The sequence below is a fragment of the Solanum lycopersicum genome, chromosome 6 (genome assembly GCF_036512215.1).
Source record: "Solanum lycopersicum chromosome 6, SLM_r2.1".
Lineage (NCBI taxonomy): Eukaryota > Viridiplantae > Streptophyta > Magnoliopsida > Solanales > Solanaceae > Solanum > Solanum lycopersicum.
The window spans coordinates 1,684,407-1,808,813 of record NC_090805.1 but is presented as its reverse complement, the minus strand read 5'-3'; the positions used below and the strand labels follow the sequence as shown (position 1 = coordinate 1,808,813).

At 33.0% G+C, this 124,407-nt stretch overlaps 14 protein-coding genes and 2 pseudogenes across 28 annotated transcripts; 7 read left to right on the top strand and 9 right to left on the bottom strand.

The window, feature by feature from the left end:
* The first annotated feature begins 14,164 nt into the window (after window positions 1-14,164).
* On the top strand, window positions 14,165-18,436 carry LOC101256594 (uncharacterized). Of its 2 annotated transcripts, none has more exons than XM_004240408.5 (6): window positions 14,165-14,331; window positions 16,408-16,708; window positions 16,835-16,892; window positions 17,527-17,639; window positions 17,746-17,977; window positions 18,194-18,436. In XM_004240408.5, exons 2-5 carry the CDS (start codon window positions 16,457-16,459, stop codon window positions 17,968-17,970), a joined length of 648 nt encoding a protein of 215 aa, XP_004240456.1. In that variant the 5' UTR covers window positions 14,165-14,331; window positions 16,408-16,456; the 3' UTR covers window positions 17,971-17,977; window positions 18,194-18,436. The 2 variants fall into 2 exon arrangements, with proteins under 2 accessions (XP_004240456.1, XP_010321802.1); XM_010323500.4 differs by having other exon boundaries at window positions 14,214-14,331; window positions 18,142-18,436.
* A 1,130-nt stretch (window positions 18,437-19,566) lies between these two features.
* Window positions 19,567-20,052, bottom strand: LOC101263521 (norbelladine synthase-like). The gene has a single exon (XM_004240583.1). It carries the CDS (start codon window positions 20,050-20,052, stop codon window positions 19,567-19,569), a length of 486 nt encoding a protein of 161 aa, XP_004240631.1.
* Window positions 20,053-25,961: 5,909 nt separating this feature from the next.
* Window positions 25,962-30,728, top strand: LOC112941661 (putative pentatricopeptide repeat-containing protein At1g12700, mitochondrial). 3 transcript variants are annotated; one of them, XM_069298989.1, is made up of 3 exons: window positions 25,962-26,633; window positions 27,308-28,670; window positions 28,957-30,728. In XM_069298989.1, the coding sequence occupies exons 1-2, from the start codon at window positions 26,075-26,077 to the stop codon at window positions 28,516-28,518; spliced, it is 1,770 nt and encodes a 589-aa protein (XP_069155090.1). In that variant the 5' UTR covers window positions 25,962-26,074; the 3' UTR covers window positions 28,519-28,670; window positions 28,957-30,728. The 3 variants fall into 3 exon arrangements, with proteins under 3 accessions (XP_069155090.1, XP_069155088.1, XP_069155089.1); XM_069298987.1 differs by having other exon boundaries at window positions 25,978-28,670; window positions 28,957-29,012; window positions 29,828-30,728; XM_069298988.1 differs by having other exon boundaries at window positions 25,984-28,670; window positions 28,957-29,012; window positions 29,873-30,728.
* A 900-nt stretch (window positions 30,729-31,628) lies between these two features.
* Window positions 31,629-33,643, top strand: LOC138349091 (pentatricopeptide repeat-containing protein At1g62930, chloroplastic-like; annotated as a pseudogene).
* A 1,306-nt stretch (window positions 33,644-34,949) lies between these two features.
* Window positions 34,950-39,230, bottom strand: LOC101255891 (uncharacterized). Its single transcript, XM_004240406.5, has 4 exons — window positions 38,981-39,230; window positions 38,458-38,571; window positions 37,032-37,136; window positions 34,950-35,455 (listed from the first exon to the last, which is right to left on the bottom strand). Exons 1-4 carry the CDS (start codon window positions 39,081-39,083, stop codon window positions 35,205-35,207), a joined length of 573 nt encoding a protein of 190 aa, XP_004240454.1. The 5' UTR covers window positions 39,084-39,230; the 3' UTR covers window positions 34,950-35,204.
* A 3,555-nt stretch (window positions 39,231-42,785) lies between these two features.
* On the top strand, window positions 42,786-44,438 carry LOC104647773 (uncharacterized). The gene has a single exon (XM_010323491.4). It carries the CDS (start codon window positions 43,109-43,111, stop codon window positions 44,159-44,161), a length of 1,053 nt encoding a protein of 350 aa, XP_010321793.1. The 5' UTR covers window positions 42,786-43,108; the 3' UTR covers window positions 44,162-44,438.
* A 346-nt stretch (window positions 44,439-44,784) lies between these two features.
* LOC101255597 (nuclear transport factor 2) lies at window positions 44,785-50,488 on the bottom strand. 2 transcript variants are annotated; one of them, XM_004240405.4, is made up of 10 exons: window positions 50,025-50,488; window positions 49,775-49,851; window positions 48,624-48,761; window positions 47,750-48,038; window positions 47,437-47,660; window positions 47,010-47,181; window positions 46,780-46,904; window positions 46,588-46,653; window positions 45,932-45,998; window positions 44,785-45,412 (listed from the first exon to the last, which is right to left on the bottom strand). In XM_004240405.4, the coding sequence occupies exons 2-10, from the start codon at window positions 49,823-49,825 to the stop codon at window positions 45,108-45,110; spliced, it is 1,437 nt and encodes a 478-aa protein (XP_004240453.1). In that variant the 5' UTR covers window positions 49,826-49,851; window positions 50,025-50,488; the 3' UTR covers window positions 44,785-45,107. The 2 variants fall into 2 exon arrangements, with proteins under 2 accessions (XP_004240453.1, XP_010321792.1); XM_010323490.4 differs by having other exon boundaries at window positions 46,774-46,904; window positions 50,025-50,387.
* A 2,215-nt stretch (window positions 50,489-52,703) lies between these two features.
* Window positions 52,704-56,073, bottom strand: LOC101255302 (uncharacterized). Its single transcript, XM_004240404.5, has 6 exons — window positions 55,702-56,073; window positions 54,641-54,840; window positions 53,953-54,090; window positions 53,750-53,830; window positions 53,074-53,201; window positions 52,704-52,926 (listed from the first exon to the last, which is right to left on the bottom strand). The coding sequence occupies exons 1-6, from the start codon at window positions 55,928-55,930 to the stop codon at window positions 52,887-52,889; spliced, it is 816 nt and encodes a 271-aa protein (XP_004240452.1). The 5' UTR covers window positions 55,931-56,073; the 3' UTR covers window positions 52,704-52,886.
* Window positions 56,074-59,558: 3,485 nt separating this feature from the next.
* LOC101255002 (protein YCF54, chloroplastic) lies at window positions 59,559-62,488 on the bottom strand. The gene is made up of 3 exons (XM_004240403.5): window positions 62,173-62,488; window positions 60,506-60,744; window positions 59,559-60,044 (listed from the first exon to the last, which is right to left on the bottom strand). Exons 1-3 carry the CDS (start codon window positions 62,383-62,385, stop codon window positions 59,852-59,854), a joined length of 645 nt encoding a protein of 214 aa, XP_004240451.1. The 5' UTR covers window positions 62,386-62,488; the 3' UTR covers window positions 59,559-59,851.
* A 3,066-nt stretch (window positions 62,489-65,554) lies between these two features.
* Window positions 65,555-72,931, bottom strand: LOC101254697 (protein Rf1, mitochondrial-like; annotated as a pseudogene).
* Window positions 72,932-74,351: 1,420 nt separating this feature from the next.
* On the bottom strand, window positions 74,352-85,919 carry LOC101254390 (mitochondrial import receptor subunit TOM40-1). The gene is made up of 11 exons (XM_004240401.5): window positions 85,584-85,919; window positions 80,643-80,724; window positions 80,437-80,536; window positions 80,255-80,350; window positions 80,117-80,167; window positions 79,880-79,945; window positions 77,737-77,838; window positions 77,008-77,076; window positions 76,850-76,933; window positions 74,967-75,062; window positions 74,352-74,729 (listed from the first exon to the last, which is right to left on the bottom strand). The coding sequence occupies exons 1-11, from the start codon at window positions 85,723-85,725 to the stop codon at window positions 74,673-74,675; spliced, it is 945 nt and encodes a 314-aa protein (XP_004240449.1). The 5' UTR covers window positions 85,726-85,919; the 3' UTR covers window positions 74,352-74,672.
* Window positions 85,920-90,879: 4,960 nt separating this feature from the next.
* LOC101254098 (peroxisomal membrane protein 13) lies at window positions 90,880-95,875 on the top strand. Its single transcript, XM_004240400.5, has 5 exons — window positions 90,880-91,058; window positions 92,664-92,900; window positions 93,976-94,298; window positions 95,034-95,126; window positions 95,280-95,875. The coding sequence occupies exons 1-5, from the start codon at window positions 91,031-91,033 to the stop codon at window positions 95,487-95,489; spliced, it is 891 nt and encodes a 296-aa protein (XP_004240448.1). The 5' UTR covers window positions 90,880-91,030; the 3' UTR covers window positions 95,490-95,875.
* A 141-nt stretch (window positions 95,876-96,016) lies between these two features.
* On the bottom strand, window positions 96,017-100,487 carry LOC101253383 (F-box/LRR-repeat protein 12). 4 transcript variants are annotated; one of them, XM_004240398.5, is made up of 3 exons: window positions 100,077-100,217; window positions 98,125-98,365; window positions 96,017-98,012 (listed from the first exon to the last, which is right to left on the bottom strand). In XM_004240398.5, exon 3 carries the CDS (start codon window positions 97,633-97,635, stop codon window positions 96,433-96,435), a length of 1,203 nt encoding a protein of 400 aa, XP_004240446.1. In that variant the 5' UTR covers window positions 97,636-98,012; window positions 98,125-98,365; window positions 100,077-100,217; the 3' UTR covers window positions 96,017-96,432. The 4 variants fall into 4 exon arrangements, with proteins under 4 accessions (XP_004240446.1, XP_004240447.1, XP_004240445.1 ...); XM_004240399.5 differs by having other exon boundaries at window positions 98,249-98,365; window positions 100,077-100,215; XM_004240397.5 differs by lacking the exon at window positions 98,125-98,365 and having other exon boundaries at window positions 100,077-100,487.
* A 2,281-nt stretch (window positions 100,488-102,768) lies between these two features.
* LOC101253089 (60S ribosomal protein L5-like) lies at window positions 102,769-106,200 on the top strand. Its single transcript, NM_001308010.1, has 9 exons — window positions 102,769-102,841; window positions 103,695-103,764; window positions 103,857-103,948; window positions 104,184-104,310; window positions 104,401-104,480; window positions 104,573-104,689; window positions 105,150-105,284; window positions 105,436-105,605; window positions 105,907-106,200. Exons 1-9 carry the CDS (start codon window positions 102,839-102,841, stop codon window positions 106,016-106,018), a joined length of 906 nt encoding a protein of 301 aa, NP_001294939.1. The 5' UTR covers window positions 102,769-102,838; the 3' UTR covers window positions 106,019-106,200.
* Window positions 106,201-107,175: 975 nt separating this feature from the next.
* LOC101252781 (mediator of RNA polymerase II transcription subunit 19a-like) lies at window positions 107,176-114,706 on the top strand. Of its 7 annotated transcripts, none has more exons than XM_010323485.4 (8): window positions 107,176-107,512; window positions 110,475-110,547; window positions 111,321-111,610; window positions 111,794-112,021; window positions 113,532-113,591; window positions 113,730-113,768; window positions 113,852-113,895; window positions 114,395-114,706. In XM_010323485.4, the coding sequence occupies exons 2-6, from the start codon at window positions 110,517-110,519 to the stop codon at window positions 113,739-113,741; spliced, it is 621 nt and encodes a 206-aa protein (XP_010321787.1). In that variant the 5' UTR covers window positions 107,176-107,512; window positions 110,475-110,516; the 3' UTR covers window positions 113,742-113,768; window positions 113,852-113,895; window positions 114,395-114,706. The 7 variants fall into 7 exon arrangements, with proteins under 7 accessions (XP_010321787.1, XP_069155087.1, XP_019070084.1 ...); XM_069298986.1 differs by having other exon boundaries at window positions 107,335-107,512; window positions 110,482-110,547; XM_019214539.3 differs by lacking the exon at window positions 113,730-113,768 and having other exon boundaries at window positions 107,335-107,512; window positions 110,482-110,547.
* Window positions 114,707-115,592: 886 nt separating this feature from the next.
* LOC101262622 (UDP-glycosyltransferase 74F2-like) lies at window positions 115,593-118,166 on the bottom strand. 2 transcript variants are annotated; one of them, XM_069298983.1, is made up of 3 exons: window positions 117,758-118,166; window positions 117,491-117,682; window positions 115,593-116,618 (listed from the first exon to the last, which is right to left on the bottom strand). In XM_069298983.1, exons 1-3 carry the CDS (start codon window positions 118,142-118,144, stop codon window positions 115,890-115,892), a joined length of 1,308 nt encoding a protein of 435 aa, XP_069155084.1. In that variant the 5' UTR covers window positions 118,145-118,166; the 3' UTR covers window positions 115,593-115,889. The 2 variants fall into 2 exon arrangements, with proteins under 2 accessions (XP_069155084.1, XP_010321783.1); XM_010323481.4 differs by having other exon boundaries at window positions 117,491-118,166.
* Window positions 118,167-124,407: the final 6,241 nt, after the last annotated feature.

Genomic DNA, 124,407 nt, shown 5'->3' with positions numbered 1-124,407 from the left:
TTTGAGGCTAGTTAGATTAATTATTGATACTACAAATCAAGAAAAAGTTTAATATCCATTTCATGTTCATTTTCTCTTCAAGTTATTTCTAATATGAGCAAATTATGATGTGTTAAATTGTAGGTTATTAATGAAGTGATAAAGATTGTTGACCAACTCATACTTCTCTTGTTAAAAATATTGTAAATATTTTTTTACGAATTTAAATTCTATATAGATAAATAATAATAATAAATATGAATAGAATAAAAATAATACTAAAATTTATATTCGATAAAATAAATATAAAAAAAATAAGAGAGAGATTTTATTCTTATCAATGATGAATTTAGATTTAGAGTACTAGCCAACAAATTATCTATAGGTATATGTTAAGAAATTCATAGTCTATAAATAACTATTTCCTCTTTTCCCATTTTACATATATCAATGTTTCTCTTTTGAGCATTAAACAATTTAAGTTTGATCGAAAATTTTATGTATGAAATTTTGAATTTTTTTAATAAACTTTATATTTATAAATTATGTAAAAAATATCATAAGTCACAATAATTAAAAATTCAAAATAATTAGAAGATATATAAAAGAATTACGATCAAAGATAAACTTGTTTGAATCTCAAAATTTGAAAAGTGTCACATAAATTATAACGGAGGAAGTCATTGTTAGTATAAAACTACTACTACTACTACTATTATTATTATTATTATTAATATTATTATTATTATTATTATTATTATTATTATTATTATTATTATATTAATTTAAAGTCATTGTAGCAATTTATAGATAAACTATAAAAATTAAATTTGCCTAAGCATACTTTAGTTAAATCAATTCAACATTGCTCAACTCTTTCTTTTTTTTTAAAATGACAAACGTTAATATGTATATGTAATATAATAAAAAACGACAACTAACTTATTATTACTACAATACGTTATACTATAATAATTACATTATCATTATTTGAAATTTATTCATTTATTTTGGGTACCAATCAAGTTAGTTGGTTCAATTTTCTTTATTCATAATGTGTTTATAATTTATTTCCAATATTGATGTATGCCCAATTAGGGTTTATATATGACTTAAAGGAAAGGATTTCGACCACACAACATAAACCCATATTTTCCTTCTTTACCATTTTTTTTCTTTCATTTTGGGTGAAGTATTAGGATGTGTTTTTTTACGAAGAAAAATATTTTTTTTTAAATTAACAAGAGCGCTAAAGTCTTATATGCATTAGCTAATTGTCATTGGATTCAATATCGCTATAGACTTTACAATCATATACAAAGAGTGCTAATTGCCTCCAAAAATACTTATTTAATGATGATTAAATTATTGTCGTTAATTAATTACTGTTGAAGATCATTTTCTTGTTTACATTGACGAAATTATTACCCTAATTTTAAATAACTTGTTTTTCTTGAAAAAAATAACCAATGAATATAGAAAAACTGAAAAATTCTCCATTACCAAACACACCCTTCATTAGCCCACCCCCACCCCCCCAAAAAAACACCAAAACCCCACTATATATATGTCCCTTTAGTATTCAAACATCTTCATTAAAAATAAATATTTTAGCTCAACCATATAAAATTTTATTTTATTTTCCTATTTTAATCGTCGCAAAATATGTACGTTTATATAAAACTTGTATGTTTATTTGGTATTTTCCTACTTAGAGCTTTAGCCAAAGATATACCCTATGATGTCAATTACAATATTATATTTGGGAATCAACATGTTGTATCCTTCAACCAAGGAAGAGAACTTCAGATTTCAATGGACAAATCTTCTGGTATTTTTTGTTATTATATGTTAGTGTCGTATGTTTTGATTTATTTGTCATATTTTAATTTGAATCGAATTTTAAAAATGAAAAAGAAAAAAAGTTTTTAAAAGTTGTATATCAAAAACATGCATGGACAGAGTTATAAGTCGGAATACAACAACCTTGTAGCTTTTACTCATATATTATATTTAATTTTTATCGACAAATGCATTAAATATAAATATAAAAAATTAATTTAGAAAATTGTTTTTAAATTCAGAAATTAAAAAATAAAATTCTGACCCCACTTAAATATTTACATGGTTATAATATTTTTTAAATTTATAGCTTGAAACGTATCATAACATATATATGGCTATAAGCATATCATTAAGAAAATATTGAAATGTGTCATTATTATTATTATTACTATTATTATTATTATTATTATTATTAAGAAGGAAATAATGTCAAATATTAAAGTAATGAAGGAAGTATCTATTTTGTTGTTTTTGGCAATAGTAGCAACAATATTATCACTACAAAAAAAAAAAAATAGCTACAAAATTAGTTACTGAAAACCTCTTGCTAACATAATTTTTCGATAATTTTTTGCTAATTCATCATTAAATTGATTGTGATAGAAACCTTCTAATTTAACAAAGTGAGATTTTCTTTCATCTTGCATCGATCAAAGCTTAAGCTGTTAAAAAGAGCACACGTTTCGAATCGTATATAGGAGATTTTTTTTATAGTTTGATTGATTTAGTTATTTATTTTTTATATAGGATCTGGCATTGGATCTAAGAAGAATTATGGTTCAGGCTCATTTCACATGAAAATAAAACTACCAAACAAAGACTCAGCAGGAGTTGTTGTTGCTTTTTATGTAAGTAAAATAATATATCTTCTATTAATTTTTCGAAAATATTTTTGAAATAATATTTTTATTTAATTGTCAAACACTAGAATAAGTAAAAAAATTATTTATTTTTTATTTATTTTTTTATTCATATCAAACATAACCTTAAAGCAACCGACAAAAAAACCGTCCATAAATAAGTGTACATAGAACATACTATGACATATTTAAAATAGGGAAAAGGTCGAAGTACCTCTCTAGACATTCAAATTTCAGAGACGCAACTTAACTAAACTAAGGTCCTATGTCCCTTTCCTCGAAGTCATTTGTTTTTTTGTAATTTTATACTTTTTTTTGACTTATGTGACATTCAAATATCTTTTAGGCGCCTTAACTGAGTGGAGTCACGGAGCGTGTCATATAAGACAAAAGATGTATAATATTTTAATATATATATAAAATAAACCTTAATTTAGTTAATATGTGTCTGTGAGATTTCGTTCAAATCTAGGGGATATTTGTGCCTTCTCCCTATTAAAATACGGTGATAGTGTAACAAAATTTACGTTAGCGAGAGGTACTAGACAAAACCCCCGAAGTAACCCATTGTTTATTTTAAGGTTATCTCCTTTAACCCCCAAGTAAATAAGTTATTAAACTTACCCACTAATTTCATACAGTTTGTCATAAATAGTCCAAAACACCTCTTAAAACTTTTTAGCAGAAATCCGACCCAGTCGAGGTTACGCCACTCATGACGGCCCGTCGTTCCTGCGACGGTTCGTCCTGCAGGGTCGTCACAGAGTTCAGAGACTCAACTTTAGCAAAGATGCTTGTGACGGTCCGTGCTGCTCTGCTGTCGCGAAGTTCAGAGAGTCGATCCCAGTACCCAGATTTTAGAGTTTAAGTGTTTTGACACGAAGACACTCGACGGTCCGTCGTGACCATGACGGTCCATCGTGTGATCCATCGACACAGTCAGTTATTAACAAAAGTAATTCTACTGCTCAAAATGACTAAACAGGTCGTTACAATAGATACCAATTTACCCATCTTTCGTCCTCGAACGATCACAAGAAGAAAAACAAGGGCGAGAAGGAGTACCTGAATCTGTAAAAAGGTGTGGATATCTTTCTTGCATATCAGTCTCCTTCTCCCAAGTGGACTCTTCAACTGGTCGATTCTTCCACTGAACCTTGATGGATGCAATCTCCCTTGATCTCAACTTGCGGATTTCTCTATCTAGAATGGCAACAGGCTCCTCCTCATAGGACAAATTCTCATCAAGAAGGACTGAATCTCAACGAATGATGTAGTTTCCATCCCCATGGTATCTTCTTCAGCATAGACACATGAAATACCGGGTGCACTCCTGAGAGTCCTGGAGGCAATGCCAATTCATAAGCTACCTCCCCCACGCACTTAAGAACTTCAAATGGGCCAATGTACCTTGGACTAAGCTTACCTCGCTTACCAAACCACATCACCCCTTTCATGGGTGAAACCTTCAGCAAGACTTGCTCACCCTCCATAAAATCCAAGTCTCTAACTTTCCGGTCTGCATATTCTTTCTGCCTGTTCTGAGCGGCTAGAAGCTTTTCCTGAATGCATTTCACTTTATCTAACGATTTCCTCAGCAGGTCAGTACCCCAAGGTCTAACCTCAAATGCATCAAACCACCCAATGGGAGACCTACATCTTCTCCCATACAGTGCCTCAAATAGGGCCATATCAATACTTGAGTGATAGCTATTATTGTATGAGAACTCTGCTAAGGGTAAGTAGTTATCCCAATGACCACCAAATTCTATCACACATGCACGAAGCATATCCTCCAAAACCTGAATCGTTCGCTCAGATTGACCATCGGTCTGAGGGTGAAATGCAGTACTAAGATCCAACGTAGTACCTAATTCAGCATGCAATGTTTTCCAAAACTTAGAAGTAAACTGCGTACCTCTGTCTGATATGATGGAAAGTGGAACTCCATGCAATCGAACAATTTCTGAGATGTAAAGTTTGGCTAATTTCTCTGCATTGTAAGTCACCTTGACCGGAATGAAATGAGCAGACTTAGTTAATCTGTCAACAATTACCCAAATGGAGTATGCTTACTTAATGTCTTTGGAAGACCCACCACGAAGTCCATTGCAATTCTCTCCCACTTCCATTCGGGAATGGGCATTCTCTGAAGTGTCCCTCTAGGCCTCTGGTGTTCATACTTTACCTGCTGACAATTGGGGCATTGATCAACAAACTCAACAATGTCAAGCTTCATCCTACTCCACCAAAAATGTTGTTTTAAGTCACGATACATTTTGGTTGCACCAAGATGTATAAAATACCTTGAACTATGAGCCTCTGTAAGAATAGTGTGAATCAAATCATCGCCGCGGGGCACACATACCCTTCCTTTAATTATCAAATGCCTTCCTCATCAATTTTTGCTTTTTTAGCCTCTCCTCGCAATACCATATCTCGAATCCAGATCAGTTTCTCATCAGTAAACTGCTTTCCCTTAATCTTGTCAAGAAAGGAAGATCTTGCCTCCACACGGGCCAAAAATCCTCCCTTCTCCAGCACTTCCAACCTCATAAAGTCATTAGCCAGAGTCTGAACCTCTCTAGCCAATGGGCGTCTAGAAACCTGCAAGTGAGCTAGACTTCCCATGCTCCCTGCCTTTCTACTTAAAGCATCTGCCACAACATTAGCTTTTCCTGGGTGGTACAAGATAGTAATATCATAGTCCTTCAATAGTTCCATCCACCTCCTCTGTCTCAAATTCAAATCTTTCTGAGTAAATACATACTGTAAACTGTGATGATCTGTATAGACTTCACACTTAACCCCATATAGATAATGTCTCCATTGCTTTAATGCAAACACGACTGCAGCCAACTCCAAATCATGGGTCAGATAGTTACGTTCATGCAACTTTAGTTGCCTCGAAGCATAAGCAATTACATTCCTCTCCTGCATTAGCACTGCACCCAAACCAGAACAGGAGGCATCACAATAAACAATGAAGTTCTTTTCTTTCCTTCCACTGGCAAGGTGATAATTGGTGCAGTAGTCAACAAGGTCTTGAGTTTCTGAAAACTTTCTTCACATTCGTCCGACCATACAAAAGGAACACTCTGCTTAGTCAAATTTTTCAGTTGGGAAGCAACAGAAGAAAATCCCTTGACAAATCGACGGTAGTAGCTAGCTAAACCAACAAAGCTCCTTACCTCTGTAACATTAGTAGGTCTTACCCAATTCTTCACTGCTTCAATCTTGGTAGGATCCACCATCACTCCATCCTTAGAAACACGTGCCCCAAGAAGGACACTGAATCTAGCCAAAACTCACACTTGGAGAATTTGGCATAAAGCCTTTTCTCCCTCAACACTTCCAATATAATTCTCAAATGCTCCTCATGTTCTTTCCTGCTCTTTGAGTATATCAGTATATCATCAATGAACACAATGACAAAGAGATCCAGATATGGCTTAAAAATCCCGTTCATCAAGCTCATGAAAGAAGCAGGGGCATTCGTAAGCCCAAAAGACATTACTACGAACTCATAATGCCCATACCTGGTCCGAAAAGTAGTGTTGGGCACATCCGTTGCCCGTATTTTCAATTGATGATAACCAGATCTCAAATCGATTTTTGAGAAGGTACAAGCACCTTGTAACTGATCGAACAAATCATCAATGCGAGGAAGAGGATACTTGTTCTTAATAGTTACCTTATTCAGTTGTCTGTAGTCTATGAACATCCGAAAACTTCCATCCTTCTTCTTCACAAACAAAACAGGAGCACCCCAAGGGGATGCACTTGGTCTAATAAAGCCCTTACCTAACAACTCTTGAAGTTGGGCCTTTAACTCTCTTAACTCAACGGGAGCCATTCTATACGGGGGTATGGAAATGGGGCGAGTACCCGGCTCCAGATCAATACAGAAATCAATATCTCTATCCGGTGGAATATAAGGAAGGTCTGCAGGAAACACATCTAGAAACTCACGGACTATCGAAACAGACTCAATCGAAGGTACTTGGGAAGTTTCATCCCTGAGATGTGCCAAGAAAGCTAAACAACCCTTACTAACCATTCTCTTAGCACGAAGAAAGGAGATGATACGAACTGGGGTGGAAGTGTAGTCACCCTCCCACACTAACGGATCTGTCCCAGGCTTGGCCAACGTTACAGTTTTAGCATTACAATCTAAGATTGCAAAATTTGGATAAAGCCAAGTCATACCCAGAATTACATCGAAATCAACCATTTCTAGGATAATCAAGTCTACATGAGTATTGCTCCCCACAAAAGTCACAAGACAAGACCTATACACCTTCTCAACTATCACAGACTCACCCACCGGAGTAGAAACACGATTAGGCATGTCAAGCAAATCACAATGTAAATCAAGACCAGTAGCAAATGAGGAAGATACATATGAAAATGTGAATCCAGGATCAAATAATACAGAAGCCATGCAATTACAAACCAAAAGATTACCTGTGATAACAACATCAGATGTCTCTGCTTCTGACCTCCCGGGGCAAGCATAACAATGGGCCCTATCACCTGTCTGCCCGTTGCCCCTACCATGTTGTGCTGCAGTGGCTCCAGCTTTCCCACCACCCCGGCTGATTTGGTGACCACCATTACTTTGTCCACCACGTCCTCCAGAATGACGGCCTCTCCCATGACCACCTCTACCTCTAACTATTGGGGGTCTGTAACTCTGTTTTGGACAAAACCTCCTAATATGTCCAATCTCTCCACATCCATAACACTCTGTGGATTCAAGCATAGGCCTCTGTGAGAATGACGAAGTCTGGGGATAACCCCCAAACTCAGAGAAATGCTGATCGGTCTGCGGTGGACCCCCACCTACAGCCTGCAGTGAAGACTGAATAGGTCCGGCTGGGTAACCTCCTGAACTCTGCCCTCTGGAGTAAGAACCACTAAATTCACCTCCCTTACGAAACTTCTTAGATGTCGATGCCATGGTGAAGTCGTCTGGCTTCACTCCCTCCACTTCTATCACAAAATCTACTACTTCCTGAAAGGATTTCACTGCAGCAGCTACCTGTAAGGCTGGGATCTGCAAATCTGACCTCAATCCTTTCACAAAACGGCGAATCCGCTCTTGTGAACTGAAGCAAAGCTGGGTGGCATACCTGGATAGTGCACAAAACTTATCCTCATAAGCAGTAACCGACATGCGGCCTTGCTCTAGGCTCAGGAACTCATCTCTCCTCCTATACCTCAAAGTCCGGGGTATATACTTTTCCATAAATAGGCTAGAGAATGATTCCCAAGTCATAGGTGGTGCCTGTGCTGGTTGACACTCAACATACGATCGCCACCACATTTTGGCATTTCCCCGAAGCTGATAGGTCACAAACTCAACGCCGAACCATTCTACTATGTCCATCTTATGTAACAGCTCATGAAAATCAACCAGGAAATCATAAGTATCCTCAGATTCAGCACCCTTAAAGACTGGAGGTTTCAACTTCAAGAACTTAGTGAAAAGTTCATACTGATCACTTGTCATTATAGGCCCTGTAGTCAACCGAGAAAACGTGCCTATTTCCAATGAGGCATCCATGCGGGGAGCCACAACAGCTGCATGTTGTACTCCCGGAACCTGAGGTGCTGGTGCAGAAAACACTGGGGGTGTCTGGCCTTGATCAGATAACCCGCTAAGATAAGCAAGAACCTGGTTAATCATCTCTGGGGTAGGTTGGGGTGGTAATTCCTCATTCTGCACTTGCTCATTCTCCCCTTCCTCACCCTCTCTTACTACTTCCTTAGTCGGTGGAGGAGTCACCGCCCTAGTACTAGCTGGGCCAGGTGCTTGTCCTCTTCCTCTAGAGGACGTCCTCCCACGACCTCTACCACGGCCTCTCGCCACTGCTCCTCTTCGATCTACAGCCCGAGTGGCTGGCTCAGACGCACCCTGTCTTGCCGGTGTTGATGTTGGCGCAGTTGTTGCTCTAGTTCTAACCATCTGTGAAATAGAGTGAAGATGGTCAGATACCTATTTGTATCATCCAGATACCAATTGGATCCAAGTAATAGCACGAAAGAAAGAAAGAATGGAATTTTCCTAAAGTCCTATAGCCTCTCAAAGACAAGTAGGGGCGTCCCCCTACCGTTTCTCAAGACTCTACTAGACTCGTTCTTGTGTGATGAGACCAACGAACCTAATGCTCTGATACCAAATTTGTCATGACCCAAAACGAGTCACGAGTGGCACCCACACTTATCCTACTATGTGAGCGAACCAACAAATCTAAACCCCAACATTTCAACCATAATAAACATAATATAATGCGGAAGACTCAAAATCTTATTAATATAACTAATAAATAAACATTCTAAAGTTTATCAACTTATTATTTCCAAAATCTGGAAGTCATCACACCAAGAGCATCTATCCTCAAATTCTAAGTCTAAGAGTATTTAAGAAACTAAAATAAGTAAAAGGATGTCCATGTCCGAACTTCAAGACATCAAGACTTGAAGGAGAGAATCCAGCACGAGCTAGGAACAGTAGCTCACCCTGAATTCTGATATGTTGGAGACTGGCTAGAGTTGCAGACGAGTCGAAGTCGATGGCACGTTTGCTGCACTCCATAATTAACAAAGAGAAGAAAATACAAGTAGAGGTCAGTACAAGGAACAAGTACTGAGTAGGTATCATCGACCAACTCAAAATAGAAAGCAATATATATCGAATAATAATATAAAATCAGCTACCTTACTTAACTGGTGACAACAATAAGTACAAGAAACATTAACAACAACACCAAGCGCATCCATGAGGACTCAAGCCTCCACATCATACTCATTTGGGAAATAGGTTCTTTAAGTTTGAGTATATTTCCATAATTCAAGATTCATTCTCTTTATTTCTCTTGTGTCGGAACGTGACACTCCGATCCCCTAATACTACATGTCGGTTCGTGACACCCGATCCCCTAATACTACGTGTCGGTTCGTGACACCCGATCCCCTAATACTATGTGTCGGTTCGTGACACCTGATCCCCTAATACTACGTATCGGTTCGTGACACCCGATCCATTAAACTCATTCTTTTAGTTCATCAAGCCTTCTTTTATATCAGGCATCATCATTAATAGAGTGGATTTAAGGTTTTTAAGATTCCACAGTATCATCATTATAATCCATCACCATTTACATAATCTCAACATGCAACAACACAATTAAGCATATAGAAGACTTTACAACACCACCCAATACATATTAATCGCTATTTAGAGTTTACTATGAAATAGCATAAACCATAACCTACCTCCACCGATGAATCGTGATCAAGCAAGCTACTTCTCAAGGTCTTTGCTTTCCTCTTCGTTCTCTCTTCTCTCGCTCGTTCATTCTCCTCTTCTTGTTCTTTTTATTTTTTCCTTCTCCAGATTCTTTTTCTTTTACCCTAATTATCATATAATTCATTATGATAAAAGTAACCCATTGTTTATTTTAAGGTTATCTCCTTTAACCCCCAAGTAAATAAGTTATTAAACTTACCCACTAATTTCATACAGTTTGTCATAAATAGTCCAAAACACCCCTTAAAACTTTTTAGCAGAAATCCGACCCAGTCGAGGTTATGCCACTCGTGACGGCCCGTCGTGCCTGCGACGGTCCGTCCTGCAGGGTCGTCACAGAGTTCAGAGACTCAACTTTAGCGAAGATGCTTGTGACGGTCCGTCGTGTCTACGACGGTCCGTGCTGCTCTTCCGTTGCGAAGTTCAGAGAGTCGATCCCAGTACCCAGATTTTAGAGTTTAAGTGTTTTGACATGAAGACACTCGACGGTCCGTCGTGACCATGACGGTCCGTCGTGTGATCCGTCGACACAGTCAGTTATTATCAAAAGCAATTCTACTGCTCAAAACGACTAAACAGGTCGTTACAATTACGTATTAAGGTATGTATTACTATTTATTAATACCATAAATTTCTAGGTATCAATAAGATAAAATATTTAATACATACATTAGCATGATTAAAGTCCCCTGATATCTTTCCTATCATAATTCTGGAGAATATTTGTCACTACTGGAATCTAGACCCCGGACGAGACCGGCGTCGTTGACCTCTCAGAGGTCGCAAACAAGTCTACTTACGTCATCCTTACATTACATAGGTTAATTTTAGCGGAAAATTTGAAACTTTTGGTTCTTTAAACATACTTGCTAAACATTCTTAACATTTCATAACATGATAGTAACGCTAGTGGAACATGCTCCACTAGCTCAACTCAAAAACACGCTAGAATGAAAAAAGTAGCATCCTCAAAAGCATGAGGACCTACCGAACTCCGGATGAATGCTGACGTCCGGATAGCTGCAACAATGACCCTGTAGCTCTATCGCCCACCTGTGCCTGCACCTAAAATAGTATAGATGTATAGGGTTAGTACATACTTGTAGTAAGTATGGGTATATGCAAGCTCACACCAAGGACATGCATGAGAAAGAATAGCTCTTTCCTAACGACATGATTTTTGGAAGTCAAGTCAGTTGACTTGCCAAATTGAGATAAGGAAAGTTAGTGAACTTTTCAATTTGAGTTAGGGAGGTCATGCCACGAGGGTAACATGCATCATTATAAATATCGTATTGCACACAACACATGACATCTCCATGTAGCACATATATAGCACATAATATATAGCACATAGCTTCTTTTATATCATTCGTTCATATGCCACGAGACCTTGTTATCATGGACTTGACATTAAGACTTTCCAAAATAAGGGCTCAACATATGGGACCTCAACTAGGGAGTCTTCATTAGCAAACACAGAGTCTGCTTCATTCATTCATACATAGTTCATTTCATTTCATTCATAGGCTAGTGTGAACACCAGCTATACCTAGGATGTAGTTTAAGACTTTCATCGGGTTTGCTATGCAATGATCAAGAATAACCTAATGTCATTACCTGAGTCTAGCTCACCTCTTAATTATCCTTTCCTAACATCTTCGGTATTATTCATTTCTTTATGTAATTCATTTGAGGCTGGACGCATTCATTCATTGGGAACTTTAACTTTAACCGACATAGATCATGCGAGCATCATGAAATCCAGTGTCTCTCCCACACCAAAAAGAGGTGGAATAACCGGCCAAAGTGACTCAATAACATGCTAGCGTATATGGAAATTTAACCCCGCTAGATCCCTATATTGGCAGTATAGGTTCAAAGACTAGGACATGTATGGATACCCATACTCGGCAAGCCGGACAGTCTCATCTCATGAGAGTTACGTGAACCTTCGCCCTTCCTGAAAGAAGGCATCACTGCTCATAGCTAGCCTATCGGTGCTCAGTATAAAGTTCCATTACATTCAACTCATACGCCATGGAAGCTGGTTTCTAGTATGAGGACAACATAGCTCATTAGATGATTTCTCATCTCATCATTAGTATTAAGTGTGTTAAACTCAATACTTTCATTAGAGTGTTCATAGAGACTCGTCTCTTCATTATCTTACACGCTCATTGGTGAGTAAGTATTGATAACATTTACTTAGGCTCATTTGAGATTGCTCTCATCATATACATTAGCCTCATATCATGTTGTCACCATATTCTTCATTTTTAGCGCCCATGCTTTTCATAGTTACTCACCTCTTATTATGTGAATGTTCATTTCTTCATTTCATAGTTCATCTCATCATATGCCAATGCACTTGGCCATTTAGTGTATCTTACACTCGTACTTAAACCTCCTAATGTTCGTCATTTCATTACGTACATCTTAGGTTTACTTATTTTTGAACGTATGTTAGACTTATGTGTCTATACATACAAGCCATGAGGCTTCATTCATAGTTCGCTAGGTGATTCTTACTTCCCTAAGATTATTATTACAAGACTTATTTAATTTATTAAGCTATGCTTTAGTGAGGTCTGGGGTTCGATCCCTACAGACCTCACCTATTTTTTATTTATTTTCAGACGCCCAATATTTTCAGAAATCACATGCAGTCGATTTCCAGATTCTGGAACTTTGTTGCATATTTTTATGCAGCATTTTACGGGACATTTGAGCACCTCTTTCTTAGTCGTTCGTTGGATTCTTAAGACAAGTTAAAGGTATGATTTGGTCATTTGTTTTAACTAGAATTTCTAGCATTTCAACCATGTGAATATCACGATTTTGAGAGCTTCTAATTGCACATAAAACACGAGTAATCTCTATGATATTAACATGCTAAAGAAAGACTCAAAGTCATGATCACAATCTTGCACAAATACGTACGTATTTACATTCATATTTCCGAAAGACACAAAATATAAACACATAATCGAAACGAGATCATCACCACAAACATAGTATCCCTAAATTCTACCAACAAGAATACCCAACGTAAGATCATAGGGAGCTAGTGACAGGGACATGCAACGGGAAACAACCTTAGTTTCGAGGTGAATAGTTTGAATCGTAAGGCCTCTTGGGAAAGGAACCAAGAGAGAAGAAACCCATACCTTAATTTGCTTGATCAAACGTGAAGCTGCTGCCCAAAAATCTTCTCCTTGCCTTTACATTTTGGTTACTTTGTTTTTCTTAAAATTTCTTGTGAGTTCTTCAAGTGTGAATAACTCTTGATGTATTTTCAGTTCTTGAAGGGTTTTTCCCCCGCACGTGTGTGAGAAAGATTGAGAACGTGAGAGAGAGAGACGGTGAACGTGAGAGAGACGGTGAACGTGAGAGAGAGAGAGTTATTAGGATTAGGAGACTAAATTCAAGACTTAGTCAAAATAGGATTTAATTAACTTAATAAAAAATCTGATTTATCCATTATGCCCTTAAAATTTCAAATTTTTTAAAAAATAATTAAATCACCTTAAGTACCTAATATTCGATTTTTAGGATTGTTACATTATTTTTATGCTATGCGTACAATTTTTAATACACCAAATCCAACAATACATAAAAATTTTCTATGTATGTTTAATGGCTTAATGCAACTATGCAAGTATAACTACACAATTACTCTCAACTTTAATTCCAAATTCAACACAATTACTCTCAACTTTAATTCCAAATTCAACTTATTTCCAAATTATTTATCAAGAACTAATACCTCCATTTTTTTTAAAAAAATGACCTCCTTTTCTTTTTAATCTGTTTAAAAAAGAATGACCTCTTTTATTTTTTGTAACATTTTAGTTTTAATTTTCCACATGACATATTTAATGCCACAAGATCAAAGGACGATTTTATACATTTAACCTAACTTTAATTTAGGACCACAAAATTCAAAAGTTTTCTTTATATATTTAAACTCTGTGTCAAGTCAAATCATATCATTCTTTAAAAAACAGAAAGAGTAATTATTATAATAAAGTATACATATTTATCATTATTTTTCTAAAGAATAAAGAATAATACCAAATTTAAATAAACAAGTAAAAATAAATAAAAACATATTTCAAATCATGATATCTTACAAATTATAATCCGCCCCGCCCGCCCGCCCGCCCGCCCGCAAACGGTGCAATTAAAAATGGTATTTCCTTATTTGTAACAAAAAGTTTGAGTTACACAGTATTTTGAATTTCAAATTCACTCTCTCCCCTCTCTCTATAAAACCCTAATAAATGTTTTTGGGTTGTTGAATTTTTTTGCAGTTTTGAACAAGTTCAGGTTCGATTCTCGTTTGGATCCTTTAATTCCTTTGAATTTATCGATTAACTTGTTTTGTGTTCTTCGTTTTTTTATTTTTTAATGTTTAATCGGTTTAGTTTACAGTCTTGTGTTGTGATCCGCTAAATTTTCGTGTATATGTTTGTGTTGTGATGAAAAATTCATATTTTTGCTTCCATTGTTTGTTATATATATATATACTGAAATTGTTGTTATTAAGTATGAATAGATAGATAGCGGACTGGTTGTTGTTGCTACAGTTCTGTCATGTGTGGCTAGGTTTACTTTGGAGCAGCTTAACTAGGAGGAGGGAGAGGGGGGGGGGGGATTCGTAGATTAAACATTCGGCTAAAAAATGGTCAAATTGTGTACGTGGTACTTGTTGCAGGTGGGAGTTGATAGGTATCTTATGGAATTAGTAGGTGAAATTTGGCTTGGGCACTAGGATTATTAAAAAAAAGTTAAAATAGGGTGGAATGGATATGTTGAATTTATATAGCCAACACACTAGTTTGGGATTGAAGCGGGTTGAGTTGGTTTAAGTTGTGTTGTTTCCTTTCGAGCATCATGAAATAAATGAAGGTTTTGATAGATTTGACATTAAGTCTAGAAACAGTCAAATTGTGTACCTGGCACTTGATGCAGGTGGGAGTTGATAGGTATCCTGTGGAGTGCATGCAAGCTAGCCTGGACACTGTGTTTATCAAAAAATAAAATAAAATAGAGTGGAACGGATACACTGAATTTATATAGCCAACACACTAGTTTGGGATTGAAGCGTATTGAGTTGATATAAGTTGTGTGGTTCCTTTCGAGCATTACAAAGTAAATGAGAGTTTCTGTAGATTTGATATTCAGTCTGAAATTTATCAAATTGTGATGAATCCTCTGAATAGGGACGAATGGAGTGTAATGGATACACTGGATTTATACAATCAACCCACTAGATTTAAGTTGTGTAGTTTCTGGTAATTTTTTGCCAAATTGGTGAGTTTTTGTTTGAACAATTTGATATAATGTAGTGTCCTCTTCCTGCTTTCACACTGTTGATATTGATTTTGAGGTTACAATATAACAACAACAACAACAAACAACAACAAACCAAACCTAGTGTAGTCCCATAAGCGAGGTTTAGGGAGGTCGAATGTGTGCAGACCTCACCCATATCTTGTGGAGGTAGAGAGGTTGTTTCTGGAAAATCCTCAGCTCTAGTAACACACATTAAAATCAGTTTAACGGGAAATACAGAAGTAAAGAGGACATAACAAGGTTTGAGGTTACAATGTGGAAGTTAATCTTGCTTTCTGGGTCTTCTTTTAACTATGTGTAAGATTCAATTTTGGAACTTGAATGGGCTATGGTTAAGCCGGATAACTTTTCAAACTCAAAAGTTATAAAAAGAAGAAGCTATTTGATTCTGTTGTACGGAGCTTAGTATTAAGCTGTAGAGCTGGAAATAAGGTTCGCAGATGGAGTGTGAAGGGTTCTTGAGATACTGTCACGTTGGTATCATACTTTCGCTGGCCGTGCTTTCCTTTCCATTGATTGCAGCCCGATTTAACTTCTACTTAGCTAAAAATACATGAAAGCACCCTTCGGGGTGACTCAGTGGTTTGAGCTTGGGACTTCCATGTTGGAGGTCTCAAGTTTGAGACCCCTTGCCAGCGAAAGCAAGGGGTTTGCCTTCTGGGTCGAGCTCGTCGCACTAGGCTTGTCTAGTGCGGGTTACCTCTCCTATGTGGTTTGCGAGCTATTGCATAGGAGCGGGTTTTACCCTGTGCTCACCCAAAAGGGTAGCGGCTGTGGGTTTCCCTTGCTGTTAAAAAAAAAATCAAAAAAAAATCATGAAAGCATGCAACTTGCAGTTTGCAAGTCTATTCATTTCTGCTTCTCGCCATGGTGTATGTTAAAAGTCAACTTTAAGCGTTACTGCAGAAGTGTATTTAGTAAATCAAAGATACTTGAATTACTGCTAGTTCTTGTCCCTTGCGTTATGATGAAAATAAAACCCTAGCATAACTTCAAATTTATCTGTCTTTCCCTGTTCTTGATATATAATTTCACTTGACATTTTAGGAATTATACTGTCGAAGCTAACCCTTGAGATATCACGACTGTGCAAAGCATGAGTTCCCAAGAAAGTAGTGCACAACCAATTAGGCGTACAAGGTCCCAGTCAAGAAGAAATACTGTTCTAAATGTGGATCTAAATGCTGCACCGCCAGCTGAGAACAGAATTCAGGAAGGAGATCCTATTCATGTTGTGTCTGGGGATACACCACAAGGACGAAGAGGTTCCTCTTTGACAGCTGGAGCAATTGATGTTGAGGCACTTGATGATGATGTGATTATATCATCCCCTAGGGCGTTTGCAGTAGTATGTACTTCCCCATACTATTCTATTTTCCTTTGTTAAGATTGTTTAGTGGTACATCATGTTTGTGATTACGGCTGATGTTCACATCAAGTCTAATATGTTAGATATCTTCTCATTTTTCATTAGGCTAAGAACAACTCTAGAAGGAATCAAGGACGGGTTATTGTGCTTGATGTGGATTCTGGTAATTTATTCTTCTCTTAAGCCTGTTACACCTGCAGGTTATTTGTTTGTGTTTAGCTATAGAACTTTTTTTTCCCAATCAAGAGCTATAGAACTTTTTTATTTGCTTTAGATAGGAATGATCTGACTAGAATTGCTTAGAGTAACCTCTTTTTTTCTTCTTTAAAGGTTAAGTAGATATGTGATTGTAATTATAGTATTCTCTTTATGAGTGGAGCAAGATGATCTTTCCTGGACCTATGATAATCGTCTCTTTCTTTGAGGATTCCAATTCAATGTACGAAATTTGTGCACTCAAGGAGTGTCTGTTCTGATGGAATGGAGGATTTTATTAATTCTTCAGGATTAAAATGAATCTTAAAGTGACATATTACTTCGCCAGTATCAACTGAACTTTCTTTAGAGTATATTCTTTTTCTAATCCTCTAATGGTTGGGAGAAGGAGGAGTGTGTAGATAACAAAATATACACAAGGTATTTGAGCTATGGCATGTATGGTGTTCTAATTAATTTTGCATCAAAAGTGCTTGACCTGATGTACTTTTGAGTTAGTACATTTGCATGGAGAGCTTGGCTTGAGTTATTTCTTCCATTACCCTTTGTGATTGACTTTGGTTGGAGCATGGCTATTGCAGAGGACCGTGCGTCTAGGGGTAACAGTCGCAACAGGCATAGAAGAGTCTCTACAAATCAAGCAGCAAACAATGGTGATATTCACATAGACCTAGAAGGACATAGCTGCCCAAAGGTACAGTCCATGTACTATATTTTGTTTATTTAAAAGAATATATTTTATGGATCTACCATCTCAAGTTTCGAAACGTTATTCTAATTAATTTTGTTCCCCATGCCAGAGAGTTGATCTAAGAAGTGCAATACCAGCACCACCAAAAGAGCCTACATTCAGCTGTCCAGTGTGCATGGGTCCATTAGTTGAGGAGATGTCAACGAAATGTGGTCACATTTTCTGCAAGGCGTGCATTAAAGCATCCATTGCTGCTCAGGGAAAATGTCCTACGTGTAGGAGGAAACTGGCCGCGAAAGACACCATAAGAGTATATCTTCCTGCCACAAATTAAGTCCAAGGTTTGTTTACCGCTCCCTCTTAACTTTTTTCTCTCTGTCCCCCTCTATTTCCTGAATAAATGGATAAGGATTTATTCTTTTATGTGCTTGTGTTATAATCTTTTCTGTCCACACAGGAAGTGCTATCGTTTGGTTCACTCCTTAAAGCTTTGCTACCTTTGCAGGTAGAACATGTCATGGCTATTATATAACATGGTTGATCACCTTCTTTGACAGGATTTTGCTATCATTTACATGACCTCTGGATGAAGTGTATGACTATGTGAGTGGAAGGGAAAGTATGACTGGAAATACTTTTTCAGTTTAGCTTTAGGTCTGAATCATTGATGGTACTCTTACAGTATGTGCCTTTAAAAGATTGGTGTAATTAGTAAATGGATTTAAGCTACATGCATTGACAACTTTTGTGATATCATTTGTGTAATATACCTTGAAGAAAATCTATGAACCATTCAGCAAGTTCTTGCCTATTCCCCTCCCCCACCCCCCACCCTTTTTTTAATAACCTAGAAATTCTCGAGCCAGTGGTACGCGGGTTGAACATGGTGTTCCCTTTTTCAATATCTGATACTTCCTCGGAGTGTCTTGTCAATGAAGAATATAGGGATGAATCATGGTTTTTTCTTCAACTTTTATCAATGAAGAAGAAAGTAGCAAACTAAGCTAGAATAGCTTTAGGCCTGTGTCTAGATTGGTGAAATGAAAAGAGCTACAAGAAGATCATAAGTGGAGAAATGGGTTCACCACCAAAGGTCTAGTTGGATGGTTGAGATTCTTGTATCCTTAACCAGTTGGGTTCAAATCCTATGCCCTATGAATAGAGACCATTTTGGTACATAGGCACTTTACTTCCTCATGGTCTATTCAAATCCTATGAATAGAGACCATTTTGGTACATAGGCACTTTACTTCCTCATAGTCTATTCATCGTGAATCGAGATTAGTCAGATCAGTGGACTTCAATAAATTGGATATCTTGAAAAATCGATTTCCTATTGTAATTGGATTTATATCAAGGCAAATCCTCCAAGGTTTTTGAATTCAATTACGTAGAAGATGAGAAGAAAGATATAGTGCACAAATATCTTTCTCATCCACACCATTTCGATATCGACTATTTAATAGAATGAAATTTAAATCCTTATGAGATTTTATATTATTGCATATTGATCGTTCGTAAGCTATCATACTCACTTCTTTTTCCCTATTTAACCAGATGATATTTGAATCTTACTGGCTTAACCACTTAAGTATGTTCTTTTTATAGATTAACACAATCTACACACACAAATATGGAACCAATTGGGTTGCATAATACATTGTACACGACCAAGAAACACAAATTTGTCAAAATACTAGAAACTATAGTAGCATCAATAATAAACAAAATTCACCTGATATGTTTATTTCCCAGTTCTTTTTCATTGAAATACAAATAAAGCTTCAACCATTGACCAAACTCTTCATAAAAGTCGGACTGGAGTAAGATAAGGACGAGTTTTTTTGGGTATATATGATTTTTTGCTCGAACTAAGTATACATACGTATAATTCATCATAGTCTTCTGAATCTTGGATTTGCCTCTCCAATTAGGTGGAAGCTTGACCATCTTTGCCTTGAGTTAGATACTTTGCAACCATAATCATTATGGCCACAAAGGGTTGAATACTAACAAATGAGGCATTAGCTATTGCTTCTTCCTTGACTTCATACTCAATTGTTGATTTTGTGATACATGTTTCTTTACCTTTCTCTACGACTTCAAACTTAACTTTATAAAGTGTAAATCCAACATCAAGAAGTCCACCTTCCACCACTTGAGCTATTTTCACCCTCTTATCATCATCAATAACAACAAATTTCTCTTTGTGAGATGTCAAAAGTGGTGTTCCTGGTGGAAATGTTACTCTGAGGACTGAATCAACACCACCATCACCTTCAAGTATATCGACCTTATGAACGATATTCGGAAGCTCTTTAACTACAATATGTGCTAGTTGAATAGTGCCATAGATTTTCCAAGCTTCATTTGCTGGCACATGAACTTCAATCTCTTCAGAAATTGTTCCAAACATGTTGTTTGTTAGAGTGAAAAATATAGTAGTTTTTATTATTGTATGTTTTCCTGTTAATGTACACTAAGTTATATGTATATATATATACATAAAAAAAAGAGATAATATTTGGAGCATATAATTGTTAGGCCTTGCCGAATGAATCTTATGTGATGTTGATATATGGCCGGCCAATTGTACCATCACACCTCACTATAAACGCCTCGTTCGTATCGAGATATTTTAAAACTTATGTAGAGACTGATACTACCTTCGTCACATTTTAAATGTCATTTTTCGGATTTCAAGAATGAAACAAGTCTATTTTTTATCATAAATTATCCATAGATCTTTTAAACAATTTGAATTATTAATTATTGTTACTAATAGTACTTTTTATGTAGTTTACAAATATATAAATTTCATTTCAAATAAATTAAAGATTTTATGCGCAAATTTCTATCAAACTTAAACTGTTTGACTCTCAAGACATAAAAGGTGTTATGTAAATTGGGACAGAGGGAGTATATACGTTTATTTGGATGTTAGGAAAAAAAAAAAGCAAAAAGAAAAACCTAATTTTCTAATGTTGTAAAAATAACAAAATTATTAAAATTTAAAATCTTAAATAGTATTTATGTTTCAATAATTCAAAATTAAAGAAGGATAATGCATCAATAATTTTTGTCTAATGAAAAATCAAATATGCGCGGATCTTTCAATGTAAATTACTTTAATTACCAGAAAATATTGTAATATATGAAAGTTTAAAATATTTGATCAAAATATTAACCTATACTATTTCTGTATCTGGTTTTATAACAATAAAGAATTTATTATTTTATGAAAAATAATGAACTAGCAATAAAAATGGGAATACAGTAAACTAAAGTAATTAATATTTGATAAGGTTATACTAAAAAGGGCCATTTTACAAAGATCCTACACCACTATTAATTAAATTATGGCAACTTTATAGCAAAGTTTGCATAATTGCGCTTCATAGCAAATATAGAAACTGTATAATTCGCTATACATATACAGTTGAAGCAAATTGTATAAAACGAAGTGTATAAAACAAGAAAGAGAAAGACACTTGGGCAGAGAACTGTATAAAAACGAAGTGTATAAAACGAATTGTATTATTATAAGTGTAAAGAGCGATTATATACAATTTGAATTTGTATAAAATGAGAAAGAGAGAAAGACAAAAGAGATTTGACAAGGAATATACAATTGAATCGAATTATATAAAACGAGAAAGAGAGAAATTAATACAATTTGAAAATTGTATAAAACGAGAAAGAGAGAAAGACAAAAGAAACTGGGCAAGGGAGTATTTTTATTGTACAATTATAAGTGTATATGTCACGACCCAAATTGAGCCGCGACTGGCACCCACACTTAACCTCGTATGTGAGCAAACCAACCAATCTAAACCTTAATCATTTCAATATAATATCAACAGAAAGTAATGCGGAAGACTTAAACTCATTAATAAAAACCAATTCAATAACTTCTAAAAACTCAACAACTATTATTATCCCCAAAATCTAGAAGTCATCATCACAAGAACATCTATCCTCAAATTACTAAGACTAAGAGTATCTAAGAAACTAAACATAAATAAAAAGCTAGTCCATGCCGGAACTTCAAGGCATCAAGACATGAAGGAGAAGATCCAGTCCAAGCTAGAAGCATTAGCTCACCCTGAAATCCGGTGTAATAAAGACTGGCTAGAGTTGCGGTTCATTTGAACTTGACGGTACGTTTGCTGCACTCCACAAATAACAAAGAAAGAAACACACAAGTAGGGGTCAGTACAAAACACGGGTACTGAGTAGATATCATCGGCCAACTCAGAATAGAAAACAGTATATATCAGATCATATCATAAATCAACTACAATACTCAATCTGTAGCAACAACATGTACAAGAATCTTTGATAAATAATGTCAAGTACACTCATGAGGACTCAAGCCTCCATATCATACTCATTTGAGAATTAGGTTCATTAAATTGAGTATATTAACATCTTTCAAGATTCATTATCTTTATTCCTCTCGTGTCGGTACGTGGCACTCCGATCCTCATCATACTATCCTGGTGTCGGAACGTGACAATCCGATCCCCTATTACTATGTGTCGGAACGTGACACTCCGATCCCCTAATTCTACGTGTCGGTTCATGACACTCGATCCCCTAATTCTACGTGTCGATTCGTGACACCCGATCCCCTAATTCTACGTGTCGGTTCGTGACACCCGATCCCCTAATTCTACGTGTCGGTTCGTGACACCCGCTCCACTAATCTCATTCTGTCAATTCATCAAGCCTTCTCTTATACCGAGGCATCATCATCTCATTACTTTAGTTCATCAAGCCTTCTTTTACATCAAGGCATTATCATTAACAAAGAGTTTTTTCAAGATTTAGGATTCAATAGCCTCATCAGGCTTATTTTATCACAATTACATAATCACATTCATGCAAGCATACAATTAAGCATATAGAAGGGTTTACAACACTACCCAATACATATCATTCGCTATTAAGAGTTTACTATGAAAAGCATAAACCATAACCTACCTCCACCGAAGAATTTTGATCAAGCAAGCTAATCCTCAAAATCTTTGCTTTCTTCTTCGTTTCTCCTCTCTCTCTCGATCGTTTCTCCCTCTCTTTCTGTTCTTTTCTTTTTCTTATTCAAACCCTCTTTCTTTTACCCTAATTAGCATATAATTAAGTATAAAAGATGGTGAATTAACCCATTAATTAATTCAAGGTTATCTCTTTTAACCCTCAAGTAGTTAAATTATTAACATTAACCCACTAAATTTATAATTATAGCAGGAATAGTCCAAAACGTCCCTTAAAACATTTAAAGAAATCCGACCCCGCCTGGGATTACGCAGCCTGTGACGGGCCGTCGTGCCTGCGACGGTCCGTCCTGCTGGGTCGTTGCAGAGTTCAGAGACTAAATTTCTGTGGAAGATGTATGACGGACCGTCGTGGGCACGACGGTCCGTCCTGCCATTCCATTACGAAGTTCAGAGAGTCGATTTCAATACCCAAATTTCAGAATTCTAAGTGTTTTGGAACGAGACCCCCTCGACGGTCCGTCGTGGGATCCGTCGTCTCAGCCAGTTTTTCCAGAAATAAAATCTGCTGCTCAAAACGACTAAACAGGTCGTTACAGTATAGGACGAAAAAATATGTACTTGCATGTGTATATACAATTTTCTCACGCTTTATACAAACAGAAACACAATTTATACATTTCGCTTCTGTTCGTATAAGTGAGAAAGGCGAGGGTGGCGAGCGAGATTCGGGAGAGTGGAGAGCGAGATCTGGAAGATGGGAGAGAGGAGAACAAAAATATATGTATTTATACAATTTTCTCTGCTTTATACAATTAGAAATAACTTTTTATACACTTGTGTTTGTATAAAAAATGAGGAAGCGAGCGAGAGATTGGAGGAGAGTGGCGAGCGAGATATTTGGGAGAGAGGCGCCTGACAATTTGTTGCAAACGTTTGCTATGAAGCACAATTAAATCAAATCATAGTTACTCCATTTATTTTAGGTTATTAGTTTGCTATTATATATAATTTTTCCATTGAATTATATAAGTATTAAATTATCTCCTAAACTACGATTTTACATTATTAGTTATTTTCCTCATTTCCATTTAGTTGGCACGTCATAAAAAACTAACTTAGCATATGTGTTTTGTATATTTCGTGTCAATTAATAAAATTATATATAATAAGAATAAAATTATTTAAAAATAATAATTGATGTTAAAATAAATATTATATTTATTTGAATGATTATAATTTCGTATATCGAACTTAAAAAGTATTAATTACTATACTAGCGAACAATTATCAGGAGTTAATCAGTTTGTCGCGATTGAGTTACTGAGAGTGAAACAGAAGACCTCGTGATTAGGGACGAAGCCAACTTATTATTTGGGAATGGACTTTCGTGGAAATGAAAAAGTCCTTTATCGAATTGAAACTAATGACTTAATACTCCGAGAAAACAAAAGAGGGAGTCAAAAATAGGTTGTGAGTTTTGTTTTGTTTGAGTTAGGAATTAGGAGATTGAATTGAGTTTTGGTAATTTTAAAGGAAATTCTTATATAATATATATGTTATTTGATTAATTACGCTTTTAAGTGTTAATTTATTTTTATTATCATATAGACATTATTTTAGCTTTAATAACCATTTGATTAAACATATAGTAAAATTGTATTTAAATTGTATATTAGGTGAAGTTCTTATAAAAATGTATAAAGTTATATTAAAATTGTATTAAATATAAACAATCGGTGGTCTGATAGTGGTCATTACGAAAAAAAAACTATGAAAATATTAACGTTGTGCTAAAATTATATATATAAATATAATCTATAGTTATAATACAATTCAATTTTAATATTATATATTATAAATTTGATAGTATTTATTCATAATAAATATAATATATTTTTAACGATGTAAATTTTAATTTAAATAGTATTCAAACGTTTCAAATTCACATACACTACTTATATTATATTTGTATTAAGAATGTTTTGTCATATATTAGGTGAAGTTCTAATAAAATGTATTAAGGTTATATCAAAATTGTATTAAATGTATAAAAATTCTGAGAAATATGTACTAAATTTGTATTAAAATTATATTAAAAAATAATAATTTTGTGGTAAGAAAGACTGATATGTGTAGGAGTAAGAGATATGTTATAATTAGAAAATAAAGTTATATAATATATTATTTATATAAATTAGTTGAATTAAATTGTGTTGGTTCAAAACTGAAAATATATTATTAATATAATTTAAAATGTAAAATATTTTTTTGATTTTATTTAACGAAACTTCGAATATTTGATGCATCGCGAAATTGTGGTCTTTGCATCGAATACCAGATCAAATTATTTGAGGAAAAGAACTGACGTTGCATCAAAAAATTGAATTAGTTCAATTTGATTTTTAGTATTTATGTTTACCCCTAATAAGTTGTTCGGTTTATGAAATGTCTCTCTAAGTGTGCTAATAAATTATTCTATGATACGTAGTCAAATGTTAGAAAATTCATTTCTCATCAATAATTCAATTAAGAAGTTCGAACCCTTGTTTCAATTAATCCTTTGATTGGATCATTAGCTAAAATATATTTTTGTAACATATTAAGGTATCCCATTAGTAAATCAATTTGATCTGATTTAACAAATGTTGATACGATGGATTGATTTGTGCATACATGCAGAAAATTTTTCATTATTATAGCGATATTCCAAAAAAAAAAAGATTATTAAATTAAACAAAGAATCTTTAACTTTTAATGCTGAAGCCTTAAATTTAAATTAAATTTCTAAGATATTTATTATCGATTTTTTATTTTTAACGATTCAATTTTTATTTTATCAATAAAAAATACTCTTATAATTATATCCATGAACTATAAAAAATGATATACCTAAAAATTTCTTTATTGACCATTTTTATTTTAGACGTAATTGTTCAAATTCTAGAAAACTCATCGATAAATTGAGGTAACAACATTTATTGTCTTGTTTTTGTCATAATTAAACGTGATAATGTACAACTACCCCTCAACCTATGTTTGAAATCTTAGAGACACCCTTATACTATACTAAGATTCTATTGCCCCTAAACTTATTTCATAAATAATTTTCTATCTCTTTTCGATTTACGTGGCACTATCTTGTGAGTTCAGCATGTGCTGATATTTTTTTTGAACTAGTGTCACGTAAACTGAAAAGGAATAGAAAATTATTTATAATATAAGTTTAAGAGTAATATGACTTTAGTATACTAAAAGTATGTTTTTGGGATTTGAGACATAAGTTTGTGAAACTAATTATGCATTTTCGCTAATTAAATCGAAGATTATACTAATTTGTGTCTGAGAAAAGAGAAGGTGTGGCAACTACTCTGTTAATAATTTTAATACAAAAAAGTATGTGCAGGCAAAATTAGGTCATACAGCACAGAAAAATTGAAGATGGCAATGGAGATGAGGAGAATTTTTCTGAGGAAATGTAATGGTATTCGCTCTATCTCTTCGTTTCATGTATTACATTCTTATTCTTCTTCACAGCGTAGTGAAGTAAAGGGTAGAGTTGGGTTAAGTAGTAGTAGCAATTTTGAGTGCTTAGATGATGCTGTTACTCTCTTCCATCAAATGGTTACAATGAAGCCTCTTCCTTCAGTTGTCGATTTCTCTAAATTGTTTAAGAATATGATAAGTATGAAGCATTACGCTGCTGTGATTTCTCTTTTTCGACAAATGCAGAAATTGGGTATCCAAATTGATGGAATCATTTTGACTAGTGTGATTAACAGTTATTGCATGATGCATCGTGCTGATTGTGGATTTTGGGTGTTATCGATTTACTTAAAGAGTGGTTTTGCATTTGATGTTGTCATCTTTACAACCCTAATAAGGGGATTCTTTGCTGAAAATAAGGTTAAAGATGCTGTAGAATTGTTCAAAAAATTGGTTACAGAGGAGATTTGTGAGCCTGATGAAGTCATGTATGCAACTGTCATGAATGGACTCTAAATTTTTTAAGAATATGATAAGTATGAAGCATTACTCTGTTGTGATTTCTCTTTTTCGACAAATGCTGAAATTGGGTATCCAAATTGATGGTGTCATTTTGACTAGTGTGATTAACAGTTATTGCATGATGCATCGTGCTGATTGTGGATTTTGGGTGTTATCGATTTACTTAAAGAGTGGTTTTGCATTTGATGTTGTCATCTTTACAACCCTAATAAGGGGATTCTTTACTGAAAATAAGGTTAAAGATGCTGTTGAATTGTTCATAAAATTGGTTACAGAGAAGATTTGTGAGCCTGATGAAGTCATGTATGCAACTGTCATGAATGGACTCTAAATTTTTTAAGAATATGATAAGTATGAAGCATTACTCTGTTGTGATTTCTCTTTTTCGACAAATGCTGAAATTGGGTATCCAAATTGATGGTGTCATTTTGACTAGTGTGATTAACAGTTATTGCATGATGCATCGTGCTGATTGTGGATTTTGGGTGTTATCGATTTACTTAAAGAGTGGTTTTGCATTTGATGTTGTCATCTTTACAACCCTAATAAGGGGATTCTTTACTGAAAATAAGGTTAAAGATGCTGTTGAATTGTTCATAAAATTGGTTACAGAGAAGATTTGTGAGCCTGATGAAGTCATGTATGCAATCGTCATGAATGGACTCAGTAAAAGGGGTCATACTCAAAAACCTTTAAGTTTGCTACGGTTAATGGAACAAGGGAACACTAAACCAAAAACAATTCACTACAATATCGTAATAGATGCCCTATGCAATGATGGGAACTCAGATACTGCTATCAACTTTTTGAATGAGATGAAGCAAAAAGGCATTCATCCAGTCATATCAACGTATAATTCATTGATTGATAGTTTGTGTAAGCTCGGTCAGTGGGAAATGGTTAAAAATTTGTTCTCGGAGATGGTGAACCTTAATATGTATCCAGATGTGCGCACCTTCAACATACTAACAGATGGACTATGCAAAGAAGGGAAAGTTGAAGATGCCGAAGAAGTAATGAAACAAATGGTTGAAAAGGGTGTCGAGCCTAATGTAATCACCTACAATGTGATAATGGATGGATATTGTTTGCGTGGTCAACTATATAAAGCAAGGAGAATTTTTTATATCTTGATAGATAAGGGCATTGAGCCTACCATTTTTAGCTATAACATACTAATAAATGGATATTGTAAGAAAAAGAAAATTGACAAGGCCATGCAATTGTTTTGTGAAATTTCTCAAAAGGGATTAAAGCCTGATATTGTTAGCTACAATACTATCTTGCAAGGTCTGTTTGAAGTTGGAAGAATTGGTGTTGCAAAACAATTGTTTGTTGAGATGGTATCTACTGGGCCGGTACCTAACTTATCCACTCATAACACTTTGCTTGATGGTTATTTTAAGTACGGACTTGTTGAAGAAGCTATGTCACTCTTTAATAAGTTGGAAAGAAAGACAGAAAATATTGACATTGTATCTTACAATATTATCATTAATGGGTTGTGTAAAAACGGTAAACTCGATGAAGCTTATGCTATTTTTGAGAAGCTTTCTTCAGTGGGATTGATTCTGAATGTGAGAACATACAATACAATGATAACTGGATTTTGTCTACAAGGGTTGTTAGATGAAGCTAAAGATATGCTTAGAAAAATGGAGGGGGACAATTGTCTTCCAAACAATGTCACTTACAATGTTATTGTGCAAGGGTATCTTAGGTGTAGGAAAATAAATGAAATGGTAACTTTTATGAATGAAATGACTGGGAGGGGCTTCTCATTTGACGCAACTACAGCTAAGTTACTGGTAAAGGAAATAAGTGAGAATACTTCCATCCTTGAGATGATACCAAAGCTCCACACGGAAAAGAAGTAAAAATTGCTATCGCTCGGTTTTTTCGGCTATGTTTTAAGCTTTGATACAGTTTTGTTTATCACCTCAAATGAAATTGAATCCAATGCAATTGTGGAAGATGAAATATGGCAATGAAAATGTTGCTTTGGCTTTCAGGCTGGCTTATCGAGGAGGTACATCACTGTTGATGTTTTGATTGTTTTTCCACTATTTTTTATCTTGGAAATCAGATATTAATGTTCTCTTGATATGAGAAATAGTGTGAGTTACCCTTATGTGTACATATTATAAGTTTAGGAATATCATATCCAATGCTATTTGTTTTCAACATGTATTGTCATTTTCTATCTATTTGAGAATAAATAACAATGTCCTTCAATATATTGAGGAGTAGCATATTTCAGACAGGCACTCCATTATATGATGTCAATTTTATTTACGTGTGGGTTTGCGGAACAGGTTCATCACGGTCACGCCAGAAGCTGAAGTTCTGAAAGCGAAGCAGCTGATGATAGGTACTATTTTCTGCTTCTTTTCTTTTTTTGATGCCCTCTTTAGTGTATTTGCTTCATACACAAGAATATTTGCAATAATGTACTTTATGATGGACTTGAGGAGTAACAATTTAAGCCACGCCAAAAAAAGAAGAGATTATACAAGAACAACAATTTTGAAAGAACAAATTTTGGAATACCTAGCAAGACTACTGGTTTTTAACTATAAAGCACACAAAATGAAGAAGGAAAAAGGGAACACTGAACACAAGAGTGGTGCAGTAATAATTGATATCAATACAACCCTCCATCACTTATTCACCACAACAAAGTTGTCTGAGGATTTATCTTGATTCTCTAAGGCTGATGTACTGGCAAAGAGAATTGTATATCGTCTTCCTTACATGCTATCTTGCAAAGAAAATTACACTGGTCAAGTAATCGGAAAAAGAAAGAGAAGCTACTCCATTTTATGTGGCACTTCTTTTCTTTTTAGCATGTTTAAAATAGAACAACGCCTTTCCATTATTGAAAATAATTTAATTATAAATTTCCCATTTTACCTTTGATGACATGCTTTTATAGCCACAAATATGACATGGCACGTTTAAGACTAGAAGTTCCTTTCTTTTGTCAAACTCTGTGTCCAGTGAAACCCCACCGCATAAAACTAAATGGAATAGGAAATAAGTTCCGTCTATACTTGCATATTTCCCAGGGTAAGAGCACTCACTATTTTTCACGAGATACTATTCAGGCCAAGGACCTGTAAGTTTTCAGTTCTTCTCTGCCTGGTGGCTCTGATGTATTTCTGTGCTAACTGGTTCCTTATCCAGCTTACACTTTAAGTTGCTTGACATGGATATGACTGCTGGTGCTAGATTACATTGAAGATAGGGTCTTGCATAAGGAACTTCAAGAGCTTTAGGGTGTTCCCTTCTGGTCCATTTGCTCCAGGACTGAATGTATCCTTGATGAAGCAAGACCTTGTAGCTGTTCTAATGGGCTTCCCTAATCTTCAGTCAGTTTTATACTTCTGCTGCCAAATGACAAATGATGCCTTGGTTACTATTGCAAGGAACCATTGTAATATGATCCAATTTCGTTTGTGTGTATTATCAAACCTCAAACTCATGTAACCCTTGAATTACTTGATGCTGGTTTTGGGGCCATTGTTCAACACTGCAAGTAATTCCAGCAACTCTCTCTTTCTGGCCTCCTTACGGACCGTATGTTTGAGTACATCAGGGTCCATGCTAGAAGTTAGAGATGCTTTCCTTAGCTTTTCTGGAGGATAAGCATCTATGCCTCCACTACGTGCTCTCTGGCTGTGATAGCCTCCGCAAGTTGGAGATTAGAGACTGCCCCTTTGGCGATGAGGCTCTGTTGTCCAACGGTGCAAAGCTGGAGAGATGTAATCCCTTAGGATGTCTAAATTGTTCAGTATGTATCCTTCTAGCTCAGAAGTTGCCAGGGCTTAATGTTGAAGTTATAGACGGGAAGGTAATCCGGACACGAGACAAGAAAGTTTCCCTGTGCATCATTATGTATCCTCTAGTAACTTGTTTTCTGGTGAAATGGTGTTGTCATGTACTTCTGAGCATGTATAGTTGAACTTTAATTGTAATTCTCTATGAAGAATAATGTGAACTAAGTCATTCATTTATATATCTCAAGTGCATATCATGACCTTGCAATATGATGCAAATGAAATCCCATTGGTTGTAACTTTCAAAAGGTATTTTATTGTTTTACTGTTCTTTCTTCTACATTGATAAATCTGCTTTAATACTAAAGAGATTATTACATCAAACAAATTAATAATACTCTGTTTGTCCTTAATTACTTATCCAATTTTGAATTGACACACCTATTAAGAAAATAATTATTAACATAGTGAGTCTACCATTTTACCTTTATTAATTATGAAGTATTAATTATGAAGTGGATGAATTTAAGAAATTCTAATTTTTTTTAAAGTACTTAATTGAGGGTATAGCCCAAAAATGGAAAAATGATAGAAATGTCACCTATAAGTTCTCTTATTACCATTATCTCCTATTAATTTTACAAATCTACAAAATCCATCATTTTCGCACATTAGAGTAATGTATCAATGCATCATATTAATGTATTTCGCAAATCAAATTAGTGTATCATGTATATAATGTACATAAAATAAGTTTATCATATATAAAATATAATGTATTTTTACTTAACGACTAATATATCTCGCGCCTCAAATTAATGTATCAGCACTTATATTATTGTATCAGTTTGAGGATTTATGTTATTATAAAATTATAAGGGCTAAATGATAATTTTACCTTAAAAGTATGTGATTTCTGTCATTTGCCCCACAAAAAAGATTGTCTATTCTTAATAACTGTAAAAAAATAAAAAGTGGACAAGTATAGTATTATTTTGTTATCAATAATTTCTTTTGATACTGATTACACATCCCCCAGATATTAATACTAGTTATACTTTCTCCGTCTCATTTTATGTGGCATTTTTTTCGTATTTTAAGATTTGAACAATTTTATTTTTAACCGTATATTTTTCATACATGTTTTTTAACATTTTGAGTTATCTAATTTATAGTACTCTTTACAAATATATCAATTTTATTTTTTTTAAATTGAAAATTTCATAGACCAAAATTAAATTGTTTGAATGTCAGAAATTCTTATTAGGTCACACTGAAAATTATTGAGAGCGATGAGCAGAATTTGTCTGAGGAATTGCAATGGTATTCTCTCTATCTCCTCTTCTTCAGGCAGTAATTTTGAATGTTTAGATGATGCTCTTACTCAATTCCATCAAATGGTTAAAAGGAAACCTCTTCCTTCAGTTGTCGATTTCTCTAAATTATTGAAGAATTTGATAAATAGGAAGCATTACTCAAATGTTGTTTCTTAAATTAGGTATACCAATTGATAGGTTCATCTTGACTAATGTGATTAACAGTTATTGCCTTGTGCATACTACTGATTGTGCATTTTCACTGTTATCTATTTACTTGAAGAATGGCATTCCGTTTGATACTGTTGTATAAGAGGAATTTTTGCTGAAAATAAGGTTAAGGATGCTGTGGAATTGTTCAAAAAATTAGTGAGAGAGAAAACTTGTGAGCCTGACGAATTCATGTATGCAATCGTAATGAATGGGTTAAGCAAAAGAGGTCATACTCAGAAAATTGTAAGTTTGCTACGGTTAATGGAACAAGGTAAAACTCAGCCCGATATATGTATCTACAACATTGTTATAGATGCTCATTGCAAAGATGGAAACTTAGATGCTGCTATCAACGTTCTGAATGAGATGAAACAGAAAGACATTTATCCCGATATAGTCACATATACTTCAATAATTGATGGTTTGTGTAAGTTTGGTCAGTGGGAGAAAGCTACGACTTTGTTCTCTGAGATGGTGAACATTCATATGTATCTAGATCTGCGCGTCTTCAATATACTAATAGATGGACTATGCAAAGAAGGGAAAGTTGAAGATGCGAGGAAGTAATCAGAAACATGGTTGGAAAGGGTGTAGAGCCTGATATATTCACTCATAGTATGATAATGGATGGATATTGTTTGCGTGGTGAAGTAGATAGAGCTAGGAGAATTTTCGATATCTTGATAGATAAGGGAATTGAGCCTACCATTTTTAGCTATAACATACTAATAAATGGTTACCGTAAGAAAAAGAATCTTGATGAGGCCATGCAATTGTTTAGTGAAATTTCTCAAAAGGGATTAAAGCCTAGTATTGTTACCTACAATACTATCTTACAAGGTCTGTTTGAAGTTGGAAGAATTGGTGTTGCAAAACAACTGTTTGTAGAGATGGAATCTGCAGGACTTGCCCCTGATTTATACATGTATGGTACTTTGCTTGATGGTTATTTCAAGTATGGACTTGTCGAAGAAGCTATGTCACTGTTTAATAAGTTGGAAAGGAAGATAGAAAATGTTAATATTATATATTACAATATTATCATTAATGGATTGTCTAAAAACGGTGAACTTGATAAAGCTCATGCCATTTTTGAGAAGCTTTCTTCAATGGGATTGGTTCCGGATGTGAGAACATACACTATTATGATAGCTGGATTTTGTCAACAAGAGCTGTTAGATGAAGCTAAGGATATGCTTAGAAAAATGGAAGACAACGGTTGTTTTCCAAACAATTTCACTTACAATATTATTTTGCGAGGATATCTTAGGTGCCGGAAAATAAATGAAATGGTAAGTTTTATGAAGGAGATGAATGGAAGGGGCTTCTCATTTGATGCAACTACAGCTGAGTTACTAGTAAATGCTATTAGTGAGAATCCTTCGGTCCTTGACATGTTACCAGAACTTCACGAGGAAATCAAGAAGTGAAAATTGTTTATCGCTTGGTTTTTTCAGCTGCAGTATGTGATACAATTTCCTTTTTATCCTTGCAAAAGGATTGACATCCAATGCAATTGCAGAAGTTGATGGCAATTAGAGCGTTGCTTGAGGTTTCTTAGGCAGACCTACTGAGGAGGTATATTGAATTTTGATATTTTGAGTTCTATATCCGTTTTTCTTTTTCTCAATTGCACCATAAATATGAAAATAAAATGGTAATCTTATCGAGTTAAATATAACAATGTTGAGTTTCATTATGTGTTTTAAGTCTAGTAATATCATTTATCAGGTGCTATTTAGTCATTGAATCTAATAGGAAATACTATAGTTGCCAGATTTGTGTTCTTTCCATTTGGCCTTGTCTGGTAAAGCATTTTGCAGCCCTTGAATCCTTCATTCACTTGTCAAAATTGAGAATTTGACAGTGCATGTGTAAAACTTAACCAATCTCTCTATTTGTTTCCGAACCCCATATCTGTAATCGAGTTCATCAAAAATCCCCAATTTACATGGTTGTCACCTTCTATATCTCCAGCTAAATCAATAGCCAAGTGCTCCTTATCTTCTTCTTCTTTTTTTTTGATCCAAAGCCTCATTACTTGTCTATCTTTAGTGAATGCCAACTGTTTTCTGTCCAATAATTTTCTGATAAATTGCTTCGATCTTCTTGCCAGCTGTTTGGCTAAAATTTATATACACTATCAATCAAACTAATGTATTTGAAATGTTTCAACTTTTTCGCGAGTTTAAAGCACCAATTATCATTTGTTTTCTTTTTCTGCCTGGACTATCACTCTCTATGTATTAAAGAACAGACCTCAACAATCAATTTTTCCCTTTTCTTCTTGAAAGATGGTGGTAGTTCAGGTAGAAAGAGAACAACTGACAGTAGAGGTGTGTATGATAGTTCAGTTCATGGAGGAGGAAAAGGAAACATCTTATAGTTGAGGTGTGAAACTCACAAAAAATCGATGTGTTTTTGACTATCAACTCTCCATTTTTCATGGGAGTTTATGTTGCATGTATATTCCTTGCAAAATGTTCGTTCTGGTGAAAATACTCCACTACTTTCGACACATCATCCTTGACAAATGACAACTTCACTTGGAGAGCCTAATATGGCATTTGTTCTACTCAAATGTATATTCAGTTGGCAATTTCTTATCCCGGTAAATAGTGTGGATAACTTTTTGGATTTTGTTAATTCCCTGTCTGCTTCATGTTTTGCTCTCTTGTAATCTTGCATTCATCTTAGTAGGGGCCTGTGGAGCTGGACTTGCAAATAAAAGGCTATTTTTATTACTTCTGTAAAATAGGAGTATTATTTATGTGTATGTTTTGAATTATAACTAAACTATGTGTTGCCTTCTTCTACCAATAGTGCGCCTTGTGGTCGAGCTTAATGCACCAGCGCCTTGTGGTTGAGACCCGTGCATATTGAAAGCAGCTTAGTGCACCTGTCTTTGCGCTCTTAACCTATATAAATTGGCTAATCAATTTGTAGTATTGTTTCGGCTTTCGGACTTGTTTTTGTCCCCTAAACAATATGCATGCACTATTTCTCTTATAACGATGATTTTTCATGCCTTTTTCAATTTATTTTGCCATAACATAGCAAATATTTATTCCAGATTTGTACTTTCCATCAGTGTAACGCAACTTGTGTTGTAAGCTCGGAAAAACATTGAACACCCATCAAATGCTTTGCCATTTTCTGTTTCTACGATCTGTGCCAGCAACTGCACTAAAGTGTCTTCAATCAAAAGAAAGATCCCGTCTCTCCAAAGGATATCGAATTGGAAGTGTTTCTCCATCATGATTCCTTCTTCAGATTGTGGACACTTCTGTATAGCTCCTCTTCCCGAGCACGCTTTGCAGCAAGAGCTTCCTCGTCAAGCACTTGGATAGGCGACCATTCAGGAAGTTTTAGCCAATCATCCTTCTTATTGACCAGAGAGTCGTAGTAGCTTCTCAAGGCTGGTTTTACTCTTATAGTAGCATAATCAACTGTTGTTCCCACAACTGCAAACATGACAGAATAACGAACAGCACCAAGTTGACCACCTGATAATCATCCAATAGAATCGGTCAGCTATTTATCAGGTTCATAGAGATCAAGCACGATCACTAGTACGTCTTGAGAGAAACATATCAGATTTGAAAAGCATAGATGCAAATGTTGTCATCAAAAACTTCAGCTCAAACTGCATCCAAACTGAACTTGATCAACTAATAGTATCGGTAATAGGAAAAAGAGTTGCAAATATTCCAATATAGCTTAGAAAGTAAGGGAAATATAGTTCACAAAGCTTCTGATATGCATTGTGACTTTGTGGGTTTCAAATCCAACCACAACAACAAACACAGTGAGATCCCACAGGTTGGGTCTGGGGAGTGGAAGTAGAGAGGTTGTTTCCGAAAGACTCTCGCTTGTGGGCTTCAAACCCAAAGAATAAAATATCAAAAACATAAGCAAGGGTAAACATGACCAATGTAGAGCACTTTCCAGATTACAGAGTAAAAGCTACAATCTTAACTGCTCTCCTCGCACAAGTATTTATCCAACATAGCTATGAGATTAAACAAAGCTTCTACACCATGAGAATACAACTTTATATTGAACTGATAAAAGGTATGATACATACAAGAGGTCTATCGATAGTATCGAAGCCATAATAAACTTTAAAAGTAGATGTGCTGAGAACACTTATTTTGAATTAATATCACGAAAATATCGGTGCCAACCCAACTAATTTGGAACAGGGGGACTTATGTTGCATGACCAGAATGTTGAAATACAAATGCATAGAGTAACTGTTGTTCACCAAACTACAGAAAATCGAAATACTTCCCATAATCATTGGATCACAAACTAAAGTGAGCATAACTAGCTCGTTTTTTTAAGTTGGAACTAACAAAACATCTTCAGCATATTTTAACTGATGCTTGGATTCATAAATTGAGCAAGAGGCCCATTAGATTTGCCACCCAAGGGTGTATCCTACTGGTCAATAAGGTGGGACGAGAACGAGGTCTCAAATTCAATCCCAGTAGGTGAACTCTTACCATCAACCTAAACCTGACCTTAGTGGGCAAAGTTACCCAATACTTGTGCTGGTGGGAACAGTACCCAAGGGAATAATCGCATAAGCTGGCCCAGACACTACAGGCATTAAAAACTTTGGATCCAACATCGAAATTCCAACAACTCTCCAGGGAATCATTTTATATGAATTGCAAAAGTATCACTCGCCTAAGAACTTCTTGCCAGGAGTCTCTTCCATTTGTTTGATCTTTTTTTATATATGATGCAAGGTTCCTCCAATTAAGAGACTTTTTTCCCGTTAAAGATTTTTAAAAAAAGGAAGTAGTGAACAAATCTAGCTGCCCTGATTAGCAAACAAACATGACCATGAAAAATCAGCAAAGGGGCTCGCTCAGTGAAACTATTTGTACCATGATTATTTATAAACACAACCTTTTTTTAAGAAGTAAATAAATATCTAAACACATGATGTCATTAGAAAGAAAGACCACATGTCTAGTTAATGTCTAAATTAGCCTATCCTGCTGGAGCCTTTGATGCACTGGCGGCTGGCGCACACACAGAAACACATTGAGAGAGAGTTGCAAATTTTACCTTGCAGACGTCCAAGTATAGCACCACTACCAAAACCTCCAATAGCTGAGTTCAGCAGATCATCAGGCTTTCCTGTTCTACTTGCTCTTACGAACTCACGAGCACCTGCCCACAAATAAAAAAGAACATATATTAACTTCAGATTTATGTGCCATTGGACACAAACAACACCACAGTAGTGAAACGGCTATGATCACTCTTTTGACTAAACTTCACCCATGGGCTTCTAAGAAATAGAAGATCTTAAGTGGAATCAACGTCCCAAGTCCAGAGCCAGGTTTTTCATATATAGTTGCAGTATGAGAGTCCATCGTGCAATGAAGACTGCATAAATTATGTGGATTAATTTGTTGTGGATAAAGCTGTTATAAACATTTTGAACAGTCTGTAAGAAGATGAGTTTATTCATGACAGCTAGACTAGATGACTGCTAAATCTGTGATAAAAATTAACATCACCAAAAAAGTGGAGTGTTCAAGAATAAAATATGTGAGGAATGCAGATGAGGTGAATAAGATTGTCACGTGTGGAATCTGAAAGATGCAAACTTATGAAGCAGAAATCTGAACAGAATACCAGATTATTGGCTTTCAAATTATAAGAGGAGAAATTAATAATACAATCAATCAAGTAACATCACTCCCATGTTAGTGGAAGTTGGCTTGAATTCTTTGTCTCCATTCTGCTCCATTCAAATTTATTCATTCTAACACTAAGATTGCCTTTTAATAGTAATTAGGGGCTCTCTATTCTCTAAACCGGTAAATCTCCCGTCATTCAAATCTAACCAAAATAGAAGGACTCCTAATAAACACGGGATCTAACATATGTGCAATATAGCAACATAAATCTTTATACCGACTAGTGTTTTCTTTAATGAGAATGGTAACTTCTTCTTCTATTTATCCCCAGGTATACTACATCAAAGTAGCCCCCTTCCAAAAGTATTACAAACTAAACAGACTCCATACCGACTAGTTTTTATAACTGTGGTACAACAAGAAGCTGGACTTATCAACCAAAAAAATAGAAAATAACACAAATCTAGAAGCCCAGTAGGTGGAATCTGCTATTGTCAGATCGATGGGTGATTTTAACAATAGAAAAATGTTGCGAGCGTATTTGAACCAAAAGGTGGATGAAGGATAATTTTACATCATTTACTAATTCATAGTGATATTTTTTGGCCCTTTTCTATTTCCATTTTGATGTTGCTGGGGGAAAATGTTGCAAAAAGGGGAGGGTCAGAGAAAGTAAGCAAATCTGTAGTACTAAAACAGCACACAACGTGGCCTAACATTTTCAACATCTTGGAAACAACATGTCTCCCCCAAACCAAATTCAAAATCAAATTCAACTCAACACAAGTCTTCATGACATGATTAAGAGATATAAAATTTTAAAACATGTAAAAGAGTGAGATTACCGCAATAACATGCAGTGACGATAGCAAAATTCGTTGCATAAGTTGCACAAATGTTTGCTAAGCCATGAACTTTCCTGTGCTTTGATACCAAACCAGCTCCTCCACCAGCCACCCCTAAATTCCATACAAAAAAAAAAGAGTTACAAATATCAAAATAACTTGTCAAAAATAACAATAAACTTAGATGAACAATCAATTGATCAAATCAACTATCTCAAATAAGTTTGAAATCGACTATTTAAATTTGCCCGCAGGAATCCGGTAGATTTTGCTCAAACAGTGTATACGTGTTAATAAATTCATTAAATTTATACATATATTAACTTTAGCATCCAGTTATTATCACTTAAAAATCGTCCTAAAATTCAAAATACATAAAACTTGAAATTCTGGCTTCGCCTATAAGTATATTCATTTCATTTTCACTGTATTTCGATCGATTTAATCACGTGTAAGCTCAAAATATCAATTTAAAAGCGTAAATCGAATTAAAATTAGGGTATCCGTGAGAACTAAAAAGTACCAGCTAAGAGAGTCGGAAAAAGAAACCGTTCCTTCCAATCTGATGATGATGAAGACGCAGATGAAACTTGTTCTTCTGAATCACTTTTACGCATGGAATCCATTGATTCTCGATTTCGATCTTCTAGTGAAAGTTGATCGGAATCGGAGAGATTTGAGTGACCCGAAACGAAAATAGGAGGACTGAGTTTTGGATTTAAAGAACCGGCCCAATTAAAAATGGGCTAGTCTAGATAAGAATTTGAAAACTTACAAGAATATACTATAATTAAATATAAATAAACTATAATACTATAATTAAATATAAATAAACTATAATTAAATATCATATTTATATGTTATATTTATAGTTTATATAACTACTCTATATAACAAATTTTATATTTGTTATGAAACTTTTGATTTGTATAATTCGCTACAAACATCTAATTTTATACGAATTTTTCGATTTTGTATAAATTCATTTATATATTATAATTTGTATAATAAGATCTATATTTATATAATTTTAAGTGTATATGACGAAAATATATGTATTTATATTTGTATATACACTTTTCTCTTGCTTTATACAAACACAAACATGTTTTATACATTTTATACCTAAATATATAAAATGACTAATTGAATACCGGAAATGGCTAATTCTTTATCGAATCAGATGACAAAAAAACGAGATGTTTGCTGCGAAATACAATAAAAATAAACTATGTCTATAACATTTAATTTGAATTAATAATTTATTATTTCATACAATTTTCCTATTTATAATACATGTTTAATACATATTACAAAGACCAATTTTTTATCAACATATATACAAGTTTATTGATGGATATTACATTATCATACATTCTAACACACTTACAATACAATATGTCAAATTCTTATCAAACAAACCTAACATATTCTAAAAAACGATTATAATACATATATATTGCATACATAATTCATTTTTAATACACATTGCAGATTTAACGTAACATTGTTATGTATTGCTATAAATGATAATAAATAAATAAAATATCGCTAAAATCAGTAATTATTTATTAAAAAGGTACCAATCCAAATAATTTTTCTTTAGAATTTTCACGATGCACCTTCCTTGTACAAATATCGAAAAAGTATACATCATTCTGATTAATTGTTAAAGTGAAATGAATTGATTAGATCATTCAACTAGCATAAATTTACACCAGGATTCAATCTATATGGACTTCTTCCTTCTTTTATTATACTTCTTGAGATATTTTTTTCCTTCTTTTTAGATTTTGATTTAACATCACGTGGGACGATCGAAAAAATATTCCTTCTATTCCAATTATTATATATATTACATTTTTTAGTCTTTTCAAAATAAAATATCACTTTTTTACTATTTTAAAATTATTATTTTTAATGATGTTGATGTGTACATCTTAACTAGTTGTAGCACTAAGCTAACTAGTAATTATGCACTTTATATTCTTTATTACCACTTTTGGATACATAATTAGGAAAGGAGATAGTAATTATTACACTTATGTAAAATGTAATTGACTAACTACATAAAAGTTGAATCATATAGGGGACAAAGATGAAAAAACTAGTGAAGGAAGGTACCTTTTTCTACACAAGTCTTTGGATGCTTCAATCATGGAATTAAAATATTAAATGATAAAATTAAATGTTAGTCCTTCAATTTTTTAATTAAATTTGGGTATATATCTAATAAAAAAATTAAAAATATAAATATATAATCAAAATTATCGAGTTCAATATAAATTTGCGAAATCACTGTTCAGGGCAAATATCACATTTGAATAAAGGATCTTTTTGATCTCTTTTTTCTTTTTTTTTTCTTGCACTCAAAATGTAAAATCCAAAAAAAAAAAAAAAAGGGAATTGATCAAAAAGTTGTTTCCTGTTACTTCTAAGCCCTTAACAAATGAATGGATTAAATATGATAGGGAAGGTTGAAAACAAATAAAATATTTAATTCACTTATATTTAGGAGAGTATATATGCTAAAAATCAAAATAAATTTAAAATTCAAAAAAGCAAGAATTTGAAAAACTCATAAAAAATAACAAGGTGAAAAATAAATTATTCCATATATATATTACTATTGTTTACTTGTGCAATTATGAACAGAGTAAATATTTAAAATGTGTTTGATATAAAGAAAAAAAATTACTTTTTAGAACTAAAAAAAATTGAAGATCGTACCAAAAACACCTTTAAAGGGTGGTAACAACATTGGTATACCTAGAAAATAAGTAGTATAGAGTCTAGAGGGTGTGTTTGATAGGAAGGAAGATGTTTTTCACGAAGAATGAACCTTCTGTTTGGTAGGTTGTTAGTTGTTGCAGTATTATTTTATAATATATAGTATTGTATTGTATTATATATTTTACATTATGTTTAATGAATATCACATTTGTATAGATTGTGTATCGTTCTCTGTCACTATAGCACAACAATAATTTAAAAGTAAACCTATAAAAAAAAGTAAATTACGAGATAGAGCTATTATAAATAGATAAGGTAAAGAATACAATCTAAAATAATAAATAAAAATTATTAATTAAAATAACGATGCAATTACATCAGATTAATCGTTACACATAATAAAACTTTTCATTATAATCTAACAATAAATTTAATAACATATTATAACAAAATTTAAATAATAATTAAAACAAATATTATATTTTAACATATAATATCACAGATAACAACCATCCAAGGGAGAGTCAAAGTTAATAATTAAAATGGTAACAACAGACATTGTGGGACACTTCTTTTTTTATATATATATAAAAATATATATAAGGAAAATAAAAGGGTGTGGTATATATGGTAATGCAATGAGTAGAAATTGAGTGGATTCCATGTGAAATTGCTTCAAATTAGCCTCCTCAATTACACTCTATGTTAACCTCTTTTCACACTTTAATGATAAAGTCTAAGATTTATTATTTTTTTAGATTTTATATATATTGAATTTCATGTATATAGTTTTTTAAAATTTTAAATTCCTTAAAAAAAAAGAACCATTTAAAGTAAGCAATTTATATCATATTTTTTCTTTTTTATTCGAATTTGTGACTAACAACATGAGCAAACTTACATAGAAGAAGTTATGTTTACTCTTTATTTTTATGTGTATAATGTTGGATTATAATAAATTTAAACAGAGAAACTTGATCATTTATTATTGTTTTACTACTTCTTTATTAAATTCTTTTCATTTTTTATTATTTTATTATTATGAACTTTCTAGGAATATATTTTTACCATGCAAATTCTATCTATAAGTGATCTGATTATATTTATATATTGTATATTGTCGATTAATAAAATTTAAACTCGAAAACTCTATAATTTCATATGAGTAATAAAACAGAAAATAATGATTTTGGTGGTTAAGGGAAAAGAAAAGTTTCCAAAGGAAATGATATTTCTCCTTCCATTGTTAGTTTAGGCAAAACTTCAACAGAGAAAAAAAAACAAATTATTACTCCCTCTCTTATTTTAATTTTTTAATTTTAAACTTTGCACGTCTGTTAATTAAATAATAATTAATATAAGTATTTTATTATAATATTTATATTAATTGATAAATAATTTTAAATTTTGAAAATAAGTAATTAATATTAAAAGTAAAATATAAAAAATATATTTTTTTATATGTTAAAAGTGACAAGTAAAAATACGGAACGAAGGGAATATTTGGTGGTTATAGAAGTAAAGTTTCAAAGGAAATGATGTTTCTCTCCCTCTATTATTACTTCACTTTTTAGATTCTCACACAACACAACATTCTACTCCTTTATTTACTTTCACAATCACACAAACATTTTTATGGCTAAACAAATTTAATAAAAACCAAAATATCATCAACTTCTCCTTCTTCCCCTTTTCTTTTGTTCACCTTCAAATTTTCAATCAATTTAAGTTACATATACTAATTTCCCTTCTTCTCCATTATCTTCATTTTCTTAATACAGTGACATCTCATAAGTTTATCGATATTGAGTCAGGGGATTATTCTTTTGATCTCCAACAATAAAAGAGTGTTGCTTTTAATGAACTCATTTTACAATCTCGTCTGTGAATCAATACAATCGAATAGTTGATTATGTAGATGCTCAAAACAAAATATTGTCATACGAGGGTGATTTTTGAAAGAAAAAAAATGTCGGAACTGAGACTTCAGTATTTTCAACTTATCAAGTCAAAATTCTTCTACTTATGTTCTTTCATTATCTCTCACCCTCTCTACTTCTCCTACTTCATTTTCTTCTCTCCTTACATCCTTAAACTCCTTTCATTCCTCTCACCACTCTTCATCACAACTACCCTTTTGCTCCTTGCCCTTTTCACCATCTCTCCAAGTCTCATTCTCCACAACAACACTAAAGGATTAACACGAAATGACGATGAAGTAGTCCTCGAGGAGTTGGAGGAATTTGAAGCCTACAAAGTTGTGTTTGGCGCGTCCAAAGTTGATCATCAAGAAAACCATGTCGAGTTCTTGGACTATAAATCAGCTGAGGAAAGTGAATCCCCTTTTCTTGATCAATTGGGAGAAAATCAAGGTGAAATGGAGAGTACTAAGCATGTCATAGAGGAGAAGACATTGGAAAATTTCTTCAATGAAGTAGATGAATTTGAAAACACCACTTTGAGTCATAATGTGGAAGTGAAGAAAGTAGACAAAATGATTGAAAAACAAAAGAAAGAGGTACTTGTGGGAAATGAAGTTAGAAAAAAAGTTGAAAATGTGGGAATTGGTTATGGATCAATGAGGAAAGAAAAAGAGTGGAAAAGGACATTGGCATGTAAACTATTTGAGGAAAGGAACAATGCTAGTCATAGCAATAGTGAAGGAATGGACATGTTGTGGGAAAAATATGAAATAGACACCAACAAAAACAAGGCAAAAAGGGACAATAATGTAAAGAAGATGAAAAAGAAAGCAGAGTTGAAAGAATATGATGAGGATGAACAAGAAATGAATGATCAATTGTGTTGTTTACAAGCCTTAAAGTTTTCAGCTGGAAAAATGAATTTGGGCATGGGAAGGCCTAATCTTGTCAAGATTTCAAAGGCATTTAAAGGTTTTGGATGGCTACATCATGTGGGAAAGAGTAACAAAAAGGTGCATTGTGGTGATCTAAGTTGCTCAGACTCCTAAAAATGTCAAATAGTGATGCGTGTTGAATCTCCAAATATTGATAGGCGGAGTCTATGAATTAAGTTTAGATATAAGGTGAACAATGTCTCTAGTATTAAATATGCTTTGAAGATAACTACACCTACTTGTCAAGTAGAGTACTTCTTGTTTTAGTCCTTCAGTCTCATTCAAGCATAGTAATCTATTATAATGTGTTCTTGTTAGCATGATAATGCAACAAATATTTCAAAGTTGAAACCATCGAAAGTTCAAATCCTGAATCCATTGGTGACAAAAACACTGTTAGTTTCCATATAGACAGTTATAAACATCCATATTTAAAGATAAATTGGAATTTTTGCTTCTTTAATCCACCAGTTTTCAACATATATCTTGACATAACAAGGCATAACTAGAAGTAGAAAACAAAAATAATGCAGGAACAAGGGATTAATGTTTGAAAGGGCAGCATGGTGCATTAAACACCTGCTATTGGCAGGGTCAAGGGAAGGACCGAACCACAAGAGTCAATTGTATGCAACCTTACCTGCATTTCTGTGAAGAGCCAATATTTACACTCAAAATGAATCACAATTCAGGAAAGTGCAAAAGGGAACATGTGAAGATGGACAGTATATCCTCTGTTGACAGCTGATAATAGAATCCATGATATAAATGACTAATATGAACTCATTCCCACAAACACAGCTTTCAAAGTAACATAGTTCAACTCATACAATGAGCAAAAAGGACTGGATACTCTTCATGGGGGACTTAGATACTCTATATACTGCATAGCAAAAGCTACTTAAAAGTCAATTCCTACCCCACCTATACCAATTAAAGGGAATGTTAGGGAATTGATGATTAGCAAAGTGAGCTCTAAGAGAAATTTTACAGCTCCTGACAAAACTTCTTCTACCTGGGGACTTCAACTGTTAGAAATGCCAATGTAACAACGGAGCTACTACATTACAGGTGCAGCAATACCCTGTGGTGTCATGTGTTTGGCAGTTCCATTAAGCATACCCCCACCACGATTCGTACGCACAACATAACCACCTGTGTTATCAGTTCGCTGGTATGATTGGTATCCATCACCCCCACGATTAGACGACCATCCGCGCTGTCCACCTCTGTTGTTGAACTCGGTTCTTTCGCCAAAATCATCTCGAGCATAACCCCTGCCACCTCCATAGTTTCCTCGGCCTCTTACTCCATAGTTCCTGTAACCAGATCCCCCTCCAGATTGAAATCTACCTCTAAAGTGACCTGAAATGATAAAAGAAAATTGATTCACAAAGGATCTCAATCAGTCTCAAGGGAATAAGAATATGATATCTGCAGCTTGTAGCAAGGTAGCACCAAAGCAGGATACAAATTCACTATAAGAATTTGATGAATGTGCTGTACAGGTTTGTGACAGCACAAACCCAGTCTCAACCAAATAATCTGAGAGTCTGTGGAAAGAAGAGCACAAATGTCTGAAACATGGTAATCATATGGCAACACCTATGTAAAAACCTAAGTTTTCTCGGACTCTCAATGTTGCTGCATCCATGTCAGATCCTTCAAAATGTTATTAGATATTTCCCTTTATAGATGCTAATCTGGAGAAACAGGCAGCCTTACACACTGAGGCTCTTTATCCTCACTTTAAGTAAACAAACAAACCAGAACATAGGCCATTCTCGATAATGCTACTGCATGTCATTTACACAGTTTTTCAAAATTTCTATCAATAAATTATACAGGTCATTCTCCAATTATTTCAGATAATATTGAACTTGCCTCGATAATTGGTAGACTTCTTCTCCTCAACATAAGCTTGACGTCCTCCAATTAAAATTGGAGATGCCTGAAATATAGGAAAAAACTTGTCAAAAAGGATGAAAAGGAAAGATAAACAAGGCACTTCGAGTTAATGACATAGTAGTTGGAAACTAGTGGCAATAAAGAGTAACAGTTCTGGCAGCATGTACTGTTTGGATACTTGTAGTGGAGTGGTAGAAGCAATCATGTTTGCTAGCATAATTTCTCACATATAAGCTGAAGTGGACTCCTAAGGGAAAAAAACCTTTTTTCTGCTGCTTCAACCCTTCTTATGATAGGTATGCCAAGGTGAAGATCAGCTCTGGAAATAAAAGTGTATTGATAAACGCTAAAAGAATTTGATTGTGCTTTTTCTCTTAATGTAATTTTTTTTTTTATAAAGTTAAAGTTTTCTTAATGTAAATTAACTCCGATTCTTACTAGAAGATAATAGAAGCCACAATTAGGAAACATAAGAAATATTCTAACTATTCTCAAAATCTTGAGATGGCCTGTATGAATTTCAGACGAGGGATGAAACGCTTGCAGTATGTTGTTGTAGTTTTATCCAGTCATATTCATCTATGTCAACTAATAAATCAGACATGATATATAGAGAATGAAACTGAAGATACCTCAATAGCTTTCTGCAAAGCACTTGCCTCCTCAAATTCCACGAAACCATAAGAAAACCGTTGCAGCTGTCATCCACCAATTACAATTATTAACAAACTCAGTGAGCGCACAAAAGAAACTATTAGCCAACAATCTACTCGGTTTTTTTCCTTAATTAGTTAGAATGTTAGGGGCTTAGGGCAAACCAATACTCTATTATTTTTAACTTGAATGCCTCCATTCTTTATAGGCCCAAACTTCTTGAACTCATCAGCAAGTAAGTCCACAGTTGCAGTCGGAGGCAGACCTTTTACGTAGATTGAATAGCCATCTGTGACTGGAAGAAATTAAAGGAAACATATGAACAAGAAATCAAACATATTAACAGCAAGACAAAATTATATAGAGACAAAAACCAGAGCATAATAGCACAGTTATATACCTTCTCCATCCTGGTTATTCACATTATCAACAGAATTTGAGCTGGAAGCTGGGCGAACAGTTGCTGTTACAGGAGGTTGATTCACTTGCTCAACATTCCTTGCCATGGGCTTCCGAGAAGCAGGTGCTGGAGGAGAGGAGAAACTCGCAGCACTTCCCTTGAGATGCATGACCTGGAAGAAAGTTACAAACTGTTTTAGCATAAGAAAAGTTCATTGCCCTCTCCCCTCTAAAAAATCATCTTAGCCAGAAATCAAGGCAGTAATCAAATAGACTTGGCAAATGATCTAATCTGTACTCAATAAACAGCACCACAGAATCTTACAGCTATCTCGCACGTTAACCTTTCCAAATTTAGCTCAACCCTTCTGAAAGAAACATGCAGAAGCAATAGGCTTCCAGTGATAATTTTTCCCAATCAAACTTACAATTGAAGCGTAAGACTTCTTAGGAGTATCTTCACTTTTGATGTTAGACTCAACTTCTACTTGAGAGTCGTCTTGCATTTCATCAACGACCTCAGCAACAGGAACTTCCTCTTCAACAGGCACATCAGCATTCTCAGGTGGATTGTAGATTTCTCCCTCATTAGCTTCCTCTACTGATAGTGTACTCAGCTCGGAAATGTGATTTTGCTGCACTGGAGGGGAAGCTGCAACAGATAGTAAGCACTTACTTCAATCTTCACTTGTCAATATAAGACAATATCAAACTAACAAATAATCTATCAGCTTAAAATACCTAGTTCAGGAGTGACAGGAGCCACCACATCCGTCTCCGGGACCTCAGCGGGATCATGTTGATCGACACTCTCTACATATCGAAACATGTCATTCAGAACAAAGTATCCTCGGTCTTGTGGTGCTAGGAAGAAAGTTTGGGAGAAATTCCGAATCAAGGTGTCATTCCCAGTCAAAGATCCAGTCACAAAGACATGCACTCCCCCATTAAAGGATTCTTGCGAATCCACAGACTTAATCTCCGCTCTGAAGTCCCCATAGTTTAGTGAGAGTATCTTATGATTGATTGCCTATGTATTTGACATCAAACAAAAGAAAATGAGGGTCTTTATCATATTAAACTCAAAACTTAGCAGAGGGAATAACAGAGTAGCAAAGTAACGAGTCAAATCCATCTCAATCTTGTAATGAAACATGACTAGATCAATCTTGTAATGAAAAAATATTAGACAAATTCAATTATATGTACCCAAAACAAAAAGTCCTGCACAATCAAACTTAGCATGCCTACTCGTCATGGTATAAAATAGACATGACTACCCATCTGAGTGCAGAATTAAATCAATTCAACAACAGTAAAAAAGTTAAAGACCTCTTTACCACCTTTTTACATCTCTGTCTCAACTTCAAACTAGTTGCCATTGGTTATATAACTCATCATTATCTATTTTCTTCAACTTGGATATGTTCCATTCCCATACTCAATAATTCATCTTTTCAGAAAAAAAAAGGAACTCTGTAACACTAAAAGTTATTTCTGAACACTTAATAAATTTATCTTTTAATACAAACTAAGGACTCTCTAAGAGTAGAAAGTTTTTACTTTTTTTCCATCTGACAAGAAAATACACATTAGTTTTAATTCAGTAGCTTACTTCCATAGTAGTGGTGATGCTCATTGAGCCATCATCTTCAGGTCGTCCAAGTTTGCTTATATCCTGATAAAACCTAAAAACCAGTCCAGGAGAATGGTGCAGAATATGATAATACTGCTGCACAAAAGCATTTCCAACCTGTAACCAAAAAAGAAGGGTTAGCCAAATTCAGTATCCAACTCACCCTAGTGTTATCACAGGCGAAAAGCACAATAACAAGCTCTAAGGTCTATAGCAAAGTGCAAATAACACATGGGCTTTAATGAAGAAAGGCACAAATGGAGAGAACAATACAAAAATATGTATGTGTCGTCCAAAACTAATCATGACTAACAAAAACACACGGACAAAGAAATTGAGAACTAGTCATTTATAAAACGAAATATCAACTACTTACTGTTGCCTCTTCCGAATTACACTCATTCGCAAGAAAAAAGTTGCCACAGATCCCTGATGACAACTGTAATAGAAAAGTAGTGCAGAGCATGCATGCAAGGAACAGTAACATCAACATAGTGTGATCAAACATAATAAACAACAGTACATTAATAAGGCTTATAGAGAAAACAATACATATTTGTATGTGTCGTCCAAGACTAATAATTATAAGCATGAATAACAAACACATGGACAAAGAATTGAAACTAATTATTGATAAAACAAAATATCAATATGTTTTGCGCCCTGATGACAGTACAAAAGTGCCTGCTAAGCAAAGCGGGCAACATGTTTTACGCCTCAGGCTTAAGTGAGCCTTTGACAATACTGACCCACCAACAACAACAACATACCTAGTGAAATACCACAAAGTGGGGTCTAGAAAGGTAGAGTATAACCAGACCTTACCCATACATCTACGTTGTTTACGAAAGAAAAGCAGTTACAGAAAGGAAAAACAGCAGTGAAGTAAACATGCAAACTAATTGTAAAGTAGCGCAGAGCCTACATGCAAGGAACCGTAACATCAACAAATCACAGTGTGATCACCTAAACATAATAAACAACACCAAAAGCCATACATACAATACGTCAATAAGTCTAATACTACCGAAATACACAACACTAACACACCCATGAAAAAACTAAACACTTGGTACAAATCTAAGCTCAGAAAAACCCAAAATCTCAAAAGGGAAGGTTAAAATACGCACAACTTGTGCAGGGACAGGATGTTGCACTACTGCCGCTACTGCAGCCTCCATTTGTTGATCAAACTCGAACGCACAAACTGTCAAAAACCCAAAATTGAATAAAAACAAACAAAATGTATAAGCTCAAGAGTTCAAAACCCTATATATCTATCATAAAACAGAAAAGATACACACGTAAAACTGAATATAGAAACAAAAGTAATCATCCCATCAATCAGAAACCACAAAAAAAAGAAAACGAATCTTATACCTGGATATATGAACTGTTCGCCGGTGAAATTCTCCGGTTTACTCGCTTCACGAACACACAGAGTTTCTCTGTATCTCTGCAATGGAGAAGTGGAAAGGGCAGAATTTGTAGGGTTTTGCAGTGCACGAAGAGGACTACTATAAAGGGTTTATGGCAATAATGCCTTGTTTGTTTGATTAGAATATGAAAGTTTTCATTATTTATTTTAATAAATTAAAAATATTTTCTTTTTTTGAATATAATAATATTATTTTATTAAATAATTACATAAAAAGATTAATCTAATGAAATATATTTTGTAATGGGAATACCAAAGAAACTATAATTATTTGAAAAGATTGATTGTTTAGGAATAGTTTGATTGGCAAATAAATTATGTTTGAGATTATAATTTATAATTTTTGATACAGAGATTAAATAATTTTTGAGTATTTGGTTTGATTAGACTTGGACTGGACTAGACTAGAAAAGAGATATAAAGTTTTATTTCTTGACCTTTTCAACAGACTTTGGGAGAAAAGTTTTGTAAAAGGAAATATGTTATTATTTATTTTTGGGATAATCACAAGTATTTTTTCAAAGTATGTTTAAAATATTAGGGACACGTTTATATTATATTAAGATTCTATTATTCATAAATTTATTTATTAATAATTTTTTATCTCTTTTTGATCTACGTGGCATTATCTTGTGGGCCCAACATTGATTGATTTTTTTTTCAAGCTAGTGTAATGTAGGCAGAAAAGGGGTAGAAAAATATTTATAAAATAAGTTCAAGGTAATAGGATCTTAGTATAGTATAAGTATATCTCTGAAATTTCGAGCATAAACTAAGGAGATACTTGTGTATTTTCCCTTTATTTTTTTTGAAATTAGTAATTTCAAAATTGTTAAGTCACGTAAAGTATGCGATAGAAGTGATATTACAATTATGATTTTAATAATTTTGTTTTTTCAAAGAAAATATACAAAAAATGTGGAATTAAGTAAACCCACATCTAGTCATGGAAAAATTTCAAAGTGCTTCCTACTTAGATTGTGTGATAATATAAAATTACATATTGATTTTGTGAAAAATTGCAAAAAAGCATAAAGCATAGATTAACAATGTAGGTTCATTTATGATCTCAAATAATATTTTAAATGTTGATATTAGATTTTTATGATGCAATCTTATTATGTTATTATAGGGATGAACATGATATGGTATATATTGAATTACTATATCATATTGCAATTTTTAATACTTTGATTTGGTATTATGGTATTTAATATGGTACACATTTCAATTTTTTTATATTTGGTATAGTATTTGGTATTTAGAAATAAATATCGAAAAATAGAATACAATACCGAAATATGTAGTTATATAAATACATAAACATATTATTAAAATACTAATAAATATACAACCTAGTATAAGTATTGTACACTAAATGCTTAGAAGTTGAAACTTTGACTGCTCTATTTTGAATGAAATATAATTGATAAATAATAGTTGTTTATAATTTATTTTGAATATATATTTTCTACACATATAATGTGTTTGTATGATATAATTGAGACATTTTCTAATTATCAAAGTCATAACATTTTATGTAAGTATATATATTGAACAAATTATGCTTACCTATTTACTATGCCATACAATATCAAAATCATACTTTAATATACTAAACCATATCCAATTAAATTAGTGTGATAATGGCATAATATTTTAAAAATCGAATACCAAAATTACGGTATCAAAACTTTTAATATCGTGTTGTACCATACCATGTCCACCCCTATGTTATTGTATGTACATCGAAAGAATTTTAAAATAAAGAGAAAATGACTTAATATACCTCTTACTTTTGTTATTTAGAGATGATATATCCCTCGTTATGAAGTAACTCATATATACCGATATTGTTATACAAATGGCTCACATGTACCTTTATCGTTATAAAAGAAACTCACATATACCCTTCATCTAACGGAAGTGAAAAAAAATATTTTCAATTTACTTTTTTGACTTCAAAGAAAATCATGTAGGGGTATATATATATATATATATATATATTTGTGATCTTTCTAGCAAAGTTCAAGGTATATTTTAACCATTTTCATACCTAAATTATTTTTTAACTTCTTTGATTATCATTATAAGAGTTGCTTATTCTTTTTTTTTCCAGCATTTTTTAGTGTAGAACTGACTTTTTTGTAATTATATTGTAATTTAGTTTTTGTATTTATAAAAATAAAATTAAAAAATGGGTCATTTATAATAAATTTTACAAAAAAATTAGTAAAACATAAATAAATTTGACAATCAAAGCAATAAATTTAATAGTCATTGAAACAAAAAAGTTAAATACGTGTGAGGAGGATCAAATATACCCCATATAGATCATATTTTTTTAAAAAAAAATAATAATTAAAATTTCATTAGGAGAAAATGTACATGTTAGTCATTTCTATAATAGCAGGAGTATATATGAATCACTTTCATAAAGAGTAATATATCAACTTTAAATAATAAAGTTAAAGCATATATCAAACGTTTTCCCAAAAATAAATTTGTTATCTTATCATTGTTGTAAATACTTATAGCTAAAGCCTAAAAGTGTACGTAAGATGATTTGGAGACAGTTTCCGATAAACCTCAACCTCAAGGAAAGATTAAAAAAGAAACAGTAGAAACAAAAATGTAACTTATTATTAATGTGACATTGCCATAAAATTATAGTATTTATTTATTTATTTGTTTATTAACAAGAAGATAACATATAAAAAAGGGAGAAGTTGTAAAAACTCAAAGTTGATTGCACATTACAAAGCACCAACATATGTTACAATCTCTAATTAGAGTTCAACACCTTATGCTGGAAGTCGAACCATCATTTGACCTTGCATGACACTGCAAATCAAAGAAAAACACCTAATTGTCAAACGAGTTTAACTTTTATATACTGACGTTCACTAACTATGAATAATCGTTCATGAAAAATGGAATTAGCAAGTTACGTGCCGTAACATGTTAAAAATATATTGATAATAGGCTCACCTCTTGACATAATAATAACAGAAATCGGCCAAAACGAATGTTTGAACAATTTCTGCCAAAATGATCATTGGTATCCAAAAGAAGCCCCCTCCACTCAAAGACAGATATGAACCAGATGTATCATAGACCTGCCATATGAATAAACTCGGAGACTTTAAGTATTGACGGATTCAGAATTTTAAGTCTATGGATATGAAGTGTCATTGAACTCACTAATAGCGACAATAGGTGATAACAAAGTAGTAAAGTTGCAAATTTTCGAAATTTCTACAGCACACACACACAACCATTTTGTGAAAGCCGCAACTGCAACTGCATCTGCCTCTGCCTCTGGTTACAAGGGCTAGCATGGGGAAGTGTACAAACAGAGTCGAATCCTAAACTTTTTATCAGTGAATATGAAGTGTCGTTGAACTCACTACTTGCAACAATTGGTGCGAACAAAGTGTTTATTCTAGAACTTTGTTCACATATGATTGTTCTCGAAAGTAGTGAGTGCAACTTCATCCTCCCCTTATTATGGGTTCTGCCACTCTAACATGGGAAAATGTATATATCGTGATCTGTATGCGCATTAAGCTTTGGAAATCCAATCTCGAGGGAGGTAAATATTTAACAAATTGATGTGTTTAGTTCAAAACTTATAAGCTACTACAAGAAAAACTCCAAAACAAACCTTAATGATCCAATGAGCACAACTGAAGAACCTTGAAACGCCCAACGCAAACACATAATGGGCTGTGAATGGCTCAATAATCTGAAATACAAGAACAGGAAACAGTATTGGTACTTCATTTAGAAAATTAAGAACACGTGAATTCAAACACTTTTTCTTCTGTTTTCTAATTCATGTGATGGAAAGAACAAACATATATGTACCTTGACATTCTGCATCAAATGAAGCTGAGGCAGCACGGAGACGCCTTCTATATACACAGCAAAAGCCCAGAGTATACTGAGAATAAGATTATTCGTCCGAGGATGGATAAAGAAAGCTATCACCAAAGAAGGTACTATCTGTGGAGAGAAAAACATGATCCAAAAAGCAATGTCATTACTCATTAAGCAATTTTACTTCCAATGTATATTTCACAACTTCTTGCACAAAACAACTAGATGTAGTACAAATTAAACACCATCAGCATCAGGGGCGTAGCTACGTGTAATAAAGGGCTTAATCGAATCCAACTATTTCTTTGTTTTGTTTCTATATAAATTATTGAATTCTTTTGGCATTACATAAAACTTCTAGTATAGTGACGAAGGTCGCTCACAAGCTGCTTTAGGTCCTACATTCTAAATCTCAGGTAAGACAATGGACTCTTATACCCATTGTCGTAATTCTTCTCAAGAATGCCAAACTTGAGATTCGGACAATCTACACAATTTTAAGAATGTAACTGAAATGTTGAGCCAATCAAATTCAAAATCTTGAATCCACATCTGGACACGAACTACTAATATGTTTAGAATCAATAAAGTGATCAACAGACTAACATGTGTTTTACTTCAACAACAACTATTAGAGAAAAAGAGCTCAGAGGATGGAAAGGTATAAACTACGTACCATGGTATATTTCTTCATGTTATCCAAATCTTCCATGTAGGATGACTTCAACTTGTATTTCATCATAAATATAAGCCAGAACGTTGCCACGAGAGTGACAAGGTCTAGTATAGTATGAATATCTCCTTCGATTTGAAGACTACAAAATAATCTTGCAAATAAAAACGTTGCTGTGAGCTGTTGAGTCTTCAATGAAAGGCCTAAGCACAGCAGGAACAAAAAGTTGTTAGAAGAATATTGATAGCAAGTAGTAAATAACTTGCTATCACAAATTAAATTGCACAAAAGATATATAAAAAAAATAATTATACTGTCAGTATATATAACTTAAATTCATTTGCAAAACGTTTAAGGAATTGAATGAGTTATCTAGTGATTTGTATATGAGATTTACATGCACCTTACTACTTAGACGCTGTTAATTTTGTTCAGGGGTTCACAAGTTAATACACATATATTTACTTAATTTTTTAGTACAAATACAGAGTCTGCGAACAGATGCGTATCCAAGAGGGGGTCGGGGTCAATCTATGCCCCTCCTGAAATCATACATATAGTAGTTATATATTTTTTTTAAAAAGGTATTTAAATATGAATGTATGAACCCACACTTGAACTATCATATAATGTCGTGTAATCATGATTGGGTGCACCTCACTGAGTGAGGTTAGAAATTTAAATCTTTTATTTATCTCTAATCTATTTTTCAATTGGATAATGACTCTCTAAGTGGCTTGGACACGTATATATAATTTTAAAATTTTTAATAATTTTTAGTGATAAGAACCTAAGTGTAAACTCATCATAGATCTACCTTTTTATAATAATGCACGTATCGAAATAGTGAATTCGTAGCTATTAGATTTATCCGAACCCACGAAGCCCTATCCGGCTCAGACCCTACTAGGGTATCGTTTTTCCCAAATAAAACACTTATGTCAAATACTAGAACAGGTTTTTTTGCCAAATTTCTGGAGAACTCAAAAGCACTTTTCACTTTTTTCCTAAAAGTCTGGGCAAATACCTCACTCATAAATTGATTTGCAGTGTGAAATTAGTACCTGAGCAAGTCTTGTGTGTCGTCAATTTGTAGATAAGGGCCAAAATTCCAACGAAATGTGCGAATTCAGCCAAAACGAAGAAGTGATTGTGTTGATGAATAAGGAGTTTTAGAGTTACCAGTAAAGTAAGAACAGTGAAAACACCCAAAAATGTCTTCACTTTGTTTGATTGTTTTCTAACCCATGAAAATAGCTTCTGCAATGGCCTTTGAACTCGCTTCTCACCCATCTTCTTTCTCACAACCAAAAAACTCAATAAATGTAATGTATAAAAAGTGGGGTTTGGTACTTAACCAAAAAGAGAGAGAGAGGGATTCTCGCATTTTTTCCACGTTAAAATTCATCCTTGTTTGTTCAAATATTGTTTGTCCCATCCGTTAGAGTAGATATGAGTAAATTTATGTACCTTTTTAGCTCGTTTAGATGCATATTTTACTAAAAATATTTATCTCATATTATATTGTCACTCATAATTTGTTTAAATGATTGTTACGTATTTTTTATAATATAGTATTATTAATAAATATAATGTTTGGATATGTTGTAATTTGTTACGATGTTATATAATATTACACATTTATAATTTAAATGATAAACTTAAAAAAAATAAGATAATGATAAAGCTACTGTGATAATATATAGTAGAAGATGAAAAATGATAGTATGAAAATATTTAGGTAAAAACTATTCACAAAAAATTGATTATTAGACAAATTGAGTTTCTTTATAAACAATCCAAATTATAATAAAATTTAACTAACAATCAAAATAAATATTATATTTAAATTAACAAATGATATAATAAAACAGGCAACAACCATCCAAACTAGTGTTTCTAAATTAGGATAGAATTAACTAACTATTTTTGTTACATTCATATAATTAATATGATTTTGAAAGTTTAAACAAATTTTGACAATCCAATTATTTTAAGAGGCTGATTAATTTAAGCAACAGGCAAAATAATATATATGATAAATATTTTATAATTTTTTAATTACGATATAAAATAGAAAGTGTCGACCTAATATAAAATGGATAAAGTACTATTTTATGTGAATTTTCGTGTTGTCAATCAAATGTAATATAATTTTATAAATAAATACAAGTAATTTATTCTTAGAAATTATAAAAGTTTCATAATTAAATTTGTGATAAGATTTTAAAAATGTATTGTGACAAATTGTATCAAGAAAAAATTGATCAAAACACGAATCATTTACAAACCAAATAAATATACTTCAATTATTTAATTAAATACAAGCTAATACATTTTTTTATAAATAAAAATCTCCAAAAAAGGTAAATTTGACAAAAGCTAATCTCAAAACAACCATATTTTAAAGTGAAAGGGATGCTTAACTAATGAAAGTTCATCGCGTGTATCGGTGAAATAGTTTTTTTTTTAATTCGATATTTAATATTCATATAAATTCAATGAAATTTAAATTTATGTATTACAAATTTATTCACTTTAACACGATGTTAATAAAAATTTATTTTGAAAATTCAAACTCGAGATAACTAAAAATTAAAATATAACAATTGTTTATTTATAGCCCTCGTGCAACACGAGAAGATCTCTTCTTTTATGGAAAGTCGATTGCTACTGAATTTTAGTATTTATTATTTTTATAAAACGAATCTTAAATTTATTTTTCTTAGAGAAATACGATTATTTTGAAGGGAGATTTAAATGCGATATGGATCTTCACATAATCCAAAATATTCTTTTGCATTTAAGTTGACAAAGTAAATACTCCATCCGTTTATTTTATATATTACATTTTTATTCTCTTACATCAAAAAAAAAAATATTGGTCAGAATTATTTTTTTTAAAAAATTATTTTTTAAAAATATTTTCATCATTTTAGCTTTAATATTTTTTACTAAAAAAAATAATCAATTATTTTCTTTTAAAAAAATATTATAGTTTTTTAAATTTTCTGATCAAGTTCTCTGACCATTTAGCACATCTCTTTTATATTATACTTGTATTAAGAAATTATACTTATATTAAGAAATTAAGTAATTTTATATTTTTATTATTATTTAATTAATATTTTCTTAAATCAACTTTTCAATAAATGATGAATCTTTTCAATAAATGATGAATATGATAGATTTAAAAAATTAAAATATATTTGGATGACTATTTAAACTTTTTTGAGTTTATTTTCAAAATTATCTTTTATAGAATAAAGAATGGAGAGAGACTAATCCATGTATGAAGTACTCCGATGAATTAGTTTTCCTAAGTCTGTCAAAATATATCTTTTGAATACTAACATTATGTTTTGATCATTGTTATCTATTGTATTGTATTGTATCGTTATTATACTTATAATGTTTGTTTTGATTGTTACTTAAAATGTATTATACTGTATTGTTAAATTTTATTGTTACGTAACAATGGAAATACCTATTTTATGGAACAACCAATTTGGTGTGTTTCTATTGTTATGTAGTTTCTTTTACCAATTATATATTTACATAACATTTCAAAATACTATTTTACTCTTTACCTTAATTATTTAAGCCTAGTCAAACATCCTATCCTAGAATAATTAAGGATATTTAAGTAAATTTATAAATTACAATACACTTGATACAATCAAACCAAACAATTAAAATGTTACTAAACAACAACAAACAATACAATCGAGCCAAACATTGTATCTACTATACAATACAATACCATACATTATGAAACAATGGGTAACAATGATCCAAATAAAGTGTAAGAGCCTGTTTGGATGGGCTTAAAAGTTGATCAAATTGACATAAAAATTAGTTTTTGACTTATTAGACTGTTTGACAATTATCAAAGTGATTTATTTTTAAGTTAAAAGCTAAAAGCTAAGTGAGAGGTGTTTTTTTTCCAACTTAAAAGTCATTTTATGTCGATCAGGTATATTACCTTTTTGCTTAATTCTTTTATTATTATTATATTATTTTTATTATTATTATTTTATTATCATTATAAAAAAATTGTGATGAAAAAGAAATATGTGAATGATAGGAAAGATTATTATTTATGGATGTAAAATATAAATTAGTTTTGTTTTAATTTTTTTAAGTATAAAAACCTTAAATTAACCAATTTTTATCATGTGAACAGTTTTAAGGGATTTCAAAAATTTTGATAAAAAAAAGTGTTTACCAACACTCATTTGCCAAACACATCAATAATTTTTTTTTCAACTGAAACACTTTTATCCAAACACATAACTATTTATTTTAAAAATAAGTTTCAGCACTTTTAAAAGTACTTTTTAAAAGTTGTTTCTTGTAAGTCCATCCAAACGGGCTCTAATTAACTATTGTATCAAGGATATAATAGAAAGAATATAGTAATTTATGCCTTGATTTTATTAAATGATAAGTAATATGATCCAACTATTTATGATTTCTTGAGAGACGTATAAAAAAAAGTGGATAATTAATATGGAACGAACAGAATAATATTCCTCTGTCTCAATAGGTGAACTTGGAGAGCTCAACACGCCAAACAAGATTCGTAGATTGTTAGGAGTAAGATATGCACACACCAGCTCATTTCAGATCCCACTTGTGTGATCTCACCGTGTACATTTTTGAACCTGGAGAGCTCAACATGCCTACCCAACATAGATAGAAGTAAAATTTGTATACTCTTACTCTCCCCACGACTCCACTTAAAGGGATCTCACCGAGTATGTTGTAACTTAGAGAGCTCAACTAAGTAACACTCTTTTATAAAAAAAAGTCTTGAGAGTTTCCTCATCCGATGAACTTTTCTGGGTTCTGAGCCATATTTCGAAAATGAGTACATGTTCGAGAATCATTAAACAACACTTGGTTAGAGATAAAAACGAACAACAATCAATACACTTCAGATTTTCATAAAGCTTTTTCATGCTAAGTACAATGTTCAATATCTCTTCATTTTGTTTACTGAATCTCGCAGCATGGGTCTATAAGCTGGGCGTTTCATCGTACAATTCTTCAGATGAGCTACAAACATCTACACCTACAGCCTACCATGACGATTGCCCAAACATCTCTTTATATAACTTCTCAAACTAAATGCTCATTCATTGCCATACCAACAAACAGTAATGTAGATTTTTGAGCTACTTCAAGCAACACACATAAGATGTCTGCTAATCATACCTTTGACGTCTGAGATCCAGGGGGCAAGAATGAGTCCCACCACCCGGATTCATACTTTGGGTATGGTGCTGTCCATTTTTCCGGTTTTTCAAATTCAATACTAACAGGAGTACATGCCAAAGCTTCTTCTACACTGTCAGCCTCATAGCTCTCTTGTAAAACCCTGTCTAGCCTCAATTTCATGAACCTGCAAGTTTCGAAAAATAGATCAGGAGAAATATTGAAACTGTGCAGCTTCACCCTTCTGCAATATGAAATATCTTAAATTTACCATCCGTTATACTTTGGGGTCATTCATACCCTTGCCTCTAGCAAATCTTCAACGTAATTGCCCTTGTCACCCAATTTTACCCCTCTAGTTTTTTATGGTTTAAATTTACTCACCGTTATACTTCAGGTTGGAGTTTTGTCAGGGTCAAGGCAAGGGCAAGGGCAAGTACGAGATGATTTGATGACGTTGAAGATACAAATGACTCTAAACTGTATCAAATGGTAAAGTTAAGATAACTCGTATAGTATAGGGGTATATTTGACCATTTTCCTGCAATTATAACTTGCTTACTAAAGACTGCAATCTTTTGATGATGCATACAGACAGGAAAGTGGAGTAATTAGTGTGTCGATTATTTAACAATGACATCCCCTTACGTGATCCATGGGCCATTTGTTGAAACAAGTGCTACAGCGGGTCTGTTCAGTCTCTTGGTGATATTAGGGAACTTGTCCAAGAACTTGGGCTCAACTACAAGCCAGAAATCTGGTTCCATGTTGCGCTCTTCATAGAGGCGACGACGCTCAAACATTTGTTCCTGGAAATGCTCCTCTTCGTCCAGCATAAATTTGGCATTTGCAACAAGAAAATGGTACTTCTTCCTTTCCGTCTCTTGCTGTTTATGCAACAGAATATCAGCATCAACATTCCTAACATTGAACTAAAGCAAAATGGCGCCAAATAGGGAGTTACCGAAAAATTGTCTTTTTCCTTTTCAATGAAATGACCTGTCACAGAGGACCAACATATACATTCATAGGCGTGTGAGAGTAGGACTAGTAGAAGAACATGAACTACACACCCTGAACCTCTAATAGATGGTTGTTGTAACTTCAGACTGTTCATCAAAATAGTCACTTCGACCACCTCATACCACTAATATCCATATTGCTAAACAAAAAATGAGCTCAGTTTTGATCAGAGAAGAACTAGTGCAATCATTCAACTGCACCTAGTAAAATTGATCATCGAGAAGCAAAACATGATAAGCGTTATGGGATGGAGGCAGTAATATAGAACCTAGTAACTCAAAAAGTCAAAAATTCTGAACCCAACATCAAAAATTTGCTATCACCAGTGCCTATATGGATCCTTTGCCTACCAACATGTTTTTTCTTAACTTGCTTTGGTTCCATGAGAGTTTTGGTCATTTGAGACAAACAAAGCACAATCAAGAGTTTCACATTCAAGTTTATACAAAGCATGGAAATTGAGAGGGTAAACAAAGACTATAACTTTAACGCGAAACATAAATTTATGCATAAAAATTCACTAAAATTACAACAAATAGTAGATACAAACCCACAACTTTAAGGGCAACATACATAAATAAAAACTTAAACTTGACATCATCTGACAACTAAACAACCAACTTAGTGTACGCATATCTAGACACCTAGTCCGTTGAACACCCCAACTTACAAAATGATCCTCTAATACTTCCAAAATTTGAGTATTACGTCATCATTGGATGTTTACGAAACGCAATGGGGACAAGTTGGAGCCTTTAGTTACCAATTGAAACCAAGTTAAGATGTCTAGATGTGCTCTGAGCGGTTAAATACCGGGTAAGACCTATTTTGAGTATTTGTTTATGTATTATGTTTAACTTTAAATTTTGTTGTAGGATTAACACCGAAAACCTTAAAATTGAATCCATAAAGCTTAAATATTGAATCCACCTTTGCTTAATCTACTACACTATCAGAGAATTTGCAGACATGAATAGCAGGCAAAATTAAACTTTCCACATACATATTCAAACATTTTACTCTATCAATTTATGTGACACTTTCCATTTTTCAAAAGTCAAACAGTTCAAGTTTGACACAAAATTTGCGCTCTCCTCAAATTTTTTGAAATGAAATTTATATACTCGTAACCTACGTGAAAAAGTTGTATAAGTAACAGCAATTGAATCTCGAAATTCGAAAAATGTCATATAAATTGATACTAACAAAGTACTACATTCTTTTTTAATTTCTCAAATACTGTGTCTAATCAAAATCAGACAAATAAATTAAAAAGGGGTGATGAGTAAAACCTTTTCAGCAGGATCAGAGGAATCAACAGCAGCAACAGCCCTCTTAGTGGTTCTATTTAATTTCCAGCTGCAGTTCTTGAAAAGAGTGTTGTTGTGTGACTGGGAAGATTGGGTACCATGTAAAAGGAGTGAAGGTTTATGAGTAAAATGGGTATGAGAATTCACTACAGATGTGCAAAATGAAGCAAGATTCAGAGCTGTTGAAGCTGACATTGTTGGCAAAAATTGTGTGTATGATTTTCTCTATGTTTACAATGGCAAGAGAGAAACAAAGAAGATTACTAAAAGATAGTGTGCCAACTGGGAAAATATACCAACCTTATCCTACCTTGCACAACTCCCCCCCCAACCCCACCACCCACTACTATGAAAATAGAGAAAATGACCAAAATGACCCTTTTACCAAAAATAGACACCATTTTGATTTATTGACCCCATAAATCTTTTATTCTCCCGATTCAATAATAGTTATCTATTATTAACTTAACAGATTTTTTAAGAAATTATAAATAAAAGAGTAATTTTATTCTATCACCCTTTGAATATAAGAAATACTTTCTTCGTCCACAAATATTTGATAGGTATACTAAAAATAGTTATTCAAGATTTATTGTCAATTTAAACAATCAAGAAATAATTAGTTATTTTTTTTAATTCTACCCTTAATAATTACTCAATTTTGTTCAATTGAAAAGTTATATAGACTTTTGATATTCTTGCGGTAGTAGGAATATATTAGTCAAATTACACTTTGTATTAAATTTTTCTTAAAGGAGAGTGCATGACCTTACCCTGACAAACAATTGTGGACAGAGGGGATACAATATTGAAAAATATAATAGGAAAATAATTATAATTAATGATAAGGATAAATTATGAATTAAGTGTAAAATTATTTGTTGATTTCATAAAGTGGATAAATTTTGTTAAATTTCTAGTATAGTGAACGAGTATTGTTAGACGGAGAGAATATATATTTTAGTTTGAAATATATTTATCCATAACTATTTGTAATTAGAGGAGTTGACAAATACACGAAATTTAAGAAAGATAAAAAAATTTATAGATTTTTGTGAGATTATAAGAAAAAATAGATAAATTAAAATTAAATATTACTAAATATAATAATATGTCTCGAACTAAAAAAGAGATGTATCGCAAATATTGGTACACAAGAAGTAGTAACTTTTGAAATAAAAAAAATTCTTCCGTTTTAATTTATTCTACATATTTAACTTAAGACATAAGTTAATTAAATAAAATAAAATTTTGAATTTGATAATTTTAAATTAAAAATATGTCAAATATATTAAAATTCTGTATCACATAAAAAATTAAAATTAAAAAAATACTAAAAAAATAAAAAAATAATTATTTTTAATACGAACCTAAAAAAAAGGATGAGTCAAACTAATTAAAACGAAACTATTACCTATAAATCCGATAACATGTGTTAAAACGAATACAAACCTAAAAAAAATCATTCTTTCCAATTAATAAAGGAAATTGTAGTTCGTTTTTAACCCTAATTATTTATATTTAACAAACGTATTCAGTTATAAGAATAAAAATTTACTTTTTTTAAAAAAAAGGGAAAAATTACATAAACATAGACCTTTTATTTTATAATTATCAATTTTAAGTATACTTTTTATTTGTTACCATTTTTGTCAAGTTTTAGCTATATTAACTTAAAACAATTTTAGAACTTATTTATTCCATTTTTATACAATTTTTAAACAAAGTAAAACGTATTCGCTCAAGTCATATCCTCTCTCACTCTTTTCTTTTTCTTTCTCCTTCTCCTCGTCTAGTCTGTTCAAAAAATTAGGGTTTTTATTTTTTTTTCTCCATTTTCTGCACGAATTTTAATGGAAGAAGGTCTTAGAAGAAGTCCGCGTCTAGTGAGGGATATTGATACTTTCGAATCCGAAAGTTTATGAAGAAGTCGAAAGAAGCTTCAAGTTTCGTCTTCTACTTCTATGGATGAAGTTCCAAGTTTTAGTTTGGGAATCTCACAAATATCGGGGGAGAAGAACAATGAGGAACAAAACAAGAAGCAAAAGAAAGGTAAAAAACGAGTTAAAGAGGTTAAAACAATGAAGAAATTGAAAAAAATATGTGTTACTTTGGCATCTACATCGAAGAAACTCGTTGACAGTGATGATGATTTTGAGGATTTACCTCCTCAATTTCAGTCAAAAAGTTTTAAAAATAAAGATGGATTAGAGAAGAAAAAGCCAGTGAATCATGGAAAAACACGAAATCGTTTACTCAAAAGTGTCATTCTACCAGAGAGTAGATATCCGGTATGTGCTAGTACTTCTTAGTTATTTGTTGTTTAGCAACGGTTGTATGTATTGCTGCTTGTTTTTTAGATTAGTATGTGAAATTCATCTTTTATTCAACTAATTACTACCTTTCTTCGACACATAGTATGTGAAATTCATCTTCATTCATCTTTAGTATGTAGTAACACATTTTTAATTCATGTTTAATGCATATGCAGGATCGTAAATTCTGAAAACATCCTGATGTTGTGTATATTTCGAGTAGGTGGTCATGTTACACTAATCATAGTGTAATTGAACAAATCAAACTATCTTTATCTGATAAACAACTTGAGTTGTTTAGGAATACATGTTTTGGGTACTTTCTTGACCTTCCAAAATCGAGCACACAACTACAACTTATTCATTGTCTTATAAATAGAGAGTTAAAACACACACCGGATGATGTGTTTGCTATTGAAATAAATAACAAAAAGTTATTTTTTGGTCTTAGAGAATTTGGGATAGTTACGGGCTTAAATTGTGTTAGTGATGACACTTCTATCAATGTTCCCAATTCTAGATGTAGTTTGATGAGTAGTTATTTTCCGGAAAAAATCACAGTTCCAAAGAGTCATCTACGTGCACTGTTTTTAGCTAAAAAATTCATAGATGATGACTCAGCTGCTTCATTGGATGTTCTATACTTCATTAATGATTTTTTATTTTCATATGAGGACAACGAATACCAAATTAGCAATAGAGATTTTTACCTTGTGGAAAGTGGAAAATTCAGTTCATATCCGTGGGGTTTAGATGTCTACAAAAAGTTGTCTGATTCTGTGAGGCATGAGCTTAAGTCAACACATAAGTACTATAGAATTGGTGGCTTGCCTCTTGCTCTTCAAATTTGGATATTTGAGCATTGTTCAAAGGTTGATGAAGATATAGTTATTCGTGTTGCTGATTCTATTCCAAGAATCTTGAATTGGAAGACAATTGCAGAAAGTCCATGGTTAAAATATATATTTTTATGGAACTTAATGAGATTTCCTTGGTGGACAAAATTACAGGTACCGGTGCTGGTGGGAGATAGTAGGTACACCGTGGAATTAGTATAGGTGTGTGTTAGTTGGCCTGAACACCACTGAAAATCCAATACAATAAAACAAAAGTTTTTAATGTCTACATTTAAAGTCAAGAGAATTACTTGACTTTAAAAATTTTGGTATTCGACATTTATAAGTGCAAGTTTCTGAACATAACTTGGTGCAACAATTCCTGTACTAGCAACTTGCCCAGCATCAACCTGCATATAAATTAATAGATAATTTTTCTGGGAGGGTTTATTCAGAAGCATGAATGTTCTGATGTACCTGTATATTATTAATAAAATGATATTACTAGACTTATACTCATCCTAGACCATATTAAGTGAATTGTTGATGTGTGGCACAACCCTTAAGAAAAATATTTAAGGACATAAATTAAAGACCATTTTGCACTATTACCCTTTTGATTATTTTCAAACTAGTTTCCTATAAAAATGTAAATAAGTTAAGAATCTCATTCAATGAAAGAGTAAATATGGAAAAGAGTTCCACGAGTTTTATGGAAAAAAGTCTCAATAATTCATTTATTATGGACTAGACGGAGTAATATGTACACATAAGTGAATTTACAACTATTCCTTTTTTAAGAATATCAGTATGGTCACCATTTTTTCTCATATTAAGAGTGCAATGACATTAGATTTCTAAGAAAAAGAAGGATGGTAAGAAAAACTCAAACCAAAATTAATGTACCTCCTCATTAGGCTGTGTTGAAAGCTCAAACAATGTTCTAATTGCCATCAACTTTAGCAAATGCATAGGGTGTTATTTCTTTTGCAGGGCTAAATAGGAATTGTATCACAGCGATAGCGTAGCTGAATAAACCAAACAATATTCACTTCTTACTTTTCGAGTGAAGCTCTGGTATCATGTCAAGGACAGAAGGATTCACCCTCACGGCGTTTACCAAAAGCGCAGTTGTACCAGCATCAAATGAGAAGCCCCTTCCATCCATTTCCTTCATAAAAGATGCCATTTCACTAATTTTTTTGCACCTGAGAAATCCTTGCACAATAACATTATGAGTGACATTATTTGGAGGACAACCGTTGTCTTCCATTTTTCTTAGGATACATTTAGCTTCATCAAACAACCCTTTAAGACAAAATCCATTAATCATTACAGTGTATGTTATCACATCTGGGAGCAATCCAGTGAAACAAAGCTTCTCGAAAACAGCATGTGCTTCGTCAAGTTTACCATTTTTGCACAACCCATTAATGACAACACTGTAACATTCAATATCAGTATATTCTCTGTTTCTTTCTAACTTATTAAAGAATGCCATCGCTTCCTCAACAAGTCCGTAGTTATAATAACCATTGAGCAAAATGACATGACTCTGTATAGTAGGCTTGGTCCCTGAAGATAGCATCTCAGCGTAAAGTTGATTTGCATCACCAGTCCTTCCAACTTCAAAAAGACCTTGCAAGATAGTATTGTAGGTGACGATATTAGGTTTCAATCCCTTTTGAGAAATTTCACAAAACAATTGCATGGCCTCATCCACTTTCTTTTTTTTACAGTATCCCTTTATTAGTATGTTATAGCTAAAAATGTTAGTCTCAATGCCCTTCTCTCTCAAGCTATCAAAAATTCTCCTTGCTCTATTCACTTGACCACGCAAACAATATCCATCCATCAATGCACTGTAGGTGATTATATTAGGCTCTACACCCTTTTCGATCATGTGTTTCATTACTTCCTCAGCTTCTTCGACTTTCCCTTCTTTGCATAGTCCATCTGTTAGTATGGTGAAGGTGCGCACATCTGGATGCATATTAAGGTTCACCATCTCAGAGAACAAAGACGTAACCTTTTCCCACTGACCGAGCTTACATAAACCATCAATCAATGAATTATACGTTAATACGTCTGGATGAATGTCTTTCTGCTTCATCTCGTTCAGAATGTTGATAGCAACATCTAAGTTTCCATCTTTGCAAAGAGCATCTATAACAATGTTGTAGATGTATATGTTGGGCTCAGTATTACCTTGTTCCATTAACCGGAGCAAACTTAAAGTCTTCTGAGTATGACCCCTTTTGCTTAGCCCATTCATTACAGTTGCATACGTGACTACATCAGGCTCACAAATCTTCTCTCTTACCAACTTCTTGAACAATTCAACTGCATCTTTGACCTTATTTTCACTAAAGAGTCCCCTTAATAAGGTGTTAAAGGTGACAGCATTAAACGGAATGCCATTTTTCAAGTAAATGGGTAACACCGAAAATGCACAATCAACACGACACATCAGGCAATAACTATTAATCATGATACTCAAGATGAAATTATTAATTGGGATACCCAATTTCAGCATTTGTCGAAAAAGAGAAATGGCAGCAGAGTAATGTTTCATCTTTATCATAGTCTTAAACAATTTAGAGAAATCGACAACTGAAGGAAGAGGCTTCATTGTAACCATTTGATGGAAGAGAGTAACAGCATCATCTAAATTGCTACTATTTACACCAAGTTTATCCTTAATTGAAATTGATTCTTTACTGTAATGGCATGAAGAACAAGCTCTAAATGCATATGCCGAACCAGAAACGGAAGAGATGAAGGGAATACCATTGCAATTCCGCAGAGAATTTATCTTCATCTTCTTCAATGGGCATCTGCGTGTGCCCTAATTTTGCAAGAAACTAATATACAGCTTCTATGGATATTTTTTTTGGTTTATCGTTCCCATCCTTAATATTAAAGCTGAATTAAATTTAAATTCACGTCAAAAAATCTGAGTAATCATCCAAAAAAAAAAATTGATATACTATTTTATTTATATTAATTGATAGAATTTCAAAATCAATTTACTCATTAAAGGGAATCTATCTTTTTTTTTAAATATTAACTGTCTAAATAAATTGAGCGTATAAAAAGTAAAAGGTATTATTTTTTCTTGATTTGTCAAAAATGATAAATAAAAAGAGACAAATAAAAAATCAAAATTGGACAAGTAAAAAGGTATATTGATTCTAAATTTGATATCAAATTTTAACTTTGACCACCAACTTTCATAGTGAACAAACATACACTTTAATTATCAACTTTTAAATAAATAAACATGTGAGTGACAAAACGTGAGATATGCTTATTCTGCCCGAGTTAGGAGTAATTTTTTAGTCCCGCCAAAAGTTTTTAAAAAATGTGGAATTGACAACTCTATCCTAAATGAATCTCTTTTATATATATCTTTATGTTTTCAAATCAAAATCTCATTTTTTCCCTCCTTTGTCAAACCAAATTTTTTCCCTCTCTTTAGAACGATTCTCGTTCATATTTAGTGCAAATGACTTCTAATTTATTTTTTTTGTCATTGTGAAAAAAATGCATAATAAAGACTTCTTAATATGTAAATAATCCAAAGATGTAAGAAAATAATGATTTTACATCCATGGTGACAGAAGCTTCAGCAAAAATCTTGAACGATTGTTTCCTTTGATTCACTAGATTTTGGTTGATTCACTAGATTTTGGTTGTCTATCCTAGCTAGGATTTTGACCTTTTGAGAGACTATTGAGTGAAATGAAAATATCTTTAAATGGAACTAATTTAATTTGTTTTTTTAGTTCTAAAATTGATGTGTAATATATTTATTAGTTGAGTGACTCACTAGCATACGTAGAAGCTTTTGTATTTCACGGTCTTTGGTTGTAAAAATTGTGTGTCTATTTATTTAAATGTTGAATAGTTAAAGTGCATGTTTGTGGAGTATAAAAGTTAGAGATCAAAATTAAAATTTAAAATTAAGTTTAGATTTTAATATATGTATTATGCCAAAAGATTATATTGGGGGAAATGAAATAAAGTATACTACATGAATATTTAAGTCTTCATCTAGGTGAATACCTCTAACTAGCCAAAAAAAAAAAACCTTAAGGGTGTTTTTTTATCCATTAAATAATACATACTTAAATTATACATTTTAATCATATGAATTTAAACTTGAAATCTCATGATTCTCAATTCATTTTATCGATCAGTTATAGATCTCAAAGGATATTCAGAAAATGTCTCATTTCATGAAACATGCATTTATTTCCGTTAATTTGAACTCAACTTAAAATTACATTCAAATGATTCTACAGACAACTTAAATGTGTGATGGAAGATAATCTCATCACCTTGAGTCCTCGATAAACTAAACGAAGTAAATATATATATATATATGTGTGTGTTACTCGTGTCTTAAAAGTGTTTACAAGATTGAATATTTCGTAGACACCTAAAAACATATTTGATAGTTAAAGATACCTGGTATCTATGTTGTTGATAGGAGATAGCATGTACTTGTTGAATAGTCAATAGTCAAAGGTATACATAAGTGGATCTGAATAAAACAATACCGTCATTAAAAAAATTAATGACAACTATGATAACGTTAACACGTGGAGACATGATCATTTAACAAATTCAACATTACATTTGCATCCACGCAACCAAAGTTCTCACAACAGAAGCAACATTATCACATCCCAGACTAGCAAGTGCATTAGAAAGATTAGTTACCATACCTAAAGAACTGGTAAGTGTGCATTTAAGTACAACCACAAAAACAACTAAGTCTCAATAATTTTCCCTAATCACATCACACAATTAAAACACATGGATAATGTAAAATCCAAAATCTTGGGTTGTGAAAAACATAAATTTTATATTTTTTTACAACTGTGGTGTCTAGATCAACTTGCATGCATCTGGACTAATTCTACGGGACACTTGTCGCCTCCAACCAGCAACAAATATCAAGTAACTCTGTCCACTAATACTAAAACATATGAAAACTGACAATTGAACCTGAGACCATCTGTTGTTTCCGTAACATTTTCTATATTACAGGCAGTTGTTAATGATTCTCAAAAAATGAGAAAAAATGACAATACATGAGGATAACTAAATAACACAGAAAATCATATCTCTAGACTTATTACAGTCACATAATAGAATTCACATTATAATTTATATCGAGTGTGAAGCTACATCCAATTTCCAAGATAAATAAGAGTGGAAAAACAATGAATATACCAAAAGTGATGTACCTCCTCCGCAAGCCTGCCTGGAAAAATCAAGAGATACTTCTTTTTTTATGACAAGAAAAACCAGCAGCTGCTACCCTTTGGATGCGCAGAGGATAAAATCTCCGTTTCTATGCAATAGCTTGCAAACCACATAAGAGGCGTTACCCGCACTAGGCAAGCCCGACGCGACGAGCTCGACCCAGAAGGCAAACCCATTGCTTTCGCTGGCAAAGGGTTTCAAACTAGAGACCTCCAACATGGAAGTCCCAAGCCCGAACCACTAAGCCACCCTGAAGGGTAAATCAAGAGATATTCTAATTGCCATTTTTCCAACTTCAGCAATCCCATTGATGCCATTTCTCACGCAAGGATAAAAGGAATTGTATCATAGCCCAATAAACCAACCAAAAGAAATATTCACTTTTTATTATTCAAGTGAAGCTCTGGTATCATGTCAAGGACAGAAGGATTCACCCTTACAACATTTACCAAAAAGCGCAGCTGTACTTGCATCAGCTGAGAAGCCCCTTCCAACCATTTCCTTCATAAAAGATGCCATTTCACTAATTTGGAGGACAACCGTTGTCTTCCATTTTTCTTAGAATACATTTAGCTTCATCAAACAACCCTTCAAGACAAAATCCGTTAAACATTACATTGTATGTTCTCACATCTGGGAGCAATCCAGTGAAACAAAGCTTCTTGAAAACAGCATGTGCTTCGTCAAGTTTATCATTTTCGCACAATCCATTAATGACAACATTGTAACATGCAATATCAGTATATACTCTGTTTCTTTCTAACTTATTGAAGAGCGACATAGCTTCTTCAACAAGTCCGTACTTAAAATAACCATTGAGCAAAGTGGCATGAATGTCTGTATCAGCCTTGGTCCCTGCAGATAGCATCTCAGCGTAAATTTGCTTTGCATCACCAGTTCTTCCAACTTCAAACAGACCTTGCAAGATTGTATTGTAGGTAAAATTATCGGGTTTTGATCCCTTTTTAAAAATTTCACAAAACAATTGCATGGCCTGGGAAAGTTTCTTTTTCTTACAGTATCCATTTATTAGTATGTTATAGCTAAAAATATCAATCTCAATGCCCTTATCTCTCAAGCTATCAAAAATTCTCCTTGCTCTATCTAGTTGACCACGCAAACAATATCCATCCATTAATACATTGTAGGTGATTATATTAGGCTCTACACCCTTTTCGACCATGTGTTTCATTACTTCCTAAGCATCTTCAACTTTCCCTTCTTTGCATAGTCCATCTGTTAGTATGGTGAAGGTATGCACATCTGGATACAAATTAAGGTTCACCATCTCTGAGAACAAAGTTTTAACCTTTTCCCACTGACCGAGCTTACACAAACCAACAATTATTGAATTATATGCGACTATATTGGGATAAATGTCTTTCTGCTTCATCTCGTTCAGAATGTTAATAGCAGCACCTAAGTTTCCATCTTTGCAAAGAGCATCTATAACAATGCTGTAGATGAATAAACCAGGCTTAGTACTCCCTTGTTCCATTAACCGTAGCAAACTTAAAGTTTTTTGAGTATGACCCCTTTTACTGAGTCCATTCATGACGGTTGCATACATGCCTTCATCAGGCTCACAAATCTTCTCTGTAACCAATTTTTTGAACAATTCAACAGCATCTTTAACCTTGTTTTCAGCAAAGAATCCCCTTATTAGGGTTGTAAAGATGACAACACGAAATGCAAAACCACTCTTTAAGTAAATTGATAACACCCAAAATCCACAATCAGCACGATGCATCATGAACATAACTGTTAATCACACTAGTCAAAATGACTCCATTAATTGGGATGCCTAATTTCCGCATTTGTCAAAAAAGAGAAATGACAGCAGAGTAATGCTTCATACTTATCATATTGTTAAATAATTTAGAAAACTGAAGGAAGAGGCTTCATTGTAACCATTTGATGGAAGAGATTCACAGCATCATCTAAATTGCTACTATTTACACCAATTTTATCCTTAACTGAAATTGATTCTTTACAGTAATGGCATGAAGAACAAGCTCTAGATGTAAAATCCGAGCCAGAAATGGAAGAGATAAAGCGAATACCACTGCCATTCCGCAGAGAAATTTTCTTCATCATCTTCAATGGATGCAGCTCCGTGTGCCCTAATTTTGCCAAAAACTTATATACAGCTTCTTTTGGAGTTTGATTTTAATTTTGTTTTCGCCATAACGTTATTAGCGTGTAATTAAATTTAAATTAACAATACAATTGGTAATAACTATCCAGACAAGTAGTATCATTCATTGTTAATTTATTCATTTTTGTTTTATCTTGGAGTCATACAAACGGTTTATTCGAACCTACTGATTAAAATAATTTATATGTATATATATTTATACGGTAAATGTTGAAGCTCTTTTAATTATTTTATGAATCTATGATTTTCTTATTGAATATTCTCGATTCTACCTGTGCTTCGAATTATTATTTAATAATTTTATTTGTATTATTAATTTTTTATAATAATTCTATCGTTGAACTTATTTTTATTCAGTAGAATTATGAAACTCTAAAAAATTTAGCCAGACATTTCTTTTAAAAAATAATAATAATAAACACTTCTCTACTTCCTCAAAACTTAACTAAACATACTAGTAGTATGCTAAATTTTGGATAAAGCCACTAAAATCCTAAATATGATATTGAAATATTAATTTTTTAATGCATGAATAATTCTCTTTCTAACTAGTAATCGAACAATCATTTGTATTTTAAAAATTAAACTCTTGTCATTTTACAATATTGAAATTCTATAAGAATATAAAAGTATGAATTTTCTCCATCCTTCAAAATCGAACACCATAATTCCTTAAGATGATCGTGTAAGTAAATAAATTTTAAAAATATGAGGTAGAGGAATGAAAAAACAAAGTAAATTCAAAATGCAAGAAAGCAATAGTACTAAATTAAAACTTCTATTATTTTTTCGAAGTCTTTTCGAATCAATTTATATGTGTTACGTAAAACACATGCACACATATATAATTTAATACTTAGTCCTGTCATGATCGCGCACTCAACGAAAGAGCTATACAAGCGACATTGCCCTTCTTTACTCACGCGATATTGTTGGATTGAACTTTCGCCCATTATCCAAGAATTGTGCATATTTAAAAATTAAATTATATAGATTCCAACTTAAATCAAATTAAAGAACACGTGCATGTTCTATGTCATAATGTATGCAATTGAATCATATCCATTTATTACAATTGCTTCGTCCTTTATTATTTATCACTATCCTTTTTGATAACCCATGATATTCGAACCAATTATTGCATACTTAGTTTCCTCCTCGCAATAAATACTAGATAATTTTATTTGTAAAAACTAAAATAAATGGAAAGAAATCACATACTATTTCTGGGCAACATATCCTTAAAAATTTGATAAAAGCTTAAGCCTCTACCTAATTCTACCATCTTGATAATTCCCCATGCTATATAGTATTACACCGACTACATTATCTCAAGAGATTCAGAAATTAACTATAAAAAATTCATATAATCGATTCTAACTGATTTGAAACAGACATAAATGATTGACACTTTCTTTTTATAAGAATTGTATCTGAACCATTCAACTATTTCGCTAGACGCCTGCTATCTCCCACCATCACAAATACTAGACGAAGAAAATTACTAAATGTCACCTCTGTTGAAGTCTAAACTATGACTTCCCTTTGTTTTCAGATAGCAGGTATTCAAACATCTTCAAAATCTCTGCTCTTACATTAAATTTTAACCATAGAATTATTAAGCACATAGCATCCAGTAAAATGAGAATGGTAGATCTCTTTATCAAAATAAAGTAAACTCTACAATTCTAAACTGTAAAGAATTTACCGAAATTGCAATATCAACTATCAGTGACTAGTTGCACCAGTAGATGAAATGTATGGTTCAGAACCAATGTCGCTCGATAAAAATACAAAACTGATGTTTTGATTCTTTTATCGCTGAGAAAAAGCATCACTTGTCAAGATGCTTTCAATTTTAATCTTGTGCTACCTAATCCCTGTTTAAGCTGCCCTCTATTCTCCGACTGTGAGTCCAAAACCGAACTTGTAGTCTTTCTTTTTGTGATCGACCTGAAAAAGTGACAAGGAAAACAGTTAGGAAACCAATGAAAGTCATTCTACCAAACTGTGAGATCGGATTCCAACAAGTATAAGCATGGAGGAGGGAAATAGATAAGAGGGGTGCTCCGCCCCCCCCCCCCCCCCCCAATGTAAGAGTTCCAATCCATGCACTAGCTGCCTTAAGAAATTTCACGGTTATCCGAAGGAAAATAAAACAAGAATAGGTAAAATCCATATGCCACTTACCTCAGCTGAAAGAATGAAATTAAGACCCATGTTCAAGCGCTCTTCCAAGAAAGCAGCTGCACAACCATTGGAATCAACCTTCCCTCTGAGACGGCACTGTGATGCACGCATAATGTTGATTCAGTAAACATTAAAGTGAATGAGAAAGGTTGATTAGATGTCCCAACATGGTCGCAATGCAGTCACAAATATAAGATCAACTTAATGAGCTTTCATAAATCATAACCCTTGCAAAACGCAAAACAGCAGCCCACAAAAAGTTTCTACATGTCTTTGCACCCAAGGGTGACCTAGTATAGTCAATGAAGTGATTTGAGAACCATGAGGATTGAGGAGTCACTTTTCAGATCTCAGCAAGAGGCAAAAACACTAGTTGATTTCTCCCATCCATCTAATAAACCTAGGTGGGACAAGATTACTCGGTACATGTATTAGTCGGAGGTAGTCAGTACACATTCGAATTAGTCGAGGTGCGCACAAGTTGACCCCGACACCACAGTTATCCAACAACAACAACATACCCCGTGTAATCTCACAAGTGGAATCTAGGAAGGCTAGAATGTACCCAGACCTTAGTCCTACCTTTGTAAAATAGAGAGATTGTTTCTAATACACGCTCAGCTCATCAAAGCATGATGGCCAAGAAAATATGACAACCAAATAGCCAGATAAAAAGTAAATGCAACAATAGATAGTAATACAAATAGAAGAATAAGGAACTATGAACTTACCAAATAACACCACAAGGCCCTTCCCTCTACCACATAAGGTGCAACAACATTCGCCTACCTACTAACCTTCTATCCTAATTCTAGACTTCCGTACTTTCCTATCTAGGGTCATATCCTCAATAAACTGAATTTGTGCCAAGTCATGTTTGATCACCTCACCCAGCTCTTTTTTGGCATACCTCTACCTCTCCTAACTTTTGCTATAGCCAATCTCTCACACCTACTAACTGACGCATCCGTGAACCTCCTCCCCACATGCCCATATCATCTCAGTCTCACTTCTCACTTCTCACATCTCACATCTCACATCTCATTTTACACATTTAGGTTAATAGCACTGAATTTCCCCAACTCTCTCATAATTAGGAGTCACGGTATTTAGGTCAATTTACCTTGTATACCACTTCGGGGAGAACACCCCATACACATGTGATATCCGAAAGAGTAGAAAATCTAAGCAGAGATGATTCTCTACACAAGAATCCTAACTATCTACCTTACCACACTTAGGTGCATCGGATTCCTAACAGGGTTCAGTATTCTGAAACTCTTAACACTACAGAAACAAGATGTCACATCGCAAAAAGAAATGAGATGTCACATAGCAGAAAGATATGAAAGAGAATAAAAAATTAAAACCACTAGTACATATATCTTAGCTGAAGAAAGAGTTATAAATCAGGAAGAAGAACGAAGGGCTGCAGGCTGCGACAAATATATGGACTCACGGGCACACACCAAGTCAGTCCATGCAATATACATGGAAGACGTTGTAATCGGTCTTTAATATAAACTGGATTATAATGCTAGAATGGTTCTACCATCAAGGTGTCGAAACCTAAGGCAAGGTGTCTAACCTACGGGCCGAGGTAAGAAATGATCTATTGGAGAGTCTGCATCAATCATTTTGAAAAAGATAAACGCCAATATTGAGGTATTAAATTTGAAGCGTTCATTTTTCACTAGATTCAAGACAGTAGTAGCAGGTTAGAAACTAGGAAGAAACTACACCCTTCATCGAGTAAGGGTCTCTCAAAGCCAACAGGAAACTGCAAACTGCTGGAATGCAGAGGAGTTTAAGTACGAAAGACAAACAGTAGCCTGCAGGAAATCAAGTTAGATTTTCGGAAAGAATTTACAACAAAAGGTTACCTGCCGAAGGATGTAATCATAACCAAAGCTTGCTGTTACATCTCTTGACATGTAGTTGTACATAAAATCTGATGCTAGAGACACCTGCATGGAAGAAAAGAGTTCAAGAAAACCAAGTCACAAAATGCAATTGTTAAGATACTAGTGACTCTTGCAACCTTATCAGAAATTTTCTGAACATAACTCAGTGCAACCATTCCAGTACTAGCAACTTGCCCTGCAGCAACCTGCAGATAAATTAACAAACACTGAATTATGTGAAAATCATTAAAAAAAAAACTGGAAAGATGAAAGACACCTACAAAAAAGACAACTACAAGAAATTAATGCTAGTGAAATCACAAAAGAAAATATAATAGATATGTTTTCTCTTTGGGAGGGTTTATACTCAGAAACGTGAAACGTGAATATTTTGATGTTCCTGTTTGACATAACATTAAAATACCAAGTCAAAAAGATATAATAAACATCCTTTTGCATCTGGAAGACCTGCAATTCAATTTTATTCTAGAGCTATTCATACAAGAGATGAAGGAGAATAATGACACTGCCCTTGATGTTATAGCTACTGAAAAAACTTACTCAGACAAAGCAATCAATCAAATGTCTAACTGGGGCATGATACATATTAGTTTTTCGGAAGGACTTCACTTCAACTGAAGTTAAATAGAAGTCTTCTCAATCAACTGAATTAGTTAGCAAGTACCAAAAAGAACTACTTGTAAAACAGCAATGAAATTCAAGCTGCTGCCATGTATTACCAACACAATTAACAGTAATTACAACTACAACTCAATCACAAACAAGTCATTCATCTTTTGAACAAATATTATAATGCCTCGAATCCAGATAAAAAATTATCTAACATCTAGTAATAGGAAGCATACCATTTTATCTGTGTTGTAGCGAGCAGCATAACCAATGCCAGATTTCCGATGCTGACCAGCCCAGAACACTTCCCCACCCAGAGACAAATGTGGACCGACACTCTGCAAGAGCACATAAAGGTTCAGTTAGCAAAGCTAACATAATACCACACAATTCACCTCAATAAGGACAGTTTACTCATTCTCTGGTACTTAATACGAACCACAAGGAATACATGATTGACCAATAGGTGGTAGATGATATCAAACCAACTTATCAGATATGCCCGCAGTGCGAAAGGACAAAAGCGAAAAAATAAATTGCTATAGCATTTGCAATTTCCACTCTTTTTCAGTAAGTAAAGTCCATTACTGTCTCAACTCTCCAATTTATAGAGTATGACACTGAGTTTGTACTTTGTAGTCGAGCTGCCACCAAGGAACAAAACCCCAAGTAGCAAATTACTAATAGAAACCTTTTTATAAGAAGGTCCTTTTATAACAGTTGATAATATGGAAGCAACTTCACCATAAAGAAGAGCATAAATGGTACCTGTAGAAGCTCACCTATACACATTGAGCCCAATTATTTTAAGAATTCATGTTTTAATTCCAAAACATTTTCCAGCAAAATGAGCTAACGTGAGTACGGACATTTAAATTAGAGTAATCCAAGTTACCAACCATCAAAGACATAGGGAGGCCCCATCCTCTTTAAAAGGGGCTTATATCTGCAGTATTCTTGCCATACTTTCCTAGTCTATTCAGATCTTTCCTCCCGCTGACACAAATAGACCATGCAGCGTTCAGACAGCTAATCCACAACTATGAACAAGGAATCTCCACGTTGAAGTCTTCCGCCAAGGGATGACCTCATCAAACAAACTCTCAATTACAAAAAAATAAACCACGTATATGCCTAACCACCACTATCCACAATGCTCGTTCACACCCAAAACCATGTGTCTACCACACCACTCTTCGCGCTTTGCTTGGTTTTCCATCATTCAATCCACAATAAATCAAATGAAACCCCACCTAAAAAACTTCGCTAGGATACAATTGAAAGAAAAGGATCCTTTATGTACCCCCAAACACATCTTGAATGCATATAGTCTCACAAAACAAACAATTTTAGTTGATTTCAATTGATCCGTCATTACTGTCCAGAAAGAAGTGCAAATGACAAACTTGAACTCATGACGTTTCTTACCAAAACAATGGCATCAAACGGATGTCACAATTACAGCTACTCAGCTACTCATTGGCTAGCTTAAATAATAAATGATGGTGGAAATTGTCTACATTTCAGTTGATCGTTCTGGTGAGAAGGTAAATAATGGAGGTTTCCTTTAAATGGGAAATGTTTTACTTAAGTAAAGTAATGGGTATGTAGTTGATGCAGATTGAGTTGCGTGACACTGACAAAGGGAGTAGTAGTACAGAGTGGTTGGCAGTCCCTTCTTGTCATCAGGGGTTGAGGGAACAGGATGAGGTAAAGCTAATAATTAGTAAAGTAACACTTAAAAAGTATTTTCTAAGTAATCAAGGAGTTGTTGGAGAATGTGACCCACATTAATCACTAGTGTCTTCTTCTCTTCTTAGCATTTAATCCAATTAAGTAACCTGACTTTTCACAAACTACAAACGATTGATCTCATATTGATGCTATAACAACTCCTGATGGTTCCCTTTGCTCTCTCTCCCACTCACTAGGCTTTTAATTCCAGTTGACAGCACAATGTCACACATTATTATCTTTTCATTTTAAACCTAAAAACGCATACTTGTAAGTGATAAAACACTATTCCAACTCATCGTATCAAGTAAGACAAAATTTACTGAACCTTTGAAACTTTACGATACCTCGTGTAATTTGAGGACATAAATGTCTGACGCATTATAACAGTTCATATACATAATGGACTGAGAAAAGTTCATTTACTTTCTGACAAACTTGCTATATCCCCACAAGTGGGGCCTGGGGAGGATGAAGTGGTGTATGCAGACCTTATCCCTATCTTTGTGGGGTAGAGAGGTTGTTCCCGATAAACCATCTCAAGAAAACGTTTTCAATAACAGTTAGGGAGAAAATGCCAGTTGAACGTCATGATGGAAATATTGAATAAAAATAAGTATTGACAGCAATGATGAGTAACAATACCTGGATGTAGCTGGCTCCAAGTAATGCACCATTGCCAAGTTGAAATTGGGTCCTGTAGTCTTTACCCTTATAAACAACAACGAAAATATACAACAATCATTATTCCCAAGTCAAATGGCCTGCACATAGTATGAGAATAGTACAACTTGAATGAAATAGAAAGAGTGACCAGAATAGCCCAATTAAATCTAATGAATTATATGCAAGAATATCCTTCCATAAACAGTGAATAATTACCTTGTAATCAAAATTAACCATGCCATGTGACATGTGTGGTTCACCAGTCAGCTGTTAAGAAGATAGTAATTATGAGACATACAGTCGCTCCAAATAATTATGGAAGGGAAAGCAACAGTTGCAGATATCATTTAATACCTGACCATTGGCTTTCAATGAAAGATTCTCAGACAAATCACACTTCACCCTAGCATTCACCCTACCATCTGTCATTACTCTCCCAATAAGCATCATCTGTAGCATTAGTAGGATGTCATTGTCGCTGCTATTTGATCCTCAATGAGTTCAGCCACTTAGAAAAATAAAATTCAACTACAGACCTGTGGATCTATAAAGTTGGCACCAAACTCATAGTGCGCAGTTGGTATTTTGACGATGTCAGCAGACTGAGTAGGAAGTTCTGTAGGCCCCATAAAAACACTGATAAAAGGTACACATTTGTTATCACTAAGAGAACACCTCTTCCCCTCAAGCAACGGAGGAACATAGCTACAAATAAGATAGTGGTCAAGTATAGAAAATCTACCTATGACTCAGTGAAAATCTCTGATTAAGTCCTCCGGTAAAATCAAAGCGCAGTCCTTCAAAAAGCTCGGGCTTTAAAGACACTGCCAATAGAGACATGAATTAGTTATTTCCTTCACTAAAACAATAACAATAATATAGGAGTGTCACATTTAAGAGCACCAAAGCTGACTAAATATGAACATGAAAGGAAACACTATAACTGCAGTAGAAGCACTGCAGTAATTTAACTTTATAGTGGTTTCAACAACCAGCTCTCCAGGTTTTGATAAAGAAGACTACTGGACACAACTTTACATCTACACACAATGAATCGAACAACTATTAGCACACTGTCTTTTCCCAAATGCAAGGTTGAATTAGAATGTAGAGGCAGTATTTCTTGCTAAACCTAGAGCATTCACAACAAACACACAACTATACAATCTCAAACCAGTTGAGGTCAGATGTAGAATTTTTTCTATCCATTTTGCTCTCTATGCAAGCCCATTTCATTCCATACTAAATATAAAACAATTTTTTCCAAATCTTAGACATATACCTCTATAAATATCTAACTAGAATACAATGAATATTGAAAAAAACACCTAATGTAAGTGTAACAACAATAACTATGCCTTAGTCCCAACTAGTGTTATCACATATATGGATCCTCACTTCCATTGTGTTCTATTCTTAGCTCACATGATTATGAGAGATTGTACGTGTTGTGATACAACTCCTGTCCATGTAGTTTTAGGTCTATCTCATCTTCTTTATTCTCAATTTCTGTGTATCATCCTTGTGGGGGCAAGCTAATCTCATCTTCTCTTTATTATCTTCCATCATCAGATTGTCATATGTAGTTCTATACTAGTTCCATGGGGGTCGTGCTAAGCCCAAAGCCAAAGCCCCAGACCTAAACTCAAAATATAGAAGTAGTAATTTTAATTAAAGAAGTACAATTTGTACCATATTTTTACTTTATAACTAATATAATCTAATGGCAGGTCAAACATATCTAGTTGATAAGTCTTCATAATTGTCAAAATTCTTAATCACATAATTAGATAACTTTAAATAAAAAATTATTTATGAGGAAGTAAATTTGGCCGGAGAACTAGAAAATATCAAAATGTAACAAGTGATATGACATTTCATTAAATAACCTGATTTAAAATATGTAAAAAAAATTATAATTTGATCTTATAATTCAATGAAGATCATAAATAAAAATTGTTGTTATTTTTATGAATTTGTGAGCATGTAATTTCTTAGTTATAGATAGAAATAAATTTTATTTCAACATTTATTATGTTTTAATTTCACTCATTATTTCATGTGCCAAGAGTTTTTGCAAAATTCATTTGTTGTAACACTGGATATATCGTTGTTGTTTAGGATCATATATAATTTACCCCCGACCCCCTTTGTCGATTACAAACTGGTAACATTGTAATTCACATAATACTTAGGTACCATGTTGTATACACTAGGTATGTTGTATAGAATCATCTATTACAAGAAAAGTTTCAATGATTGTAAATGTATATTATAATAGTTATAAATTCAATTTAGAGCCTTCACATATATTATAACTTAATAACAATCTTACAAGGATATTAATAAATAATAATTGAAGTACATTAATGACGTATTCCATTCAGTCCATTTAACTTATTAGAAGTTTTTTGAGAATTGAACAATATTAAACACAAAAGAACTATGAGGGTATAGATGAAATGCTTGCATACTTTAATTTTATACTAGAAAATATTTAGGGTTAATTTTTTTGAGTTGAAGTCACTATTAATTTAAAACGGAGGGAATATTAAATAAAAGGTAATCTAATAAGTGGCAAGAAGAGATTCATACAAAGCTACTATTAGGTTACACCAATTACAGAGGGCCCGGGTGGGAACGGACTTAGAAATAAGAGTTTGGTGGCAAAAATGGGAATATGCAAGAAAAAAGAAACATCAACTGCCATGTATGGCAACTTCACATCACCAAAAATTGGAATTCTGGATTCACCCCAATCAGCACTACAAACTTATTATTCTCCCTTAAAAAATAGTGTCATACAATCATAGACTGCCTTACTTCGGCATTCTACATGTGCTAATTTTATCCTCTATAGGACATGATCACTCCTAATCTATTTTCTTATATCAAGTACAGAATAATTTTGTTGATAAAAGCTCCCTTGTGCAAGAGCTATACAAAAAAAAAAAAGAAAGAAGAAGAAGAAGAAGAGAGAGAGAGAGAGAGAGAATCAACAAAAACATATGATATAAGAACCTCAAGTGCACCAAATAGACAAAACATTTATGAAATTAGTCCTTGGATGTATGGAATCAAGTTCCTTCCTTTCAAAGCTCTTCTACGACTTCACATTAACTTAAACATCTAGATTTTAGTGACACTGATTTTAGGATATACATGGCCCCTTAGACCCAACATTCACCATCATATAAATTATTCCTCGGATGTACGAAATCATGTTCTTTCCTTTCAAAAGCTCTTCTACAACTACACATTCATTTTAACATCTAGATTTTAGTAACATTGATCTTAGGATATATGTGGCCTTGTAGACTCAACATTCACTATCATATAACATTGTTCCTCTCAAAATCTACAACCACTCTACAAAACTAATTTCATTTTGTTAGGTTTCTCCTTGCCGCATTACACGCTTGTAAGAGTCCTCTATTTTAGTTATCTTATATCTAATTATATTATGTAATTTGCCTAGAAGTCTAAATCTAAATATCTAGATTGTGTTCTCGCATCACCTTCCTTCTTATGCAAGTTATCCTTTACGATACATATATGATTTAACTTCCCATCCTACAATTCCAACTTTTTCGATCCACTTGTCTGTCACTTTGTCAATAAGACAATTTCATTTGTACATATCTTGCAGGCTTGCACCATGAAACCTAATAGCTACACCATTGGATGAGACATAATATTATAAGTCAAAACTCCATACTTAAAATCACATTTTCAATTCTTAGAACACGCTAAAGCAATCTGCAGACAACAAGAAATGAAATACTGATCAATTACAAGATCCGCTACATAAATCTTCTACATCTATTTTAGTTATCATATATCTTATTCTATCTTGTCATTACCCAGAAGACTAATCTAGATGTCTAGATTGTGTCATTCTCGCATCACTTTCCTTTTTATGCACGTTATATTTAGGATACATATATGGTTTATGGCTTAACTTCCCATCCTACAATTCCAACTTTTTTTATCCACTTTTCGGTCATTTTGTCAATAAGATAATAGCGTTTCTATATATCTTGCAGAATTGCACCATGAAACCTAATTCCTACACCATCGGAGGCGACATGATATTAAAAGTTGAAACTCCATATTTCAAAACACATTTCAATTTTTAGAAACGCAAAGAAACCCAATCTGCAGATAACAGAAAATCAACTATTACTCAATTACAGGATCCTTTACATAAATCTTCTACATTTATTTTAGTTATCTAATATCTTGTTCTATCTTGTCATTCACCTAAAAATCTAGATGTCTAGAGTGTGTCTTCTTGCATCACCTTCCTTCTTATGCAAGTTATATTTACCATACATATATGAATTTAACTTCCCATCCTACAATTCCAGCTTCCGATCAACTTGTCAGTAATTTTGTCAATTAGACAAATATCATTAGTATATCTCTTACAGACTTGCACCATATCCCTAACTATTAGAGGCAACATAACATTAAAAGTTAAAACTCCATACTTAAATCACATTTCAATTCTTACAACACGCAAAGCAATCTACAAACAACTGAGAGCTTCTCAATTACAGGATCCGGCTACATAAATCTTCTACATCTAATCCACTCAATTCCAAACCATTTACCGCCACATCCTTATAAATCATATACATACATTCCACTCTACTCAAACCAGTTTCATTAAATCTTAAAAGCAACAACTGATCATAGGCGAGAAGTAAATGATAGCAATACTACCTGAGAGCTTCTCAATTACAGGATACCTAAACCTTCTACACCTAATTCACCCTATTCCGAACCATCTCAACTATACTGCCACATCCCTATAAATCATAAATGTCCATTTCACTCTACTCAAATCAATTCCATTAAATTTAAAAGCAACAGTAGATCATAGGCGAGAAATAAATGATAATAATACTAACTGAGAGCTTCTCAATTAAGGATCCAGCTACATAAATCTTCTATATTTAATCCACTCTATTCCGAACCATTTCAACTATACCGCCACATCCTTATAAACCCTATACATCCATTTCTCTACTCAAAACCAACTTCATTAAACTTTAAAAGCAACAACTGATCATAAGCGAGAAGTATATGATAATAATACCAACTGAGAGCTTCTCAATTACAGGATCCGGCTACATAAATCTTCAACATCTAATCCAATCTATTCCGAACCATTTCAACTACACCACATATTTATAAATCCTATCCATTCATTTCTCTCTACTCAAACCGAATTCATTAAAAGTTAAAGCAACAATTGATCAGAGGCGAAGTAAAAGGACAACAATACTAACTGAGAGCTTCTCAATTACAGGATCCAGTTACATAAATCATCAACATCTAATCCACACTATTCCAAACCATTTCAACTATACCGCCATATCCTTATAAATCATATACATCCATTTCACTCAACTCACACCGAATTCATTTAACTTAAAGCAACAATTGATCAGAGGCGAAGTAAACGATAGCAACAATACAAACTGAGAGCTTCTCAATTACAGGATCCGGTTACATAAATCCTCTACATCTAATCCACCCTATTCCAAACCATTTCAAGTATACCGCCACATCCTTATAAATCAAATACATCCATTTATCTCCAACAAAACCGAATTCATTAAAACTTAATAGCAACAAATGATCAAAGGCGAAGTAAAAGGATGAAAATACTAACTGAGAGCTTCACGATGGATTTCTTCATAAGGAATTGGACAAGGCAAGTTCAGGTAATCAACTTTCTCTTTCTCCGATTCGACAGCCGCCGACTTTGAATTCGCCGGTGGAACTATAACTGACGGGGGAATGAGAGTAGCCATTGCACAAAAATAAATTAATAAACAAAAAGAAGGAAGAAATTTGATTCTGTTTTCCTTCTTCTTCCTCCTGACTGCGGCTATAAAGGAAGAAAAGCTCAGTAGAGTAAGAGAAGTAGTAAAACCCTTCGCCTAAATACAGAAAGCAATAAAACCCTTAAAACTTCGGTAGACCCGACCCGTTTTTGAGTGGCTTCATTTTCCACATGAAATGTGGAAGTACTTTGTACAATTTACCTGATATTTTTAGTTTTTCGAGAATTAAAGTTTAATCAAAAATTTAAGTGTAAAACTTTTAATTTTTATGAAATGGAATTTATATATTTTTAAACTATGTAAAAAGTATCATAAATCATAATAATTGACAATTCAAAATAATTTAAAAATATATGAAAAATTTATGATTAAAAATAGACTTGTTTAAATTTCAAAATTTAAAAAATATCACATAAATTAAGACAGATAAAGATATAAAATGGTAAAAATTAAATTAAAAAATATATATAAATACTTGTTTAGACATGTTATTGCATTGCATGTGTATTTCACGTTAATATTTCTAAAACATATATATTAGATTATGATAAATATATGTGATTTAAATGGTATATGTATGTTTGCAAAATATATGATACCTCATCCTTCACTTTAAATTATCGTGTTACATCTTTTAAAAGATAATATTTAATTATTTTTTAAAGTTAAATTAAAATACATTGCTTTGATATTTTAAACAAAAAATTTAGATATTCAAAAATTATATGAAAAGTACTATAAATTATATTTTTGCATCTCAATATGATGAAAAAATACAATATAAAATGTTAGTCAGTACTATTATCGTTGACTCTATAAATGAAAACTATAACAACTAAAATTGGACAAATACAATATATACTTACTACTTATATATCGAAGTATATAAATACTCTTAAATTGTAAATTTTTACATGGAGTTTATATATATATATATATATATATATATATGCGCACACACATACTATTTTTGTATTATTTGCTTACTAAATTATTATTATCTATTCATATTACTAAAACTAGCTAATGATTCTATCAATATATTGTGATTGCGTATAGATACTATATTTATTGAGAATGGAGCATATTCAAACGGCTATTTCATGATTTTGTTTTTGAATTTATTTGATGAGTTGAGTTTGGGTTGGTAGTTGGTTGCTCGACCAAATGATTCACTCATGACGGATCAGGGTTGTAACAAAGAGATTGTAGAACAATCATATGCTATGACGCCCGATCAAGATTAAATCTTGAAGTTTGACACGTAAGTGTATATTGTTGCATCAAAATATGACATTGATTTTTTTTTTACATTCCAATAAAATAGTTGAAACTGCAGTTATCACTTCTATCTATGTCATATTCTTTAAAATATCGCCATTGCGTGAAAAATAAGTACATATATTTATATTGATATTGATTTACACAATCCTACTAAATATTATTCGTTATTAAATAAAATTTGCGAAAACAGAAGACATTGATATTATCTTATCATGTTTGAATTTATCTAATATACGATGAGATTGAATTCAAATTTATTAAGTGAACTTTATAACAATTTTTTTAAAAATATTTATTGAAATAGTATAATCGAGTTCGAAAGTAGAAATTTGTATTAAAAACATTTATATCAACATAACATGAAAAGTTTGAAACGCTCCTAAAAAAGATTTTATAAGTCATGAACATTTATAGTAACATTATATTTGTCTTAATACAAATATCATTTAAAAATAAGAAAAACTTCAAAGCGTTCGCAAATTAGCCCTAATTTTTAATCATAATTGTTTCCAACAGGTTAACCTAGACCAACTTATGAGGATTACATATTTTAGGGTTATAATTAACATAGAAATATAATAATTATAGTATGAGTAATCAATACTTATCAAATAAAAAATATCACCAGTTTCCATCTACTAAATTGAATTGGTGGTAATGTATATTTGATAATATTCACTTAACTAGCCTATACAATATTAATATAATCTAAACAAAAGTGAATCTTATGATATCATAAAATAGTAAATATACAAATATAACATATTAAGCTATGCACAATTACATATAAAAATTAGAGATGTATGAAAAAGTTTAAATCTTTCTTTTAAATCATCATTATTTTGGTCAATAATCATGTGCACATATTTGTGACGTCCCGCCAGCTATCCAGGCAGATCGCCACCCATCTAGGCAGCTAGCAGCATGTGCAAGGGGACAGGCAGCCAAACAGGCAGCAGATGGAGGGGCAGGCATTTCAGCCGTTCAGCAAATGAAGGGGCGGCAGTTTCCATCCTTGGAGAGACTTGTGCAGGGCCTCTGGAACGTTGGGGCAGACTAGGGAAGACTAGGAGTCCCTTTTCGGAAGAGTTGTAGACATTCTTAGAATGTGGTTATGCCTTGAGTGCGTGAACTTAGGGACTTGTATAGTGTAGCATTTAATTACTCTTAGTCATTAGAGTAGTATAAATAGGTAGGCTATTGTATTTGTAATACATCCATCAACTTATCAATACAAGTCTTTCTTCCAAATCTACCTTTTGTCCCTCTTTCTTATTTCTCTTAGCGATCCAAGTAGTGAAAGACTTATTTGAGTCTACGAGATCGTGCAAGAATCGTGAGTAGACCGTCAAATACCGCACGGAGTCTTGTCCAGATCGAAAAGTCCGTGACATATTGCTCCAAATACTCAAATTATACAATGATTCATTAGAAATAAATTCACGTTTGCATGCCATAATCAAAGTACTAGATTCTATAAGTTATGACTCCTAAGTAATTAAATATATGTATTATAGACTCGTAAACTCATATCAATTGCAAATACGTGGATTACACATGCAAATAAGTTTAAAAAAATGTATACATCTCGTGACTAATGAGCTATTTATGTAATTAATAATTACACAAGCACATGGATCATAATATTAAACTAGTATTTTTAGCACTATATCATTGTGATAATGTTAAAATAGTCACGACAATTACAAATGTGTAAAATGTTATATCAATATTAATTATGTTTTATGTGTTAATTTTGAGTAAGATATTTCATATATATGCTCGTCAATTAACATCTCATTTATATATTGTATCATATATATATATATATATTCTCTTATTTGGATCAAAATTCTAACTTACCTTGATTAGAAGTTACTTTAATCTTCACACTCGAATAATTCCATCATGTACTTGATCTAGTTAATACTCTATAATGTTAGACAAATAGACTAATGTTAATCTATTTTTTTAATTAGGTCAAAGTCAAGTTCAATTAAAAAAGTTTTCTTCAAGTTTTCTTGTTAATTTCTAAAATAAATCAAAATTTTTAATTATTCATATAATTACAAAAGACTAAATTTGTAATAAATATAATTGTTAGTTTGACTTTAATTTGATATTCAACTTCTTATATTACACTCTCTTCAGTTTTTATTAAAATACTTAAATATCACATATTTAATTGATCATGCTTTTTGACATAATAATTTCAGAATTTAACGGTATAGATCAACTATGTATTTGAAATGCTCACTCAATATTTTCTTGATAAATAAGTTTATTTAAAATCGTTATTCTTAAGTTGTTTAAACTTAAATCTCAATTTTCTCCTTTTATATTGTTCTAGACTATTCATTGCAATCTCGATATTGTCTACCCATCTATGAAAAATAGTCCCAAGCCTTTTATGTACATATAACAGGGGTGCTCGCAATAATGATGCCCAACAAGTTATTGTGATCGCATTTCAGTGCCACCCTAACATCTTTTAGTCACATATAGAAAGCATCATCTATATAATCTAGATCATGAACTAATATTGAAGGCTAGGCATAATACTTCACATTGTGTGATCATCATAAACACACATTCATAACACAATTGCCTTCAAGTCCATGATCACATCACATATAGAATGACAATAAGGTAAACACCGCCATCAAAAATGGACCATATCACACAATGCCATACAAGGTCAAGCATTGTATAATATCTATGTAAATTTATCTGCATTAGAAAAAATATATAATATCTCCGGTGTGAATTTATGTCCAAAACTCACTTGAATTAATGGATTTTAAATAATTCAAGCAAGTTCCAAAATACTATATTGATCTAAGAAAAGTGTTAAATTAAAGTAAAACATAATTCAAACACTCAAATAAGAAATTAATATGTTTCTAAAATTAAAGAAAGACATATTATGAAAAAAAGTTGTTGTCCTTTTTTTATTTGTTAAAATGGACAAGTAAATAAGGACTGATATAAAAGGATACATGGACAAGTAAATAGGGACAAAGAGAGTATGTTTTTTTTGTTGTAATAAAATTAAATAAATGTCATGTGAGTCATCCTTTAAGAGTTATCATTTGCTTTATTAATCTGATGACACGTGGGTCACTCATGTTTGAGGTATAATCACTTAGTCAAATGGATAGTTTATCAATGACTAAGTGTTTAATTTTTATATTCCTATTGGCTATAAATAGCCATTGCGTTCTTTACATAGATATTAAAAATAATTTGGAATATATTATTACACTCTCTCTTCTCTCTTTGTTTGTTCTTATTTTTAATTTAGTCTATTAATATTAGTTTGTTAGCTAATTACTTTATAACACTTCATTATTTTTAGAGAAAGAAAACTAATAGCTAAAGAGAGATGATAATACGTATGTCCCGAACCAGTGTTTGATTTCTTGATGTTATAACATTGAAGTAACTCATGACATACTTACACTTTGTTTGGATCATTGTTACTCATTATTTCATAATGTGTTGTATTGTATTGTAGTTTATTGTATGGTAGATATAATGTTTGGTTAGATTGTACTGTTTGTTATTGTTTAATAACATTTTAAATGTTTAATTTGATCGTATTGTATTATATTATAATTTATAAATTTACTAATATATCCTTAATTATTCTAGGCAGGAGGTTTGACTAGATTAAAAGAGTTACTGACCTAATAATAGACGAGATGATGAACAACGAACCGAACTATAGAGTAAGCAATTTTTCTAACGAGGTAATATTCGACCCACACCGACCATATAATTATTGGTTAGAAGGGTAGAATGGTCAATTACTACGTCAACTGAATTTTCTTGGTATTTTCAAAGAAAGATAAAATTGCTTTTTAATAAATTCATAGGCTTATATTTTCCCCTTATCAAATTCCTCTTTTTCTTTCTCTCTCTACTTTCTCTCTCCGTCGTAGTGGTCGTCGACGGCGGCTCTTCTTCTTCTTCCTATATCCGATTGATGGAAAACGGACCGCCGCAGCCGTCAGGTTTGTATAATCTCTCTGTATTTCGATCTATTTCATCAGCGGATTTAGTTTTGTTTTCTTTAGTTGCCTTTTTTAGATAGTGTTTGGGCTACTTGTCGTGTACCGCGACTAATTCAATGAATAGATTGAAGGAGATCACCTAAAGGTTTTGTTGTTTTGGGATTTGAATTTGGATTTTGATTGTGATATCTCATGGTCAATTTTGAGTTTCATTGTTGTTAGGGCATATTTTTGGGGTTTGTCAAGTGCCAATTATTTGATTAAATTACGTTTATATCCTTGCAAATTTCGATAGTAAACTCATCGAAGAGCAAAGAGTTATCTGGTAATTGTGTTGTCGGAGATATCAGGTATGAGGTGGAATAGCTGAGGTGTGTATGCTGGCATTGACGCCACTGTCATTGGAAGAAAAAGAAGAGCGAAAAAAGCAGCCAAGAGTGTGTTCTAGTGGTTGAAGTGAGGTCTCAGGTTAAGTTCCCAACAGATACAAAAAACTCGCTGATTTCTTCCCATTCATTGCTGGTGGGAGGTAGTGGAGGTGCGTGTAAGCTGGTCAGGACACCACATGTATTAAAAATAAAATAAAGAAAAATATTGAGAAGGGATCTATTTTGTCTTAAAAAGATCAGTTATTTAATATTGGAATTATTTTCAGCTGAATTGAGGCAGAGTAGATGCAGGATTAATAAACTAATTTGGCATTGAAGTGCAGAAAATTGGTATTGGATTTAATGGGCTCAATCAAACACGTTTAATTTGCCTGTGATGCCAACGTTTGTATTTTCTGGTGGGCAGAATTTACTTGTTAATCTCATATCCCATAATTATAGTATCTTATATGGTTCTGATAAAACCTCTAGTTTTTTCACGGGAAATTTCATTTTCCTAGGAGTCGTCCAAAAAGTCAAATTACTGATTATTGGAATGAAATGGCGAGAATAGAGCAGAATAAATATAGAGGATTTATATAGCTGAGTACAGGTAGTTTAGGATTAAGTGATGGAGCTGACATGGAGAAAAATTAGAGAGTTGTGTGCTCAAAGAGAGAAAGTAGTATGCAATACTACTAATGCCATCCATTAGTCACTTAAAATGTCTTTTCCGGTTGATATTTGATAAAATGATTGGCTACCCTACAATTTGATAATTACAAGTAGTAAAGTTATATTAAAGCAACTTGATAAAATGATTGGCTACCCTACAATTTGATAATTACAAGTAGTAAAGTTATATTAAAGCAACTTCGTTAAACATGCTTTGTAGCTATTATTCCTAGCAGCTGATACTGAGCAATTTCTTACACCCTTTTTTTATACATTAATGATTAGGTAGAAAGAATTTCATATTTTTGCTAAAGTTATTGTTTAAAATTATAGTTGCTATGCATTTATTTGGTCAGGTTAATTAGATATATTTAAAGGCTATCTAACATGATACTGGTTTCTCACAGTAGATATGTCTTTGAATAATTAGAGAAAGGTGTAAACAAAATTGTATACATTGCTAGTAAGTACCCTTGTTGTATTCAAAGAAACAATTTACTCTCGACCAACTCATTTTTACTTTCTTTTGAGTATTATTGACTTGGCATTTGTTTCCACGCAGGTAGTAGCCCACCCCCAAAACCCTGGGAACGAGCTGGGTCTTCTTCAGGCCCTGCACCTTTTAAGCCCCCCTCTGCTGGTAACACGAGTGACGTAGTAGAGGCATCCGGAACAGCCAGGCCTGGTGAGATTGTTTCGACTGCTAATAGGAATACAGCTGTTAATAATAACACACTTGCAAGGCCTGTACCTACTCGACCTTGGGAGCAGCAGCAAACTTACGGTAGCTCATACGGAGGTATGCAGATGTTTAGTTAATTTTCCCTCTTGCTCTTTTTTTTTGTGCCTGTTCTGTTTTTCCATCAAGAGGGTTGGCTGTCTGAAGTCCATTATTACAAATACGTCTGTTGATGCCTTTTTCACTAGCACAGCTGTTTTGTGGTTTGTAAATAACTATTTGTATTTTACATCCTTAAGGTTCACTCCTGATATTATAAATACTACCAACCTTGCATTAGAAGCCTCTTTTGGTTAGTATAACAACTAAGTATCCTTAAGGTTCACTCCTGATAATATAAATACTACCAACCTTGCATTAAAAGCCTCTTTTGGTTAGTATAACAACTAAGTTATCCTTAAGGTCCACTTGTTTGTTCCGGATGTATGTCCCCTAGCATCGAAAGGTTGATTATTGAGTGATGTGTATTATGATCTCTGCTTTGGAGTGCATGCATTTGATTTTTCAGGATCATAATGCAATACGTGACATGTAATCATGCAGACCATTATTAACTAGGCAAGTTCTTCCTAAATATATTCTGGTTTTATCATACTGTTTGATTCTCTTTCATACATTAGAAGTACGCCCACTGCCTTCTTTTTAAAATTCTTTTTAAAAAAAGAATTACTAGGTTGTCTAAGTTTGTACTCCAGCTTATTCCTCTTTTGAAATTCATCTTAGTTAATGCACCTATTAAATCAACTTAAACTCTGATTGAATGTTTCGTTGAGCTGTTATCCCATCTGCTAGTCAGTATACCTCCTCTTCTTATGTGTCCATTTTTAGGAGCCGAGCGCTACTTGATCTTAATTCATTTGCAACAAGATGTCTATGAATGTGCAACCCAATTCCTACTTCATCTATACTTTGTCCTCTGTAAGTATGAATGGCATCTGTGTGTTTACCCAGCCAAATCAAAATGTTGTTATGGACATACTCTTTTCCTTTTCTCTTATGGTGAAGAAACTTTCTCGATCTTTGAAGGTTTTGATCCAGTAATTGAAGTTAGTTATTGCAATTGAAGTAAGAGGAGTTGAGTCCTTTTTTATGGAGTACCCAGTCTCATTATTTGCTTGATTGGTTCATTATGCAGGTTTTAATACAGGTATGAATTATAATTCTGGATATGGAACTGGAACATATGGTTCTTATGGTGGTGGCTATGGAAGCACATACGGAAGTGGTTTGTATGGAAACAGTATGTACAGAGGAGGTTATGGTGGACTTGCAGGCGGTGGCATGTATGGTGGAGGAATGTACAATAGTGGGTATGGTGGCTCAATGGGAGGTTATGGCATGGGTGGTATGGGTGGTATGGGCGGCATGGGTATGGGACCCTATGGGGACCAAGATCCAAATAATCCATATGGTGCTCCACCTTCTCCACCAGGCTTCTGGGTCTCCTTCATGCATGTGGTAAGCTCTAACAGTACAAAATAAATTTATTTCTGTTCTTTACTTCTTCTCAGGGACTTTAAAGTGAATTTGATGTGTACAAGTCCCTCATTTGCCCTGCACTTCCAGTACAAACTGTGCTGGCCTTCTTTTTGAATTTTTGTTTTCGGATTGGCCAAGACTTTAAAATTAGCTCCAAGTGAATTGGTAATAGAGCAAGGCCTCCAAAATACAGAGAGAGAGAATCACATAGGAAGGGGAGAAATGTAAGCAGGCTCATTGTGAAATCTCAAAAGCTTCTTGCAACTCACTGGTTTCTGTGATGAGATGCTTTTAGTTTATGAAAAAAAAAAGGAATTATAGGTAGAGCCCAATGTTTTTGATAATAACATCTCCCTAAGCTTTACTTGATATGAAAATAGATTCTCCCGAAGCTTTTATTAATTGTGAAAGCTCTCTTATTTGATGCAATGGTATTCTAGCATGCAATTAGTAGGTTCGTCGATATGTATCTAAGAACTTGCAGGTCTCTTTGAATTAACAAAAAGTTCAAGGAGATGCAAATGAAATTAAGAATTATTTACATATCGTATTTTAGGTTCTGGTGTGAGGAGAGGGTTGTCCTTCAGGTACCACCTGATTTTTTTGAATCTGCTAGTAACATATGGTATTTTAGTCTATAATCTATAGACATCATTAATGCCTTTTTTCCGTTGATAACTAATTGTTTGACATTATGTTATTTAATGATGGCAGATGCAAGGTGTTGTAACTTTCTTTGGCCGCGTTGCAATGTTGATAGACCAAAATACCCAGGCATTTCACATGTTCATGTCAGCGCTCCTTCAGGTATATCTTCATTTATTCCTTGCATCCAAATAGTTCTTGAACAACCAATACCTCCTTAACTACCTTATGGAGTTCTGTATTTGTTACCCAAATACTTTATGGAAAAGTATATAGGATGGTGACATAATAATCCAATTAACATATTTTTTACAGCTGTTTGATCGCTCAGGGTTATTATATGGAGAGCTGGCAAGATTTGTGCTGAGACTGCTGGGGGTCAAAACAAAGCCTAAAATTCAGCCCCCAGGTGCTAATGCACTTCCTGGTCCGCACCAACCTCATGGTAATCAGAACTTTATTGAGGGGCCTAAGGCTGCTCCAGGTGCTGCATGGAACGATGTGTGGGGTGATAATGCACAGTGATATAGAGTAGTGACTTACAAATGTCACCTACCATCGGAAGCCATCAACAAGAAGTTGCAGTTTGTATGAAAGCTACAGTATAGATAAGAGCTATGCTGGTGTGGTGTACTCGCATGTAAAACCAATCTACCTACCCTGCTGGATTGACTTGCTGCATTTAAATGAATAATAATCTCCCCTCCCCTTCCCCCTGCCATGTTTGTGTGGGATTTGTAGGTTGTTATAGATCAATGTGCACGTCAGTTTTGGAGACTTAACAAACATCGTTCTGGAAATGATGTTTTATGATCCGTTGATTGTCGATGAGATGTTTCATTGTTACATCATTTGTGTAAATCCATGAAATCCGAAGATCTCAATTTATTTGACCAGTATCTTATTTGTTATACGTAGAGATGAAAGCACAAGCTGTGACAAATTTTTTACATGGATGCTCAAAACGCAGAGTAGAATTCTTTCATGTTGAGAGGTAGAAATATAAAATGGATCTAAATCGAATAATAGAGAGGTAACAATGGACACAAATGTTGGAAGAGAAAATTCACATGTTCACCTTTTTTCCACCTATGATTCAATATACCAATCATTTCATTTATCCTGAATCAAACAATTGTTCTGCATTGTGAAGAGCTATGCCTCGTGGGTTCTGCAATTTGCACCAAGCAACTGTTTCATTTATTAGAATCACTTATTTTCTTACGGAAGAAAACATTACAAGAAATTATACACAGATTGATACGAGTGTGCAGTGGGCACAACTGTCGTGCATTTCCATCAAGTTGGACAGGAAACGATGTTTCCAGTGGTGGACGGGTGAGTAACACGTCAGTTCCAGGGAATCCGAATCGGATTGACTGGGATGACATTTTCTCCTTCTGAGTCTGTAAAATCAGAATGTCTGCTGAGACCTGACAGCTTAAGACCTAAAGATTATAGTCACCTATTAAAACCTGAAGGCTCCGTGAGGGCAAATGCACATTACTTCTTCTTCTTTGACCTCTACATTACTTCTAGCAAGTTTAAAAATTTCCAACGCTACACCACTGATCTGAGAGCTTCTGGTGATGTAAAGAATTGAGAGACGTTTGCATCCGGTCCTCAATGCCTGCAGTCCACGATCACAAAGATTTCTACACCGATTCACATGTAGCGTTTTCAAGTTATGACAATGTGATGCAATAGATTCCCAACCTGCTATCTTGACCTCATGACATATTGCTAAGTTCCATTCCTGAAGCGATGGACAACCCTTCGCTATTGTCATGATACAATCATTGCCAATCGTTCTGCTGGAACGGAAATTCAACACTCTTAACTTTGCAGCAAATCCGATGCTAATAGCTACCAGACCATTCACACGCGTGCACCAGGTCAAGTTAGACACACTCAAGTATTCAACACCACCTCCACTTAGGATACTCCGTATTCCATTAGGTTCAAGCCTACAGTAATCGGCTTCCAAATGAGTCAGAGTTTGAGAACATCCTTGAAAGCCAGCACCAGTTAGATTTCTACAGTAGGATATCCTGATTGCTCTAAGATGACGGCAGTTCTGTGAAATAGCTTTTACGCCATAATCAGAGATTCGAGAGCAATACGAGAGATTTAGATCTTCTAAAGCTAGACAAGAATTAGATAAGGCCTCTAACCCACAATCTGTAACATTACACCGGTAAAGACTTAGTATTACCAACAAAGAACAGCCAGATGCCACGCAGGAAAGACCACTATCAGTTATCCCAAAACAGCAGTCTAGATGAAGACTTCGCAGTTTCGATCCATGATGTGGTAACAAAGACAAACCCGAATCTGGAAGCTCAGTGCATCCGGACAGAGACAATGATTCTAGGTTCTGGAAACGGTTCAGAAGCCTATATAAGTGTAATGTACTGATTTGAGTATTAGTTTGAGATAACGATGAAAAATTAAGCACAGTGAAAGAGCATTGGAACTGTAAAGATCTTCTATTTAGATTTTGAATTTGAAGCCAGCGACGACAGGTTAAACCAAACGATTCACGGTCAGATCCACAGTCAAGGTGTTGGAAAATAAAGAGTAAACAATCGTCAGGAAGCTGCATGATATATCCAGAGAAGTCATCTGATGGATTATCCATTTCTACCAAGTTAGATGATGGATTATCCATTTCTACCAAGTTAACACTCCAGCAAGGGTGTGAAGCTCGATAGTTCACAATAAACTTTTCTTTTTATTAGGACTTCCCAATAATTTTATCAAAAGACATGCTAGAGTCTAGAAGAGGTAGAAGACTCGAAAAAAGAAAGAGCAAGTCTTCAAACACATGACCTATGAGATCACTGGCTTATGGCAAAGAAATCTGGTTTCAGAACTATGAAGTCCCTTAAGACGTAGGAACTAGGAAGATAGTTTACTTATCAACCAGAGTAAAACGTCAACGTTCCCAACGGTCAGTTTTATCTATACTTATCGTCTTTGGTACCAATACCAAAAGCAAAAAGATTGGAGGACATTAACTTGAGAGGTTAGCCACACAAACCAACACTGCAAAGAATAAGGAAAACCCCATATTAGTTGACATTATACAGCATTGAGCATACCATACATGAATATCTTGTCTTTTGTTTATATGTAAATTTTCTCTACAAGAACATACCCAGTGTAATTCCACAAGTGGGATCGCGGAGGGTGGATACACGGCCCTTAACCATATCTTATGAAGGTAAATAGGCTATTTTAATGTTTTCAGGCATTACAAAATGACAAAGGTAAATTGTAACCTCATCCATATGTTGTAAGATGCTTTCTGCATGCATGTGTCCACTTCAATATGAATACATAACCTCAAATTTCAGCAGTACTACTAATGCGTACTAGGTACATCATAAGATAGCGACCTAAGTCAAAAGATGCAAAAAAAAAAACAAAAAGAAATTAAAAAAAAAACTTAATAAAAGCTACTTAATTGTCTTTTATGCATGCCAAGGTGTAGCTAGACAATAAAACCATCCGGAGCTATTTTCTCAGAAATATACCACACACATCTTGGTGAGGATACAAAATATTTACAAGACTAATGTGTATGCTTAGCTTCATCTCGAGCCCGGGCTATCTGGATATAGAAAAGTATCCTACATTTGGTTAAGTCTTGAAAACATCCCAACTGTGATAGTAGTGTTACTTGGGTGCACCAAAAAAACTATAAGGGATTGAAGACTACTCCACAATCGAGCAAAGTTCATCTCCACCCCTTCAAAGGCCTCCTATTTCTGTCTTTCCAAATGATCCACACGCATAAACATATGTATATGGTATCACAAACAATGCCTCAACCAGGAATAGATGTACAATTGGAAGATGAGCTTTCAAAGAACTAGCTATTCTGCAGACACTTGATAATAGCTTGTACAAAAACCTCTCCTAAGGGGTCATTTGGTTCAAACCGATATCTCAAGATTATAACTAATCCACCTTCTATATGGGATAAGTTATACTAAGATTTTGGTTAAAAAAAAATACTAACTTGGCTAATACCTCCAACCAAACATGGGATAAATTTAATCACAAAATTTGTTCCGGGATAACCCACCTGATTCGTTGAACCAAATGGCACTAAGAGGTCAGATTAGGGGTCGAAAAAGGAAATCAACTTTGAAGTAAGCTCAATACATAAGGAGCAGCAAGTAACAACCCAACAGAATTCCTTTATTCCCATAACTTGAAATATTTTGTAAACTACAGATAGCTCTAAGTTCCCCCTTGCTCCAATAAGTCAGCATTTTGGGTTTAGATATTCTAAGAGAAAGATTTAACAACACTTGAATGACCAAAGGCAGAGCAAGGGATTCTAACAAGGCTATTCAAAAAAAATTCAAGAATGTACGCAGACCTATGTCAATGGAATCTTCCTTATGTCAATGAAATTCAACAATTGATAACAAGAACAACAACAACATACCCAGTATAGTCCAACAAGAGGGTAAAGTGTATGCAGACCTTATTTCTACCTCCTAGAGATAGATAAACATTTGACATATACACAAAAACATTTGGTTTTCCCCTATTTACCTATCATAATCATCTGACAAATGAGATTCAACTGAACCCCTAGAATCCACCTAGCTCCACGACTCCGCCCCTGGCCTGAGTCGTGGGTAAGCACTTAAAAATACACATCATATTTTAGTTAATTTGAATCAAATAGATAATACAGTACACCTAAAGTTCTGCAATTGTTCTTCACATTGACAATTTCAAATAGACTACATAGAACACAGTATAGTGATTAGCTGAACAAAGTGAAAATACAGAACATTTCCCTCTACAAAAAATTGTTAACATGAAAATTTCGAGAGAGAAAAAAAACAAATAATAAATTCAAAAAGCAATATTTTTTTAGCTTTTAGTGATTTTTTTACCTATTTATCTGCCGAAAAACACTAGATTCAATTGAACTAATGGTAGATATGCTACATCTACCAAATCTGGGTTCTATAATACTACAATTTCATCAAAATTTCACCAAAAAAATCCACAAAATCTATCAAATTCGGGAAGAAAAAGGTGTTTTGCAGACTTAAAAAAAATTGAAATTATAATCGGCCATACCTGAGAGCAGTGAGAGAGGCGAAGATAAGAAATTGGAACTATTGCTAATCACTCATATCAGCATCGCAATTTATAACACCTTGTTTGGATGTAAATATCACACATTTTATTGGTGCCGTTTGGATGATGGGTAGGTTTGTTGATTAAAAACAATTAAGAAGTATCACATTAATTTAAATAAGTTTTATAAGAGTAGTGGTTAGATAGATTATATAAAGAGTGTGTTGGTTGGTCATAACTCTTAATATGTTTAGAAGATGAGGTTACGAAGATTAGGATATTGAGATACGTAGATGTATAGGTATATTAGGAGCGATGAAATTAAAAATGAGTATATTGAAGATAGGATGTGGCGATGTGTGTGGCGATCAAAATGAGGAAATGAGGTCAAAATAATTTGTACATATCACTAGGAGATGTACATATGTCCCAGTGAGTATATGTATGAGGTTAGGTATAATAGGTACACGGAGAGAAGTAAATTGGTAAAGTATTGGGGAGAAGTTATTAAATATGATATGATATATTTTTATATATCAAAGATTAAGCTTAGATATGAGGGTGTGGACATCACATATTAGGGTAAATAATTAGGAGTGTTGAAGTTGTCTCACTTTTCGTAGTGCCTTACTTTTGATTACTATCTATTGAGTCATTATTCTATATTTGTTATTGTTCTCTTATTTGTATTAGGGAGATAGATAGATCGATAAAATATTAGGGAAAAATGATTAGATATGATATGACATGATTTTATATTTATCAAAAATATAATCCTAGTTAGGAGAGTGTGGATATCACATGTATACTAGGCTGGATGATAGTAGTTTGGAGTGTTACCTTGTTTTTTTTGAAAGATCTAATGTCTTGAGTTTGAGTGCTATCACAAGTCATCTATTATTTATTGTGTTTGGGTTATCGTATTATTCTATTGTTGTTATAGTTCTCTTGTTAATTCCTTTGTCTTCCTCATTATTGTTTTTCTTTTTTTCGTAACTAGTTTGACATGTAGTACCTAAGTCACAATTTTCGAAAATAGTTATTGGACCTTTACGAGGTAAGGTTAATGTGTTTATATTTTATTTTTACTCACATTTTACTAGTAAAATTTCACTGGATATTTGGATTGTACAATAAAATATTATCTTCATTAGTTTGTTTGGGTGTGTGTTCGAAATATAACTGATTAAAATCTGAAGTTTTGTTTAGACATGCAATTTGAATTCTCATATTATATTTTTACTTGTTAATTATGAAAAACTCACAACTTATCTCCCCAAGTCTTATACTATCTTAAACCAAAAAAGTTCATAATAGAAGTATAATACTTTGTAATAAATATACAATATTTATGATCAAACTTTAGTTCGATAAAAAATAAATTGAGCATGAGTTGTAGTATATTGCGTTTTAATATAATCTTCTCACATAGTACAAACAATCTTATCATGTTAAGCACACATTTCTAGATCAAATGACCAAAAAGATGAACCAACATTGTTACTTTGAGACATTTATCATTAGCAATTGTGTTATCACGGGTCATATTTCGTGAATTTTCATGACTCTCTCTTGGTATTCTCGCCATAACTTACGACTCATTGTATAAGCTATGACAATCATCATTTTCTGTCAATATCATAATGGTTCATGCCTTATTTTACTTATGTGTCATATTTTATGAAAATAAACAAAGTAGGAAAAAAATAAATTTAATTGGTAAGAACAATAATTATAGCTCATATAAATTGTTTAAAGGTTAGTAAGAGTAACAATGTGAAATAGGTTTTTGGGTATGAAATAAATGTTTGGTTGAAATAAAATAATGATTTTCTTTATAATATATAAACTCGTAGGTTTATATTGAAAAATAAAAAAATCATAATATAAAATTTTCAAATAATTTTTTTTTCAAAAATTTAAAATTTCATATTAAATACTAATTTCATTTCATAATTTTAAATCATGAAATAAAATCACATTTCAATACCCTTATAGGCCATGTGAAATAAATTATATCTCTTTATTTTTGAATTAAATATATTGTTTTTTGTCTTAATTGCTTAAACAAAACCACAAATTAAATGTCACGACTACTTGTTACTCGTACAAGACTATATATATTTATTGACTTATATATGTATTAATAAATCAACTTTATTTCTATAATTATATTGTAATATTCAAAATTCAATAACTATATCCTTTCTTATACGTTTTTAGTTTACTCTCACTGTTTAAAAAAAATTCACATGTATATTTTCTCACTATTATTATTTCATTTATGCGATAAAAATAAGTTTGAGAAATTGACTTTTCTTATTTTTTTTATCAATCTATTGTCATTATTTTTCATAAATAAAAACTCAAATTTATTTGACGATTAATCTTATTTCTTATTCAATTTGTAAATTTCATAACATATCATTCATGTATAAAATACTTCACAATCGACCTAGAATAGGAGGTCATAAATTTTTGAATAAAATATATCTTCTTCTTTTTTGGAAAAATATTAAAGTATAAATTATGTATTTTTTCTCAAAAAATAAATTATAATCTTAATATTAAAAATTATGGGCTTCATATATCAATGGGCCGAACACACATGGGCCTTACAGGTGAACATTTCATGATTGGCCCATTAGGGTTTCGTTAGGTATTTTAGCTTCATATTAGTAGTGTTTTTCTCACACAAGCTTCTTCTTTAACTCATTCCCCACAGCCCCAAGCGCCGGCGGAGGCTTAATCGACGAACAGCAATGGTACGATTCAGTTATCTTTTTATAATTTCAATGAAATGTATGTTATAGATTTTCTATTGTACTTTTGAATTCATGATATACATTTTGTTGTTTAAATTTTTTTATAGCTATAGAGTTTTTCATTCATAATTTGTACTGTATATGGTTGTTTGGTGTATACAAGTGTGTAAATTGTGGTTTTGGTGTTATTTTATTGTTTATGGATCTGTTTTTATGTTATTGATATGTGCTTAGTTTGATTTGCTTTTGTTTTTCCACTTTTTATTTGGTGCATGTATGAAAATGTTAACAAAAAATGAATTTTCTCTTGGAAAGTATGGATCAGAATATTTATTTCGTATAAATATTAGGCAGTAGATAATATAATATTAGGCAAGGAGTTTGATTTTTGTAGAACTAGTGATGGAAACTGTCTTATTCTCTTTTGTGAACATGGATTTTGCATTCTATATCTGATTTGAGCTTGATTTTTTAATGACAGTATATCACTCGAGTTTAATTTAGGTTTTAAACTTGAAAGGTTCAAGCTTTAAGGTTCTTATTTTTGAACTAATTATACATTTTAACATCTAGACTAATTTTTATCATGTTTTTATGTGGTGTCCATAAATATTCTGTTTGTAACTAATGAACTCTATCTTACACTGCATATCCCTTGATGTGATTGAACCACTTTTTAACATCTAGATCTAAAATAAAGCTTATGTTACTTACTCGACATTCCAATTGCATTTTGTTTAGGAAAAAAATGTATATGACCTGCAAATTAATGGTTGGTACAAGTTGCGTAAAACTATGATTTGAATGCTTCATTTTCTTTGAGTTTTGACATTGTTGCTAAATTATGTTGCAGGCCTTCATCAAAGTCCAGAAGACAAGGGCTTACTTCAAGCGTTTCCAGGTTAAATTCAAGAGAAGGAGAGGTAAAACTCATCTTCCTTCATCTTTTCTGGTCTGTTTTCAATCTTGTTTGCAGTTAAAGTATCACTAATTTCAATGTTTTGCTAATGTGTAGAGGGAAAGACTGACTACAGAGCCAGGAATCGTTTGATCAATCAGGACAAAAACAAGTACAACACTCCAAAATACCGCTTCGTTGTTCGATTTGTATCCTTTCTAATGCATTTTCTGCCTTTTTAATTTGCAAAGCAGCTACTTGATAAATTGCTATTTCTTTCGGAGAATCATCTACTGTTTGGTCCATGGAACAATTCCTTATTACTGTGCATTCATTGAATGTCACTTGGAATTCCTTGATTAGTGATGGAAATTCTGAGAGTAACTTTTCTGTGATGCTGGGAGGTGATTTTTTCCCGTGTTTTATCTTAACATTTTCCTCTAGACTAACAAGGACATAATTACACAAATTGTGTCTGCTAGTATTGCTGGTGACATGATTCTTGCTTCTGCTTATGCAAGCGAGTTGCCTCATTTTGGACTGAAAGTTGGATTGACAAACTATGCTGCTGGTACTTACTCAAGCTATTCATTTATTGGTTATCCAGATGAAATTCTTCTGTATATCTAATATATGATAAGTGGTTTGCTACTGATTTCAGCATACTGTACCGGACTTCTCTTGGCAAGGCGAGTTCTCAAGAAGCTTGAAATGGATGAAGAATATCAAGGAAATCTTGATGTAAGTGGTAGCTGCAAGCAAGGTTTCTGTGTGCATCTTTTGTCCTGTTTGCAGTTTCTTTTGTATCTAACTTCAAATGCATGTTGTCACAGGTCAATGGAGAGGACTACTCTGTTGAACCTGCTGAAAGCAGGAGGCCTTTCCGTGCTCTCTTGGATGTCGGCCTCTTAAGAACTACTACAGGGAACCGTGTTTTTGGTGCTCTCAAGGTATCAACCTTCTTTTGCTGTTGGTTCCTTGTCTGAGTTAAAGTCTATACGATGCGCCCCAGATTGCTAAATTTTTTCTTTTAATTGAAATTTTTTGTTTGTGAACAATATCGTATACTTTCTGTGAGTTGTTGCTTGAATGGTTCTTTTATTAGCTATAACTTCAACGTGAAGAACATTTGCAAGATTATTTTGATCTCTGAGAAACTCAAACTTTGTTCAAGTCTCCTAAGTATGGTTGGGGCTGTTGGGTAGATCTTGTAGTAATTCTTCTCTTTGAGGACCATGTATTCCTTCATTTTATTATTTAAGGTGCATTAAACAATAAACTGTATCTGCAACATTTTTTCTTGGTTTCAGGGTGCATTGGATGGTGACATATTAGTTATGCATTAATCATGTCATGTGACATTTAACTGTGGCTTATCAGTGTTGTTGAATATTTGTTTCTTTGACTCAGGGTGCATTGGATGGTGGGATTGACATCCCTCATAGCGAGAAGAGGTTTGCTGGATACAGCAAGGACTCTAAGCAACTCGATGCAGAAGTTCACCGCAAGTATATCTATGGTGGCCACGTTGCTGCTTATATGAATGTGAGACATAGAAGTGCTTTAGATTGATTCTTTTGTAATTTAAGTAGAATCTTCCATGGTAGGGAGGGGCACAGAAGATTGTTTGATTTTCAGTGTTCATTCTGGCTTCTATTTACTCCTCATCTCTAATATGCTTGATCATTGTTTGCAGACTTTGATGGAAGATGAACCTGAGAAATATCAGACACACTTCAGCTTATACATCAAGGCGGGTCTTGAGGCAGACAATCTTGAGGAGATGTACAAAAAGGTTCATGCTGCCATACGCGCAGACCCAAGTCCAAAGAAGTCTGGAAAGCAACCTCCCAAGACACACAAGAGGTCTGAAATTTCTATCCTTATTCAGCTTTATAGAAAATGATCATTAAAAAATGATAGAAGTTAAAATCATTAGGACAAAGCTGAAATTCATAGCTGCGCACTAGTGTTGTGTGATTTGTCCTAGTAGTCCCGTTCTTCATTTGCTTGAGCTGTAACTTGTTTTGATGCATTTCTGGAGGATCTTCATCTCTACTGATTATCTTGCTACATTACTGTCTGAACTACATAGTGCTTATATAGATGTGTCCTGACAGAAACTCCATCGCTTTCTAAACCATACTACTTGGGGGCTGTTCTGCAGGTACAACCTTAAGAAGCTGACTTATGAAGAGAGGAAAGCTAAGTTGATCGAGAGACTCAATGCTTTGAACGCAGCTGGTGGAAATGATGACGATGAGGAAGACGACGATTAGTGAATTTGTAGAAGAACTTTGAATCCTTGTTGCCTTAAGGTTTTCTATTAATATTGTTTTTCTTTTGCTACTAGGTAGAAACCTCAGTTTTGCATGCTTAGTAGAATGAGACTTGTCAATTTTGACAAATGTATGGGATTATATTTTTGCTTCAGGCATCTATTCCATTGAGTTTTAACTTATATATTTGTCTATCATTTCATTTAAAAGATAATTAATTATTCATAGTGATCCCTTTCTGAATAACGACTTGACTTGTAGGAAATTAATTTTGTTTTAAAGATCATATTGGTTAATAATCAATAATATATATAATATCAAAGCGTTGGTTAAAGTTCTGATGACATCACCAATAACCATTTTTATAAAAAATATTAGTTTATTTTATGATCGTCTCGGAACAAAACTTATTTGTGAAAACAAAAAACAAGTTTTCAAAATTTTATGACCTCTAATAACGAAAATAAAATAAATTTCTTCCAAAAGTAGTAACCATTATCGGCAATTCAACTTTATATTAATATGAGACCATTCATTTCACTTGAACAAGTAAAACAAATAAATTTCTTCCAAAAGTAGTAACCATTATCGGCAATTCAACTTTATATTAATATGAGACCATTCATTTCACTTGAACAAGTAAAACAAATAAATCATTTAATTATCGTCAATCGTCACTACCATCTTCATCCGAAAAACTTTCTCCAATTAACAAATCAACTAATAAAATCATATCTAAAATTTACAAAAATGATCCGAAGGTGGAATATATGGAGTGAGAGAGAGAGAGAGTGTTTTGACTTTTGGGTGTGTAAGGAAGAGAGATAACAATTAATTAAATTTGGTAAAATATAAAAATCGTAACTCATTTTGACGATATAGTTAAGTCAATTCTACTTTCAAATAGTTATCTCATTGAAATATTAATAAGATCGATAGAAAATCATAAGCTCTCATCTTCAAAACTCAACACAAATTAGAATATTACATTAGCTGATTTCTTCTATCCTTTATAGCTTTCGACATTGTTATTTGATACCTAATTCTGGTGTAAAATGATAAATATCTCATAAAATTAATCCAATTGCGCGTGTAAATTAAATTGAACTCCAAGTTTTCTTTTAAAAAAAATTCATCTACATTGAAATCTGACTCTTAAACCTCATTTGAGGAGAAACTTTTTTTTTCCGGTATCTAAATCTCGAATCAAACTCTTTGATTAAGATAAGAGCAGCCCAAACACCATTTTTATAAAGAAAATTAGTTATAGGGTTATTATTAATTTATATATAATTATAATTTAACAAATAAATGACAGATTGATAATATATACGTACTATTAATTAAAAAGTCCAGGTCTATTTTTTCCCCAATTAACATCTCACCTCGGCGAAAGAGGAATTAGGGTTTTAATAGCATCTCAATTGGAGGGCAAAATAGATTTGTGCTTCGACGGAACCCTAATTTGCTTCTCCGATCACTCTGTCAGATTGAGTATGCTTTCTTTCTACGTCGAAATTTGAATTCATATATTTTGTATGATTGTATGTTTTTTGGATTCCTCTTTGCTGTTTTTTTGCTTATAATTGAACTCTGGCGATGAAGATGTTTGGTTGATACTAGAATGTATTAAATGATGAGAATTGGCAGCAATGACTTAACTTTGGATTTCGAGTGAATTTGAAATATACTGGCATTTTTAGTATGTCAAATTTTGAATTTTGGCGTTAAAGGTGGTCTAAGATTTTGTAAATTGAAAGTCCAGTTATTGATTATTGGGATTGATCTTTATGGAGTTTTGATGTTTTTTTCGATCTTTTGTAAATGTATGTTTTTTTTAAAGGATAGACAATAACAACAAAAAAATCCAGTGAAATCCCATAAAGTGTGGTTTGGGGAGGGAGATTGTACGTATTAGGCCTTACCACTACCTCAGAGAGGCTGTTTCTTGAAGAACTTCTGATCAAGTAAATCAAAGCTGTAATTAAAAGAAAACATGACAGCCCTTGTCATATCTGTAAAGAGGATTCCCAGTGAATTATCTTCTTTTTGTGTAGATTATGAGTTTTCTTTGTTATATATCCTGCTAGCGAGTTAATCTTTCCTTCCCAAAATAGTGACTGAGTCTCCTTGTTGCCTCATTTGAAAAAGCTCAATCATTTTTCTTCATATGGCATATTTCCCTCAAACGAATCAAACTGATAAATTGATGCCTTTTATATTGTTTATAGACCAAACACATTAAGGCCCCTTAAACTTGCCACAAGTTTTCATTTTGCTACCTTGGCTCAACTATGGCTTGTTCCAATCAGACACTTAAAGTAAGTCTGAACTTTGTCTTTGAAGCACCTCACCGATAATCACCTAAAAATATTAAGTGTGTGTTATTCACACTCATTGACATGAATAAGTTCCAAATAAAATGAAGACACGTGGCATTTGGATTCATATATTAAACAACATTATAAAATAATATATATGTTATTTTCGCATGATCCCTCCCATCGTGAATTTTCTTCCCACTTCACAATACCAATGGTTATACCAGTGTTCTTCACTAGCCTCTTCCATCGTCTCCTACCCCCACCCCTAAAGCTTTGCTCACATTCTTCTTCAATTTTCAATCCCAATTGTTGCCAGTATTGTGTTTTGTGTTGTGCATTATTAGTGCTATAAGTTGTTCGCATTATCTGACTTCTCCTTCTAATAAATAATTAAACTAAAAATGTATGCCTTTAGTCCATGACTCCACGCCTCTTTGTTTTTCTAGTATCCTAGAGACCCAGGCCAATGGTTATTATACTAAATGCGAAATAGTGATTATCTAATTTTATCATTATTTTGTATCATAACGATCTTGATAGTTCTTGTTTCAATCAAATTAAATTGAATCATATAGTATTTCATGATTCAGTAGTTTCAGATGACAATAGAAAGAAGACAGGAAAAGAAATTAAGTAGAATATTTTTTTAGGCTTTCACTCTCTTAGTGAAAATGTGATACACACACTCTCCCACATCGCTTATTTGTGTTTAATAGGTATACTTTTAATGATGTTGAAGTGTATATAATAATTAGTGTTATAGAAAGCGAAATTAAGGTCCTTTGGGATTTTAGCGCAAATAAAGCGTGTGCTTTATTGGAAAAAGATGCAAATGGAGAAAAACTACAAAGATGTATTTGTAATCCAAGACTAATAATCATAAGCATGAACAATAAATATACGGACAAAGAAATTGAAAAATAATTATAATAAAATGAAATATCAACTGTTTAGTGCCACCTCTTCAAGATTGCACTCATTGGTAAGGAAAAATATGTTTTACATCCTTGGTGACAACACCAAAGTGCTTATAAAGCGACAGAAGCACTCAACCTGTTTTTTGCCTCGTTTTAGGGCGTAAGTGCACCTTTCACGGATAATAATAAACTATTTTTATGATACTTCTCTACCAATCCCAATATAATAATCTATTCATACATTCTCTTATTGAACTCCCCGTTAGTAAAATCAGATCATTTTATCAGGTAGAGGGAGTATTTGTCTCCTGGTCAATTGTCTAAAGTTGCGTATTGGGATCTTTATGCTTGCATGTTTCCTCTTGAGACGGCTTTCAATATCAGTTTTTTATCATCATTTTTCCCCCTAAATATTCCGCTGCCGGGACTTGAACCCTGATCTTTCGGGTGAGAGCCGAGTATCCTGACCAACTAGACATTTGTTATCTTATTTCACTTTTCATGTTATGATGTATTTTGATGACTTGATACATGGAAACCATGTCATTATTAATTTCATCCCAAAACTGGCTTTGTCTTCATCATTTGCATTCTTTCATGGCTCTTCCAGAATAAAGATTTAGACTGAAAATAACTTACTTCCTTTTTATTCTGTTTTTGCCTATTTAACTTTCATAATATCTCCTAATAATCGTCTCTGAACATGTATTACCAGTTATGTTTTGTTGTCTCCTTTTCTTACTTTCCCCTCTATGCTGTGGCCTGTGGGCTCCCATCATTCCATACTTTAGAGCCTTGTATTCTTGTGAAAGAAAATGTATACTGCTGGATTTTATTGCCGTTCAACGTTATATTTAAGTATCATTGAGTGATTTGTGAGACGAGCTGATCTATTCGTGAATTCACATTCTAAGTTGTCTCACTAATTTGGCAGATTAATGTTTGGTTTCATTCTTGATTTACTGGAGCTGTCATTTTTTTGACTCTTAACAATTTAAGTTTGACTAAAATTAATCCATGCCAAACCAAGGTGTCTTGGTGTCTTTTACTTTGTATAAATACTGAAATTGATGCGCTTTATCGGTTCACCATGGTTACTAAGCCAGCTTATATATGAATTTATGTATTGCCATTGCCATTTTGTTTGCATTCCAAATCTTACACATAGACCATTATTAGCTGGATAGTTGTGGACATTGTCTTACCTACCAATAGTTCCCAGGAAATGATGCTCTATCTTATGCTGGGGGCTAATTGATGGATCCAGACAGCAAGAAGTTTGGAAGAGGTGAGCTTCTTACTGTGATCTTTGAACAGTTCCTTTGCATGTTTGGGTAAAATGACTACTGCTAACATTTGACTCTACTTGGGTCCATATTGCATGTCTAGGTTTTGATTGAAGGTGGAATGGAATGCATTGCATTTGATCTGTACTTGTATATGTGAATTTCATGCTTGATCTATTTGGTATTAAATTTTGTCTCTTCTGTTTTTCTTCTTCTTTTGTGGTGCCATTTTATTTAATTTCAGGAAGTGGAAGTGGTTGATTTACTTCTGACTTGAATTTGCCTATTTCTTTTGCACTTAAGTATGTAACCACTATCATCTATTTGTAAAACAAACGAAGATTAGTGATGCTTGTTTTGTTGCTTCTTGAATGAGGTTCTGCAAAATTCTCTGTGCTAAGCAACGTGTTATCCAGCTTCATCTTGCAGCATTTGGATTAATGTTGGCTGGTACTTTGTTCATAGGGTTACGAGTTTGGTAACAAGATCTCACAAATTACTAAAATATGCTTGAAGTCGTGCCAAAGTGGTCACAGTTTGCACACAGTTAAGGTGTTTTATAAAGATTGTGATTTGCTTAAAGAATATTGTGCTTCCCGTTTTTAAAAATTCCGAAGAATTTAAAATCAAAATCATTTGACTCTTTGATCTTCTTTTCATTGACATTTTTTCATTTTAATTTAGACACTGTTGGCTTTTTAATTTAGACACTGTTGACTTTTTAATTTAGACACCGTTGGCTTACTGTGGTTGATTGGTCCAATTACATTATTAGGGCCAAGAGAGCTTGCAGGTGCGGTGGATCTTATTAATCACTACAAGTTGTTGCCTCATCACGAGTACTTCTGCAAGAAGCCTCTTCCATTGTCAATTTCAGATACACGCTACCTTCACAATGTTGTGGGAGACAGAGAGATTAGGAAAGGGGAAGGGATGCAGTTGGATCAGCTTATACATGATACGTCTTTTTTAAAAGAGACAAATTCACGCATCCAACCATTTGAGTTAGATGCTCTTAATGAAGCTTTTCAACTACGTGAAGCAGCTCCAATTGTTCTGCCTCCGGTAAGAAACCTATTGTGTGAAGCTTGAGTTATATAAGTATGTCTGATTCAGCTCTTTAAGTAACCCTTTCACTCCTTTCTGATCTCTGAAGATGGAGGCAGAACTGCATTTTTTTTCTAACCCTGTGCTTTTCTATAATGCCAGTTTGCCTGTTCCACTAATTCCTGATTTGGTGTTTCATAGTCTGAAAAAGGGATCCCCACTGTAGCTGGAAAGTCTAAAAGTGAGTCGAAAGACAAGGAGAAGAAGCATAAGAAGCACAAGGATAAAGACAAGGAGAAGGACAAAGAGCATAAGAAGCACAAACACCGTCATAAAGATCGAAGTAAAGACAAGGATAAAGAGAAAAAGAAAGATAAAACTGGCCGTCATGATTCTGGTGCTGACCTTTCAAAGAAACATCATGAAAAGGTCTGCTACTAGCAAATGTTAATAAAATTATTAACCTTATCAAAAAAAAAAAAAAAGACTAGCAAATTTAAGAGTTATGCAAATCTGGTGATTCTCCTGTCATGCCATATACTGTGAATATCATGTGGTTGTTCCATATTTAAGAAGTTTAGAAGACTGGTTCACAGTAAAGACACTTAATAATTGGCCCAATGGTGTCTTTACTGAAAATGGCATTACTTCGTTACTGACAGAAATATTTTTTATAGTTCCACTTAGAATCTTGCTATCCGTTTCTCTTGCTTCCGTGCACTTTCACTACATTGCTTGTGATGTAGCTTATAAGTTGCATTTATAGGATTTTAGTAGAATAGAGTTCAGGATAAAAAGGTTTAATTTTAGGAAATATCTAGCTCAAGAGTTTGTTGAATTAATCGTTGCTTGACTTTCAGTTTTTAGTCACTGCATCAAAAGATAGCCATTTGACTTAGTTTAATTAGGTATCCAATACATTTTTTTTTGACATTAGTAACATTGTATTTCAGTCAGTACTTGGGTAGTACTGAAAAACCATATTTACAAAAATAAGAAAAAGAATAAAGTCCTTCCAATGCTAAACCAGGAACTAGATGGATCCTAAACCATCTATGATTGACTCAGTCTCATTGGAGTAGACATTTGTACACCAAAAACAGAACAACAAAATACATTTAAGCTTGACTTCCTGCAGGTTGTTGTCCTTATTTTCAAAACATCTATGATTTCTCTCTCTCCATATAGTCCACCATATACAAGCAGGTATTATCCTCCATCTTTCTATGTTTGTAGCCTCAACTCCAGCTTCCTCCCAACTGAAAAGGGTCTCATCAATCTTACTAGGCATACTCCAGGAAATGCCTCTGACATTAAGGAAAATCTGCCACAGTTGAGCAGTGAAATTGGAGTGTAGAAAGAGGTGTTTTACTGTCTCTGTATCCTTACCACATAAGGAGCATCTGTTGCATAATGATATACCTCTCTTGGCCACATTGTCCAATGTCAAAACTGCTTCATTGGCTAGCAGCCAGGTGAAGCATGCCACTTTTTGTGGAACTTTGACTCCAAATTTGCTTCCAAGGCCATCTGAAATCTTGATTCTCCACAAGACTTGTTTGTTTATATCCTTCATTCACCCTAGGTATCCAATACATTGTCATTTCCATAACTATTTGCTTACAACAGTAGCTTCAAGTTCTAGTTTGTTTGATTGCTCTCGTTTTTGTCGTCGTACTGTATGCTATGTACTGTTTTGATGAGAGGTTGACATTGTATTCTTTCTCTGTGTGACAATTGTGGGTAATTTTTCTTGTTTGATTTGATGTCTTGGCCTAGAGGAGCTTAACTATTGAGCTGGCTTGTTTGGATCGCTCTTGCTGTAAAAAGTTCATCACAGAGTTGACACTTTTAGGACTTCAACAAATAGTTATAATGTATAGACTGTGTTTATGCTTTTGTTTGACCTCACTGATTATGATCTTTCTGATGATATCAGAGAAAGAAGCATGAGGGCAAGGAGGATCTTAATGATGTTAACAAACACAAGAGAAACAAGGTAAGATAATTTTTTTTTTCAATATGATCTGTGCAAACGTTAAGTTCGTTTCTGAGCTCATTATATGGGCAGATTTTTCAGTATATTGAGACCATACCTTCACCTTATACAATATTCTTACATGCTGAAATGTTGCAGCACACGAGCTAAAAGATTGATGAAATTGGGGCAGTAAAGGTTACGTGCTGAAATGTCACATGTGCTGCTATAATTTACTGTTCTCATGTGCTGCTATAATTTACTGTTCTCATGTGCTGCAGTTAAGAATTTGGAGGAATCCTTTTCTTATTGTAAAATATCTAAGGTACAGATGTTCTTATCCTACTATATCCGACACATTGAATAACTTCATGAGTCTTTCCATCCATGCCATCTATTATAGAAGGTCTATATCCTATTTGATTCTGGAAGAAAAGAAAGACTAATTATTGACGTCAGAAGCTGTTTGCAGCCTGTTTTGTAGCCATTAGGTGCCCATGAGGTTCATATATATGACTTTAAAGTATTTCAGTTTGTGGATTTTGAACATTTGCATTTGTTGGATAAAAAGCAGATTCCTAATTATGGTCTTTTAGTGTTGCTTGTGCTTTTTATCTGTATATATTCTGTTGCAGACTGGAAGGGCTGCTGAGACTATTAAAACATAAAAAATAGAAGAGTTAGTAGACATTTTAGATACAGAGAGTTATTTGACATTGCATTCTGCTGTTAGCGTCTATTTTTGGCGTTTTCAACCTAGAGCACATCATAGTATTTGTTACCTTTTGTGTTTCATAATGTTTCTGTTTCTCTTCTCCATGCAGAATAGCTTCTGGACAAACTAAAGAATGGCAAGAGGGTGAATGCAGCTGTTGAAACTAGATTTTAGTGAAATGTACATAGTGCTGAAAAACAACCTCATTGTATTATACTATATAAGAGCTTGTTTGACATTGTTTATTTTCATAAGCACTTTCTTTTTTGGTAAACTAAAGTTTTTATTTACCAAATGGATAATGTACAGCTTAAGAAAAGGGAACAAAAACAAAACTCTAGCTGGGAAGGACTTATTGCTCCTATATGCATGTGTAATATAGAGTAACTATTATAAATAGTATTTCAACTACCTTTATTTATATTTCAAACTCTACAGATATTAAATTCATTATGAATTCAAGTGTTTAGGTGATTTGAAATATAAGATTAATATTCTCATCTTTCGTTATACTTTAATTTATTTATTTTTATAACATATGAAGATGAGTGTTTTGAACGGTCTGTAACTTGCTAGCATAGCTCAGGTTGATTCCAATGGAATATTTGCAATTAATTTATCTCATTTTGTGGAAAAGTAAGTACACTTATAAATTCAAATGAATATTTATCATCATCATGTTTTAAAAACTAAATAGAACATAAAAAACAGGAAATATAAGTTAAACACTTAATAAGAGGCAAGACATATTTTCAAACAAATACATGAACATAACTCTTTTTGCAACCATATTGTAAAGCAATCATCTTTGACTTGGTTATTATTATAATTGGGCAACATGTTTTGCAGTATTGTGTGGGGCACACCAATTATCATAAGGAAAAGAGAAAAAAGATAAATATAATCCCAAACTATTACAATAGTATGTAGATATCTTCTGTCATATTTTTGGGATATTGGCGTCCGTGTCGTTCAAAGGTTGAGTGTATATGTCCTTCACTTTAATGGAAGATTAAATAGGGATACATGATACAATCTTATCCATCGATCTAGTGTCTAGTCGGTGGAAAAGATAATGACACGTGTATTTCCGTTAGTATATACTCTAATTTTTGAACAACAGAAACACCTATATCCCAAAAATATGACAACAATTATCTGCATACCATTTACCTAGTTCAAAAATATATCTATCCTTTTTGTAAAGGAAAAATGGTAATTGGGAAAATGTTTTGGATTATTGTGTGGAGAGCATAAGCAAAAGGAAAAATGATAATTGATGAGGTAAGCATATGTAGTCATGAAAATACATCATCAAATAATCCGCATCCTTTTATTTTTCACATTATTTCTATAAGCAAAATAATACAATAGGTGAACATTGAAAATAATAGCAAGAAATTATCAACTTAGGTCATTAGGCAAAGCCATAAAAAGGCCATCATAATTTCAAACTCAAACCTACAAATCGAAATTGTGACAATAAATTAATATTGCGTACGCAAAGTCTTGCGTACGTCACTGGCTTATATCAAAATCTTTGATACATATAAGACAACACTAGCATGAAAAAAACATATAGTTATTGGATACACACTAAAGCTTTAAGACTCATTAACCAATTTATCAACAAAGTCATTAATGTTTCTATCTGAACTTCCACCTTCATCCATGGCCTTTTTTGTCACTTCTCTCCATTTGGTTGCATTTTTTCTAATCTCTTTGCCTCTTTCTCCTTCCATAACTTCTCTTATGCAATGTTCCACAACTTCTTGTTCAACAACACCCTTTTCATTAGCTTGTGCCTTTATTCCCATCTCCCAAATATCCATCACATACTTAGCATTTGTACATTGATCAGTCCATATTGGAATTGCCACCGTTGGAACTCCCAAACTCAGAGCCTCTAAAGTCGAATTCCATCCACAATGTGTCATAAAACAACCGATCGCTTTGTGTGATAATACATCTAGTTGTGGACACCAAGTTACAACTAGCCCCTTTTCCCTTTTTATGTTATCTAAAAAATCTTTTGGAATTTTAGGCTCTTCTGATTCTCTAACTACCCATAAGAAGTTGTGGTTGCTTTTATTCAATCCACAAGCTATCTCCTTCATTTGCTCTTCTTTCAATTCAGCCATACTTCCAAATGAGACATACACAACTGATCCATCATCACAATCACTTAGCCATTTCATGCAAACATCACTTTTAGGCTTGTATATACTTAGACCATATGAATTATCATTCTCAAGTCTCTTGTCCACATACATTGATGGTATGGTTGGTCCAATAGTCCTCAATCTCAATCTCTTTGTTATCCAATCCACTTCCTGTTCATAATTGAAAAAGAAAAGATCATATAAATGAACTATTTATGTGACTTACTTTCCTTTTTAGTCATTCCCAAAAAGAATGAACCAATTCTATATTAAGCAAGAATTTCACTGTAAAAATATCTATTTTAGCCTTAATAAAATAATTTACCATCACAAAAATTTCTATCATTCATTTTGGACCACAAGTTTTAAAAATCTTATTTTCCTTCTTAAACTTAGTGCCGAGTCAAACTACCTCACATAAAATGAAACGGAGAGAGTAAAAAATAAATAGTTTTTCGGTGCAATAAACTCCCACTATGCACGGGTTTGTGAGAGGATATATAAGATCACATTTGATCTATTGTACAAACTCTTACATTTCTACCAGAGGTAGCTTGAACTTATGACCTTCTTGATCACACGGTTTCAATCCTTACCTATGTTGAGCACTAAGGTGCAACGACATTAAGTGGTCCATGTAGATTAAATAAAATTTGTGTTAAGCAAACAAAATAGCAAAATTTGATTTTCTATATGTGACATCAATCAAGGTGAAAAAATGCACAAAAACCATCTACGCCACCAAAAAGTAAAGAACCCGTAGTCATGGCATGTGCTATAATGCACAAAAACACTCCACCTCACTAATTAAAAGTAAAGCACACGTGGTGCTTGCTTGTGACACATAGGGCTTTGGGATCCTTCAGAAAATGTCAATGGGGTGTGTTAAATTCTTTAAAAAGTTATTGATATTTCGAGGATCTGATATAGATATGATGACATTTCTAAAGGATCTGAACAACATAATTTCTTACATTGCACCGTGACTCAATCCCTTTCAAGTAATAAACAAATAATAAAAGAAGAAGAGTGAGAATACAAACATGTTTCTCCAATTCATATATGGTGTTGCAAAGGATCCAATCAGCTTCTTGTATATTAGAGAATTGATCAACAAGCATCTTCAAAAATGGTGGATATGACCCCATATCATTAACAAATGATGGCAAGTCAGAGGGAACTAAAGGTTGCAATAATCCAGGTAGCAATACTTGATCATGTCCTTCAACAGGAAGCTTTAGTTCCTTTAGTTGGATATGATAAAAAATATTTTCAACAGCACATGACATAGTGAAGAAAACACCACTTACAAGTCCAAACATTTTTGCAACATCAAGAATCCAAGGCATGAATGAATCATAAATGACACAATTTATAGGATTTCCTTTGTTTTTCAACTTTTCAATGAGTTGAATAAGAGCTTGTGATCCAACTATTTGATGACTTTCTAAGTAGGTTTCAATGGATTTAGCACAAAAAAGTCCATTCACATCATCATATCCATCAGAAATTGGCTCAATTGTGATGGAACTTGTCAATTCTTGCATGCTTTTGTTGAATATGTAAATAGTAGGAACAAGTGTGATCTCTATGCCTTTGTGTTGTAATCTTTTGGAGAATTGAAGCATTGGATTTATGTGGCCTTGTGTTGGAAATGGTATTACCAAACAATGGATTTTGTTGTGAGCTAAGTTCATTTTTTCTTTGATATGTTCACAATTCAATGTTGAAGTCCTCTTTCTTTGATCTCTATATATTAGGGATGGCAATGGGGCGGGGTCGATACGGAGCGGGGTGGATTTAAGGCTATCTGGGCGGGGCGGGTTTAAGATTATGTGGGGGCGGGTTGAAGTGAGTTCTTTTAAAATTAATGTGGGGTGGGGCGGGGCGGGGCAGGTTGCGGGTACATGTGATTTTATGTGGATTCAAACTTAATTTTAATTTCTTACATGTTATAAAGTGATATAACATTATTTATTAAGGTAATTTCATTGAAACTACTAAAATATTCAAGATAATAAATGAAAATGGTTCAATAAAAAACAATATAATTTCTTGCATGTCTTTCAATTGACTTCTAAAAACTAAAATTTTAAGTCAGTATCCTATTAAATTAATACAACTTAATGAAAAAATGAATTTTATTTTTAGTATCAAACATAACTACAAAAAGAAAATATAAAAAAAATTATGTGGGTGGGTGAGGAACGAGGTGAGACAAGTAGAAAATGAAAAGTGTTGCTACGCGGAGTGAATTAAAAATTTTACGGGTCAAGCTCAATTCGTACCGCTCGCCCAACATTGTCATCCCTGCTACATATGAAGAGATTGAGGGTTCTACGATTCGATTGAATTCAGTAAATCTGGAGATAAGAATGATTGACAGGTCAAAATATTTAAAAAATATATAAATAATTCTTTTAATTTTTCAAAGAGTAATTACATCACGTATAGAGGAAGAAAAGAGTATTAATTATTAAATATTGATAATTGCCAAAGTTCTGAACCTAAAGTACAATAAATTTAATGATCAAAATATAAATAACAGCTACTCATCAAATTTGGGAATTGTCTCTCTCTTATGGTATCATAGGAATTGATTTTATATATGCAACATGTTTTATTTTATTTTTGTTTTTTGTTAGACTTTGCAACCCAAGTGCTATTTTAATATTCTTTTTTTTAAAAAAAAATAGACTTCTTCACATGCTAAATTTAATTGATGGTCTCATCCAATTATGTAGAGCCAATTTTCTTTTTATAATAAAAAATAAAAAATTCCTCATGAACTTTGCAGCAAATTACTTCATTATATAATTGATGATCTCATCCTAATTGTGATTGAATAGTCTCATAGGCTAATAGAAATTTCGTAAATTTTAAGTGTCTATTTAAAAAAAGAGTAAAATTAAAAGGAGATTATAAAACCATCTCAATCATATCGATTTTTCTTTGTTATCAGAACGATATTACTGTTAATTTTTTATTTTTCACTTTTAAATTATCACCTCAAAATATACTATTATGAAAATATTTCTTTTGCAAGTATGTCGTTGAAGAAGCACTTCGATTCTTTATCAAGAAGTCAAGAATGTAAAACTTTGTTGTCATATTGTTTAATCTTAAACATTTAATAGGTGTGCTTGGTTTTTTCGTATTATTTGATGGAGTATCTATTATAATGTCTTTTAATTTTAAATCAAATTAATTAAAGAGTAAAGAAACAAAGTCGACGCCTAGGTCCTAGATTAGATTTGTATATATTTGAAATAAAAAAAATTTACTCCCTTGGTATTGTTGTTAGCTTTTTGAACTCAAAGATTTGAAGTTTTCATGGCCTACAACGTAGAGTATGTGACATTATTCCAGAACTTTTGGTTCGAGTACTTTTCTCGAAGACTATAAATTATATCTTAATCATGATTCATATCGAAGATTATAAATATCTTAATCATGATTCATATCGAAAACTATAAATATCTTGCTATTCATCTTGTAATCCTAACTTAAAGAATCTAAAAAAATAGAAAGAAGATCAAGCCCACTGAATGCACAGTGTCCCGTTAAGGAAATTATTCTCCTTTAGTATCTGAGGTTTGATTTGGAATATGTCCTTCCAGGATAGAATGATCTCAATCACCAGTGTATTGATACCTAAAACACTGGTGTCAACGAGCCACTCAATGGCAGAAAAGTACACTTAGAATACTAGATTTAGGAGTAGAAGAAGAAGTCCATAAATTATATTATTTAAAATGAGAGAAAATCTCTCAATTTAAAGAAAACAAAGGATAGTGCGAAAAAGTTCTTATTGTGCCTTATCAGAAAGGTCACAAAGTTTTGAAAAACTCACAATCTTTCGAAAAGGTCGTCAATTTTCATAAAAGTCACAACTTTTCATAAAAGGTCGCAACATTTTATAAAAGTCACAACTCTTCGTAAAGTCGCAACTCTTCATTCTTCATTCACACCTTTTAAAATCCAATATATCATGATTCATATCGAAGACTAGAAATATCTTAACCATGATTCATATTGAAAAATCCCCCGCATATAATTTGACGCAAAGGAATGTAATAAGGGCTTTGCATACTCAAACTTATAATTGAAAATTTTAGTAAGAAAATTAATTGGGAAAATTTTTCTCTGTATTCTGTTAAAACCACAAAATGAGAATGAATCCATACATATATAGAAGTATGTTAGCCAACTATCATGGTTGTTAAGCCAGCTGTGAACTCTCTCCACTAACTAACTACTCAACCAACTAATGGAATATAAAACATATTAACTAACTAACTAATGTGCTAATTAGATAATTTTATGTTAACTACTAGTATTCTCAATAATAATTCTAAGGTTGAAACTGAGACATGTTTACCATCCGAACAACTCGTGAGCCAGCAATGTGCGGTTAAGATTTGACTTAAAAATAACTAATATCGCAATCAATTGATTAGTTGAGGAAATTGCTCGAACATGTAGTATTCGTGTTATGAGCCCAATAAATGTGTATATAAAAAAGATGATCGAGTTAATTGAGCAAGTTGAATGCATCGTGTAGATTTATATATTGCGGTTACTTTTTCTAGTACGTAATCTTAGTGTTTGAGTGTATTAAGTGTTCCAATTCCTCTGGCCGATTATGAACTTGATTAGTCTACCAATTCCAGAAGGTAATCTTTAGATTATGAACTTGATATATAAATAATATGAAATTAATCAAAAAGGATTACATTAAAGACTAAATTTAAGATTATAATATACTTGTATTAATTTTAATTTAACTTTGACGAGATTATTTTCTTTCTTCCTCTTCAATTATTTCAAATAGACGCAAAAGCATGTCCTATCAATATTTTTTTTAATGCACAAAATTCGAGACGAGACCTTTAATTAAGAAAATAACAATCTCAATCATTGAACCAGAGTGATTTGATTTCTTAAGTTGACTTCCAACTAGTAAGACTTATATCTACAAATAGGGATGGAGAAATGGAGTATTTAAGTAAAAATTGACAACAAATATATGTATGACCCATCTATAAGTGACCTAAATTTGACAACTAACCAAGCAATTCCTTTGCATTTCTTGGGAAATAAATAAATATTCGATTAAAGTTCTTAGCTTCACTATAATATCTATAACTAATTGATTACATATTGAATTAAACAATTTTTACTCGAATTTTCATATTAAAATTCACGACTTCACAACTATTTATAATTAACTAGCTAGGTACATATCAAATTGAACGAATTAATTCTTAATTTTTCTTTCCTCTCTTTTTTTTTAAGTTCATAATTGAATCGACTCGAACAAAAAAAATTAATCCTTTCATCTCATATCAAATTAGTAATCAGGTTATACTTGTGAGGTTGGTGGCAAGCATGTATATACTCTACATCATTGCATACAGAGGCGGAGCCATCTTGTATAAGGGGGGTCCATTCAAACATTCTTCGGCGAAAAATTATATTACTTATACGTGATTAAAATAATTTTATAAGTATGTATAGTAAATGTCGAACCCCCTTCAATTACTTCTTATGTCTATTTTTACATATTTTAAATCTCTTTTTGAAAATTCTGATTCCGCCTTTGATTACATACGCTTAATTATTTTACAAAAGGAAGCATTTGATTGGGCAATTGACACTAAAATTTCTATCAAACTTCATGTCAATATGTCATCTAGTAAATAGCAAAGATTAAAAACAATGAATTTAATGCAGATTGTCATACATGTGTGGTCAAAATTCAATTTTTTGAAATTTCTCGATGTATTGTTTGTTTTTTCATCAAGAAATGTTTTTAAATGATAAACAAAAGGTAACAATTAAGGCTGAATACAACATCAACTAAAACATAAATCAACGAAAGAAAGATACACATCAGTAGAGATCGTATAACAAATGTAGATTATTAGACATACAACACGTCGCAGCTACAAATAAAAGATGAAATAGGTATTATCTCCTGTATTCAGATTAGCAAATCAGAAAAAATAAAAGATGAAAAAAACAACACAGAGAATTATTCGAGTCCACAGAACTCACTACGCGTCCTTAAGAAATCTAATCCCCTCAAGTCCCCGAGGTTGCAGATTAATTCTTCACAAGATAAAACGGATTAATCATTAACGAAGTAGTGGTACCTCAAACTTCGATAATTTCAACAAACTCAAAATGGAAGCAACGAATCATACACACAGACACAATCGATCGATTTTATCTTGTAAGAAATGTATGCAAGAGAGGGGAAAAATTCGATGCAAAAAATGAGAGAAAACTTCTCTAATTATAGTCAACAAAAGATAAAGGTCGCAACTCTTTGAAAATAAGACAATCTTTCAGAAAGGTTACAAACCTTTGAAAAAAAGCACAACCTTTCAAACATTCACGATCGTTACGAAAAAACATAATTTATCACTATTGGTGCCGCTTAGTTCAATAGTGATGCCATAACGTGATAGAGAAAACTTGATATCTACTCTTTTATTTGAGGGTCACATACTAAATTCACGAGGATAATTATTATTTTCTCCGTTTTATTTTATGCGATATCCTTTTTTTTTAGATTATTTCGAAAAAAGAATATCATATGAAATAATTTAACATTGAAATTTTCCTTTTTCCCCTAATATAATGATTTGTTTTCATACAGATATCTTTAAAAAAATATCGTATTAAATTAAATAATGTCACATAAAATAAAAAATAAAATTAAGGAAGTACATAAATTTAATATGTTACAAAAAATTAAGGAATAACTCATTTCATTATTTAAATTATATAGCTCATATATGATTTCTCAGGGGAAACATCATTAAAATCACAAATACAAAATAAAGTTACATGACAAATATTAAAATCTTCAAATGGAACTAAATTCACATATATAATTGTTTATTTTGATAATCTTTAATTCTTAATTATTAAACTTATAGCCAACAGCTCCCTAGTGGAACATGCTATGTTTTAAACTAAGAAAAATCATCTAATAAATTTTGAAAAAAATGAAAAAGTTATCCATTAAGTTCGAAGGTAAGTCTAAAATAATCCATTAAGGATACACCAAAAATTTAATAATTTTAATTCTAGTAGAGTTGTCAATATGGACTAGCCCACCTCATTCGAGCTAATTTATATCGATTCGATTTTGACATTTTAGGGTCAGACTGGGTTAGCCCATTTTTGGCGTGAGCAAGGAAACAGCCGATCGATCCACAAGTTTGTAGACTACAGGCATGCCAAGCCAATCCACTTTTTTTTTTTAAATTATATTTTTTAATAATTATTAAATTAAATTATAAATTATAATTTAAAAATATTGTCATAAATATTGATAAAATAGTATTATATTATATTAATGATACTACTTGACTCACGACCAACATATCTATATTTCTCAAGTTCTACAAATCAACAGATTTATTCAGGTCGAACTATAAATCCCTTTTCTTATATGGACTCAAAAAATCTTAGCACATTCCTATTAAATCCTGGATTAAATTAGACCAACCTAATGTGTCTAGCCTATATTGACAACTCTATCGATAACTAGACAATTTTAATTTTCATTAAATATTAAATAATGAGATAATTTACCTTCGTTGTTGGGTGTGGCGAAAATGAAAAAAATAAAAAAGAAACATCGAGAAAGTTTCAATAAATACATGACCGACAATAATGTGTAGTTTAAAAATCAAATTATGCAACATAAAAAACTACACCATATAATAAAAACTAAAGACAAATAACAGAAATCACATATTTTTAAGGTAACATTATTATTTGTCCCTTATAAGTTTACAATTATAAAAATTCTTCAAACTGATACAATAATATAAGCGTTGATACATTAATTTGATGAGCGAAATACATTAATTGTTAAGTAAGATACGTTATATTTTATACATGATCTGATACACACTTTATACATGATACACTAATCTGA

Bases quoted from the DNA above. Each gene is read 5' to 3' on its own strand.
- LOC101256594 (XM_004240408.5), top strand. From the start codon at position 16,457: ATGAGTTCCCAAGAAAGTAGTGCACAACCAATTAGGCGTACAAGGTCC. The intron at 16,893-17,526 runs GTAATTTATTCT...TGGCTATTGCAG, and splicing joins TGTGCTTGATGTGGATTCTG to AGGACCGTGCGTCTAGGGGT. The intron at 17,640-17,745 runs GTACAGTCCATG...TCCCCATGCCAG, and splicing joins AAGGACATAGCTGCCCAAAG to AGAGTTGATCTAAGAAGTGC.
- LOC101263521 (XM_004240583.1), bottom strand. From the start codon at position 20,052: ATGTTTGGAACAATTTCTGAAGAGATTGAAGTTCATGTGCCAGCAAAT.
- LOC112941661 (XM_069298989.1), top strand. From the start codon at position 26,075: ATGGCAATGGAGATGAGGAGAATTTTTCTGAGGAAATGTAATGGTATT. The intron at 26,634-27,307 runs AAATTTTTTAAG...TGAATGGACTCA, and splicing joins AACTGTCATGAATGGACTCT to GTAAAAGGGGTCATACTCAA.
- LOC101255891 (XM_004240406.5), bottom strand. From the start codon at position 39,083: ATGGATTCCATGCGTAAAAGTGATTCAGAAGAACAAGTTTCATCTGCG. The intron at 37,137-38,457 runs GTAATCTCACTC...ATTTGTGGGCAG, and splicing joins CGTCACTGCATGTTATTGCG to GTGCTCGTGAGTTCGTAAGA. The intron at 35,456-37,031 runs GTAAAATTTGCA...GATGATTATCAG, and splicing joins TATACTTGGACGTCTGCAAG to GTGGTCAACTTGGTGCTGTT.
- LOC104647773 (XM_010323491.4), top strand. From the start codon at position 43,109: ATGCTCAAAACAAAATATTGTCATACGAGGGTGATTTTTGAAAGAAAA.
- LOC101255597 (XM_010323490.4), bottom strand. From the start codon at position 49,825: ATGGAGGCTGCAGTAGCGGCAGTAGTGCAACATCCTGTCCCTGCACAA. The intron at 48,762-49,774 runs GTGCGTATTTTA...TTTTGGTTACAG, and splicing joins ATCCTGTCCCTGCACAAGTT to GTTGGAAATGCTTTTGTGCA. The intron at 47,182-47,436 runs GTAAGTTTGATT...ACTTTCTTCCAG, and splicing joins AGAAGTCTTACGCTTCAATT to GTCATGCATCTCAAGGGAAG.
- LOC101255302 (XM_004240404.5), bottom strand. From the start codon at position 55,930: ATGGGTGAGAAGCGAGTTCAAAGGCCATTGCAGAAGCTATTTTCATGG. The intron at 54,091-54,640 runs GTACGTAGTTTA...TTCTCTCCACAG, and splicing joins ACATGAAGAAATATACCATG to ATAGTACCTTCTTTGGTGAT. The intron at 52,927-53,073 runs GTGAGCCTATTA...TTTGATTTGCAG, and splicing joins TGTTATTATTATGTCAAGAG to TGTCATGCAAGGTCAAATGA.
- LOC101255002 (XM_004240403.5), bottom strand. From the start codon at position 62,385: ATGTCAGCTTCAACAGCTCTGAATCTTGCTTCATTTTGCACATCTGTA. The intron at 60,745-62,172 runs GTTTTACTCATC...TTGCATAAACAG, and splicing joins CCTCTGATCCTGCTGAAAAG to CAAGAGACGGAAAGGAAGAA. The intron at 60,045-60,505 runs GTAAGGGGATGT...CGAAACTTGCAG, and splicing joins ACAAATGGCCCATGGATCAC to GTTCATGAAATTGAGGCTAG.
- LOC101254390 (XM_004240401.5), bottom strand. From the start codon at position 85,725: ATGGCTACTCTCATTCCCCCGTCAGTTATAGTTCCACCGGCGAATTCA. The intron at 80,537-80,642 runs GTAGATTTTCTA...ACCTTTTATCAG, and splicing joins AGATTTTCACTGAGTCATAG to TGTTTTTATGGGGCCTACAG. The intron at 77,077-77,736 runs GTATGCTTCCTA...ATTTATCTGCAG, and splicing joins GCTACAACACAGATAAAATG to GTTGCTGCAGGGCAAGTTGC.
- LOC101254098 (XM_004240400.5), top strand. From the start codon at position 91,031: ATGGAAAACGGACCGCCGCAGCCGTCAG. The intron at 92,901-93,975 runs GTATGCAGATGT...TTCATTATGCAG, and splicing joins TTACGGTAGCTCATACGGAG to GTTTTAATACAGGTATGAAT. The intron at 94,299-95,033 runs GTAAGCTCTAAC...TAATGATGGCAG, and splicing joins GGGTCTCCTTCATGCATGTG to ATGCAAGGTGTTGTAACTTT.
- LOC101253383 (XM_004240397.5), bottom strand. From the start codon at position 97,635: ATGGATAATCCATCATCTAACTTGGTAGAAATGGATAATCCATCAGAT.
- LOC101253089 (NM_001308010.1), top strand. The intron at 103,765-103,856 runs GTAAAACTCATC...GCTAATGTGTAG, and splicing joins TAAATTCAAGAGAAGGAGAG to AGGGAAAGACTGACTACAGA. The intron at 105,606-105,906 runs GTCTGAAATTTC...GCTGTTCTGCAG, and splicing joins CCTCCCAAGACACACAAGAG to GTACAACCTTAAGAAGCTGA.
- LOC101252781 (XM_019214539.3), top strand. From the start codon at position 110,517: ATGGATCCAGACAGCAAGAAGTTTGGAAGAG. The intron at 111,611-111,793 runs GTAAGAAACCTA...GGTGTTTCATAG, and splicing joins CTCCAATTGTTCTGCCTCCG to TCTGAAAAAGGGATCCCCAC. The intron at 113,896-114,394 runs GTACAGATGTTC...TTCTCCATGCAG, and splicing joins CTTATTGTAAAATATCTAAG to AATAGCTTCTGGACAAACTA.
- LOC101262622 (XM_010323481.4), bottom strand. From the start codon at position 118,144: ATGAACTTAGCTCACAACAAAATCCATTGTTTGGTAATACCATTTCCA. The intron at 116,619-117,490 runs GTTTGTATTCTC...AATTATGAACAG, and splicing joins TATATGAATTGGAGAAACAT to GAAGTGGATTGGATAACAAA.